The 143,710-nt window shown below is 46.8% G+C and overlaps 1 protein-coding gene, 1 long non-coding RNA gene and 1 other non-coding gene across 14 annotated transcripts; 2 read left to right on the top strand and 1 right to left on the bottom strand.

Moving 5' to 3' along the window:
* The first annotated feature begins 3,557 nt into the window (after positions 1-3,557).
* Positions 3,558-41,451, top strand: LOC131478342 (uncharacterized). Its single transcript, XR_009244416.1, has 3 exons — positions 3,558-3,674; positions 12,317-12,537; positions 41,389-41,451. It is a non-coding gene; the product is annotated as an uncharacterized LOC131478342 (long non-coding RNA).
* A 21,738-nt stretch (positions 41,452-63,189) lies between these two features.
* Positions 63,190-138,412, top strand: ZBTB38 (zinc finger and BTB domain containing 38). Of its 12 annotated transcripts, XM_058657259.1 has the most exons (5): positions 76,973-77,156; positions 77,529-77,795; positions 79,093-79,198; positions 104,880-105,061; positions 116,042-120,448. In XM_058657259.1, the coding sequence occupies exon 5, from the start codon at positions 116,042-116,044 to the stop codon at positions 119,627-119,629; it is 3,588 nt and encodes a 1,195-aa protein (XP_058513242.1). In that variant the 5' UTR covers positions 76,973-77,156; positions 77,529-77,795; positions 79,093-79,198; positions 104,880-105,061; the 3' UTR covers positions 119,630-120,448. The 12 variants fall into 12 exon arrangements, 10 of the variants coding, with proteins under 10 accessions (XP_058513244.1, XP_058513245.1, XP_004588472.2 ...); XM_058657261.1 differs by lacking the exons at positions 76,973-77,156; positions 77,529-77,795 and adding an exon at positions 63,190-63,324; XM_058657258.1 differs by lacking the exon at positions 77,529-77,795.
* Positions 127,731-127,837, bottom strand: LOC118760420 (U6 spliceosomal RNA). Its single transcript, XR_004996777.1, has one exon. It is a non-coding gene; the product is annotated as a U6 spliceosomal RNA (small nuclear RNA).
* Positions 138,413-143,710: the final 5,298 nt, after the last annotated feature.

The raw sequence follows: 143,710 nt of genomic DNA, 5'->3' as shown, positions 1-143,710 counted from the left end.
AAGAGCACAGGCAAAGGACAAATGCCGGAGCAGACCCGCTAGTCGTACCAGGCTGCTCCTCCAAAGCCAAAAGCCAGGCCTAAAAGATTCCTGCCAAAGAGGGAGAGAAGGACCCGGAAGGGCCGAGAGGGAGAGCTGATGATGACAAGGCTGAACTAACCCCGCAGGGAAGCAAGATGGCTAAACCGAGCAAGCACAGACAGCTGAAAGGGTTGGAGATGCCAAATACAGTGTGCATCTTTGGGCCCAGTGCGGTGGCCTGGTGGCTAAAGTGCTTGTCTTGCATGTGTGCCAGGATCCTGTGTGGGCACCGGGTCATGGCCTGGCTGCTCCACTTCCCATCCTGCTCCCTGCTTGTGGCCTGGAAAGGCAGTCAAGGATGGCCCAGGGCCTTGAGACCCTGCACCCATGTGGGAAACCTGAGCTCCTGGCTCCTGGTTTCAGGTCAGCTCAGTTCTGGCTGTTGCAGCCACTTGGGGAGCAGATCAGTGAATGGAGGATTTTTCTGTCTGTGGATCTGACTTCCCAGTGAAAGTAGATAAATCTTAAAGAACAGAAAAAGAAAATAAACAGAGTGTACATCTTTGGTAACTGTGTTTATGGTGACCATACAGCTTGAAATATTTTTTTTATCAACTTCTATAAAAATGCAGATTTTTAAAAACTTTATCTTTCAAACTATATTGCTATCCCACAGAGCACTTTGTTGTTTTGGGGTAAGGGTCACAGGTCACTGATAGAAGAAGTCTGAAGCTTGGTTGGGGGAAAATACCTTCCCCTGCAGTTTTGAGAGTCCCTCCTGGCTCCCAGAAGGGAATCCTTGCCATTGACCCGCAGTAGCAGAGCACACAGCATTGTGTCGTGGAGAAACTATATTTGATTATAGGTTCTTTTCCTTTCTCTGCCTTCAGCACAGACCTACTGCCCTTACACCCAGAGGCCTGTTGGAACTTGATCCCCAAAAGTTTGTTACCAGTGTGACAGGCAATATGGATTTGACAGTGACACCACTGAGACAATGTGCCTCAAAAGAGGACAGATTGCAAATCAGATTGTTCATTCTGCCATTTTTATTGCACTTCCTGAAAGTCAGGGTTGGCTTGTGATAAGTTGCTAAACAGTATGCTAAATGTGAAATGCCAGCCTTGCTCTAAACTTTCCCTGTTCAGAACATCAAATGAAGACTTCATTGGGTTTTATAGTGGCTTTCTGATGGGAATCGGACGTTGTATCAGTTCATGGTTGTCTGCCCATGTACTGCCAGATAGTTAATGGAAAGAATCTTTAATAAGGCTTAATGAAGGTGTGAAGAGTGTTTAGTTCAGGGGGCTGGCTCTGTGACATAGTACACTAAGCCTCCGCCAGCAGTACTGGCATTACATATCGATGCTGGTTTGTGTCCAGGCTGCTTCATTTCCAATCCAGGTCTTTGCTTGTGCCCTTGGAAAGCAGTGGAGGATGCCCCAAGCCCTTGGGCCCCTGTGCCCACAAGGGAGACCCAGAACAAGCTCCTGGCTCCTGTTTTCAGATTGGCTCAGCTCTGGCTGTTGCTGCCATTTGGGGAGTGAATCAGTGGATGGAAGACCTGTCTATCCTTCTGTCTATAACTGCTTTTCAAATAAAAATTTTAAAAATTATTTTAAAATTTATTTCACTCAATTTTGAGTTTCCATATTCTGTGTGACAAAATGGAAGTATGAAGAGGATACAAAACATTTGTGGACAAATGAACAGGTAGTTGATGCAAGAAAAATGTAAAGTTCCATTATTTTTCCATAGTGAATTTTCCATGACCTTTTTCAAGACTCTTCGTGTCTGATGCAGACCAAGATACCATTTCAGGGAAAAGCAGTTTTGTGCTTGTTTAAGTTGCTAGCTGAAACTTCTAGAAAATACCTCTTTTAAAACATTTCTTTGAACACAGAGTTAAAGAGAAAGGGGGAATAGTAGGGAGGTATTCTATGCTCTGATTCACTCCTCAAATGACAGCAGTGGCCGCAGTGAGGCCAGGTTGAAGCCAGGAGCTTCTTCCAGCTCTTCCACATGGGGGCAGGGCCCCAAGTACTTGGGCTATCTTTCACTGCTTTCCTAAGTGCCTTAGCAGGGAACTGGTTTGGAAGTGGGACAGCTGGGATTTGAACTGGTGCCCAAAGGGGATGCTAGTATTGTAGGTGACAGGTTAACCCATTATGTCACAACCCCAGTCCCCAAAACACCTTTTTTACTGAACAATTGACAGTGTATGTACTAGACATTTTCTAGAAAACAAACCAAGTGAGTTAATCATGTCAAGAGAAACAATCGCCACTATTTGATGTCAGTAGGAAAAACTGAGCTTTCAAAGATACTAGAGGTGTAAAAACACACCTGAGCCCAGCACAGTGGTCCTAAGGGGCTAAAGTCCTTGCTTTACCTGTGCCAGGATCCCGTAGGAATGCTAGTTCATATCCCAGTTGCTCTACTTCCCATCCAGCTCCCTGCTTGTGGCTTGGGAAGGCAGTAGAGGACAGCACAAAGCCTTGGGACCCTGCATCCACTTGGGAGACCCAGAGGAAGCTCCTGGCTCCTGGCTTTAGATCAGCTCAGCTCCAGGCATTGAGGACACTTGAGGGAGTTAACCAGTGGTTGGAAGATATTTCTTTCTGTCTCTCCTTCTCTTTCTAAATTTGACTTTCCAATAAAAATAGATCTTTAGGACCCGGCGCAGTAGCCAAGTGATTAAAGTTCTCGCCTTGCATGCGCTGGGATCCCATATGGGCACCGATTCTAATCCCAATGGCCTTGCCTCCCATCCAGCTCTCTGCTTGTGACCTGGGAAAGCAGTTGAGGATGGCCCAAAGCCTTCGGACCCTGCACCCATGTGGGAGACCCAGAAGAGGCTCCTGGCTCCTGGTTTCCGATTGGCCCACTTCTGACCACTGTGGCCACTTGAGGAGTGAATCAGTGGATGGAAGATCTTCTTCTCTGCCTCTCCTCCTCATTATATATCTAACTTTCCAATTAAAAATAATAATAAATCTTAAAAAAATTTAAATCTTAAAAAAATACCTACTACTAACTTTGACAACTTCTCAATAAGACAAGTTTTTCTGATTAGTTTTAAGATTTGCTTATTTTTATTGGAAAGGCCAAACAGATCCCAGGAGCTGGATCGGAAGTGGGAAGCCAGGACATGAACTGGTGCTCATATTGGATTCCAGTGTTTGCAAGCTGAGGATTTGACCATTGAACTATCATGTTGGGTCCATGATTAGTTTTGCAAAGTTATCAGCAAATGTGGCTTTTAAAATACTGAATAATGAGAGGCATTAATGTTTAGAAGACTGTGTAGTAAAATATTAGATATCTTGTTGTAGAGTGGATTACTCCAAAATGCAGTGACTCCAACATTAACTTTGCAGTTGGATGAGTTCTGCAGTCTAAGAGCAGCTGAGCTTGGTTGTGGCCACAGCATGCTGGACCGTAGTCATCTGAGGAGTGGACTGGAGTGGAGGATCTGTGATTCTTTGTGGTTATTTGCAGGAGGCCCTGATTTCCTGTCGCATGAATCTCTTTCCAGGACTTCACAGCCTGAAGCTAGCTCCCCCAAAGCAGGTATTCCAAAAGAAAGCAAGCAAGGTGGCACCTTCCAGAACTCATGCCCTGTAACATCTACCAATTTGTACACATTGGAGGTAAGTCACTATGTAGAGTCCACAGTCAGAGAGAAGCATTCGGCTCCACATCTTACAGGGCGGGTGATCAAAGACTAAATGCCCTTAGTGAGCCAGTGTCTTCCAGGTGACCGAGTGTGATATTAAAATTACAGTTATGTATATGTTAAAAAATGTATTCTAATTGCAAGATAGTTCAGTAGGGTTTTTATGTAACAGAGTACAAAAATTCCATTGATGTAACTCCAGATTCCACATCTTACCTTTAAGAAGCTACCAGTTCTTGAATTTGGGTATAGAACTGAGGAATTTCTAGTTACCTGAAAAAGCTATTAAAATATTCCTCTCATTTGCAACTGCATATCTCTGTTCAGTTTTCTTCATATGCTTTAAAATAACATCAGAATAGGTGGGATGCAGAAGCTGAGACCCCAGCTAACCTCTGTTTAACCATACAGTTAGAAATTTGTGAAATACAAGTGATGTATTGAACCTGAGTGAGTATTGTTAGACTCTAAAGAGGTTTGTGTGTACTCTGTCACACTGTTTGTGACACTTGACTTGTAACTTGAGCCTCTCCAGACCTCCAGCCACATTCACAATGCTGCCAGTTAACACATAGTCAGAAACAGAGCCTCTCTGCTTCCGGCTTAGTCCTTGCCTCATCTAGGCTGAGGCAAGATCTTTTCTTTTTTTTTTTTTTAATTCATTAATTACATTGTATTATGTGACACAGTTTCATAGGTACTTGGATTCTCCCCACCCCTCCCCAAACCCTCCCACCATGGTGGATTCCTCCACCTTGTTGCATAACCACAGCTCAAGTTCAGTTGAGATTCCCCCATTGCAAGCGTATACCAAACATAGAGTCCAGCGTCTTATTGTCGAGTTCAACGGCTTCTTAGGTATACCCTCTCTGGTCTGAAGACAGAGCCAGCAGAGTATCGTCCCAGTCAATTGAAAGCTCCAACATACCATCAGCAAAAATTTACATCATTATGGAATTAATTGACATAGTAATGAGTAACCAATATGTTAAAAGTAAATGCGAGTTCCTAGCCACCTTCTGTGACCACCTCACTTACATTTCAATTTTAGTTTATACACAACATATAACATTCATAACAACATGTTATACATAACATCATATCATCTTAAATTAAGGCAAACATGTGGTATTTAACCTTTTGGGATTGGCTCATTTCCTTTAGCATTATGGTTTCCAGTTTGGCCCATTTGGCCACTAAGAACTGCATTTTGTTTTTTTTAATAGCTGAGTAGTATTCTATGGAGTAGATGAACCATAGCTTTCTTATCCAATCCTCTGTTGATGGGCATTTTGGTTGCTTCCATGTTTTTGCAATTACTGATTGTGCTGCTATGAACATAGGAGTGCATGTTGGTTTCTCATAAAACAATTGTTCTGGATATATTCCTAGGAGTGCTATTGCTGGATCATACGGTATGTTGAATTTGAGTTGTTTGAATATTCTCCATACTGATTTCCATAGAGGCTGTACCAGCCTGCAGCCCCACCAGCAGTGGAGTAGTGTTCCCTTTTCCCCGCAACCTCGCCAACAAGTGTTGTTGGTGCTTTTATTCATGTGGGCCAGTCTTACTGGCGTTAGGTGGTACCTCATTGATGTTTTAATTTGGATTTCCCTTATTGCCAGGGAACTTGAGCATTTTTTCATATGTTTATTTGTGAGGCGAGATCTTAATGTCTGTCGTGCAGCACGCCGCTGCCAGCTTCTCTCACCTAAAGCTAAGATGAGACGTGTGCTGTGGTTGCCAGTTCACCCATCCCACACACTGCCACCCTTGGTCTCTTTGGACCCTTTCAGCAATCCGCACAAGTGCTTTCTGCAGGGAACCTCATGAAGAGCACACATACAGCCTCACTGCTTCTGGCTGAGGGAGCTGGCTGTCTACCAGTGTGATCCCAGCATCCCTCTCTCTCTAAAGTGCTGGTGACAATGAAAGTTAGAATGCTGGGTCTCTCCTTCCCCTCCCTTAATGAGACTCGCTTAGAGTCATCAGTCAGGTAGGAAAAGAGAAGAAATAACCAAGTAAGCTAAGTGGATACCTGAATATAGTCTGCTTTTGCCAGTCTGGAAGAAGGGGTGGGGGACAACTGTCAGGCAGGCATGCAGATGCACACACAGCCATGATTGCTACAACTGTCTGTGAGGGCGCTTCACATGCAGTGGAAAAATTAGGAATTAACCGTGTCTGTTTTGGTGCAAACAAATTTTATTTCTATGCATTTTTAAAATAATATGCATTTTTCACAAACTTTTGATTGTGTGCATGTGTGTGTATATATGTATATATATAAGATATATATATAAAATGTTAGATTGTATTGTCTATATAATTAAAGAATAAGATAAAGATAATTGGAGAGGAAATGGGCATACATAGCTAAGAAATGTAATTATACATTGCAATATTCGAGTCAGTTATACTGGTAAAGGAAGCAGACCCCCTTGCCTAGAGTCAGTTCACTGATGGGTCAAACCACCCTATTTGCTTCACCTCCCTATACTTAAGCTCTTAGCAATTCAGACTTGGTGGAATGCTCCTAACATTTCTTCAGCATTCTAGTTATCCATTATATCTTATGTCTGTATTATAGCATTTTAAGGAATGATTATTTTTTTTAGCCCAGTTGGAAAACAATGGATATCTAGGACAAAAACATTCACAGACAGACAAAAGACTGAGTCTAAATATATGAATCAATAAGAAAGGGATAAAAGTGTTAGAAGACAGTTCACAAAACTGGAAATGCAATTAACCAAATAAGGTAAACAGGATGTTTCAACATTATTAATGATTAAGAAAATTAATAAAAATAAGGCAGCGGTATAATTACTCTCTCAAAGCATAATATCAGTTAAATGTAGTGATAGTGACAGGGTTGGTGAATCAGGTGTTTCTGAGCTCAAACTTTTTCAAACGAGTTCCGCTGTTGGTGTGTGTGTAACCTGGTGTAGCATTTGTGGTAGGCAGTGTGCGTTAAGATGCATGTATCCTGCTTTGAGGTGATTAGGGAGCTCAGGGAATGCATGCAATGGGAGTTATTAAAGCCACGCCTGTGTAGGCCAGGCTGGGGCTGCGAGGGACTGGGAAGGCCTGGAATTGATTAGGTGTGGTGGAGAGGACCCAAGAGGTACTTGGTGGGAAGGCGGGAAGTGCAGTAAATGAGAGGGATTAGAAACGACTGCAGAAACTTGATGAGAGGGATAGGAAGGGACTACAAACGCACAATGGAAACAACTGGCTTTCCATGAACTGACCTAGCGCCCCTGGCACACAGGACCTGTGAACACTGAGCAAGGGCCCTGGGGAAGCGTGAAGCTTGTTAGCAAACAGGAAGTTCTGAGTTTCAAAGCACCACTAAGTGTCTTCAAGAGTTCTGTGACTGCCTCTCATCTTGGTTCTGGTCCTGCATAGTAACATTGCTTCTGAAAGGCAACTGGAGATCTCTGAGGACTCCTAAGTCTGAATCTCTGGCCGCTGGGGGTTTCTTCTTTCCCATGTGATCACAAGATACAAATAGGTGTTTTACTTGCCTTTGCTAGAACCTTCCTTTGTCTCTTTGAAAAACAAAAACAAAAGCAAAAACTCCAGTAGCTGTTGCCGATCCTGGGAAGGCCTGACAGGAGGCTGTTGGTTGCAGAGTGCATTTGCATCTACAGCTGCTGGTCCCAGGCTCAGCTTGCTGTCCTGGTTCAAGGGGGCCTTCTTTGAGGAAGTACAAGGCCCTGTGGCCTCTGGTTTGCTTTGTGGTTTGTGCCATTTCCCACCCATTGGCTCATATGGCGATGAGACAGCAAGAAGCTGCAGAGCAGGGCTGTAACAGGCTGAACTGTATCTTCTTTTTTTTTTTAAGATTTATTTTTATTACAAAGTCAGATATACAGAGAGGAGGAGAGACAGAGAGGAAGATCTTCCGTCCGATGATTCACTCCCCCAGTGAGCCACAACGGCCGGTGCATGCCGATCCGAAGCTGGGAACCTGGAACCTCCTCCGGGTCTCCCACGCGGGTGCAGGGTCCCAAAGCATTGGGCCGTCCTCAACTGCTTTCCCAGGCCACAAGCAGGGAGCTGGATGGGAAGTGGAGCTGCCGGGATTAGAACCGGTGCCCATATGGGATCCCGGGGCTTTCAAGGCGAGGACTTCTAGGCCACGCCGCCGGGCCCTGAACTGTATCTTCTAAAAATTCATTTGTTGGAGTAATAACACCCAGAATCTCAGAATTTGACTATTGGGAGGCACTCCCATTAAAGAAGTACTTAAAGTGAGATCATGAGGGTATTTCCTTATCTAAAAGAACAGGTCTCCTTATAAGAGGGAATTTGGACACATAAAAAATACACTTAGGATATGGATGCACTGAGAAAGGTCATGTGAAAAGTTAGAGAGATCATCTGTATGGCCAGGAGGAAAGATCATGGAGAAAACCAACTATGGCAATACTTTAATCTTGGACTTCCAGAATCAAGAACTGGGAAACTAATTTTTTGTTGTTTAAGCTACCCAGTTTATGCTACCATATAATAATGGCCCCATCTACTAATGCAGGAGCCCTCATGTCTGGAAGCCTAGGGTCCTGAGACTGAGGCAACCCAGCTAAGAGCCTCCTGGTTAATTGTTCCTGCTAAGTGTCTCCTTTAAGTGTAGAAGAGTTCTGCTCTCCTACACATAGCTTTTCTTTGGACTCAGGAAATGTGGTCCTTGCTGTTACATTGCCCAAACAGTTAGTTCCTGGGTTGAGTCACTAGTTTTAATGTGGTCGAGGAAAACAGGGCTGTCAAATCAGGCTGCGTCTTTTGGTCATCTTAGTCCTTAGCTGTGTAGATGCAGAAAGCATTCCAGATCGGGCCCAAGTAAGTGACTTCCAAAACCGATCACAAGTAATTAACTGGAATTTTCTGGTTAACAATAAGAAGTTTATTTGCCAAGAAGGCCAAAATATTCGTGGTAGACTAGTCTGAAACAATTTTTTTCTTATCAAACATAGCCAAGTACAGACAAAAATATTTTAACCTTGGAAGGACCTGCTTTAGAACTGCTCTAAGAGGTCATTCCTTGAGATTGTGTTCCCTTGCTGTCCTGGGAAGCAGTGCACTGGCCCTGCTCTGGTGGCCCGGGAAGCCTGAAGTCACAAAGCAAGCTACAGTTTCTTCATCTAACCAACTAGAGTTCTTCAATTGTTTGTTAGACCATGTTTTCATTAAACTGTGAGCTGCAAAAGGAAAGGGATTGTGTGTTATCTGTGAGTTTATTTTCAATAGTCTACAAATTACAGTATGTGCTCAAAAAAAAAGAAAAAGGAATGAGTTGAGTTATGCTGTCATATGTCCCTTCTGTGGTTAGGCATTTCAAGTAGCCCAGAAAAACAGCCAGTCATCTCCTAGTATGCACAGTATTGGATATTGAGTAATAAATCCTTTATTCTCAGCTATCCCAGGCTCTTGGGAATTTTTCTCCTTCCTTCCTTCCTTCCTTCCTTCCTTCCTTCCTTCCTTCCTTCCTTCCTTCCTTCCTTCCTTCCATTTTATTCAAAAGGCAGATCAGATTTACAGAGACAAGGGGAGACAGAAACATCTTTCATCTGCTGCTTCACTCCATAAGTGGCCACAATAGCTGGAGTTGGGCCAATCTGAAGCCAGAAGACTCCTCCAGGTCTCCTATGTGGCCGCAGGTTCCAAGGTTTGGGGCCACTTCCTTCCCAGGGCACAAGCAGGAAGCTGAGTGGAAAGTGGAGCATACAGGGCTCAAACCAGCACCCATATGGGATCCCAGTGCTTGAGGGGGGTGAATTAGGCAATTGAGTCACTGTACCTGGCCAGGGGAATTTCACAAGAAAGATGAAGGAGATTTTGGTTCTTGTCTCACATGAAATAAGAATCTTTATGTAGATAATTTCAGTGGGCAAGATTTATTAAGTATATTAAACATGGGCCAGTGCAGTGGCATAGCCAGCAAATCTTCCACCTGCAAGCACCAGCATTCCTTGTAAATGCTGCTTCCAGTCCTGGCTGCTGCACCTCAGATCCAGATCCCTGCTAATGGCCTGGAAAAGCAGTGGAGGACAGCCCAAACCTTTGGACCCCTGCACCCATGTGGGAGGCCAGAAAGAAGCCCCTGGCTCCTAATTTGGATCAGCTCAGCTCTGGTCCTTGTGGCCATTTGAGGGAGTGAACCAACAGATGGAAGACTTCTACCTCTATCTCTCCTTCTCTCTATAAAAATTTGCCTTTCCATAAAAATTAAAAAGTCTTTTTAAAAAAAGGGTATTAGGGCCCAGTGGCGTGGCCTAGCGGCTAGAAGTCCTCGCCTTGAAAGCCCCGGGATCCCATATGGGTGCCAGTGCTAATCCTGGCAGCTCCACTTCCCATCCAGCTCCCTGCTTGTGGCCTGGGAAAGCAGTCGAGGACGGCCCAATGCATTGGGACCCTGCACCCGCGTGGGAGACCCAGAAGAGGTTCCTGGTTCCCAGCTTCGGATCGGCGCGCATCAGCCCGTTGCAGCTCACTGGGGGAGTGAATCATCGGACGGAAGATCTTCCTCTCTGTCTCTCCTCCTCTCTATATCTGACTTTGTAATAAACTGAATAAATCTTTAAAAAAAAGAAAGGTATTAAAGATGGGACCCCCCCTCCATAACATTGTCGGGGGGGTCAAAATAGGAGGACCCAAGAAAATGGTGAAACTGGTGTCTTTTAAGCACAATCTTGAGAGAGAAGAAAACAGCTGCTAATGTCACAGGCTGGAATTCTAATCCTGGCTAGCTTGTTCACACGGAAAAGGCCATCGGGAGGGTGTGATAGGAAGTCTATCCATTCTCACAGCAGAAATCTCAGGCACCATCTTTTTGCTTCCTCATGATGAAAATTGAAAGAGCTGGAGCTTGACACTTTGATTTTTATCTAAGAACTTTTGGGGAGGTCTTTTGAGATTCCCCCAAAGAGATTTCCTGACTCCGCTAGAATTCAGGGAGGTGGCATTCACATTTCAGTAGGGGCTCTACCTAACACCCAGGTGCTATTCTTACAGTAAAACAAGGAGCCAGGACTGACTTGCCTTTCCCAAGAGGTAAAATGAAAAAGTGAGAGCTTAGATTTTCAAAGGAAAATTTCATCAGGAACCAGAAACTTTAACTAGCCTCACCCAAGTACAACTGCTCTTCCTTGAGTAGTTGTCCATCTGTTCTGTCTAAATTGACAGGTGTTCTCTTCCCTGGTTTTAGTTACAAAATAGCTCCTTATTTTTGAAACTAAACTAACTCTAACCCAAATTATGCCATGAATTATGCCATGAGAGACTTCTGTGAGGTTTGTAGATCACGCTTCCCCTGATTGCCAATGTTTAAACTATCCCACATATGAGTTCAGTCACATCTGTCTGAATGGTACTGTCTAGGTATGCTAATTGACACTCCAAAGTCCAATTCTTCAGGACTAGGGTAAGGAGTTGAAAAGGATCTTGTGAATGGAGGGCTATCCATTAAACAGGAGACATTAAGTAAATATTGAGCCTGGGAAATCTAGGAATTTGAAATTAGTTTTTAAATTTAAAAAATTATTTTCATTTTTTTATTTGAAAGTGAGAGTGAGAACTAGAAAGAAAGATCTTTTATCTTATTGTTTGCTTCCCCCAAATTCTCTTCAGGCTCAGAGCTGGGCCATCCTGTAGATGAGAGCCCAGAACTCCATCCAGATCTTCCATGTGGGTAGCCAAAATGCAAACACATGAGCCATTGCCTGCTATCTCCCAGGGTATGGATTAGTGAGGACCTGTATCAAAAATGGAAAACCGGGGCTTAAACCAGGCAGTCCACCATGTGATGCATGTATTCTAAGCAAAGTCCTAATTGCTGCACCAAACACCTGGCCCAAAACAGTGATGAAATGAGATATTCTAGAAGCTGATTATCAGTGGAGGATCCTCTGCTCCATTGTTGGGGCAGATCTGGTAGCCTCCATATAGACAGACTAGGGAAAGGACGGACCTCTCAGCGCTCAGTGGTCACACGGCACTGGGCCCACTTCCAGATCTGGAAGCCTCCATATAGACAAACTAGGGAAGGGACGGACTGGGCCACAGTTCCTTGCCTGGGCCCTGATGTTCCGAGAAACTCATCACACTCAGTAGACTGAGGTTTCACTTGGGTTCTGTTTTTGTTTTCAACAATCCCTACCCATATTCCAGTTGGTTATTCAACATGCTTTCTCCGTGAGCCCCCTGAGCACATGCTTGCTGCTGTATCCCCAATACCATCATCCAGGACAGTAGTACTCCATGGTCTGAATGAATGTGTTATCAGATACCTGTTGAGGCAGGTGGATAGAAGAACAAATCTGTGTTGGTGCATATTCCTAGTTCCCACAGTAATTTATCATTCTCTGTGACAGGCCCCTTGGTCCAGCCACCAGCCCCTTGGTGGCTCTCAAGGCTCTTAGTCACTTGGGTCAAATACCTTCACTTTGGACACTAGCTGCTTATTAACTAAGCCGTTGCAGCACTGGCTCTTGTAACCTTAGATTAATTTGAGTTAATTCTTAACCATTTCCTTTCTGTACATGTGCTGTTCAATGGTTTGCCTTTATCTGGTTTTCCCCAATTTCCTGTGCCTTTGTGGTTTTCAACAGGAGCACTGTAGCCAGGGCCCGAGGCAGCCACAGCAGACAAATGTGGGTACCCGAGTCTTCAAGGAGGCCTCTCCTACTGCTGTGCATCTCACCCAACTGATGTCCATCCAGACACTCCCACCCAGCATGATTTATGATAGAGGGGGAAGCAAGCCTCCTGCAGAAGAGGCATGGATGATGCAGACAGAATCCCCAAAGACGATCATTCTGCAACAATAAAGGTTGGTGATAACTTTTCTCTCCAGCTCAGATGAAAAGACTTTCTCTTTCTCATGAATTTCATTTGTGTGTTTTCTCCACATGACCTGTGGAACAAACAGGAAGGAACTGTTTTAAATCAATAGTATAAGCTTTGTAGAGGCTAAGAATTTCTCTGTGATTGATTGGTCAGCATCTAGTACAGTGCCTGACTTGTTGATGCTGAAGAAATGTTTGATAGAAGAAGGAAAAGGAGGAGGGGAGAAGGGAGACACAAAAAGGTGGAAAAACTATTCGGAAATACTATATCTGTGTTGTCTTTAAGTAGATGTACCATCATTGATATCCACACTCAGTAAGGCTGTTTAAATCACTTGGCAAAATGAAGACAGCACTTGCGAAGATAAAATAAAATAGGGAAGCTGAATAGCAACAAGAAAATGCACTCTTAGGAACTGAACGGTTAACAGCAGGGATCATATGGTGAGAGAGATTCAAAACTCTGTAATGTTAACAGCCGTTTGTTCTATGTCTATGCCAGTTCTCAGAAGCAAATGGAACAACCAAGAACTTTGTTTTTGGACTACAAACAGATGTTTTATGGGTAACTGGCAAGATGAAAATTGGAGGTGATAAATTAACTGCAAAATGGTCCATTTGATATTTAGAAAAGGCCAGCTGATCAGAAATAGTGCTGAGGAACTTTGCAACTATCTAAGCTTCCTGCTGTTGAGGGAGATTAACCACGTGGAAAATGCTCAAAGATATTTAGTTATCTGTCAAGGAAAAACAACTCCATTTAGAAAAGAAAGGTGAAGGGAACTGACACATTTTTAATGTCAATGATTTTTTTTTTTTAAGATTTATTATTATTGGAAAGCTGGATATACAGAGAGGAGGAGAGACAGAGAGGAAGATCTTCCACCCGATGTTTCACTCCCCAAGTGAGCTGCAACGGGCTGGTGCGCGCCAATCTGATGCCGGGAACCAGGAACCTCTTCCAGGTCTCCCACACGGGTGCAGGGTCCCAAAGCATTGGGCCGTCCTCAACTGCTTTCCCAGGCCACAAGCAGGGAGCTGGATGGGAAGTGGAGCTGCCGGGATTAGAACCGGCACCCATAAGGGATCCCGGGGCTTTCAAGGCGAGGACTTCTAGCCGCTAGGCCACACCGCCGGGCCCGTATGTCAATGATTTTTATGTTTGAGATTTTACACCTACATAATTCAGGTCCAGCGGGCCACCTTTGAGTGACAGATACCTTGAACACCACCACTGTGAGGGTAGAGAGGAGTGATGACGGCATCAATGGTTATAAAGTCAAATGCTTCTCATGAAGGGGACTGCTTCTTCAGCAATCCCAATAACAGCATGTATTAAAGCTCTCAGTGTTGGCAAAATTAAGGGTAATTTTATATTGCTCGAATTTGGGGGAAACAAAATGTAATTTTCGGGTAACATCTAAAACCATCTCCAAAGGCAACTCAAGAAAATGTCCTGTTTGACACCAACTTTGCAAGGATTGTGTTAATGAAGATTGTGGTTAGGTACATTGAAGTTCCAGGGCAATTTAGACTACCATGATCACCAAGCCACTGTATTAAAAACAAATAGAAAGGAGCTAGATAGACACTGGCTGCAGACTAACAAAAATAAGTACATGTACCATCTTGACTATTGTGGGTTATTTCTAGAATTATAGTAAGATGACCAAGGCATTGGATGTGTAATTTAATGCGGAACTATAAGCATTCAGTGGGTCCCCAACTTCAGCCAGTGATGTTTTTTGCCATTGCTTTTACCCTTTGCGCTATTATTTATTCAACAGGCTTTTTTTAAATAAAAAAATTTTAATCTTAAACATATTTCAAAGAAAACAATGGGTGTTACTATCGCAAATCATCTTTAACAGACGTTCTTTGGAAAACACTTCAGTAACAAAATAATAACCGGTTAAGTCTGTTTCAAAGGGATTTCTGTAAAATAGAGACATGCTGGAAGAGAAGAAATTAGAACCCTTGCAACTCATGGGAAATGTTGGGGTATATCAGATGCTCAGATTACAGTTTTCTCTTTGTGGCTTTATTTAAGAAGCAAGTTAATATTTACACAACATTGAACTTCAAAGTCCAGGCAATAAGGAGGAACAGAGTGAGAGAGAAAAATAAACTGGTGGGCTCCTCCCAGTTCCTCCCTACCCTGTGGGGTACGAGAGGTGGCAGCAGGACAGCCAGTGGAGAGGAGGAGTTAGGGCGCAGCTACTGTTTGTGAAATTATAAAGGTATATTATACTACAGTACAAACGCCAAGTTTCATAACTTTCCTGGTTATCATTCCTGTGGACTGTCTCTTGTGTTCTGCCTCTCTGTGATCATGTTGTGTCTTTAGAAGTGTGCCCTTGGTTTTGAGGCATGAGTGCTGCTTGGGGAACAAAGTAGGACAGCAAAAAGGTGCCCTAGTCATTATTCATTTCTTTTCTTTTTTTTTTTTAAGATTTCTTTTATCTTTTTTTTTTTAAGATTTATTCTATATTGGACCTTGAGCCAAAACCAAAAAAGATTTATTTTATTGTTATTGGAAAATCAGATACACAGAGAGAAGGAGAGACAGAGAGGAAGATCTGTCCGATGATTCACTCCCCCCAAGTGGCCTCAACGGCTAGAGCTGTGCCCATCAGAAGCCACGAGCCAGAAACTTCTTCCGGGTCTCCCATGCGGGTGCAGTGTCCCAAGGCTTTGGGCCATACTCAGTTGCTTTCCCAGGCCACAAGCAGGGAGCTGGATGGGAAGTGGGGCTGAAGGATTAGAACCGGTGTCCACATGGGATCCCAGCATGTGCAAGGCAAGGACTTTAGCCACTAGGCTACCACACTGGGCCCCGTTATTCTTTACAAATGCTCCTTCTGTGGAGAGGCTGGGCCTGCGGGCATCACTTGTTCCTGACTTGGCAACTGGGTTAGCCTCACATGTGGCACAAGCAGAGTGGACAGGAGGTGAAGCTTGGCCAGGTGGACCCTTGGACAAAACATGCTAGGCTTGCGTTGATGGGACCCTCCATGCCCGAAGGAAACATTTTGCCAGCGTTAAGACCTTACAATGATGTGGGACACTGAGGTATCCTTTCAGGACTGTCTTTGAAAGATGGTCCTTGGGAGCTTTCTCTCCCAAGACAGACACTTCAGGCCTCGTCTTTGGTGTTCTGTTAGGTACCGCGCCCCAACCCATTGCCCTACCCACCAGCTCTCCTGCATGACCCTGGCATCACACTGATTCACTATTCATTTGGGAATCAGCTAGTATAGTGATCAAAACAGAAAAAAAGAAAACCCCTGTTTCCTTGGCACTTTCCTTCTTCGCCCATTGTCTTTCCTTGTCCTCTCCGTGTGAAGGCTAGAGACGAGACTCTAGCCGAGCCAGAGTCTGGAGTGTGTCTAGCAGTAGTGCCCAGCACACCATCCATGCGCAGAAGACAGCAGGGTGCAGGCACGAGAGTCCCCGATTGTGCTGCTCTCACCGTCAGGGCACTCACAGGTGAGAGGTAGAAAAATGCCTTCATTGTGCTTAGCCTAACTGCAGGGCATTGCTCTGTTCCCGGGAGCCACACAAGAGTGGGTGTCTCTCTGTCAGAGTCTCCTTTCAGTTCTGTAACCAATACTTTGGTTGTCCACTTTTGATTCTAAGAATTCAGTTACAGATGAAGCACAATTGTGTTTCTGGAAGAGAAGGTGAAAGTTGTGAACCATGGCACCATGTCATAGGGCTAAGTGGATCCAAGGTTGGGGGACACAGAGTGGACTCCCTTCCTTACTTTGTAAAGGGACAGTCACACAGATGCATCCACACTAGAGTTTTCTGTTTCAGCTTCTGTTGCTTTATCCAACAGCCTTTAGTACTGTTTGATTTTTTTTCTAATTAGAAAATGTTAGAAAATGAGTTGAAACAGAGTAATGATGAAGCAAGAGGAAAAGGGGCAGCCCCAGAGGTCGTTTGCAGAGTTCTTTGCTCTCAGTGACAGGCACAGGGAGTGGGTGAGTCCGCTACTGTCTACAGCCAGTGGCCTCAGGAAGGATGTCTGGCCTGGCCTTGGGCGGTGAGCCTTCCCATCAGGGCTGACTCACTAGCTGAGTCTGCGGCTGCCTTGCTCTCTGGGCTGTGGATGCCCTCTGCTCCAGCTCCAGAGCCTCAGGAACAGATGTCCAGAATGCTGAACAAGCTCCTGGGAAGCACAGCACAGAAACACCTAGCATAATGCCTTCCTCCACCTCCTCCACTCTGGGGACGCATCAGCTGTCCAAGCCCCTCCTTGTCCCCCGTCTTATGATGTCAATGGAAAGAACATAGCCTCTGCACCGGAGGCCCAGGAACAAGGAGCACTGCCTTGTTCCGGGATCTTGGGCCTGATGCTCAGACTCTGTATGCCTCAGTTTACCCTCCCCTTGTCTCCAGCTCCTTACAAGGATCAGGGCACAGTGCAGCACTCTGCCAGCTCAGTCGTCACTTCCAGGTAGACATGTCTGGACTTGTACTTCAGCCACCTCTGACCGGGATTTCATCTCCTGATTCCCAACATTGCATCCGATTGCCAGGCTTACTGTTAGATTGGTGCATGTGTTCATGCAAAGGTGGAGGATGAGTGTGCGACTACCAGATGGCTTACTCCTCGGCCAGCAGCTGCGGTTCTTGGGGTGATAGACATAGTGTTGGTTTGGTTCCTGCGAAAACCATCCACTGTAGGAAACCCCTGGGCAAATGCTGCTATTGGTGATCTAAGAGCGAGAAACAGAAACATTGGCTAGCCCAAGTGTGTTGCCATCAAACTATGTCTGATACATCCTAGACCATCTTCCCCATGGAGTTTGCAGCAGGGACACACTTTCCAGGGTAGGTCCAAGAGCAACTCTTACTTTTCCAGGCCCCAGCTGGGCATTTGCTTCCAGAACAACAGGTTTACATGTGTGCTCACGTAGGTGTGTCCCTTTGGAGGGATCAGGAGGAACTTTAGCATCAGTCCATTTTCTTCTGTAGGTCCTGACAGCTGCAGAGGCCTTCTGACCAGCCGAGCCTGGGAGGTGTGAGTGGAGGGAGGGCAGTTTGCTCCTCATAGGTTTGGTGGAGGAGCAAAGGTAGAAGCAGCACTCAGCTGGAGGGGGCTGCCGTCACCAGCCACTGAGTGAGTCCCAGGGGGCCATGCTGCTGCTCAGGACGCTTCTGGAAGGCCACAAGTCAGGCTCTTCAGTTGAGTGGCTTCACAGAAACCACTTGACAAGTAAACAGATCGCACAGCTGGCCCTCAGCAGTCCAGAAGGCATGTGACCCTTTGGGAGAGAGTCCATGTTGGGGAAATGTGTCACCAGTGTGCCCTTTGCTGAGCCCTGACCTTCCTACAGATCCGTGGCGAACACCGTGCTTGAGCAGACTGTCGTCTGACTGCTGCTCCTACTTTCTTCCTCCCTCCCACTTCCTCCCTCCTCAGCCCCCAGCAAGTCAAATCCCTTAGGACTTTTGACGTTGTCTGGAATGAGCTGAATTTTCCCAGTTTGTCATTCCAGTTCTGGTTCCCATCCAGAATGCACTGTCATATTCCACTCCAGTTCACATTCCTTGAAGTGTGCCACAGATATTTTCTTTTATTTTTAATTTAAACTTATTTATTTTTAAATGTTTGGTACATAGGTGAGGGGATTGTAGACCCAAATAAGTCTTTGAGTGGGATGGGAAAGGAAGGGGGGTGGCAGCCAAGGAAAAGACTCCGCCTCATTGCTGTGACCACAGGGCAGGGCAGAGCACGATGCTGCACCAGAGAACAGACATGGTCCCCTGGTTTCGTCCCAATGACTCTGCTGTGGGAAAGGATATCCTGAGGGTGTTCCTTGAGTAGTGTCAATTGTTCTGCAATGGTGTTGACCTCACTGAGCCAGGTGTGAGATACCACTGTCCATATTTGCCACTGTCCATGTCTGTTTCGGTGTATCCATAGCCTTAGAGGCTTGGTGGAGAATTTGGCAACATTCTCCAAGTTGTTTGTGTTTTCTAGGTGCATCCCCTGTTGAATAGTTGGTTGTTGGTGTCTTACCTGGCCTGCCTGTCCTTTGTGTTAGAGGTAGCTTACTGTTCTGCAGTGCCAGGGCTTGGGGTAGGCGCAATACCACTTCACAGGTGCTCCTTAATGTTTGCTCAAGATAAAGATAAAAGGCTGTGCTGCATCAGCAGTGCTCTCCTCTTTCCTGCAGGTGGAGTGGGGGAGGGCTATTAAGGGAGGAAACCCAGTGGTCAGCTTGACTTCTGTCTCTACTGTATTACAGTTTTGAGTAATCATTCATTTGTTTAAGAAAAGATTGGGTGCTGAAAATTTGAAACCCACTGGACACCACTGTGATTATTCTTATGCTTAATGGATAAGCTGTGGCAACTGCTATTCACCTTTGCTAAATGCACCTGCAACACACAGAAGCCATTAGGAAAGGAAGGATTCAGTTCACAGTGCATCTTCCATAGCACCAACGAAAAATGCCTGCCCCATGGAAAGGGATTTCTTATATGATGTACTTGGCCACTTCAATTCAAGAAGTTTACCTTCTAGAATTACCACGACAATATGAGAGGTGATTGACAAACTAGTAGCACAGCATGTTATAGACAACTCAGCAGACACTCCACTGGGGCAGAGATCAGAGGAAGCAAGGTGGGCCCTGTTGAGAATGATGATGACTGTGGCCACTGGCATCCTTACAGCTGTGCCATTTGATGTGATCTGATCCGGGGATCTGTAATTATGATGCCTTTCCCCTAGAACACGGGTATATGTGTCTTTATTCTCTGTGTACCCCAGCATGAGCACCAGGCTGGACAGTGGGGCGGGTTGTGTGTGTGTGTGCATTTCACTGAATCTTACATTGCACAAAAAGGGGAAGGTCTTTCCACGCTGGACTGGGCAGCAGTGTCTTATCTGTGCAGCAGACACACGGTAATTTCTTACATCAGTGGGTCCCTCAGGAGAGGGACCAAACCATCCCACCCTAGAAGAGGCCTTGCCAGTGATTTGTTCACAGAACCAGGCCAGACAAACTCCCAGAACATTGTAAGTGGACTCTCCCACCCTGTGACCCTCCACAGAACAAAGTAGTAACTCCACTTGGAGGCGAAAGTCTCCAAGCCAGGGATAGAGGTTCTGACTGGAACACAAACCCAGCTCTCTGGGCCTACCGTGTTAAATGCATCCATTTTCTTTCTTTCTTTCTTTCTTTTTTTTTTTTTTACATTTCATTCTCCTTTATTTCTCTATCCACAGACTCTGGTAAGCCTGAGTTACAGTTCTCAAGTAGAAATAACAGAATTAAGTGAACCAGCCAACAGAATATATGCCTCACTCTTGCTCTCCCTCTCTTTCTCACTCTGCCTTTCTAGTAGATGAGAATAAACAAATGAACATTAAGATAATAAAAGTAAACTACTTTTAGGGAAAAAATAAGAGGGAACATTAAGTACTGTGAATAACCACAAAAAATAAAGAAATTGGGAGATTCAGGAGGAGCTTTTTGGAGAGTGTTTGCTTTCTTGACATGCAAGCAATGGAATCTCCAGTGAACCAGCACTGCAGGCGGAGATCAGTGGGTGCAAAGTCCTGAGGTAGAAGAAGGTGCTGGTGCACCATGTATGGGAAAGAATATCCAATATACAGTGTAGTTCTTGGTTATTTTGTCAGAATCAATTGCCTCTGTGTATGTGGATTGATTTAGAAGTTCTATATTCTGTTTCATTCATCTGTGTGTCAGTTTTTCACTCCAAAGTAATGCTGTTCTAATGGTTATAATTTTCTAGTGTGCTTTGAAATTGATTCTCGCAAGGCATTCATGCTTATCATTATTATTTTGTTCAAAATTGTTCCAGCTGGTTTGGGTCTTTTGTGGCTTTGTTGAATTTTAGGACTGTTTTTACTGTAAAAAAAAAAAAGTAGCATTTTGATAATTTTGGCATGAAATCTTTAAATTGCTTTAGATAATATGGAATTTTTAACAATATTAACTCTTCCAATCTTTGAGAAAAAGAAAAGAATATGCTTGGCACGTTCACAGAACATAAGGAGGCCAGCCAAATCAGGCTGGGATCACAAAGTGACAGTGACAGTGAGTGAAATGAGCCCATCTGTAGGCCATGGCTGGGGCTGCGTGAGATAGGAGGTCTTTTGAGAGCACTCAGCAGGAAAGTAGTGATCTTACCATATGACAATATCACCCGGGCTGCCATGTGGGGGAAAGAGTGTAGTTGGCACAAAGTAGATTCAGAGACACCAGGTAGGAGCTTGCTGTAAAAATCCAAGGACAAGAAGACAGTGTGTCTTGGACCTGAGTAGTAAGCTCTGGAGGGAATAGGAAGTAGTTAGTTCTGGGTTATTTTGAAGGTGGAAATGATAAACTCAATTTTGTTGTTGTTTTGTTTCATATTTATTTTTATTGGAAAGGCAGATATACATGGGCAAGGAGAGACAGAAAGATCTTCCATCCACTGGTTTACCTCCCAAGTGGCCACAACAGTTGGAGCTGAACCAGTCCAAGACAGGGTCCTGAGGTTCTGGGCTGTCCTTCACTGGCCACACGCAGGGAGCTGGTGGGAAGCTTTCCCACCCTTCCTTCACCCTTCACCACTCTGCCCTGCATCTCCTAGGGTATGACCCCTGGTAACAGCTTTCCCAGGCTTCCAGGTCACCTGGATGCATGCTGGGCTTTACCAGTGAGAATGGAGGCTGGGAGCTAATCCTCTGGCTGCAGTGCTTGTACACCATCTGGGTAGCAATGGGTGCTCTAGCTGCTCCATTTCCAATCCTGCTCCCTGCTGATGGCCTGGGAAAACAGAGGGAAATATCCCATATCCCATGCTCCTGCACCCACATAGGAGACATGGAAGAAGCTTCCAACTTGGACTGACTCAACTCTAGCCATAGTCACCATTTCGGGAGTGAACCATTGGATGGAAAATCAATCTCTCTCTCTCTCTCTCTCTCTCTCTCTCTCTCTCTCTCTCTTTCTCCCTCCCTCTTTTCCTCCCTCCCTCCCTCCCTCCCTCTCAATAATTCTGACTTTCAACTGAAATAAACAAATCTTAACAGAGACAGAGGGGTTGGGGAGAAAAGAGCCAGTGACTTCCTGAAGTCTCTTGGCATTGAATGGTCCTCTGGCAGCTGTGGCATAGCGCCAGCCACTGCCAGAAAGGCTACCTTGGTTCCAGATGCTGCCAGTGACCCCAGCCCTGGGCACTGTTTTCACCACCTCCTCCCTTTCCTCCAGCCCAGGAATGGGGGTGCCTTCCTACTGTTGCCAATGTAAGCTTTGCCCTTCTCTGTCACCAGTGTAACCTGTTCACTATTAGATACCGTCTGCTTCCATGCATGTAATGGTTTCTGTTATTCAGGTGATAATCATGCCATAGCTAAAACACATTCTCCTTTGTCATTAATTTAACTGTTAGCAAATTTCTAATTAGGCTTGTGGCCATAAATCTGTCATTATTTATAACAATTCATTTGAAGTGAAGCTCCTTATCTATTGAAACTATTTTAGTTTGCCAGGAAAATTTTAAATGCCCAAGTATCTCAAAGGTTTGTGATGATGATGCTTGCCTAACTATCTTGAACACTAGGCAGTGCCTGATTTTATGCAGTGCATTCATACGATAAATAATGATGGCAACACTGAGTCATAAGCCAAGGAAGGTTCATCATCAAGCAGTACTAGCGCTGTATCTTGCAGGAATAGCACACCAAGCTAATGTACATATCGTTTTCCGGCAACAGTGTCAGGGAGGAATGAGCTGGTGGTGTTACAGTAAAAGAAATGCTTGTAATGCCTTTGGGCCTTGGAAGTAATTCTGTTTCCCTCTTGAAGTGATTTATTTTTGTCATTACTTGGAATGGCTTTCCTGAACCATGCCCAATATGTCTTTCCTCCTGCTGACTGCTGGTCTTATCGCAAGAGTGGAAGGTGGTCGTGGGCTCTCTGCACAGAGGCCTTCACTGAAGTCAGTCAATTTAGCTCCTACCTTCCTGCCTTCCCTTCCTCATCTTCATCCTCTTTCACCCAGGCTGTGAGAACCCTACACGTGTAAGAGCCCGGATTTCCAACATGGAAACTGGCATTGTATCTGTCAAGAGAGGAAAGCAGTGTCTGATAAGGAAGAGATTAAGCCTAGTTTTATCCTACCCAAGATTTCACTGAAGAGATAGTAAAGGCATTTCTAAAATGTTAAACTTGTGGGAATTGTGTACAGCACACTGAGCTTCCACATCACAGCAGCAATTCAAGTCCTGGTTCCTCTACTACTGATCCAGCCTCCCTCCTGCTAGTGTGCCTGGGAGGCAGCAGGTGATGGCCTAAGTGCTTGGGTTGCTGCCACCCACTTGCGAGATCTAAATGGATCTCTTGGCTTTGCCATGGCCCTGTCCCAGCTATTGCAGGGAATTGGGGAGTGAGCGAGGAGATGGAAAAATCTCTCTTTTCTGTCTCTCCCTTTCTTTGTCATCTGTCTTTCAAATACATAAATCAATCTTTTTTGTTCTCTGAGTGATAAATACCCAGTGGTGATAAAGGATCTCTCATGGGATGACTAATTTCTTTTTTTTTTTAATTATTTATTATTTAACTTCATTAATTACATTGTATTATGTGACACAGTTACATAGATACTTGGGTTCTCCCCACCCCTCCCCAAACCCTCCCACCATGGTGGATTCCTCCACCTTGTTGCATAACCACAGCTCAAGTTCAGTTGAGATTACCCCATTGCAAGCGTATACCAAACATAGAGTCCAACATCTTATTGTCCAGTCAAGTTCAACGGCTTCTTAGTCATGGGATGACTAATTTCAAGAATCTCTGGAAAGGTAGTGGATAGAGTAGTCGCCAGCGAAGGAGGATGAAGAAAGCCAAACTCAGGCCGTGAGTGAAGGTTAGAGGAGGTGAGAATGAAGGGAATCTTCTGCCAGGCAATCCTGGGAAGACCCTGCAATCCATAAGCCTCAGCTGAGTGGGAGCTGGGGCTGAAACAATGGTGGTGAATAAAAAGCCCTGAAGAAGGAGTTGGCCTCACCCACCCAGGAACCAGATGGGCTCTCCCCAACTTCTTGCTCCCTCTGCAAAAGAAAATAAAAATGAAAATGACAAACCATGTCCTCTACACAAAACACAGTGGCCTCCAAGATGAGAGCCCAGAGAAGCCAGCAACATGGAATTTCTGAACTAAAGAGCTGGGTCCCTAGCAAGTAATTAAAATAAAAGTGGTAGAGACAGCTAATAGTTTTACAGTAATGCAATGAGCACATTATGTATTACTCCAGTCACTGCTCACAACACCTCTAGGAAGACGCACAGAGTGGCTAGTGTGAGATAACACAGGTAGTAACATGAGAGGGTGCACATTCCCACGAATCAGGGTCCCCGGCATTGTGGAGGGAAACCTGAATTTCAAGAGAAGAAGGAGCTGTCATGCTAAACGGAGTTGCTTCAGAGGGCTGCAGTGTAAACCACACCTCCACGATGACAAGTAGAGACCTAAGCTCAGACACCCAACAAGCACGGACAGTGAGTTCTGAAGACGCCTGACTGCAAAACAGAAAGCACTGTGAGCACCCTCCAGACAGACCAAGCTGCCTTCAGTCTTAATAGCACTGGTTTGCACCAGGGTGCAAAAGGCCTAAATCTGATTTCCCCTCTCCTCACCAGAACCCTTGAACAATATGACAGAGTGGGCCACTGTGAGAGGGTGCCTCATGGCAGATGCTCCAAGTAGACAACAGTCCCTTCCCTTAGGCGCCTTTGCTTACCGTGGGTGATTGGACCTAGACCCTTGTCCTCTTCCCACCAATCTGTCTCTTTTCCTCTGCCATCTTCACCATTTCTCTTCCTTTCCTCTTCCCTGTCAACTTCTTTCCCTCTTTTCAAACCAGGTCCTCACCACCAACCCTACCCTAACACTCTCTTCTTTCAGGGAATTCTCCACCCTGCTCCCTGTAAGCAAGTACTCCTTCTGCGGCCCGTTCCATTCTGCATCCTTTACCTCAAAACCTTTATCCAACCCAATGCTCCTGAGGAGATAGGAAAAAGGAAGAAGTTGTGCAAGCTTCTTGGAGATGACTACTCAAAATGTGAAAAATTGACATTGGAACTCACGGACTGAGAACCAGCCTATTTCTATCCCTCTGGGAGAAAGGGGAACCAATCAAGAACATAAAACTCAAGACAAAAAGAAAATGCACTGTTCTAGTGCACACCAGAGAAGTCCTATCTGCTGCCTTGTTCCTCTACTGCCTGCAGTGACCCAACTTGGCCAAAGCTGGGAAACTCAGTGCATGCCTTCCACATGAGTGGGAGGGACCAGTTACTTGAGCCATTAACTGTATTAGTTGGCAGCTGGGATGTGGAGCCAGCACCAGGACACAAGTGTCCTGACCAGTAGCTCAATTGCTAGACCAAACACCCATTCCCCATCATTCTATTGTGCTGATAAAGCCAAGGAGGCAAGATAACAATGAACTTCTCTAGTAGTCTGTTTTGTAGGTGAACATCTAGCCTGGGGTGTGTGTGTGTGTGTGTGTGTGTGTGTGTGTGTGTTGGAGGTGATAGCAGAGCAGCCAAAAGCATTCACAAAGGATGTTAGGATCCATGGTGGAACTTCTAGGGTTAGGAAAAAGCGTTGGAGAGGAGCCTGAGTCATGTGCCTACAGTGTGAACAAGCAGGTGCCAGTGTGCCTGTGAACATCAGAAACAAGGAAATGGCAGTTTGAAGGATTTTCTGTGTGGTAGTTAGATAGAAACACAGCACTGAGAGACTCACACAAGAGCACTTCCAGAAGTTTATAGAAAGATGGAATTAAAAGACAAGTTTGTTCTGGTGCGAAAAAAAAGGTTTTTTGAAAGCATGCATACTAGAGGTCTCTAAGAAGTGCACAGGCAATTTGTATTATGAAAAAAACTTCCTTCAAATTTTGACATCAAAATAAACTTACCTTTTCATTTGACTTCATGAGCTTTTGGAAGTGTGCTTCCCATACTGTGGCCCAAGGAGCCAGATGCCCTAGAGATAAGTGCGCACACTAGGGATAGGGTTGCCCCAAGGCGGTACCTTCTTCTAACTTTTCCAAAGTGTTAGAATGAAGGAGTTGGATCTGAGGGAAAGTTGGGAAAGAAAGGATTTTAAATTTCCCTCATTAATTGAAAATTACTTTTTTCTTTTTAGAAAAAAAAGTATTTTTATTTGAAAGGCAGATTTACAGAGAAAAGGAGAAAAAGAGAATAAGATTTTCCATCCAGTGGTTCACTTGCCAAACAGCTGCAATGGCCAGAGATGAGCCAATCAGAAGCCAAGGACCAAGGAGCTTGTTCTAGGTCTCCCACATTGGTACAAGGGCCCAAAGACTTGTGCTGTCCACTGTTTTCCCAGGCTATAAGCAGGGAGCCGGATCAAAAATGGGGGGCAGCCAAGACACAAAACGATACCTATATGGGATGCCAGTGCCACAGGGAGAGGCTTAGCCTGGAGAATTGTTTTCGTGTTTCAAAGATGAGTTAGAAACATTCATCCTAGAAAGCAACCAGTTCCCACCAGATTAGCCTTTTCCAAAGTGTATCTTGTAATATATACAACCAGTTTGTGCTTCTGTTGCTACTGTTGATATTCTTTTGTTGCGCATTAGGTCAATACAGGTATTGTGTTGTATCTCTGTGCTTATGGATCTGATAGACAGATGACTATTTACCTGGTACTGGTGATGTGGAACATTCTTTACCTGCTCTTTGTCACTGGTACTCTGTTCTCTGACTTGCTTGTTCATGCCCTCATCCTAATGTGTTGTTTGTCCAGTCAGCATGGATATGAATCCTTTAATTATCATTCTCATTAAAAATGTTCTCCAAATATGTGCTCTGTCCCTTGCTTATGGAAGTGTTTCTTTAGGTTTTATGTAGAGAAATACATCAGTGGTTTTCTTTGAGACTTTATCATTTATTTGGGAAGATTTTTTTAGACCCTAAGATTATAAAAATATCCTGCTTTATTTTTTATTTGGTATTTTTATAGTCTTTTCAAAAAGTTTGTGTCATCAACTTAGTCTTTATTTATTTGCTGTATAATGCAGGGTTAATGACATTTGTTAAAACCACTTAACCACATTTTCCATGTGTTCTAGAGAAAGAAGGAAGCTAAGATTTTTGACTTATCTTAGGAACAGCAATGAGGATTCTTTCTTTACAAAGTTTTATTTGAGAGGCCGGCACAATGGCACAATGGCACAGCTGGCTAATCCACAGTCTGCAAGTGCCATCATCTCATGGGGATGTTAGTTCATGTCCTAGCTGCTTTACTTCCCATTCAGCTCCATGCTTATAGCCTGGGAAAGCAGCAGAGGATGGTCCAAAGCCTTGGGACCCTGTTCCCATGTAGGAGTTCTGGAAGAAACTCTGCTCCTAGCTGGCTTCAGATAGGCTCAGCTCTGGCCATTGCAGCCATTTAGGGAGTAAACCAGCAGATGGAAGATGTTTGTCTCTCCTTCTCTCTGTAAACCTGACTTTCCAATGAAATAAATCAATACTTTATGAATAAAGTTTTATTTGAAAGGCCGAGCAAGAGAGAGAAAGATCTTGCATCTACAGATTTGCTCCCCCAAGTGACCGCAATAGCCAGGGCTGGTATAGGCTCAAGCCAGGAGCCCAGAACTCCATCTGGGTCTCCCACTGTGTGGAAGGGACCCAGGCACTTGGGCCATCTCCAGTGCCTTCCTGGGCTTATTAGCAGGGAGTCGGATCGAAGCAGAGGAACCTGGACTCAAACAGATACTCCAAAACGGAATACTGTCATCTCAGGCAATGGCTTAGCCCGCTTTACCTCAATGCCAGCCCTGTGATACAGTCTATGAGAGACTGTGCCCTCCAGAGTTAATAGACTGCTATGGCAACTACAGAATCCAAATTTGAAATGATTTCAATGTGTTAAATCCTTTTGAATACATGGTTACCACACACACAGTAGAGCTGATCTAGCTAATAAATCTGTACAAGAGGCCAAGGTAAGCACCTCATGGTGCATCTTGAATTCTGTGAATTCACCGGATCATGGGTATTTCTTCATGGGAAGCCTGGTGGGGATGACAGGACCTTGAGGGTCAAAGACAACCAAGATGGCAGAGGGGTCATTCCAGGCCAAGGGAATGTTTTTGGAAGGTGTGTTTTGGAAGCTACTCCTGAGCTGTGCAGTTGTCTTCCAAGCAGAGGATTGACTTAGACGCTAGTAGTTCTGAAGGAGTGTCTCACATCCTGAGCAGTGAACCATTCCAAAAGGCTTTCTTCAAAACAGCTTCACTGAGATGTAATCCACAGCCCCCATCTGAAGTGCATCAGTTAGTGGTGCTTAGTTCAGCTTGCCCTCTGTGTCTATGGGTTCCACATCTAACAGATCAACTGATACGAGGACTTAGAAAAAAAAGTGCATCTATATGGTGTCCAAACTTTCATCTTGTATGTATTTCCTGAGTAACACTGTATAGCAACCATTTGCACAGTACTCATGTTGCATTAGACATTGTAAGTAAGCTAGAGGTGGATTTAATTATCCAGGAGAGTGTGGGAAGGTAATATGCAAATACTAGGCTATTTTATGCAATGGACTTGAGCATCATGAATTTGGGTATTCATGGGGCTAACGAGTCCCCTCATCAGCACTAACAGGAAACAGTATGTTCCCAGATATGTGCAGTCTTCACCACAATCCATTTTAGAACCTGTTATCACCTCAGAAATGAACTTCATCCATGCCCTTTAACTGTCGCCTTACTAACCCTCCTTTCCCATTCAAACCCTAAACAACCACCAATCATTTTGTTTCTTCTAAATGTTCCTATCTTGGAAATTTTCTATAAATGTAGTGGTCTTTTGTGATTGACTTATTGCACTTGTCCTGTTACCATGACAGGCTTAAGCTACAGAAATCTGCAATCACTGGTTCTCTAGAGAGAATTATCTAGCAGCAGGATGATGGAAGGTGTGATTTACTTCAGTTTTTTCTAAAGCTGTTTGGAAATACCTATGAAAACTTACAACACACAGGGCAGGCATTGGCATAGTGGTTTGGATGCCACTTGGCATACCCACATCCTGCACTGGAGTGCCTGTTCTTCAGTGCAGCTTCCTACTTGTGCACATGAGGGAGGCAGCAGGCGCTGGCTCGGGTCCCTGAGTTCCAGCCTCCAATCCAGGCAGACATGGATGGAATTCCCGGCTGCTGGCTTTGGTCTGGCCCAGGCCCAGCACCCAGCAGATAGAAGGTCTTTCTTCATCTCTCTCTCTCTCTGTCTGTCTCTCTCTGTCTCTCTCTCTCTCTTTCACATGCAGTGAAAATATATTTTTTTTTTATAAAAAAGACCCTTTATGTGTACGGAAGCCAGCCTCGTAGCCTGCAGCCTAAGGTGCACACTGTATTTAATCACAGGCCCTGCCATTTCTGAAAGCCAAAGTAGTTTGCAAGTGGTCTTTGTAAAAAAAAAAAGAGTTAAAAACACCTGAATTAATCACCAAGGTATTCATATTGATTAGGTGTAGTGGTGATGGGCTGAAAAGCTTTTTTTTTTTCCCAATATTGCATTTATTTAATAGAGAGTGCATGTGTATTACTTTTGGACTTTTAGCAATCCTAATAAACTGCTTTTTTAAAAAATAAGAAGGAAGAGGGTGTCTGGCCCAGGCTGTTGTAGGCTGTGAGTGGCAGCCAGTCCCGAGGCAGGGCTCCATGCTTTGTGCCAACAGAAACTCACTCCAGAACAACAATCAGGCTTGTCTCCAAACATGCCCGTCGTGCAAGCTGCCCTGGGTTCAAAACCAGGGCTCCTACCTGCCATACCTCTTGGGCTAGGCAAGCTACCTTGCAGCAAAGATTTCCTGGGGTGCCTGGGTACTGAGTCAGCCCGCCTGGGATTTCCGGGAGCTATTTCCTGCAGAACCACTAGAGGGACCACTCTGCTACACAAAGGACAGACCCAGAGCTTGCCGGGAACCCTGTTTTTTCTGTCCTCCTCTGCTTGTTCTTTCCCACAGTCCTGGTCCTAAACAAACCTTCCCGATGTGAACTGTGATAACCCTGGGCCACGAGCTGGGAGAGCTGCATGCCTTTTGCTTTGTGCCATAAAAGCACCATTTTCCAATACGGTGAGCAACAGCAAAGTGTTCTTTGCCTTTTAAACATTCTTTCTAAGGCAGTTGGATGACTCACCTTCTAAAAAAAGATCCTCATTTCCATGAGGGAATCCGTAGGACAACCAGTCTGAGAGGAGAAAAATCTAGTTCTCTTCCTGGTCCTGCTGCCTCTGGGCTGTGTGGTGTTGGCCAAGGCTCTTAACTTTTCTGGCGATACATGGACTAAAACCAGGGAGACTGAGGCGAGTTGAGTAGATGGCTCAAAGGTCCACACAGAGATCAAGTGGATGGCAAGGACTTGTGTCTGAGCCATCAGCCGTCACGGGGTAGTTCTGAGAATCAAGCAAGAACCAAGATGTGAAAGAGTCTTTAAAACAACAACAACAACAACCACCACAAAACGCTCCATGTAATTCAGAATGGCTGTGCAGATCTTTGGGAGAGAAGAGAGGGTGAGGTAGAAGGCAGGAAAGGGTACAGATTGCAAGAGGAGGCCTCAGGGACCCCAAATGCTGCATCCCAGCCCAGCCCAGTCAAAATATACAGGCCGTTTGGAGGGAGTCCCATTATACTTCGTTTTTTGGGGGATTGGCTTGTTTTGAGATTGTGTTTCTCTTTATTGTGCTCACTAAGGAGTAGGGGAGGAGCTGAAACCCTGCTTACGAAATAAAGTGGGGATAGGTCAGGCATCGGATGGTCAAGGCCAAGCCTGGAGAAGATGGTCTCTGAGGTCCTGGTATCTCTGCCAACTCCCAGTGCACCAAGGCCAGTCCAAGTCCCTCCTGTTCCAGAGACTCTCATGTAGGGCTCTCAGTGTCTGTGGGCTCCTACCTGGGCCCCAGGAGGAAGCTGGATGTCAGGGTGCCATGTTGATCACCACTTGGGATTCTGGGGACGAGTATTTTGTGGTGTTGGTGAATTTCTTCGGGTTTTCATATTTCTTCCAACTGGGGAACACTTCTCCACAGTGACCATGGCACTGCAGTACACATGGGAGTTCTAGGTGATGTCCACGTCTTCCCATGCCCCTTCTCTGTCCTGCCAGCCCACATGCTGTTGAGGAGTTTCTGTCTGCATCTGTTGGACAGGCCTAGGTCCAAGCCATCTGGACATCCTGGGCCTGTGGGTCTCCCACACCCAGGGTACCCTCAGGGGACAGCAGCCACCAGTGCTGGGCCCATTTCATTTCATAGGTTTGCGGAGTTATTTAAGCACCTTAAGGAAGTGGAGGATATGCTCCAACACTCTTTTCAACTTTAAAATATAAAATTAAAAACAAAAAACTCTCTGAACCTCAATAGGAAAAAAGTCTCCCAAGGGTTGCAGCCTACACATGAAACAAATGATTTGCCTTGGAGGGCTGCGGGAGAGGACGTCTAGCTCGGATCCCGAACCCAGTCCGCCATGTGCCCATGGCTCATGGCGGGCTGGGCCCGGACATGCCTGGGTGCGGCCTGCTTCCTTCTGGGGTGAGTACGCCGAGGGGGGAGGCCTCCGTGACTGGGCATGTCCGGGACCCACCCACCACCCTTATTGGGTGGTGGGTGAACGGGATTGGGGAGGGGCGCAACCTTGGGCCTGCAGGATTTAACCTCCGGCTGCCAGAGGCGAGCCGAGGGCTGCGGGAGAGGACGTCTAGCTCTGATCCCGAACCCAGTCCGCCATGTGCCCATGGCTCATGGCGGGCTGGGCCCGGACATGCCTGGGTGCGGCCTGCTTCCTTCTGGGGTGAGTACGCCGAGGGGGGAGGCCTCCGTGACTGGGCATGTCCGGGACCCACCCACCACCCTCATTGGGTGGTGGGTGAACGGGATTGGGGAGGGGCGCAACCTTGGGCCTGCAGGATTTAACCTCCGGCTGCCAGAGGCGAGCCGAGGGCTGCGGGAGAGGACGTCTAGCTCGGATCCCGAACCCAGTCCGCCATGTGCCCATGGCTCATGGCGGGCTGGGCCCGGACATGCCTGGGTGCGGCCTGCTTCCTTCTGGGGTGAGTACGCCGAGGGGGGAGGCCTCCGTGACTGGGCATGTCCGGGACCCACCCACCACCCTCATTGGGTGGTGGGTGAACGGGATTGGGGAGGGGCGCAACCTTGGGCCTGCAGGATTTAACCTCCGGCTGCCAGAGGCGAGCCAAGGGCTGCGGGAGAGGACGTCTAGCTCGGATCCCGAACCCAGTCCGCCATGCGCCCATGGCTCATGGCAGGCTGGGCCAGGGCGGCCAGTGCACCATTTGGCGCCAGGCTGTGCCTGCTGGCCGCCCGGCCGGGTAGCTCTGGGGTATTGGACATCTGAATCGCTGCTGAGATAGCTCTAGAGTGACCCCACTGTTTCTGGGATCTGAGTCAATCCTAAAGATTCCCAATGCCAGTAACTCTTCCTTTGAAGAACTTCCAATCCCTTAATAATGCTGAGCTTTGAACACCTATCAAGTAAAAGATAAGCTCCGGCTCGTGTAGCAGGCTGGCACCTAATGGTCCTCGGAGCAACCACGTGCAGGTGCATGATTTACGGCTAGGAACGGTCCCAATCTGGGATGCCACAGCTGGGATGAGGTTCCCACCAAGGGGTGTATGTGCTGGAATGGGGGCTGCGTTCTATCTAGGAAACAGTTGCAGTCACCCGAGGCACTAGTGTGGGCTGGGATTGGATGCCCCAGGCCGGTTCAGATCCCAGCACCATCTGGTGTTATGGAGAAACAGGGTAGATGTGGGACTGACTAGGCTGGGTCTCAATCCCCTTCTGAGCCATGTGTGAGCTGTATGTGGGTATGGACGAGCCATGGCTGGGCTGAAACATCCAACAACAAGAGTCAGAATGGGGTGAAAGCCAGCCAGGAAAAGCCACTGTTCCTGCTAGGACAGGAGGTGAACTGAGTAGGGTTGGCTCAAGAACCCCCTGGCAAGCGCAAAATCTGGCATTGGGAGGGGTTCTGATGGAGGAGCCTGGGCAACTCCTCTGGCAGGACACAGTCCCTGCAGGTAAGCGCGAGAAGCATGATTGGAAACAGCCCAGAATAGGCCATGGAAAGTTTCCCACTGGCATGCATTCGGCATGGGTCAGGAGCAGACCAGGCTGAATCAGTTCATGTCATCCTCTGGCAAATCCGATCACCAGAACAGAGTGTGGAATGGGCCGGGTTTGGTTGCGACAAAACCAGTACACATTATGGAACGCCAGGGCGTGGTTGCCTGTACTGGATATGAATGCAGCACCCATCCAGCACACGTGAGATCCAGGAAGGGAGGGGCAGAGCTGGCGGGGGGGTTAAGGGGCTGGTCCCCTCGCTGGACAACCACTCCCACTGGAGAGTGTTGGCTGGGATAGAGACAGACACGACTAAGCAAGGCTACAACACCTGTGAGCTGCATGTGGACAAGATCAGGGCCACAGCATCAGCTGGCAGAAGCTGGCACTGGGGACTAATTCTGTCGAGTCAAATCACAGGACCACCTAAAGAGTGCATAAACCGGGACAGAGAGACCTGGGAGGGAAAAAGTGGGTTCCCCCTTCTTGGGTCACTATTCCCGTGGGAGGGCATGAAAACTAGGACAGGGGCTGGGATGGCTGGATAGAGAGGTACTCAACAATATCTGTGAGGGCTGGATGGTTGAGTTGGTTAGATAAAACCAAGCTTTAATACCCACTGACAAGTACCAGAGCCAAATGGGATGGGGGACAGATTGGTCTTCTGCTACACATACTGGCAAACCAGGGTAGGGGGCGGTCTGGTGGGGGTTATTGTGGGTCGCCCCAACTAGGCTACAGCTCCCACTGGTTGATGTAAGGGCCGAACCAGACTGGACTGCAACACCCATTGGTTCCAGTGCAACTCGGGACTGAAAACAGAACCAACCCAGCAATTGCAACCACCAGCTGATCAGGGTGATGGACTGTGCCGGGCCCTGTGCTTGCTAGAACATACAAGAATCTGGTCTGGGAATACCTCAAAGTATCTTTGGAGATCTCCCCACTTGAACTGCTGGACTCAGAATTCTAACCAAGAAAAGACAGAAGACAGAATAGGACAATCATTCATCTCAGCTACATGTTGGCAGCGAAATATGGGACAAATGGAGACTTCATGATGGACCATATCAATCAGTGGACCACCTCATCGAGCGAAACTGGCAGTGACTCATAACTGGAGAACTATTAACTCCACTTGAGCACATATCTCAGAGCATGCCCCACATCCGGGACTTGGGGTGGGCGGGAAACCGGGTGGGGCTTCTCCCTCAATATCCCCTTTTACCTCAGATACATGATGGAAACAATATGGACATAATAGCATTGCCCACCTCCCTATCCCCCTGAACCTTTTTTTTTTTTCTCTTTCTTGATTTTCCTTCAACTATAGTTAACTATGTAAAGATTGTCAACAACAATACAATAAAATGGATTATAAAAAAAAAAAAAAAAAAAAACAAATGATTTGCCTTGAATGTGTCTTGTTTTCTTCTGCACTGGGGCTAGAAACCAATGCTGAGCCGCTGAGAAATGGGCCTGACCTGCAGTTCTGAAAGCTTTCGCCTAAGATGCTTGTGCCTACCATCGAGTACCTAGGCTTAGTCCTCGGCTCCGTCTTCTGACCCCAGGTTCATGCTCATGCAGACCATGGCAGGAAACAGAGGTCACTCCAGGTACCTGGGCCCTGTGGAGGAAACCTGGAGGAAGTTCTGGCACTTGGCTCCAGCCCCAGCCATTAGGGAAATCTCTTCTGCTTCTCAAAAAAGAAAGATTGTGTCCTGCAAGGAGCAGAACCATTATACTAGAAGGTTCCGTGAGAAGCAGCAGCACAGCATCTGGTGCTGATTTGGGGTAGGGAGTGGAGGATATGGCCCCCACCTTCTTCGGGGAACCTTTGAGACATTGAGCCATGATTCAAGAGGGTGAAGGGAAAGCAAGAGTTCTGAATCCAGGTTCCCTAAAGGGACCTGGGCATGTAAGGATGAGTCATTAGGGATTTCCAGAGGTCCTGATTTTAAATTCCACATCATTATCATAAGGCACAGTTGGGTACAACATAACCACCACATGAAACAAACCTAAAAACGCCAATAATGATTGAGGGGTGATTCTGCATGAGATTCACATGAAGCCATTTCCTTAAAGGATGGGACATGAATTGAGTTTGAATGTTCCCTAGCTCTCACTCTCTGCACTTTGGGAAGAATTCTGGCTTTGCTGGCCCAATTTCTTTCCCTACCTTATCCAAAGAAAAGCTGGACAGAGGCAAGAGGACCAGCAGAACATTACTTAGGGCAGAATGAAAGATTTTGTAGAGAGCTTGGCAGAAAGAAGGGGAGGCAGTTGCGAGAAGAGGGTGTTAAGACATGCTGCAGAGGAACAGGTGTTTGGTGTGATGCTTAAGCTGTTTTTTGGGATACCTGCATCGCAAGTTCAAGTCCTGCCTCAGCTTCTGATCTGCTTTTCTGTTACGGAGCTCCCTGGGAGGCAGCACTAATAGGTCAAGTGCTTGGAGTCCTGCCACCCAATGAAAGACCTGAACAGAGCTCCCAGCTCCTGACTGGGCTCACCCCTTACTGTTGCTGGCATTTGGGAAGTAAAACAACAGATTAAAGATTAATTCTCTCTCTCTCTTTCTCTCTCTCTCTCTCTTTTCTCTTCCCTCCCTCTCTGCCAACGAGTGTGTGTGTATGTATGCATTTTTGCATACTTTCAAATCAAAATAAGGGAATAGTTAATTTTTTAAAAATTAGAAATATTATAAAGGCCCTTAGTTTTTTTAAAAACTGGATGTGGAATCTGAGTAATTTGGAATTACTCTTTGACGACTGGACTCAGTTTCTCAGGCCGTGTCATGCTGAGACTCGGCTGTGCAGGTCTTCTCAAAAGGTGACATGCACATTACTTTATTTAACAGGCCTGTGAGTGGTATTGTCATTTTCTTATTGTCAGAAAGAGATATTCCACCTATTGGTTCAGTCCCCAAGTGCCTTAAAGGACTGAGCTGGGTTGGAGTCAGGAGCACAGAACTCAGTCCAACTGAGTACCTGAGACTTCCAACATGGGATGTGGCATCCCACACAGGGATTTAAACTAGTGTACTAGTTTAAATAGCCCCTAGACTATTTTTAAATAAACTTTTTAATTTTAGAAGTTTTAAGTGTAAAGAATTACTGCACTGTGAGAGAAAAGTCTCCAACAAATGGTGTTTGGACAACTAGCTATCCATATGAAAAGAGTGCATTTGAATAACCATGCACCAAAAACAGAAGTAAGAAGCAGATAATGTACCTGTAAGACTTTTTTTTAAAAAAAAATTTGTTTATATTATTTATTTTTATTGGAAAGGCAGATATACAGAAAGGAGGAGAGACAGAGAGGAAGATCTTCCATTCAATGGTTCACTCCCCAAGTGGCCACAACGGCTGGAGCTGAGCCCATCCGAAGCCAGGAGCCAGGAGCCAGGAGCCAGAAGCTCTTCTGGGTCTCCCACACAGGTGCAGGGTCCCAAGGCTTTGGGCCATTCTTGACTGCTTTCCCAGGCCACAAGCAGGGAGCTAGAAAGCAAGTGGGACTGCCAGGATTAGAACCGGCACCCATATGAAATCCCGGCATGTGCAAGGCGAGGACTTGAACCACTAGGCTATCATACTGGGCCCATAACTGTAAGACTCTTAAAAGAAAAATCAGATATAAATCTTCATGACCTTGGGCCAGAGAGTTGTCTCTCAAATATGACACCAAAAGGAATAAGTGATTAAAAAAAGAAGATATATAGATAGTACTCCATAAAAATTAAAAAGCTTAATAAAATAAAATAACAACCCACAAGTTGGGGGATAATGGCTATAAAATATATATTTGATGATGGACCTATACCTGAATATATAAAGAATCCCTACAACTCAAAAATAAAAACACAAATAACCAGATTTTACAGTTGACAGAAGAGGGAGGAGAGTAGGAGACCAAATATACAGTTAAATAGGAAGAAATCAGAATCCTGAGGTGATGTCAGTCTTTGGAAAACATCAGGGCAGTGACCATGTCACCCAGCAACCCTACTCTTTGGTGTCTTCCTGAAACACATGAAAACAAAGTCCACAAAAAATCTTAAAGGACCCATATTGTGGTACAGTGGATTAAGCTATCGCTTGAAACAGCAGCATCTCAGATCAGTCCCCACTGTTCTGCCTTCTGTCCAGCTCTCTGTCAATGTGGCCTGGAAAGGAGCTAAAGATGGTCCAAGTGCTGAGTGCTTGCCCCCATGTGGGAGAGAACAGCGTGGAGTTCCTGCCTGCTGGCTTCCAGGGACCTAGACCTGGCCATTGGTGACCATTTGGAAAGTGAACTAGAGGCTGAAAGATATTCCTCAGTCCTTCCCCTTTTCTCTTTTTTCCCCCCTCTTCCTTTCAAATAAATAATCCAAAATTTGCGCATGGATCTTCATGGCATCATTAGCCCTAATGACCAAAAACTGAAAACAACTCAGAAATCCATCAACTGAAGTATGGAAAAGCACAACAGAATATTGTGTGGATATAATCAAGAAAAGCACAAAAGTATCGTACCACAAGAATGATCTTGAAAGCATTATACTAAGTGAAAGAGGGCAGACACAGGAGACTTTGTTGGCTCATTCCATTGTTGGAAAAGTCCAGGAGAGGCAAATGGATGGTGACAGAAAGTCACTGAGTGGTTGCTTAGGGCTAGGGTGTGTGTACAAATGAGAAGCGATGGCTCAGAGGGACAAAATGCAAAATTAAATTATGTGTCAGACAATTGTATGCTAAAAATTTATTCTGCATTTTTACTGAACTTTATGGTCTATAGATTATAGCTTAAGAATTCAAATAGAATGAATAAAATAAGAGAAGTTGGAGGCAGCAAATAGAGACAAAACTTCCAAGTAATCCCTTGAACTCATAAAAGTTTTGGTGTTGTTTTAATCACCAGGGCATAGCTGCAGTTATTGTAGCAAAGACGGGTATGTGTGGGATGAGGTGGCAATGCAGGGGTGTCATTGTACTGGGTTTCCCAGGTCCCAGCTTTTACCCTCACCGTCCCTGTCGACATCCCAGCAGGTAATGCAAGGATCTGCCTCTCCCTTCAGCTTCCTGACGCTCATTTCTGCTTCTTTCCTTGCTTTGTCTCTTCACATTATCAGTGAAGAACAAGCCTTTCTGCAGCTTGTTAGAGCTGTGCATTCCTGTGTCCATCAAGCAAGCAAGGCCACCACCCAAGCTTGGGGAGACAGAGCAGGGAGGTGCCCAAAGGCATTTTCTGTGGAGAGGGCAGAAAAGAATAAACAAGCCTTCTGCCAAAAATGCCTGGAACTTAGAGCGCTTTCCTCAGCCAAGGTCAGGGCTCTCAGGAGATGTCAACAGTGAACCTGATCATTTGTTACTGCTGCCAGGATTGAAAAAACCCTTCTGACGTTCACCCCCTTACTTCCACCTGCCTGGGCATTGGGAACCCTCCCACCCCAGAACAAGTAGAATTCCTGAGCAGCAGCTGGCATAGTTACTAGGAACACCGGAAACCATGCGGTGTCCCTAGCCATCAAAGGCAGATTCCTGCTCTCGGATGAGGGATCCCCATTCCACCGAAGGAAGGAAAATGATGGGCAGCATACTGAGAAGGCCACCGGTACTCCCAAAACCTTCCACAGGCAAGAGACATTAACCCTAAATGAATCACGAGAAATTGCAAAGGTCAGCCTTACCCCAGGCCCAGACACCCAGCCCATGGATGTTCTCTTCTTGTCCCCCTCTTGGCCTTTGCTTCAGCCACTGCCAGAACCCTCTCCTGATAGGAAACTGTTGTGGAGCAGTACATGACTGCACAGTCAGGTTTAACTGGGCAGCCCCTCCTGGTACTCTGAAAGCACCGTGCAGCTCCAACTCCTCCAGGTCTTGTCCTGCACACTGGGTCACATCTCTTCCCTTTAGCCCTCGTATTAGTCCCAGCACCACCTCTCCCACGTCACTGACCTCCACACGCTCACCTACGAGGCAGGAGACAGCAAGGACGAGCCTGGACTCGGCCCTCTCTGGGGTGTCTGCACAGTGTGATTCCACTACACTCTGCAGATCTGCCTCCAGCAGCCTTCCTTGGCCCCTCATCTCCACTCGATATAATAGCAGACCCAGCCTCAGGCTGTGTATAGATGCATCAGATAATCCACACATAATATCCCTGCATGCCCCAGGATTTTCTTGTAGCATTTGTTTCAAGTCTGTCTTTATCCTGGGCAGGATACCCTTGGTCAAGGTTCCTGTATTCATTCCAGCCTGTTAGTACATGGCTACGAGTATAGGCTCTGAGATGCAATGATTCAGGCTTTGCCACTAACTAACTGTGAGGCTTTGGGGAAGTGTCTGAACCTCTCTGAGCATCCGTTTCTTCATCTCTGGGAATAATAGTACCTCCCCTGATGACAACACCAATAAACAAATTTATCTTCGTAAAGTACCAAGACAAAGTCTTGAGCATTCCTTGTAAGTATTTAGTACATGTGCTCTGCTATTTCATATCATTTTAAAAGGTTTATTAATTTATTTGAAAGGCAAATTTATAGAAAGAGGACAGAATCTTCCATCTCTGCTGGCTTGCTCCCCAAATGGCCACAGCAGCCAGGACCAGGCCAGGCTAAAGCCAGGAGCCTGGGAACTTCACGGGGTCTCCCACGTGGATGCAGAGCTCAAGCACTTGGGGCATCTTCTACTTCTTTCCCAGGCATATTAGTGGGATCTGGACTAAAAGTGGAGTAGCCAGAACTTTATGCAGGCACCTATATCAGCACTACAGGCAAGCAGTCTGATCCCATACACCACAACTCCGGCCTCTCTATTTCATTTTAAAATATTCATTCATCATGTGTTTTCTGAGCCACACTCCCAGCACTGGGATATAAATAGCCTTCTTAAAGTATGGTGCCCTCTGAAATCCAGAAAGAGCCAGCTCATCGCTGCAGCCTGGAAGCGGAGTACTGGGGCTCCTGACTGCGGCACACAGACAGAGGAGCACAGATGCAAAATGCTGCCTTCTGTTGGCAACGACACAGCCTTCCTCTGTTGCTCCTGCACCTGCCACTCCCTGGTATGGTGGGCTCCTCAGGAAGGAGGGAGATGGCGAGGGGAAGTGAGAGGTCCCAGGGAGGCACAGACCTGCAGAAGATGTGCGCCCGCCTCCCCCGTCACTGCCATTCCCTCTTGTCTCTCTTTCCGAACAGCGGCCATGCCCCTGCGGTTCAGGAGGCTGCTGTCCTTTTAGCAGGCTTTGTGAATCTGTAGGAACAGTTCCTGCCATGGGACAGCGGCTGGGGATGGGAACAAGGCAGCAATGTGCTCGGGCCTGCTGCTCACACTGACCACTGGGCAAGAGGAGGGCCTCTGGTCATCAAAGGTTCCTTTTGTCCCCTTCGGAGTGGCAGTGCAGCCAGGCCTCTGGTGATGGCTCAGGCCGGGCCCTGACGTCACCCACGCCCAGCCACTGGCCTCTGTCTACAGCCAGGAAGCTGGCTGGGGCGTGGCCCTTGCAGCTGCAGCAAATCTCAAAATCAGAAGGCACCGGCCTTTCTCCCCCTCTCGGCCACCCAACAACTGCACACCTTGGCTCCTTTCTCTCCCAGCCTCACGGAAGGTTGAACTTGTAGATAAACTTTCAAACTCTGCAAGTCAGGATGGGTGACATCATCAGAAAAACATGTGGAGCGGATGTGGACAAGCACTGAAGCCCACGGCCGAGCCAGAAGACGGTGGCAGCTGCCCAACCCAGCCAGCCGGGCGCCCTCAGAGGAGCCGCACCTGTGCGTAAGTGAAGGGCTCCCCGTGCCCCCACACGAGCTGCCATCTTGACCCCTGACGCCTGGGCTTGGCAGGCCCAGGCCAGGAGAGGCTGTGGGTACTGCATCTAGGAGACCCTCAAAATGCAGCCCCACAGGGATTTGATGTCTCACTCGCCTTATGAGGACACGCAAACACACAATTCCTGAGACGGAAGCCCTGAGGAGAATGGCCTGTCTGCTGAAAACTCTGGCCTCTCTTTGGCTGAAAACTCTGTTTCAAACTGTTGGAGTGTTCAGTGTTCAGATTGCTTGCCTCCTGGATCTTAACACCAAACAAGCACATCAGTGCAACTGTTTGCTATAAACACATGCTCTGTCTCCCGTCTCCACATCCAGTGATACTGTCATGCTCGAAGCTGGTGGAAGAAGGCAGGGTGCGCCCGGACTGACTGCCGTCGCAGAGCAGGGTTCTAGGTGTTCCCGCTGTGCCTTATCTCCTCTTTATTTCTGTTCCTGCTTGTGCTGGCACATCTGGGATGGCACTAAACACAAAGACACTTTATTTTAAATCTCTCAGTGCTTTACAGAGCCTTACAAGTTCTGGAAATTCCTACCCAAGGAAATTGTGTGTTAAATAAATAAATAAGTGTTATGGTGTGCATTAGAAGTGAACAGCACATGGTCATAGAAATTACACGCTGACTTTCCTGCTTCTGGAGTCAATCCGAGTCAGCATGAAAGTGTCCTTCAGGCTTACACAGCCAAATTTTACTTAAAATGATTGGGGTACATATATATTTTAAATTATTTTTCAGGGTCATTGGGAAGCTTTTTCGTTACTGGAAAACAGAGCTGAATTCTTGTGTGAGCTGACAACACCCTTTGGAAATGAACCATCACTGTCAATCTATGTGTCTTGGCAATTCTCATGCTTTACTCTTGCTTTATTCTAGTCCATCAAGCTGTCTTGGAGGGAGACTCTGCTGAACTGCTGTTCTGGATGCTGCGACCACTGACCTGGTGAGTTCTGCTTGTCCATAATGACTGCACAAATTTAAACCTGTTGAGGTTTTTTTTTTTTTTTTCTGTTTCGTGTCTGGATTTAAAGGAGAAAGGATACAGAGACTTCTGCACATGATAACAATGAACCAAAGAGAATACACATTAAGATAGGCTAATTGCTGTGCTAGAACACATAACAAAATTTATAGTGATTCAAACACAATAGAAGTTTATTTCTTGCTCATGTGGGTCATTGGTACAACTCTCATGTTAAAGAAGAGTTCATGTTCATTCGTACTGACATGTTTAAAAAGGCTTTTGCAACATAAATTTTCCAAGGTACTCTGAAAGTATCCCCATCGCGCTATAGAAGAAGTAAATAAAAATACACAGGGAGATGTATATGGGCTGTGCCTTTCAGTGGTAAGCATCACTTTTACTCACATTCCATTGGCTAAAACACAGTCATGTGACCAGAATGAACCGTGAAGAGTTCTGGGAAATGTAGTACTTAGTGGAGCAGCCACTTCCCAGAGCCTATCTGGAGAAGGGAGAGAATTCTGTCATAGTATATGGAGGAACTTGGAGATGTTCAAAGATAAGGTTGCAGAATGAAGCAACAAGAGAAGTACACTTAGAATTCTCTGACACTCAGAGATAACTTCTGGCTTTGTCGGTTAAGAGTGGTGATTGACACTATCATGCCATCACAGGCAGGAACGACACCCTTCCCCTGATTTCCCCCCCAGGTTCTCTTAGTACAGGCTTGTTTTGACTTGGTGTCTTGCTCGAGGATCTATGGTTCTATTTGAAATTGTGCAAAATAATTCAACAACTACATCCCCAGTGGTCTGTCAGAAAACTTACGGTTTTCTTATCTCTTACCTCGGTTTCTAGAAGGTTTGGGAGCCTGTCCAGCCTGATTTGCCCCAGGTCTTGTGACCCTTTAATTGGGGAGAAAATGCTTGACTCAGGAAAGATGTTTCATCAAGTTATTAGACATTGGAAATAGACAAGAAATATGCAAGGTGGAGGTGGTAATAATACACCCAAAAGATTTGATATATCATTACAATTTCCATTTAGGAGAAATCTTAAAACATAATGAAATGGGGCTCGGCAGCGTGGCCTACTGGCTAAGGTCCTTGCCTTGATCCCATATGGCCGCTGGTTCTAATCCCGGCAGCTCCACTTCCTCTCTATCTCTCCTCCTCTCAGTATATCTGACTTTGTAATAAAAATAAAATAAATCTTTAAAAAAAAAACATAATGAAATGATGAACGGTGAAGTTGTAAACCCTGTTTGAGAGACCCTATTCTAGTTTTGTATTTTATGTAGTCTTTTAACCCTGATTGGTTTGGATGTAGTATTCTGCTTTCTGGTAAACAAACATCAGAAACCGTATGTTGAATGTTTTGTGATGCCCCTAATTTAAATACCTTAAATTTAAAAAAGAAAGTGTGCCTAAACTAGTTGACATCTGTGCCTCCAGCTTTGTCGTCATTATCTGGCTAAACATTTTGGGTTCTGACTGACTTTGACCCCTGTACTGGCCACATCCACAGTCTGAAGGCCATGTAGTGTCCATTGTGTGAGAAGGCCTGCTATCCGCCAATGTGCCACAGCAACTCAGATTCCTGGTGACAACACCTGATGCCAGGCTTTCTGTGCTGCCACTGCTGCCTAGCAGCTGCCCAGTCCCTAACTTCAGGAGAGGAGTGCAATAGAATAGAAATCTGATCCATTTCAAAAACACTCTGACCTCTGAAAGTCTTCTTCTTGAGCTTTTGAAAGCTGTGAATGTCTGGCTGCACCAGTGAGTGGGGAATACAGCATCTGTAGAACAGTGCAGCCCAAGGAGTAACTGAGGACCAGTTCCAAATCTCAGAAACTGGGGTCCAGCGCACACCATTTGTTGCTGGAAGTCCAAATTTAACGGAGTCTGAAGTGCAGGGAAGACCAGAAGCTACCAGTAGAGAAAGTATCAGAATCAATTCACGGGAGGTTATTAGTTTCAACTGCCATCAGATAATGACTTCTCAGGGAACTAAGTGTGAGAGAGCTGATGAGTGGTGTTGGGTTGTGGGAAGGGACCAACCTCTTGTTTCCAATTTCTAGCTGCATGGTATGATGGGAGAGATATGTGACCAGCAGATCACATATGCAGAGTTCCACTAGGGTCGGTACTTGATATTTGAAAGACAGCTGTGGCTGACCATGATCACTTGGTTACTTTAACATAGTCTTACAGGTGATGCAAGCAAAGCAGGGTTGTGTAAAAAGACACATTTTGTAGCTCTTTGCATGTTCAACAAGAAAGCATCCAAGTAGATATGATGGGAAATGTTAGACTTAACTAATCTTTCTTAACTTTAATTTTATAATTTCATTTTCAATTTTAATAACACATCAGAGGTATGCTATGAATTAGAGACACCGCAGTCTTTTCAGATCTCAGGTCATCTAAATATCCAGAACTTGGTTTTGTTTGTCCACAATGAGGAAGTGTGGTTGAAACACAGCCACGCCACATGGGCAGCACCTAGACCAGTTGGTTGTTTGGCCCCAGAAGTCTTATAACAGACTTAGCTCGGAAATGCCACCCCCTTGTACCCCAGGTCGGCATGTGAACATTGTTTTACTCCTTTTGGGGTATTTTGCAATGAGCCCATGTCACATTCGCCAAAGTTAAACATTCATAGTAAGAGGGCTTTGTAATTTCTCATGCTAAAATCCCCTATTTCCTTGTCAAGAACCAACCTGGAAAATACCACATTGAAGACATATGGTTTTGCTTTTAACTCAAGAAGTCTCTGGTTTTCATCCGAACTTTAATACTTCCTTCCACCTTCCAATGGCATTTTAAAGAAATGTAATGATGAGACTGTCAGAATAAGTACAGTGACATGAACAAAATGACTTAAGCACATTAGAAAAGTACATGTCAAGGCAAAGTGTTGATGAAAATAATTCCCATAATTATAGTCAATATAGGTGTTTTGGATTTTTGATACCTCTTTTGTCCTGATTCTTTTAGAAAAAATTTTGTCTGACACCATTTCCAACTGGCCAAACTGTGTGGTGTAAAGACTTATGATGCCAGGGGCTGGTGTTGTGGCATAGCATGTAAGGCCTATGATGCTGGGTTTTGATGCAGCTCCCTGCTACAGGCCTGGGAAAAACACTGCAATATGGCCCAAGTGTTTGGGCTTCTGCTTCCCGTGTGGGAAACCTGGAAGAAGCTCCTAACTGCTGGCTTTGGGCTCATCTAGCCCAGGCTGGTACAGCCACCTAGGGAGTGAAAGAATGAATGGAGGCGCTCTCTCTCTCTCTCTCTCTCTCTCTCCCCTCTCTCTGTAATTCTGACTTTCCAAGTAAATAAATAATCTTTTAAAAAGAATTGAGGCCTTTTAGAAGGAATGATGAAGGAATTATTCTAGGCCAGAGACCTAACTTCCAGTCTTACTCAGAGATGCTTGAGCAGAATTCCCTGAATTCTCCCTTTGAGGGAGGTTGGACAGGTCACTTCTCTATCAAAAGATGATTCCTGGCTTTCTTTTGGGCTCCTGGTGCCTGAGAACTCAGCAAATGCCGTGGGCTTGGCTAGTGTCTAGCTGCCATCTATTTAGTGTTATAGGAGGAGTGAGACTGGGGTAATTTTGAGGCAGGAAAGAGCAGCTAGTCCAAGAAAATAAAGATGCCACGTTAGCTGGAAACTGCCCTCCATGTTCCAGGCCCTACAGGTTGTCATTCTCAAAATGTAGCAGGAAAATAATGTTTAATAAAATGGACTTTTCTATTGACATACATTCTTTGGCATCACTTATACCAAGGTACCTCACCAAAGGAGTACTTTCAGTCTGAACTCAAGGGGTGAATGTTTGGCACAGCAGCTTAGATCCCTGCTTAAGACTGGAGTGTCTGGTTCCGGTCTCAGGTCCCGAGCTGCTGACCCAGCTGCATCTACTGTGTGCCCTGAGAGGCAGCATGTGGCAGACCCACGGAGAGTGTCTGATGCCCACCTTGGCCCACCCTTAGTTATTAGATGGGATATCTCTGACTTTGTGTGTTGTGTTTGTCTCTTTTGATTAAAAATAAAAGTAAAATAAAAAGAATGAATCCCTTAAGGAAGCCTTAGCATTAGCCTGTTTAAAAAAAAAAAAAAAAGGAGAGAAGCTACTGTTGCCCCAGGACTGTGGCTCTTGTCTCGAGCCATCCAGCAGAAGCCAGGCGGTGGCTGACCCTCTGCCCTCTGGTTCACATGATGGGTGATAAATTCTTTTTCAAATATTTATCTTTTTTTTCCCAATAAAACAGAACAAGTCACTGAATAAAATCTGGAAAACATACAAATACTAAGTAAGAAATAAACATCATTGTTAAGTCAACAACCAAGTCACAGTAAAATAGGAACATATTTTTAAAAAGGAGTTACAAAGAGAGAGGGAGAGGCAGAGAGAGACATCTTCCATGTGCTGGCTCACTCCCCGAAATGGCCACAACACCCAAGGGTGAGCCAGACCAAAGCCAAGAGCCATGTGCCTCCCATATGAGTCTCCTGGCTCTCCCATGTGAATGCCAGGGCTCCATAATTGGGCCATCTTCTACCACTTTCCCAAGAGCATTAGCAAGGAACTGGATCAGAAGTGGAGCAGTTGGGAATTGAACCAGAGCCCTTATGGGTTGCTGGCACCACAGGTGGTGGCATAACGCACTGCACCATAATGCTGGCCCCAATATTCATAATTCGATATAGTATTTCCAGTTTTTCCTGTGTATGCTGTCTTGTTTCAATAACAATGATGCGGTATTTTTTATGTTTTTTTTTTCCTTTGCCCTACTTAACATTAGGTTGTAAACATTTTTTCAGTTGACTGAAAGTCTCTGAAAACATGAGTTTTGTTTTAAAGATTTATTTATTTTATTTGAAAGAGAAAGAGAGGCATCTTCCATCTGATGGTTCACTTCCCAAGTATTTGCAATAGCCAGATATGAGCCAGAAACCAGGAATTCTATCTTAGTATCCCATATGGGTGGCAGGGGCCAAGGAACTTCAGCCATCATCTACTGCCTTCCCTAGGCATTATCAGGAAGCTGGTTCAAAAGCATATAGTAGCTGGCTGAATGTAGGCATTCTGATACAGGATGCACAGAACCAGCACTTGAACCCAATACTCTGATGTAGGATGTGGGTATCTCAGATAGTACCTTAATAACTATACCAGGGGGAGGGCTTTTTGGAGCGGTTGGGGGAATCCCAGAGCCTATGAAACTGTGTCATAAAAAGAAAAAAAAAACTACACCAAATATCCATCCCCCAATGAACTGTTTTTAAAGTGCTTAATGCTTGCCACTGAACTAGCTTCTAGGAGGCTATCAACGTCCATCTGAAAACCTTGATCTTCAGTTTTATGTGTGAACAATGCTTGCTCCCAGGCCTTGTGGCATCGGAAGTTCTAAAGAGAGTTCTAGGAATAAGCATTTTAAATCACCTTATCAACTTTTTTAAGTTGGTGATTTTAATTTAATTTTTATTCATTTGTCAACCAGAGGAGGGAGGGCGGGAAGAAAGGAGCGGGAAGAGAGCTCACACCCACTGGCTCATTCCCTGGGTGACTAAAGCAATTAGAAATGGTCCTGACCAAAGTCCAAGCTGGGAACTCAGTGTGAGCCTCCCATAAGAGCATCAGGGAGCTAACCACTTAGGCTGTGCTCTGCTGCCTCTCAGGGTGGACATTAGCAGGAAGCTGGGATCAGGAGTGGGGCTGGATCTCCAATACAGGACGCAAGCACCCTAACATTTGTAGCCACTGTGCCAGTGGCTGTGCCATTAATACCTGGGAATTGTTGGCATGTTGCACTCAATCCATAGACATGCATTTGGCAAACGTCAATTAGGCAGAAGAAGAGAACCCTGAGCTAGTAACAGCTAAAGCAGAATAAAGCTTACAGCTTCCGTTCAGCTTCTGAATGTTAGGTTTTCCCTCAATGATGGTGGTATAGGAAAAAGAGCACATACTGGGGAGTTAGAAAGCTTTACTGTAAGTACAAAACCACACAAGCCAAGAAGGGTTCATTTGCTTCCTGGTGGTCACTCAGAGGCCGAGTGACTGCGGTTGAGCTCAACAAAAGCCTGAGACACCCACACTCTAGGTAACAAAGAAAAGGCGCCAGTGAGAGGACTGACTGCTAAAGCAAACCACTGTCCCAGCCAGGGAACTGTCTCCTGATAGTCATATCTCAAGAGAGGAGGCCCAGGTGCCCATCTTGGTCATCTAGTGAAGTCGGATCTCATGCACCTGGACCCTGAGGCAACAACACTGAAGCAAAAATACGAGTGAACATAAGGCAGCCACGCAGGGGCACCAGGAGACCCAGATCCAAGAGCAGAGGAGTGGTCTGGAGCCAGAACCCACGATGGCAAAACAGGGTCAGAAATCAGTGGGCAATTCTAAGTCAAGGCAGGAATGAGTTGTAAAGAAGAGAAGGTCTCAGAGAGGAAGTTCTGTGCATCCCGCCTCCAGGACCAGTGTGCTTGTTTAGCTTCACAATCAGGAAGGCAGTTCCCCAAGCAGTGCCTGCTTTTCAGAGTCAGCAGGTGAGGAGGAGCAGTAGGCCAGAGAGGAAGGGCCTAGAAATGGAAATGTAGAAAACAACATTAAAAACAATCCTCACAGAGAACACAGGGAACAAACAACAACCAGATTGTTTTCATTCTCACACCTGAGAGGAAGTGTGACTATCCATCCAGCTGGCAGACCCTGCTGGAAGTCAGACCACACCCACCCATCGCCTGATAGTATCTGACTGCCCTGCTTCCGCCTGTTTTACCACCTCAGCTGCTAAAGAGCCACCAGCTGCATCATTTGACTCTCAAGTTCTGCCTCCACCAGTTGCCTCGCTCCCAATAGTCCTCTTTCCATGGTCAAATTCTATAAATTACTTCTTTTCCTTTATTCCTAAATCTCTGTCACTCCCTGTGACAGCACCTGCTGTGAGACAAGAGACAAACACTACAGGAGCACCCTGCGAGCATAGACATCAGAGGACTTGTCTGCCCACCCGTTTTCACTGCTGCTGTTATTTCCTGGTTTCCTATCTTCTGCATCCACAAACTCCTGCTTCAAATGTGTGGCCCTGCATGGTGAGGATGATTTCTGGTGGTGTCTACGACCTCACCTTCCAAGAAGCAGAGGTGCAACAGATGAAGGGAGATGCTGGGGCAGTTCTGGTCCTCACTGGAATGTCCGTCCTGGGCAAGGCTCGTCTCCTTGATGCTCTGAACAACTACTTGAGGCACCTAGATGCAGTTCTAATTGTTTCCACAACCTGAGTCCCTAGGCCAACAAGATCTGTGGGGTGGTAAATGCTGTGGGTCCCCAGAGCCTGGGAGGTAGAAATCAGAGCTCCATGATGTCTGGATAAGGGGGCACATGCTGCTGGAGAGTCTTGAGTGGTCACAAAACAGGAAGGTCGGCAGAAAGTGCTCAGGGGTCCCTGAGATTTGACAAATGTCATTGGTGTCTCCACTCACTTACCTGTCTGTGTCAACCCCATCGCTAACTTTGCTTAATACGATGCTAGTAGCTAACCTTAAGAATAGAATGCATCACATGGTCTCTAACCAAAACTGTCACCTCTCCTACTCCATGCCCGTGTGTGCTGCTGGGACCTGGTTGGCCTGCTGGTCCAGGCAGCACTGCCTCATAGAGGCCTTGCATGCCCAGATGAAGATGTCCCACCACTCAGTCAGAAGCAACCTTGTGTCTAGAGAGAGCAACCCATTTTCCATTAGCTACAGGCCTTGTAGCCCAGACTTTTCTGTGGATAATTAAAAGGAAAGTCCGACAGTGAAAGATATCCAAGCTCAGAAAACCATAGACTTTATTACTGTCATCTGTGGACCATCAAAAGGAGTCCATATTCACCCATCAGAGTGGCTGGACTATAGTGGACTGATATAACCAAACATTGGCCAACATGGAAAAAGTTGAATCTCATATACATGGTTGATGGGCCTGGAAATACTGCTATCACCGTCATAAACAGCTTGGTGGTGTCATATAAAGTTCAGGGTATAAACACAGTGTGACCCAGCAATCCCACTCTTAAGTGTTTACACCTGGGTATAAATGTAACTTGTACATAAATGTTCACCGAAGCCTGATGGGTAATACTAAAAACTGAAAGTTAGCCAGATGTCTTTCAGCTGGCTTATGGATAGGAAACTATATAGCATGTCCTCACCCAGGAATACTATTGAGCAATAAAAAAGTACACACTATTCACATACCACTTGAACAGATCACAAGGGTATTGTGCTGGGAGAAAGAGAGTCAGTCTCAAGGGGTTATCTACTGTAGTTTTCCATTTATAGGCCATTCTCAAAATGACAGAGAACAAATGATTGCCTGGGTTTTAGAGTGGGGGGGAAGGGTGAGTCAGAACAGATTGGGGGTGATGAACAAGTTCTATGTCCTGTTTGTGATGGTGCTTATTCAGTCTCTGTATGGGATAACATTAACAGAACTGTGAGGGCACACACATGGAGAGTCTGCACTTAGATACTATTTTTGTACTTTTTCACAAATCTTATCCTGCCTAAAGTTATGAAAACCAACTTTTTAAAACAAGCTTTAAAGAGGGGCAGGAGTGTCCCACACCCCTGGGAAGGGGTTTCACCCACTGACTTCTCTTCAATGAGCACCTTCTGATTGGTGGTTAGCCTCCAACAGCATCCTTGTGGCCTTGGCCTCGCCCTGTGCTTTTCCCAGCCAGTCCAGCTCTGATGGAAGCTGAGCTCCAGCGCTGCAGCACCAACTGTGAGCAGGTCCCCACTGCTCACAGGTCCCGTTTCAGTCTCATTCTTCTGAGGGCTTGCTTTGAACAGTGCCACTCTAGACCTACTCCCAAGATCCCCCCTAAGCCTGGGGTCACAAATGAAGCTATGGTGTGTGATGGCTGCCTGCCTGGGAGAGCACGGACCCCTCTGGCAAACACCTTTCCTGCCAATCTTGGCCTGGAAAGGCAGTTTTGCAATGAAATTTATCAGCAGCTGCCTGTTTGCCAAATGGTACTGCTCCCGGTCAAAGGCATTTAGGTCAAAGGAAACTCACTTTGCTATCTATCATCAGAGCACCATCTTGATGACCATTGGGCTTACTGACTGCACTGCTCTGCAGAGGGGTCCGCAGCATCATCAGAAGTGGAGGCTGAGCATCTGAGCTGAAGCCTGTGTGGTATCCTGTCCGGATGTGACAGTACACGCACACACTAGCCACCCCCTAGGACTGGCTGCAGCCCCCAACTTCCTGCTGTTCCTTCATGGATAGGAGGTCTTGAGGGTCCATGGTGAGGGTACCTCAGGTCTGGTTGTGAGTTGGCAGTCAGCACAGTGCGCTACAAAAATTTGAATTGTTTACTTTCTGTAGGCGTTGGTGAATCTCCTAGTTTTGCACCTTCTGGTTTCAAAACCATACTGAACAATGGAAAATGAAACCTGCGACTTATTTTTAGCTGTTCTGCTAACTCATGAGATTTTTCTTTGCAAACCAAATAGGATAAAGACTGCTTCAGCTGGCTAAACTTAGTCTGATTGACTTAATATAGCAATCAACCCTGATTCTCTGAGACTTTTCAAATGACACTGGTCCCAGGTGATATTTCAGCCAAATTTTTACTTAAAAATATGTTTAGGTGAGCTTTAAAAAATTGTGACATGCATACATAACATTTTCTTCTGTAACTAACTGGTCAACAGCATCATAAACACACTATACTGGTATCAACTCACTAATTCACTTCATGTATAACCATTATTAAATACATATTTGTCTTCTTAATTTTTTTTAAAAAAAAGATGTATGTATTTATTTGAAAGAGTGAGAGATTGGTTCTATCTGCTGGTTTGCTCCTCCAAATGACTCTAATGGCCAGAGCTGGACCATGCCAAAGCCAGCATTCAGGAACTGCATTCTAGTCTCTCTCATGGAGGACAGGGCCTTGTCCAAGTACCCCGTCCATCTTCTGGCAGCTCACGTTGCTAAAGGAGAAGCAGAGCAGCTGGAACTCAAATTGGTGCTCTGATATGGGATGCTGGTATCCCCAGCTATGTCCTAACTGGTTGTGGCCCAATGATGGCTCTTGCAGTTTTGTTTTTTGATTTTTTTTTTTTTTTTTGGCCAGTGTGTTGAATTATGAAGGACAAAATACTAGAGATGTGGGACTGTGGCTTTTCTCCTGGTTGTTGGATATTCAGATGTGACACTCTGACTCCCTGCCCCCAACAAGGGGTTTAGAAGACTTTTTCTAAAGCACTATCCCATGAACCTGTGCGATGCACTTGGCCCTGCAAGGGTCCAAGAAAATGTCCAAGTTCCTGTCGGAGGCAGTGATGTTCTTGGACCACTCTTAATTCTGCCTCTGCCTTTCCTTTTCCTAGGAAGTACATGTCCACACCAAGTTTGTGGCTTATCAAGTCAACTACTTGAGTCATGCCATGGGTGTTTCAAACCCCTGGATCAGCACCTTTACTCCTAGAGCAAGTTCTTTAGGACACAACTTCATGATTCGAAACTGAAGATGCTGTTGGTGTGGAATGAGTGGGGAAAGAGCTCCAACTCAGTTGATGAGTCAGGGAAGGGCATGTGTTTAACAAGGCCCTTCCTTGCCACAGACAAAGCTCACAGCACTGTGGGAAATACACAGATTTGGCAGGAAGCAAGCTAGAGACTTGAGTGAAGGTAGATAGTTCAATATAACAAAAACCTATTGTGATTTTTACTTTCAGTCCAATAGGAGTAAAGACTCACTGAGGTTTGGTAAGTGACTGTAGCTGAGAAGAGATGGATAAATGTAACCCCTCTGAATTGCAGTCATTTATCTGAGAGAAGAGAAAGGTTAGAACTGGGAATATTTGTTGCCCAGTGTGAAGAAAGATATAAGGGGAGTATGCTCTCCCAAGAGGTGGATCTTATGGATCGGAAGGAGTTTTTCCTTCTCCATCTTTATTTATATTCCCACCCATCCTTTTTAGCCCTATTGCCAGTCTCTCCAGAAAGAAGCCCAACTGTCTTGTGTTGAAGATCTGTTTTGCAGTGCAGACGGTAGAAGACCAGTTGATTTATTTTCTCTTCCTTTAGTAGGTGTAGCAGAGGAGCCTATATTGAAGGGTGGAAGGATGCCCTCATTTTCCATGGTCACATAAAGTCATGTTTCAAATGGATGAAAAACAGAGGCAGGAACTAATCTTCAGTGAAGGATGAGGTGGCCAACACCTTTAGGGTCACCACCCTGTTATACTACCACAGGAAGATCTCATTTGAATGGGTTAGGGTGTCAAGATGATCTTCTCTACAGCCTTTCCTGCAGCCATTTGTCATTTACCTTGTTTTTTTCTTGTTGAAAACCACATGGTTCCAGGCCAGCGCTCTGATACAGGGGGTTAAGCGGCCACCTGCCATCCTGGCATTCCATATGAATGTCAGTTCTAGACCCAACTACTCCAGCTCCGCTGGGACCATTTGAGGCATGAATGAACCAATGTGTGGAATCTGTCTCCCTCTCTCTCTAACTTACTGTGAAATAAACAGGGACCAGGGCTGTGGCACAGTGGGTAAAGCCACTACCTTCAAGCACTGGATCTCACATGGGCACCAATATCTCATATGGGCACTGGCTCGAGTCCTGACTACCACACTTCTAATCCAACTCCCTGCTGATATGCCTGGAAGAGCAGTGAAAGATGGTCCTGGTGCTTGGGCCCTGCATCCATGGAGACATGAAAGAAGCTCCTAGTTCCTGGCTTCAGAGCAGCCCAGCTCTGGCTTCTTCAGCCATTTGGGGAGTGAACCAGCAGATGGAAGCTCTTTCTCTGTCTTTCCATATTTATCCCTGTAATTCTGCCTTTCAAAGAAATAGATCTGGTTTTTTTTTTTTTTTTTTAAATAATCGAAACTAGAAAGAAAAAGAGAGAGGAAGGAAGAAAGTCCAGAAGAGGAAGTCACACGATTCACATTCTGCCTGCTGCTTCCCGCTCTTCCCAAAAGGGGTGCCCAAGTTTGGCCCCCAGCTTACTGACTGATCCTCACCACCAGGAACCCACTCCTTTCGGACAGAGTTTACAGATATTGGTGGGTAGGAACAAGAGAGGTCATGTACAGGAGCTGGAGCTCAGACTCCTCAGGCATGTCCATGTCCCCAACCCTTTATTCTGCTGGCTCATGACCCTGAGGCAGTGAGTCTCCCTCTGGCACCCCAGGCAGTGGGATGATTAAAAAAGTTCTCTGTGAGAGCCATCTGCTTGGCATGTAACATTACCACCAAGGAAGCCGTACATACCACAAGGTGGAAGACTGGGAATCCAATTCATCCTGAAATAATGTACAACTGGAATTTCTAGCATCACTTTTCAGAATTCAGGAACTCTTTCACTAAAATGATACATTTTTAAAATTTGCTTAAAGGAAGCCTCATACTCAAAAGGGTAGGGTTTTTGTTTGTTTTTACTTTTGTTCTAGATGTATTTATTTTCAGATCCATAGAGAAAAGGAGAGACAAAGAGAAAGATCTTCCATCTGCTGGTTCACTCCTCAAATGGCTGCAACAGTCAGAGCTGAGCATATCTGAAGCCTGGAGCTTCTTCTGGGTCTCCCATATGGGCACAGAGTTCCAAGGCTTTGGGCCGTCCTCTACTGCTTTCCCAGGCCACAAGCAGGGAGCTGGATGGAAAGTGGAGCAGCCAGGACATGAACTGGTACCTGATCCTGGCACTTCCAAGGGGAAGATTTAGTCAATTAAAGCATCATGTTGAGCCCAGGGCTTTTTCTTTAAAGATCATTTTTTTAAAAAATCATTTCAGTAGTTTAAATTTTTAAAATTTCAGGCCTGGTGTGATAGTGTAGTGGTTAAAGCCCTTGCCTTGTACGCACCGGGTTGGGCGCCATATGGGCACCGGTTCTAATCCCTGCGGCCCCACTTCCCATCCAGCTCCCTGCTTGTGGCCTGGGAAAGCAGTCGAGGATGGCCCAAAGCTTTGGGACCCTGCACCAGTGTGGGAGACCCCCGGAAAAGGCTCCTGGCTTCGAGTTGTCTCAGCTCCAGCCGTTGTGGCCGCTTGGGGAGTGAATCATCAGCCGTAAGATCTTCCTCTCTGTCCTCCTCTCTGTATATCTAAAAAAAAAAGAAAGAAATCTTTTTAAAAAAGAAATTTTAGAAAAATTAAAAAAAAATTTCTTAATTTCATTTTTATTTGAAAGATAGAGAAAAAGAGACAGAAACTGGGAGATCTCTCCCTGCTTTTCTCCATTTCTGTCACTCTGCCTTTCAAATAAATTAATAATAATGCAGGAAACATGACAAGTGAAGTCAGTATCCCACAGTGGAGTGCCACTTCTGGTCCTGGCCTCCAGGCTTCTGATTCAGCTTCCTGCTCTGGGCCAGGCTCTGGGCCCTTGCCATGTGAGAGACCTGGCCCAGTCCTGCCTGTTACGGCCATCTGGGAGAGGGAACCAGGAGATCAAAGGTTGGTCAGTGTCTGTCTCTGTCATTTTACCTTTAAAAAAAAAAAAAACCTTTAAAAAATCAGTACGTTCAATTTTTAAAACTAATAATAAAATAGGTCAGGGAAAAAACTCGTTAAACCTACTTAGCTTATCTTTCAGGAGAGAAGAACTTCTTTGTGAGTTACAACAAGGTTTAATTGAGTAGTGAGGACCTTCCCACCAGTGCAGCACACCAGGCCCTGCCAGAACTTGAAGCGAAGTGCAGTAAGTCTGTAGCAGGCTAGCTTCTGGTGCTGATTCTGTACAATGCGTGAATGATGTTGTAAATATCTGAATGGCCCTTGGCAGAGAAATACTCCCTATCCCTGCTTTTATTGATCATTTACAACAGCCTCTAACAACCAGGTAATTTACTTACAAATGTTAGAATTTTAGGTGTAAAAGGAAACCAGATGTCATGTCTGCTGCAGCAAATGGGTAAATTGCTTATTTAAGGTTAATCTTGGGCAAATCCCCACATTTCTCTCAGTCTCATTTTTCTCATGTTTAATCTGGGAAAGCATGACTTCACAAAGTGAAGTCTTTGCTCAGATAGAAATGTAAGCTTTTCTACTTAATTTACTTTGTAAAATATTTCCAAATTATGATAAATCTACCAATATTGTCATGCTGTTCTCTACCATTAATTTCCCAATATGGTCTAACTGAGACTCTTTTGTAAAATTAAATTAATTTATTGTCACTTTATTTTAAAGGGAGAGAGAGAGATCATCCATCCCCTGGTTACTCCCCAAATGCCCACCACATTCAGAGGTGGCCAGGCTGAGGTCAGGAGCCTGCAGCTCTATCTGGGTCTCCCATGTGAGCGGCAGGGACCGGCTGCTTCAGCTGTCACAAACTGCAGGTTAGCAGAAAGGCGTATCAGAAGCAAAGTTGCCAAGACCTACACAGGCATTCCAACTGCTAACAAAAGCTTGGTGCTGTCCTCAGTGCCAGAACACAGTAATGATGGCAAGGTTTAAGAGTAAAGGATAGTGCCAGGTGCGGTAGCCTAATGGCTAAAGTCCTTGCCTTGCAAGCCCGGATCCCATATGGCCGCCGGTTCTAATCCCGGCAGCCCAATTTCCCATCCAGCTCCCTGCCTGTGACCTGTGAAAGCAGTTGAGGATGGTCCAAAGCCTTCGGACCCTTCACCCACTGGGGAGACCCAGAAGCTCCAGGCTCCTGGCTTCAGATCGGCTCATCTCTAGCTGTTGCTGCTGCTTGGGGAGTGAACCATCAGACGGAAGATCTTCCTCTCTGTTTCTCCTCCTCTCTGTATATCCACCTTTCCAATAAAAATAAATAAATCTTAAAAAAAAAAAAAAAAGAGTGAAGGACAGGGCCAGGCGCATTAGCCTAGTGGCTTAAGTCCTCGCCTTGAGCGTGCCAGGATCCCATATGGGCAGCAGTTATAATCCCAGCAGCCCCACTTCCCATCCAGCTCCCTGCTTGTGGCCTAGGAAGGCAGTCGAGGATGGCCCAATGCCTTGGGACCCTGCTCCCATGTGGAAGACCTGAAGGAGGCTGCTGAACCCTGTTTCTGGACTGGCTCAGCTCCAGTCATTCTGGTCACTTGGGGAGTGAATCAGCATACAGAAGATCTTCCTCTCTGTCTCTCCTCCTCTCTTTATATCTGACTTTGCAATAAAAATAAATAAATCTTAAAAAAAAATTAGTGGACAAAGGTAGTTTAATCTGTGAACAGATGAGGACAATAGCAGATTAGCAATTTTTTAATGTTTTATTTTTATTTGAAAGGCAAATTTACGGAGAGGAGTAGAGACAAAAAGATCTTCCATCCACTGGTTTACTACCTAAGTGGCAGCAGGCCAGAGCTGAGCCTATCCAAAATCAGAAGCCTAGAGTCTCTGCCAGATCTCCCGCACAGGCACAGGGGCCAAGGATTTAATCTGGCCTCTGCTGCTTTTCCAGACCATAAACAGGAAGCTGGATTGGAAATGGAGCAGCCTGGACTTGAGCCTACATCTGTGCTGCAGGTGGAAGAATAGTATGCTACACCACCATACTGGCCCCCAATTAGCAACCTTACACACTACTGTCCTGCTTAGTGAAGATGGCCTGGAGTTTTTACTGAAGCTGCACACAAGATACAGAAGGAGCATCAGGGCCACTGTGATAGAAAAGCCCACACTGCTCAGTCAGATGCCCAGCTTGTCATAGTATCACTGCTTAGTCTTTGAGATCTGAAGGTGAAGTTAACTTGATGTTTGACTGAGTTACTGTGCTCTAACTGCCTGTAAGAAAAGTCCAGATAGCAGTGAAAGTAGTCGCATGGTATAAAAGCAAAGTCAACAAAACACAACATAATCTAACATGGTACTTTGTAGCAGCAGCCTGAAAAATATCATTTGGTTAGAATGAGTCAGAGAAAAACTGCACTGTGGGATTCTGCTGCCTCGCAGTTGATTACAGCAAGAACCAACCCCCATGATTTTTATGTCACCCTGTCGGTGGTTACACAGCATGGGATGCAGACATCCCAAACAGCGACTTACACGCTGCTGCAAATGTCTCCCATTCCTCTTCTCCTCTTTGGACTTGTCCACCTTCTGGGTCCAGCCTGTCTTCAGTTGGTGGCATCCTAGGTACCCACAGTTTCCAGGGCTTGAGGCATAGAGACTGGCACATACCAACATGGACAGTGATGGCTGCAAGGAACCAGGAACCCCTCTACCAAGCCTTTGTACACCAGAGGTCACTAACTTCAGGGGTGGAGTGTGGATGTGGGAAGAAGTTGTGTCCTTTGGGAGTTATTGAAAAGGCCCAGACATTGCAATCAAGTGAACTTAGGTTTGAATCTTAAGTGCTATTTACTTGTGCAACTAGTAATCCCCATTCAGTCCTTACTTAAAATGGAGGATAATGCATACCCCCCTAGTAAGATGCTTGGATTAGACCTAAGTAATGTAAAGAAGAAGGAGGAGGAGGAAAAGATTCTCCCTAAGTGTTAGCAATTACAGACTATTAATAATGCTGATCAGTACAGAAAGCAGAAGTTCATGCTCAGAACTCTAAGCGAGAAGTAGATAGTCAAAGTAGAATTGGATTTTCCCAAATATTTTAGCCAAACCCTCATGCACGGGCATCTTTAGTTGTGGACGTATTAAGTCAGTGGTGTTGTTTCCAGAGCAGAATGCACACTGCAGACAGAGGTAATAACCAACCACAGAAAATGTTCAAGCTTTTTAAATTCCCAGAATTTAAACCACACTACTCCATTTGGTAAACATTTCAGTTTTTAGCATTTCAGTTAGCATAAGCTAACCTGACAACACATTTACCCATAAAAGTTGACTATTTTGGGTGTCAAAGAAAACCAGCTGTAATTTTTAATCCAGTGAATGGCATAAAGAAATGTGCAAACTGATCCAAGTGTTTATCAACCAAGGCTTCTTCTGGCATTTTTTTTTAATCAAGAGTTGAGCTTTGTTCATACTTGAATTCTCTGCTTTGCATAACCTATGTAATTTAACTTTAACCCGCAGTTAAAATAAAATTAGCTGAAAATAAAATTAGCTCAGCCTGCAGAGCAGGGAGATGGTGAGCTGTGAGAACCTTCATCAGAGCAAAGCACGGGCCTCTCGCTGCCAGCTCTTCCCTTCTCCGTTCTCCCACCAGGTTATTTTGGTTCTTTGTACTTGACTTGTCAAAGTGGCAGAAAATATCTGAAATGTTCATTGCAGAACGGGATCTGTCTTTCAAACATAGGTTGGTGCATGTGGGCCCGAGGAGGTCAATGAAGAGCATGTCATTTTTAAAAAGATATTTATTTTTATTACAAAGTCAGATATACAGAGAAGAGGAGAGACAGGAAGGAAGATCTTCCATCCAATGATTCATTCCCCAATTGACTGCAACGGCCAGTGCTGTGCCAATCAGGAGCCAGGAGTCTCCTCCAGGTCTCCCACGCAGGTGCAAGGTCCCAAGGCACTGGGCCGTCCTCGACTACCTTCCCAGGACACAAACAGGGAGCTGGATGGGAAGTGGAGCTGCCGGGATTAGAACCGGTGCCCATATGGGATCCCTGCATGTTCAAAGCTAGGACTTTAGCCACTAGGCTACTGCGCCAGGCCTAAGCATATCATCTTTAACACTCATCGATGAATATATACCCTGGCCACTTGTTTTTTGTTTTGTTTTATTTTGTTTTGTTTCCACATTCTCTCTCTCTTTTTTTCCTTCCTCTATCTGTGGGAAAGGGAAAGATAAAGGGAGAAGCCCTACCTAGCCTCTTATCCATCCCAGGGTCCCTGATGTGGAGCATGCTGTGAGGGCACTGCTGAAGTGTTTGATAGTTCAACAATTCTGAATTGCTGCCAATCTCATACTCTGGCCACTTGTAATGGTGGCATAGCGTAAGCAGTTCAGGTGTGAGCACGGTTTTTAAAAAGTACAAAACAGGATTTACTAGTTGAGATGTCTGTCTAAACAAGCTCAGGCCTCTGAGTATGTTCAACTGTGGTTCTTATTGTTTAGCCCAAGCAAGTTTGGTAACCATTCTACATTTGCTTACTGGGTGTTTTAGAAGATTAAAAATAAAGAAAAGAAAAAAGAAGAAAAAGAAAAAGAAGAAGCCAACATGGCCTTTACTCCGTTTTGGCAGGAGGTGGACAGAGAAGCCTGTAAGGAGGCTTGGAAACTGCTCGCCTCGGTACCTGGCTCACTAGAACCAGGAGGGCACCCGCTGGCATTCACCACCCTTCCCTGCGAAGGGGCTGTGATGTTCCTCCCTCACTGCCTAGGAGCCTGCTGTGTGTTCCTGTCCTTGCCACTGTTATTTATTATCGCAGGCACAGGAAGCAGTAGCTTAGTTCTGTGTGGCCAGAACCAATTCCATGCCATGTGTACTTAATCTATGTTATAATAATCTGTGAGTATTTTAACCCAAATGTCTAGCTCTCAAGGATCATGAATGAGGAGCATCTCAACAAACAAGGAGACATAGAACATCCAGTGTCTGGATGTGCACTGCATCCCACTGACCCCAGCCTAAGGACCCTGCTTTGTAGATGACCGATGTTAAATTGGTGCCTTGTACCTCAAGGGCATCTCTCTACTTCTCAGCCATCATGACAAAGGAAGAATTGGCCTAAGGACACTCCATTCTAATTTCCCGCTGCTGTCAGTGCTAACCAGAGCTCATAGAGCAGGGATGTGGGGGTGGGGACAAGGATCCCAGCATTGGGGTTACCCCAGGAGCTGGTGTCTGCTTTAAAGCTTCATTTGTTTCAGGAGTAGTTGTGTGTGAAAGATGTGCTCCCAAGAGAAGAGGACCCACGGGAGTTCAGGTACAGCCCTTCATTCAGATAACCCAATTGGCAGACCCTTTAAAGTGTCTGTTTAAAGGCGAGCAGTTTAAAGAGGTGGGTTGGCTCTGTGCACACATTAAGCTAAAAACCACTTTTGTTTTGGGAAAGGAGATAGAATGAAAGCCAGAAACAAAACATTCAGTTGTGAAGCCCACTGCCTAAGTTAAGATGCTCAAATATCTTTTCTCCTTTAAGAGATTCCTGGGGAACTTGAGTGTTTTTCTAACCTGATTATTTTTAACCAATCGTTATAGAAGACAGAGGCACTGGAGAACCAGCAGCCTCAGAAAATGTCTATTCATTTTTGCACATGCTAAAATTAATTAACATTAGCATCTTCAGTGATGCAATAGGCAATCAAGGATTTTTGAGCGATAAGAAAAATATAAATACTGTATATTCAAAATCAGGCTCATATTATTTTACAAAAATGTTGGCCAATGTCCAGAATCTAAAGAAGTGTGGTATTTTTTTGTAGTTCAAGAGATACAGCAAAAAATAATCTAATCTAATTGCTTCAAAATTAAAGATGTCGTATTTTATACGGCATAGCAAATGAAATGCTGTTCTGCTTTTCACCTGCCAGCAGGATCTGGAGAACGCTCTTCTAGCAAGCTGTATGGTTTTCCTCTTTGGGGACATGGTGACACTAGTTTTGTAGCAAAACAGTATTTGCTTATTAGGCATTTCTTAAAAATCCTGAATAAGCAGCTCTTTCAACAGTTTTTTGTTCCACATGTTAAACATTTCATTGCCATTTCAGCTGTGTGTGTGTGCACACACACACACATGCGCACACTTGCACAAGGGTTAGTAGAAAGGAATACAAGGAATGCATAAGAATTCTTGAAGGATTTTTATTTTTAAAACTCATCCTCACAATTGTGTATGGGCATCCCTACGACGGTGATTCCAGTTCGTTACATCTGACGACACCAAGAACCATCAGTCGGGAGCAGCGGGGGAAGGGAGGCGGGGTGGCGGAAGACATGACATTGGATGCTTGAGAAGGTGAGATTTAATTCTCAGAAAACATTTCACTCATGAAATGGATAGAAGCCAGTGTCAGCCCTGAGCTCCTGATGTCAGTGTCATGGTGCCAGCATAGCTAACATAAGCTTCCAAGTAAAACAAAGAAACCCTGTATCTCAGCACGGCGGGACTGCTATTGCAGCATGAACATCTATAACATTTGCTGTTCCTAGTAATGGTTTCTTGCTTTACAATTTAGCTTTTGGGGTGTAGAGATGAGAAGAAAAATCACTTTGCATTCTCTGTGTGCTGAACACACACTGTATGCTGTTGCAAGTCTTAGTATTATTTAGTACAGTATCCTAAGGATAGCTTTTATCGTTTTTGACAGCTCTACAATCCAGAGGAACTCAGCATCCATTTAGTTTTCTGTACTGATTCTACTTTGCCTGTAACCGGAAGAAAATTCATCTACATTCTTCATACGATTCTGTGTGAGGCAGGCTCTGCCATTCGGTCCTGCAGATACATTATGCAGCTTGTGGTTAAAGGTTACAGCACCGATACAGGCAGTGATCATGCATTCTTCTACAAGCCTGCCGTCACCATTTAGGGTACTGAAAAATGACCTGGAAATGCTATAGGCTTCATCTGAATGATTCTTCACTTTGCAATAGCTTAACAGTTTTGTTTGGGTTTTTGTTGTTGTAAGAAATTTTATGAGATAGGCAGTCTATCATGCACCCCAGAGCAGATACATACTGTATTGCAAGCTTCCTTGGAGAAGAAGACGCGGCAGTGTTCCTGGCGGCTCGTTTTCTTCCTTAGCAAGAGGATCATCTGATTCGCAGAAGCAGAAGGACACACTCATTGTGCAACGGCTCCACTGAAGTCTATGAAATGCCTTCTACTGCTTGGGTGCAGAATTTGGAGTTTGCTAAGCAGTGTTTAGCGATTGGGCTCAGCTTGCATCACCAGTTGATGATTTTTCTTTGTTCCCTCCTACCCAGTTGAACCACGACTCTGAGGCTGATATGCAATGTCACTTACAACATTAATCAGATACTGCATTTAAGGTGAGCTGTCCCTTGCCTCCTGCTTTTCCCTAGTGCTCGTGTACTGCATGAGAGCGTAGCTTGCTCCCGAGAGCTAAGATGGCAGGCAGGATTAGCCGTGCTGGTGCTGTGTGTGCATGCTGTGTAGAGAATTCATTACACGTTGCCCAGTATCTCAGATGTGAGTATGTAAATGCTCTGTGTGCCGTATCATCTGGTAGTGCAGGCTTGTTTTTGCCTCATTACAGCCATAGATATTTCAGCATCACCTTTCATTTCCAATTCATTTGCTTCTGGATGTTTGCTTTTTATCACATTCAAAATACAATTTTATGTTTTTTTTTCCTAACAAAGCAAAAAAAAAAAAAAAAACAAAAAACACCCTCACCAAACCCTAAAAACAAAAACAACAAAACTCTGCTACCAGATGGCATTTCCCCTTTCTTCTTGCATTTGCTGTCTTTTAAATAATGTATGTTGTATTGTTAATTAATGTGAATATCAAATTAAACACTTGAAACTTACATGTTTATTATGCAGGTAGGAGACAAGGTGGGATCTATTTTTAATCCTTGTGCCTGCATCGTGGGCAAGAAACTTGGGCTCTAGAGTTCTTGTTTTCAGTGCTGGTACAAGTGGTTTGATTATTGGCAAGTGTGACAGTGGCCTTTGCAGTGGTCAGCTCCAAGCTTTGAACTCTCAGAGGGGGAAGGAAAAAGCATCCAACACGCCACCTCCTCGGTTGCAGCCTCAGAGAAACCCTGGACGAGAAACTTCTTTCTTCAACCCTGTTTTCCTGTTGATAAATTTGGTTCTCGTGACCGCAGTCCATTCAAGCTGTTCAGCGTATGATTTTTCCGTGAGTGTGACAATTGCATCTAAAACTTGTGAGCAAGAAGACGGAGAAGTCAGTGGGTCTCCATCGCTTTACGTAGAAATGGCCGAGTGTCTGTCATGCTAACACTGCATCGAGTGCCACACTCAGGTAGGTTGGCGTCTGCATGCTTTACAGAACATTGATTTAATATATGTTTATAATAAAAAGTAAACAACAAAACTGTAATCTTTCAGGGGGACAATATTAAATTGGGAAGCCTCTCCTATTCAGATACTCTATAAATATGTACAGTATTTATAAATTTAGGAAATGATTCTGCTATAAAAGTGGATGCTGTCTTTAAAAAAAAACCCCATACATATGATAGGTGTGGCGCCATTAAACAACAAAAGAATTTTTGAAAAGTCTGATGATTCAGCTCCATTTGAGCTGGAAACTAAAAATAAATGGGTTTCTGGAGATAATTTGAAAGAGCACAAACAAGCCTAATAAGAAACATTAAAAATATTTAAAATTTAAAAAGCGGTCTTTAAACGTGTTATATTAAAGATAAAAATGTATATGTTTTCAAAACCAATCTTGAGTAGTATACAAGAATAAATACACAAATTGTGTATCATATAATGGGTAGGGTGAGGAGTTATAATTTTAAAAGGGAGAAATATTAAATATTGATGGGCCCTGGAAAAGGAAATAGAGCTTCACTAGATGAACCTGAAGCCCTGAAATGGTTCATTGCAGACCATACAACTGTGGTCTGGAAGAACCAAATTCTGGTAGTTTTCAAAATAGTTTTATAAATCCTTGCCTCTGAGCTTCTACAATATATTTTAGTTTCAAACTAACACTGGGCCAGAACCTGTTTCCTTGGTAACCAAATAGTATTTAAAAATGCAATAACAGATAAGCAAAAGGATGTCTTTTCAAAGAAAACCAATGTTTAGTGATTTTTTTTTACCTTTAACATAGGATCTGAACTGGCTTTAAGTGTGTTCTGCCAGCCTTAAAAACCAAACCCTTGTGTAACTCCATAGAAAAAGCTTGCATGATGACAGCTTCTCTCTCCTCTTCTCTCTCTCCTTTGTGCTCCACACTTTCTAAATCAAGGTTTCCTTTGTAATGTGTTCCAGAATGCAGGTCAAGGTTTGTGTACAGAGGTGTAGTTTCATTATCACGAGTTCACCAGCTGAAACAAAAAGTATTTCAGAAATTCTGAGAATCAGACAATACTGATGCTCTGGTTTGCCCTGAGCCTCTGTTGGTAACCTTGGGGCTCTCCAAGCCTATTTCTCCAGAGAGAAGGCTCCGTGGAGCCTTGCTGGAACAGTCTGTGGTAGCTGTGCTAGGAGGAAGAGGCAGCCAACCCTGAAGGCTCCCCAAGGTTTGCTCCCATGTGAAGAACATGGACAGTTAGAACCATTGTGACAGGAGCTGCTTTCTTCTAGACCTTTTCTAAGACTCCCAAGCCCTATCTGTAAAATTAGATCTCTTAAGGGCTAAAGAGGTGCTATTGTTGCTGTGTTGTACTGTTATTGTGATTGTTGTTATTCTGAGGCCAGCTAATATATTTTGTTTGAAGTCTTGCTCTCTAGCTCAGTGATATCAGAACACAGTTCATCTTACAGTGACTTCGTGCTCTGGGCTTGCCATGAAATATCCTTCCTACAACACCTCTGTTGGGGGGAGGGGTGATGTTTGGGAGCCATTTTCCTTCTTGCCTGTGACTTAAAATGACGGAGTACATTCTGAATCTAGTATCAGTCAGCAGAACGTAAACTGAAAGGAAACATGAGAACCCTGGTTCAGTGATACCTGTTTATTTAGTGTCGGCAGCATTAACAGCAGCAGTAGAGTCAAGAATTGTCATTTATGCTTGAGAAAATAGTGAAGCAGCATCTGTAATTAAACACCACTGCTGATCACAAAGATAGCAACTACAGTGTCTTCTTTTTGATAGGCTAAAACAAATCAATCATTTTGAACCCATCGGAATCCTAGTTACCAGATTAAATGGATCCAATGCAGTTGTTTATCACAAAAATGAATGCCTGATAAATACAATAGTATTTGTTAAATCGTCGATCTTGTTGTTTCTAGCTCAAACACAGTTGCGTCATCTTGTAGTTTTTTAAGTCTAATGATTTTTTATGGCATTATTCATTTATGTTGCTCTTGATCTTGCCTAAAAGAATTTTAAACACAATTCATAGAGCTAGGAAGCCAGATAAGACTGTTGGAAAGTATATTGTACCATTGCCATTCTAATAAATAGACTAGTGAATGGAAGAATGATTATTATTTATTACTTTGTTGTGTTTCGCCTTAATATTTTGCCTTCATATTTCACAGCATGTTTACAAGGCACAAAGCTTTTCTAAACTTACCCACTTACAATTATTACTGGGTTTCCTGGATTAGTGGAAAGTCTTTCCTGCCAATTCCAGAGGATGGCACTTACCCTTGTCTTTGTTGAAAACACTATGCTTAACCCATTTATACTTTTTGGCTGAGGTGTTTACACGGGACAGGTCAGAACAGGTGTGAAAGGAAGAATGTGCAAACAACTGCTTTGTTCTCACCAAAACGGAATGGGCAAATGCGAGGTTTTCTGCCTGAATGATTTACAGTATAAAATTCTTAGCTCTTCTTTTCTTTGTAGAATGGGAAATATTTTTCTAAACCTTAACTCAAGTGTGAATACTAAGACTACATTTCTTACTACCTCAGCTCTGTATATGGATTGCTGTAGGTGGGCTGGTAGCCAGCTGGAGACTTAGAGCTTGTCAATGAGAAGGAGCTGGAAAAAGATCTAGCATCTTTCTCTTTAGTACTCAGTCTTATTAAGCCTTTGAATTCTTGATATTACTGTACTTCATTCTGACAGTTCCCTCCCAAGGGAAATGCCCTTCTTTTTTTAAAGATTTGTTTATTTATTTGAAAGACAAAGTTGCAGAGAGAGGGGGAAATACAGAGAGAGGGAGAGAAAGAATCTTCCATCCACTGGTTCATTCCCCAGATATTTACAACAGCCAGGAGCTTTAACTGGATCTGTCACAGGCGTTCAAACACTTGGATCATTTTTCATTGCTTTCCAAGGCCCATTAGAAGGGGAGCTGGATCACAATGGAATAGCTGGGGATTGAATTGGCAGCTTTGCAGATGGTGGCTTAACTAACTACACCACAGCACCAGCCCCAGATAAGTGCTTCTTATAAGCTGTCTTGACATATACATTAATGAAGTACTTACTACACTTAAGAATATTCCAGACACTAGAAGCAGAGTGATGAATAACACAGAGCAGAGCTGCGTCTCTATGACAGGGTGTGAGGCAGGGCAAGTAGGCAGAAATAAACATGTCAGCAAATCAGTAAAGTTGCCAGTGTCAAGGAACAAAATAAAATGAAATAAAAATCAACCAAGCCAGGGTGATGCATCATGGGGAAGAGTGCCACTTGCGAATAGTCAGGGGAAACGCAGTAAGAAGGGTCCAGCCAGGTGAGGATCTAACGGGGCAGGACCACTGGACAGAGGAGTACATGTGCTGCAACTGCAAACTCACCTTTCTTTGTGTGACAGCCACGTTGTCAGAGCCATCACTCCTGCTGACTTCACAGTTCAGCCTTGTCTGGGTGAGCCCTCCGCTGCAGCAAGAGGGCAGTTCAGGCACAGGGTTCTGTGTGCTGCAGGTGTCATTGCCTTTGGCTCAGCCACCACCCTGGCTGTCTGGGAAGGTGCAGTGACCCTTGGGCCATCACAGTGCCAAGTCCTATGAAACTCTACAGACTCAGGGCTGCCCTGAGAAAGACCTCTCTGCTTGGGGCAAAGAAATTTCTGGGAAGCCTCTTGCTTTGTCTTGTACTGTAACTCAGAAATTTACACTCATGGTAGATAGCCATGCAATTGTTTTCAAAGGCAGAACAGAAGAGGCTTATTGATAGAGGGCTGCCCAGCACTGTCAGAGCCTTTTAGGTTTCAATAGAACCCTTTCGCTCTACAGACCTCTTCTGCCGTTGGTATTTCTCTAAAAACCTTACTGATGACGGTGATTGTGTTCTTCTGTTTAAGCAGAAAGTACTAAGAAAATTCACCATACAAGCTGAAATTATTGTGTGCTTTTCAGGTTAGTCTTACTGATGAAGCCAGAGAACAAAGGGTTGGGCTGACTGTACAAAGTAAAAAGCATAAGGCCCACACCTTCAAAACATTCCACAAATCCCTGCTGAACTTGAATCCTAATTTGGCAACCTCTGCTTAGCACAGTAAGAAGTGGACTGGCCTATGGCTGTCTCCTTCACCTCTCGCAGGCTTTGAGCAATCCTGAAGCCTTTTCCTGCATGGACAGAGACTCCATCTTGTTCTTTGTAGGGTGGTATTACATCTGTAGTGAAGAAAGCTTTAACGCTTCGGGCCCGGCGGCGTGGCCTAGCTGCTAAAGTCCTCGCCTTGAAAGCCCCGGGATCCCATATGGGCGCCGGTTCTAATCCCGGCAGCTCCACTTCCCATCCAGCTCCCTGCTTGTGGCCTGGGAAAGCAGTCGAGGACGGCCCAAAGCTTTGGGACCCTGCACCCGCGTGGGAGACCTGGAAGAGGTTCCTGGTCCCGGCATCGGTTTGGCGCGTACCGGCCCGTTGCGGCTCACTTGGGGAGTGAAACATTGGATGGAAGATCTTCCTCTCTGTCTCTCCTCCTCTCTGTATATCCGGCTTTTCAGTAATAATAAAATCTTTTAAAAAAAAAAAAAAAAAAAAAAAAAGAAAGAAAGCTTTAACGCTTCAGCATTTGCTAGGGGCCAGGCCCTGTGGGAGCCAGGCAGAGTACAGCGCAGTGTGTTTCCTGTCCGATTCTGTGCAGGTTCCCACCCAAGACTAGAGCAAGGCACAACTGAGGCAGAAAGAAACGACTGGCAGGCTTCTCTCTTGGTGACCTCTGATCCAGTTGCCCAAGGCCAGCCTTCAGTCTTGGGACATCTAAGCCCATGGAAAGCACAGTTTTCACTTGGACTCTGTGTCTTGGTTTCACCACCCTCCCGAGATGTCTTGGCTCCTAATAAGCCACCGTATGTCTTCCTGCCTTGCCAGGTGACCTTGCAAACAGCTGACGCTCTCGCATTCATGAGCAGATGTTAAATTGAAAAGCCCTTGAATGCAAACATTTGAATTTGTGATGCAGGCAAGACACTGCTTCTACATTGTCACCTTCCCCAGCTGATGGGAAGTGGGGTGGGTCAGGAGTGGGGGGTCTCTAAGGTGGATGGCTACAGTGTGTGGGCAGCAGGTAAGTCAGAGCCCAGTTGCCAAATCAATCAGTTTTGTTAGGTGATCCCAGCATGCCACCATCAGGGCATAAACATCTCACTGACCTGAAAGTCGCTCTTTTGATTTTGTAGCTGATTTTGCATCTTCATTTCCATGCTTTGTTTTGTGTCCCTCTCTGAACTGGAGACTAGCTCAGGAGTCTTCTATACTCACCATAATTGGCCCACAGAAGGAGTCTGTTTTCTGTACCGTTTGGTTTTTAAAATGCCGGAGTCAAGGTTTTGTGTTTTTTTTTTTCCTGTGTTCATAAGAGATGGTGGGAACCTTCATTATTTGCTTTATATAATTAAAAAAAAACCTTCCTTACCCCATGGTACTTTGAAATATCTTTTTCATTTGCCTGCTAAAAATCTCCCACCCTGACTGAGGTCTTGCTCTAATTAAGGCCTCACGGTCCTGCCCGTCTTCCCCAGTGCTAGCATGACGTTCATTCTCTGCCCCGAGGGCCTTACAAGCCAGTGAGACAGAAAACAAAAGCCACCAGCTGAGAATGTGGTTAAAGCCCATGAGGGCAGTGCCCTGGTATTTCCCCGCCTTTCCTCTTGTTTCCTGACCTGAACATTGAAAGAGTGTCTAAAATACCCAGGGTATTGGAGAACCAATGTGGAAGAGAAGGGGGCAGTGCTATGCGCCTCACAGGGGGCAGGACGGTGCCCAAAGACTGTGGACACAGCCAGAAGCAGCAGGGCGAACTAAAGAGCAAGCAGCCCAAGCTGCACCCTGAAACTGGGAGTGCTGTCCAAGGGAGAAAGTGGGGAGTGGGACAACCACAAAAGAAGGCCTCCCGGGAGTGCTTGCCTGCCAGCTGCAGGCCAGCACAATGCCGCGGTGTCTAGAGACTGGATGCTGTGATGTTTGGCCAGTCGCACTCCAGTCACGAGGTAGACCCTGTTTTGCTGTCGTAAGTTGCACATTCCTGTCTTGAGGAGCCTACAGATGGGTGTCCTGAATGGTGACTCAGCCTGCATCTTAGGAAGTTTCCATTCCCCTGCCAGGGCTCCTCTTCTACCTGCTAAGAACGTCCTCAGATCCCGCAGCCCCCTCTCTAGTAGGTCTGGAAGCCCCTGCACGGAAGCCAATAGAGCAGAACCTGGATGCACTATGAGCTGACGTGCTGGGTCTCATAGAGCACAGTCTGTAAGCTGCGAACCACAGAAATGCCTTCTCCCAAAGCTGTGTTGCTGCAGCAGCCTGCTGGCCTGCTTTTGAGCCCCCAGACCCATCTCTCCTCCTCTCTGCCCATCCTGTCCTCAGTGTGAACGCCTGTTGAGCTATCCCTAAAGTACGTGCTGATTATCTGAAACCCTCCAAGCCCAGGAGACCCACACGTGGGCGGCACACGGGCATGCAGCACTGCTGTCCTCCCTGTCCTTGCTTAGCTGTGATGGGAATTTAAAGCACAGACCTCAGCTGTCATGGGGATGAGAGACCTTTGTTATTCGCTCATCAAGGGAACTGAAGCTGAGACTTCTGCAGGTCATTCAGAGAGTTTAGCAGGACTGGAGTGACTCTGGAGTCCAGAGCCCCTTCTGCTAATCCTGCTGCTGAACCCACATCTAAACCTTCACTGTCATGAAGGGTCAGATGGTAAATACTTCAGGCTTCGTGGTGTCCAAAGATGAAAATAACAAATTGAGTTTAAAGATTGAATTGTTTTTTGGTTTGTGATTTCGTGAATTAGGCAGCACTTTATCTATAAAAACAGAAAAACACACTGCTGGGCCTGGCCAGCAGGGTCGGTTTTCCTAAGTCAGCTTGAGCAGGAACCAGGAAGCGCACAATACAAAAAGTAGATTGGTTAACATCGGGTTATTTCCAGTTACATTCCTTATAAGGGTTGAGGAAAATGGGACTTCCTTATCATGTTGGCTGTAACTGGCCAGTCTGAGGATTTAGCTGCTATCTTTCTCTTGCTTTCTCAGAAAGTCAGATAAACATCCAAGTTTCAGTTTGGTGACATGGAACTTTCAGCATGAGTGACTCCATTTTAGCAAGCCAGAACTAAGGGTATTAGATAGGCATTTATATTTCAAGGGAGAAAGAAAATTTATGCAAATTTTGTATTGATAAGGTTCAAACGGTAAGAGCCTATACTATTAATAATGGACATATGGCCTTGGATATAGAAATGATTGTGGCAATGTTTCAATAAAACTTCACTTTTGTCACTAGAGTTGAATATATATATATATATATTCCTCTTTGACTACACACTGCCATGCACCCATCATTAAAAATGTAAAACCCAAGGCAGACATTTAGTGCAGCAGATACATCCTGCCAGGCCGGTACAATGGCTTAATTGGCTAATCCTCCCCTGCAAGTGCCGGGATTCCATATAGGCACCAGTTCATGTCCAGGCTGCTCCACTTCCCATCTAGATCCCTGCTTGTGGCCTAGGAGAGCAATGGAGGACAGCCAAAGTCTTTGGTACCCTGTACCCACATGGGAAATCTGGAAAAGGCTTCTGGCTCCTGGATTTGGATTGGTTCAGCTCTGGTTGTTGCAGCCATTTGGGGAGTGAACCAGTGGATGGGAGACCCTTGTGTTTGTCTCCTTCTCTCTGTAAATCTGCCTTTCCAATAAAAATAAATACACCTTAAAAAAGATACATCCTGCCACTTGGGATACTTGTGTTCCATATTGGAGCACCTCACTTCAAGGGCTGGCTCTGCTTCCGTTTCCTGCTTCCTGCTACTATGCACCCTGGTACTGGGTGGCGGTTCAAGTACTTGGGCTCCTGTTACCCGCAGGGTACAACAGGATACAGTCCCAAGCTCCTTGCTGTGGTCAGTCCAGCCCTGGCTGCTGAGTGTATTTGGTAAGTGAATCAGCAGATGGAAGAGTTCTGTCTCTGCCTTTCAAATAAAAATATCAACTCTTTTTTTTTAAATATAAAAACTACTTAGCTGGTGAACTATACCAAAACAGGAGACAGGCTGGATTTGGCACAGTATTTTGTAGACCCATTTTCCAGATCAAAACCTTGCAAACTGGACACTAATTGGCCAGATCCAGCCCATGTATACAAGCATACCTCAGAGAGTTGGTGGAAAAACAGAATAAAATATATTTTTGTTTCAGCAATTTTATGCATCATTTTCTCATAAGGCACATTTCCCACAGACTTTCTGAAGACCCCTAGTATATTTTACTTGACTTTTAACAATACTTTGAATTAGTTTCCCATGTGTTTGTTTTCTAAGATTTTTAAAAAGATTCATTTATTTTTATTGGAAAGTCAGATATACAGAGATGAGCGATAGAGAAACAAAGTTTTCTGTCCATTGGTTCACTCGCCAAATGGCTGCAACAGCTGAAACTGAGCTGATCTGAAAACAGGAGCCAGGAGCTTCCTCTGGGTCTCCCACATGGGTGCAGGGTCCCAAGGCTTTGGGCCATCCTCTACTGCTTTCCCAGGTCACAGGCAGGAAGCTGGATGGGAAGTGGAGCAGCAGTCAGAACACCAATCAGTGCCCATGTGGGATCCAGGCACAACAGGGTAGAGGATTATCCTGTTGAGCCACGATGCTGGTCCTAGCCATCATCGTCTTTGCCATCACCTTCTTCTTCTCCTTCTAAGTTTTATTTAATAATTGGAAAAGTTACACACAGAGAGAAAGAGAGAGAGAAAGAGAACTTCCATCTGCTGGTTCACTTCCCAAATGTCCACAACAGCCAGAGCTGGGCTGGGCCGAAGCTGGGAGCCAAGAGCTTCTTCTGGGTCTCCCATGTTGGTACGGGCATCCAAAGCCTTAGGCTATCCTCTGCTGCTTTCCCAGACCATGATGGAAGATTAGCTTTCTATGCCACCTTGGTGACCTCGTCTTTTCTAAGGTTTTGGTTGTATTACTTTTTTCTTTTTCCCTGATTATAGAAGTAGTATATACAAATGGAAATAATCCAGAATGTTAACATTTTGGCATGTATCATTTTTGTCTTTATGTATGAATAGTGAACTTCAAAAAAAATTCTTCCTGTATCTTAGAAGCAAAGTGACAGATTTCTTATCTGCTGGTTCAGTTCCCAAATGCCAGCAATGGCCAGGCAGCTGGAAGCTCAAGCAAGATGGCCCATGTGTCAGGGACTCAACTTTTTTTTAAATTATTTTTTAATAATCTTACTTAGTTGATTAGGGTACAAGGGGTCAAGGGCTACAGGGTGTAAGTGGGTAATACCATTGTTTCCACACTAATATTATCATTTTTCCCTGTATCTGGGGTCAGGGGAGAAACAAAGGGAAAAGCCCCACCCAACCTCCCACCCACCCTAGATCCCCAACGGGAGGCTCGCTCCAAGGGTCCTGCTCAAACAGTTTTGATAGTTCATCAGATCTGGATTGCTGCCAATCTCGCAGTTCCAATCTCAATGAAACCTATTCAGAGTCTACTGGCTGACAGTCTCTTCATTGTTGGGGTTCTGAGATCAGCAGTTCAGTTGGAGGGATCTCCAAAGAAACTTCATCTGGGATGATCCAGTTTGCTAGTTTGCTAGTACAGAGTCCAACACCGTCCGTCACGCCAATCAGCTTATGCACATGCTGGTCATTGCGATTGCTGGGTCCGTTCTGTTTCCAGCCCTGTCTTCCTCGTGAACCAACGGGTGCTGTAGAGGGACTCAACTTTTGTTTTTCTAGAATTATTTGTTTATCTACTTGCAAGGCACTTACAGAAAGAGAAAAAGATCTTCCATTGACTGATGGACCTCCAGCTAGGTCTCCCCATGGGTGGCAGGGGCCCAAGTACTGGACCATCTTTTGCTGCTTTCGCAGGTACATTAGCAGGGAGCTGGATTGGAACTGGAACATCCAGGACTCAAACCCAAATTGGTACTCTTATGGGATGCTGGTGATACAAGTGACATTTAATCCACTGTGCCACAATACCACAACCCTACAACTTTTTGAGACTGCTACTTCACAGGGTATACATTAACAGTTAGAACTTGGGGCAGAACTTGGACTGAAGCCTAAATACTCTCAAATGAAGTACAGGAGTCCTAACCAGCTGGGCCTAAGTGGTCAATTGTTTTAATAGTTGGATAATATTTTATAGACAGACTGAATGGTTTTTCTTAGCTACTTTAGATTATAGCCTCAACGTTTTACTTATTTCATAGGCAAAGAGAAAGAGAGAGAGATCTAGCATCCACTGGTTCATGCCCCAAATGGTTGCAATGGCCAGGTCTGGGCCCATCTTGATCTCCCACTCAGGTGGCAGGGGCCCAAGCACTCAAGTATCTTCCACTGCTTTGAAGCATTATCTGGGAACTTAATCAAAGATGGAGTAGGTGGGACTCAAACAGGTTTCCCATATGGAACCACAATGCTGGTTCCAGTTTAAAATAGTCCTAAATAAAGTTTTAAAAATATGAATTCTTAAAAAGAAAAATAACTGCAATATTGTACCATTTCAACAAATAACAATATTTCTTTAAAAAGCATCAAGTATCCCAGTCAGCATGGGAAACTGCGTAATTATGCCATTTCAAAAATTTTATTCAAAGCATTATTCCCTATCCCCACCCCCCAAAAAAGGTCCACTTGGTACCAGGAATTCTCCTCTTGTAGTTCCTTTCATCTCTATCTTTCTCTCCCTCTTCATTTGTGATATCGCTACATAAACTGTGTTGAAGAAACAATTGGTTTGAATGGAGAGTTCACCAGTCTGAATCCAATGATTATGACCCTGAGTGTTGTTTCACATTCCTATCTCAGAGAAATCCTGTAAAGTGGTAGTTAAGCCAGCGGCTTGTTCAGACCAAGCTTCCTTCTTTTGGTCAGTGTTTCAAAGATTTTACCTAAAAAATCCAGATTTGGGCTTCATTGTAGATTTCTGTAGGTCTGGTAATCCCAGCTGGCAACCATTGGATATGGGGCTAGGGAGGGCCCACTCCTTTCCCACCTCCCACCTCGTTTAGGTGCCAGCAACATGGATTTACACACACACACACACACACGCCACACCCCTTGCTCTGAGGAGCAGAATCCCTCGCCCCTCATCTGCCAGGCTCCCAAGCCCACCCTGAGGTGACGCAGATGAGCGCAAGGCATTCCTTAAAGGGCTTCAAAGAGAAGAGATAAGCAGCAGGCGAGAGTTGGTGCCTGGAGAGTTCTCAGCAAGAGGACTTGAAGGAAAAATCATAAATTAACCAAGTAGTATGAGATTCGGAAGCCTGGAGGGTGAGGAGTTGGAGATTCCTAACCTGGGCTGGGAAGCCCGTGGGTTTAGAGACACTACCCGATGGTTTTTGTGCGGTGTAATCTGCCCAGGAAAACTGCCGAAAGAGAAGGGGGCAGTAAATGCTAGCAGGGTCAGAAGCCCCAGTTTGAAAGCCTTAAGCAAGGTGTAGAAACCTCTAGTAGTAAACCAAATGGGTTGACACACACAGAAAGGGCTCCTGGACCAGATGAGGAACCCTTGGGAAGAGGAGAGGGACCAGCTGTAACTTAAGGGAGAGTCTTCAAAGTCTCAGGATTTTTAGCTGGGCACACATGTGCTTTAGTTGTTGGGAAAAAGAAGAAACCTTTATAGAAAAGAATTGTGACAAGGCAGGATGTTCCTGGAAATTTCCAGATGGTTCCCCATACTCAGAATAATGATTGAGAGAACAAATCTGCAAGTGGGTATGAGGAAGAATGGAAAATTTTGAAGGACTGGCTGATTATGTAAGGGTTAGGCTGTAGTGTTTCAAACTGTTGGTGTGATCTTTCAGTTATTAATAACAATTTGGGGAAATCTACTTGCTTCTGGAGAAACATTTGGCTCTAATAAGAAAGAAATGCCACTGTTCGTGAATTCCCAAGTGGATGTAAGGAGCCATTCATTCACTAAGCCTCTTAGCAAAGCCAGAGCCGCTTTCCATGGCCCATAACAAGCTGTGAGCAAGGTACCTGGAACATGTTAGCAGTACAGGACCATGGAACGGGGAGGAAGGCCTGTGCTTAAATTTCTAGCATGTGAAGGTTATGGTACACCCAGGAACTGTGATTCTCACTGTTTGGATGGTAGGGATTTAAAATTCTGAAGACTGAACTTCCAGAACTAGCAGCCACCACAGCCTGCAGTTCCAGAGTATGGACTAGGTGCAGGGGCCTTCCCACGGGGCAGTTAATTGTCCAGTAGCTGCTAGGAGGCAGGCACTGACATGGAAACAAGTCTCATTTCACAGGGGAGGAAGCCGAGGCCTGGGCAGAGAATGAAGGCAGGGCTTCAAACCCAGACAGCCTGAAACCTAAGGCCACTTCTGATCTGCCCAGTCACAGGGAAATCTGGAGAACAAAACCACACACTGGCACTTTCCAACCCTCATTCCAAATCCATATGGCTTGGTTTCCTCAGAGGCCTCCGAAGAACCCGACAGAAGCGTGTGAGCACGCAGCGGGACCATGAGCACCTGCGGGTTGGAACCCATCATTACCAACCGGTTGGCTCAGGTTTTGTGGAAGCACTGGTTGGCAGGGGGGGTGTTGTCATTGTTTTCTGGTGGTTTGATGAATTGCTGCTTATTAAAGGCAGCTTAGTGGAGGCCTTGCTGACCACGTGGCCCATGAAGAAGAGATTGCCCAGCCTGCCAGCTTTCAAAACCGGACTCCATTTTGCAATGGCGTGATTCCTTCAATTGACTAGGAGTCCGTATTTATTTGCTTTGCTACGTAAACTTTTACATAGTACATACACTCATATGTAATACTGAATCGACTCCATTCATCAAAAATTACATTCTCATAACCCGGCTCAGGAACCAGGGTATGAAATTGCAAGCCCTGTGTTCCATGCTAAAAACAAGCTGCTAAGTCAGGTAAGGCACAGACTTTTCAGTCCTTTGATGTTGTAGCCTGACAATGACGTGCTTCTAAAAGAAATTTTAAAAGACAGTTGTATCAAATACAGGAAAAAACACAGGGACTTTTAAAAAGGCAAAGACACACCTGAACATTGCTGCGCTGGACTGTCAAATCCATAGGGAGAGTTGGTGGCTGCATTTTTTCAATAAATAGTCCCCGGCTGGAACGTGGGAGAAAGATCCTGGCAGGTACTAAGAGCCTGCATTTAAGGAAAGGGACCAAGTCCTTGGCATTAAAACGTCTAGACAAGCTGGTCTCGTGTGGGGAACAGCTGTGAGAAAACAGGCGACACCCCGCTCCTACACAGGACTGCGTGTGCGAGGCTCTCGCCAGTGTGTGGGGCTGATGGCCAGCGGCCATAAGGCCCTAACTGGGCAGTCCTGGCAGGTTAGGGCCCTCGCGGGAGGAGGCTAAGCTGTAGCCTGGAGGGAGGTGGGGGTGAGAGACTGTTAGGGTCTTAGAGGCTAAGCTGTGGCCTGGAGGGAGGTGGGGGCGCCCTGCTGCTCTCTGCCTCAGGGCCTGGGGCCCCACGGGCCTTCGTGGGTCGCCCACCGCCCTCCCAGGCCGCGTCCGAGACGGCGCCGCTTCCCCCTGTCCCCCGCCCCCCAGCCCGCGGGCCTGGAGGGTCGAGCCGACCTCTTCCCGGACCGGACGCGTCCCCTGCCCCGCGTCGGGGGCGGGCCGGCCCCGGCAGAGCCGAGCCGCCGGCGTCCATTTTCTGGGCGGTGCTGCGCGGCGCCGCGGCCGGACTCACGGGCCCGGAAGCGCCATGGCCCCCCGGGGGAAACGCGCTGGCGCCGGACGAGCCGAGCCCAGTAAGTGCCCTTCCCAAGGGCTCGTGCGGGGCCGGGTGGGCGAGGCGCGGCCTGCTGGGCCTGAGCGCGGCGAGCCGGGAAGGCCTGAGCCCGGCGGAGAGCCTGGACACCGAGCTGGGGAAGCGCTCCAGCGGCGGGGTGGGGGCTGTCAGCTCCGCGGGCGGCCCGGGGGGAGCGTCGCAGGTGCCTCCGGGTGGCGCCCCGCGGGCCCCGGGCTGCTCGCGCCCGGCTCCTGGCTCTCCCCGCTCTCCTCCCGCCCCCTGTGGCTGTGCTGAAGGGCGGGGGCAGCGGGCGAGGAATGCGCGCCCGGGCCGGGACGCGGTGGGCGCCTGGCCAAGCCGACAGCCGCACGGCCCCTCCCCCCGGATCCAGAGTCCGACCCCAACCCGGACCCCACTGGAGCCTGGCGATTTCCTTGGTGCGGCACCTAGGCACTGGGATTGAACGGGACGTGCACGGGCAGGGGCCCTGCCCCCCGAACCGCCCTGGGGCTTTGCAACCTCAGCCTCCTGCTCTTCTGCACGGTTTGGGTCGGCGGCTTTGGTGCAGTCCAGCCGTCCGCTGGGAGCCACTTCTTTGCAGTCTGTCTCACCTGAGGTTTTAGTCTCTCCGCGGTTCCACTTTGGAACTCAGCTGTAGGTAAGTGCGTGACTCCATTCTGGACTTTGTCCGTAAGTGACTATCCCTGCTCAGGATCCATTATAGAGGATATGCATTGTGCCCTGTAACATAATTTAGAGGTTAGACTTTTCTTCCAATGGAGAAACTCCACTGCTTGGCTAGTTTTTCCCTATCGTGGTGGCTGAGAAACTTGGAGTGTGGTTATCCCAAAGTGCAGGGTTTTTGCAATTGAGGACCCATGAGAATATTGGAGTCGGTTTCATGGGATGCAGCTGGGGAAAATTTTGTTTGAAACGCGAACTAACGGAGGGAGTAGATGGAAGGGGTGGGAATCTTCCATCCGCTGGTTCACTGTCCAAATGGCTGTACTGGTCAGAGCTGGGCCTGGCTGGAACCTGGAGCCTAGAGCTTCATCCAGGTCTTCCACATGGGTTTAGAGGCCCATGTGCCTGGGCCGACTTTGGCAGCCTCCCGTGTACATTAGCCAGGCGCTGGATCAGAAGTAGTCAGGATTCGAACAGGTACTCCCAAGTTGTGGCTTACCTGCTGTGCTACAACCTGGGAAAAATATTGTTTTTAAAGATACACAGCAAGACTGGCCTTGCAGCATAGCGGGTTAAGCGCCGCCTGCAGCACCAGATCCCAGCTCCTTGCTCACACGACTGGGAAGGCATCAGAAAATGGCCCCAAGTCCTTAGGCCGCTGCCAGCCACGTGGGCAATCTGGATGCAGTTCCAGGCTCAAGGCCCCAGGCTGGCGCCTTTCAGTTGTGCAGGTAGCAAACGGGGGAATGGAAGATCACTGTGCCTGACTCCCTGACCCTGCAAAGGTGTGTGTGTGTGTGTGTGTGTGTAAAAGAGAGCGGGAGAGAGAACACAGCATTTATAGCACAGAGTAAGGTTAGCATTGTTGTGTGAAGTTTGGCTTTTGTTTTATTCAATGTAGATTTTAAAAATGGTGGGTCACTGTCAAACGCGTGTTTTTGTTTGGTTTGGTTTTTTGTTTCTGGTTTTTTTTTGTTTATTTTAAGAACATTGACACTAACTTGCCCAGGCTTTAGAATCCATTGGCCCTGAGTTGTCTCCTAGCCTGCTTAGGGCTGAGGAGATAATGCAGTTGCAGGCCACGTGTCTGCGGCTGTGAGAGTGCAACCTCCCAAGGCCGCGGCCAGCCCTCACCTTGGTGTGATGCTGGACTTAGGGCAGGTGTCCAGGATGTACTGTCGCACATGTGGTGTCACAGTGACCACTGTTGCTGACACATCGAATCTGGACAGTCAGTCATGGACACTGCACTTTGCTTTGTCTGCTTCCAGGTCTGCAGGTGGAGGAGATGGGGGACGCAGAAGCAAGGCTTTCCGCGTGATTTCTTCCCAAAGCCCAGGAAACTCACTCTGTTCAGGCTGAACCGTGCTAACTGAGGTAATAAAGTCGCAGCTCTCCTTTGTTCCATGAAATAGCAAATGAGTTGGTTTATTGTTTGCCAGTTTTCATGGGGTGGAAGGGACCAGTTTTGCGCGGAGGGATTCTTGATGGTGACAGGCCAGTTTTGGAGATTACCACGTGATCATGGCCCTGCTGAGACCCATTGAAGGAGGCCCCTGGAGCTACATTCTCGTTTCTCCTTGCCACCAGCAATCCCCCGCTGGTTCCTTTAGGCGGAGAGCCTGGAGGTGACGTCCCGCCCACCTGTGGGAAGCCCAGGAAGGTGACCTGCGCCCTGTGTGTGCATGCGGGTGGGCACCGGGCTGGGCAAGGAGCCCCTGCTGCCAAGAGGGGCAAGTGCCAACAGCCCTACAGCCCAGACCTGCCAAGCCCCACCTTGGAGGCACCAGATGGTGGCAGCAACAACCGTCTTTTCGCCAGCACTCAGCTGTATGTGCGGGCCAGGGAGTGCACCCAGGCCTATGGGCACAGTGTTTTGTTTATTCCCTGACAGTTGCCCTGTGAGCGGAGAGGGGGCCTCTGTGTAGAGGGCTGTGCCTCGCCAGCTCTATGTGTGTGGTGCCTGGTGTTTCCTCTTTAGAAATGATAGGGAGATCTCAATTCATTCGTTTTTCACTCCCCAAATGAATCCTGAGCTGCCAGCAAGGCCCTCAGGTGTTCAAGGCCAAACCGTGTGTTCCTTGCTTATCATCGCAATGGAATTGTGTCTGGTTTCTTGAGCAGCCAGCAGGTTCTCTGTTGCTCTGTGCTAGAATAGTGCCTGAAGGATGTTGGAGATGTGCTGCGTGGGGCACTCCAAGTGGAAGTGTGCAAAAGCCATTTTTACAGGTCCTGAAATATTTCACAAGAAATTTCTCAGTTTTAATTTTGCCATTACTGCTGCCTGCTAACAGGGGCCTTTTAAATCAGTGAAGACAGACTTTTAATTTAGAGGATGGCAATGGCGCTGAGAATTGCATGAAAGCCACAGGAATCAGATGGCAGGGCTAGCTACCAGAGGAGGTACGCTGGTAGAGGAATGCTTGAGGAGGAATGCTGCTTGTAAGCTTGAAGGAGCCCTGTGAATGTCATATACAACTGATATACATCAAATGTCTCCTGCCAGGCTGACACTGTGTGGGCGAGTCGAGAACTCCCCGAGATAAGTGAATCTCTCTGAGAACCTGTGGAGGGTTGGCGGAAGTCAGGGAGATGGGGTAACTGTGTGGAAGACGCAGAATCTCACCATTTGTGGAGGAAGAAGAAGGTTCTTTCTTGCCTTTGGAGGGGGCGGAGTGTCCAGATTCTTGCGGAAAAGCATTTAAGCCAGTCCTTGAAGGACAGGGAGTCTGAGTCAAAGCAATGGCGAGGGAACACTGGGAGAGAGGAGTGACAGTGAGGAACAAGTGTTACGTGCAAGTGCGTTAGAACTGGTCTGTGTAGGTGTCTGTGGGAATGGAACCGGAGAACATCCGGTGTGGAATCCTACTGGTCTTGAATGACAGCAGGAAATGCAAAGGCGTTCCCTGGCCAGTGGCCTTAGCGGTTTGGGCAGTCAGGGCTCTGGGCCCTGTGGGCAGCTCCGGGGTGACAGGGAGGAGGGACAGACAGGAAGGATAGGTAGGAGGGCCTGAAGGAGCTGATGGTCCATTCCAGAGAAGGAATGCTGAAGTGCAAGGGGCCGGATGCAGAAGGGAGAGCTGGCGGAATCGGAGGTCTTTTTGAGGAGGTACAGTAGAGCCTAAGCACTGGTGCCTGGGTGGCGAGGGGCTGTCCTTGGACGCCTAAAGGCACTGCCATGCCAAAGCGCCAAGTGTGAGGAGTTGAAGCCTCGACATGCCCACACGGGTGGGAGTTTTGTGCTTGGCCCAAAAGGTTGAGTTTGGGAGTTGTTAGAATGAATATGAGACAAAGGAAAAGAGATTGTGCAGAGGGCAAAAGATTGAGGACGGATTGTTTGGAGAAAACTGGGAAGGACCTAAGGAGACACAGTTGTGGCTGGAGAGTAAGGAAGAAGGCGGGAGGAGAGGGTTCAGACCCCCAGGGAGGAGGAGCTCCCAGCCGGCGGGTCTGGCCACTCAGGCTCCTGCACTGGAGGGTGACTCAGGAAAGACCAGTCGCCAGGAGCACCACCACAAGTAGTGGTCAGCCGTTGTTACTTTGTAAGAGAGTAGGGTCAAAGAAATGTCCGGTGGCTCCATTTGAGCTTGCACAAATCAAGTCACTGTTAAATTGGACCCAAGCAAGGCCCCAAACACTTCCAGTTACTCAGGTTCAGGCTATGCAATGTTGTTTTCCTAGTAGCCACACAGTCTTCTTTGTCAGCAGGGGAACCAAAGAGGGCCTCTCTGTAGAATTAGTCCCTTAAAAACTACATTTCTGACAATACAAAGAGTTTCTAGAAGACATTAGAATCTGTTGCCTTTTACCATATGACTGTGTGCCGTGTGCTGTGTGTGTTCATGTGCAGATGAGCTTACTGCAGTGGAATGAGGAGGCTGAGATCAGAAAAAAGGCTAATTTCACAAGCTAGCTGGGCTGTTTTCTGGCCTTGTGACTCTAGGAAAGCTACTCTGAGTCTTAATTCTTTCCATCTGTAACTCACACAGAATTATTTTAAAGGTTAAGTAATGTGTAATAGAGTCTGGATTTGTGCCACATGTTGACTGTCCCTCTTACAACCTTGTATAGACAAGTGAATCCACAGACAAAACCTTTGCTTGCTGACTCATTCTGAGGCTCATTGCATCACAGAAGGTGCATCCTTCCACTAGAGCAGGTCTCTCCTGGGATAGCCAAGTGACTAGCAATTTATTATGGATAAGAATCCACTGAAGTCTTGGCAAAATGCAGATGCCCAGGCCCAGAGATTCCAACTGGGTGGAGTTGTGGTAGGGCTGGAGTCTGCATTTGAGTCAGGCTGATGAGGGAGAGAAACACGTGTCCATTCTGGGAAGCAGAGGAGGGAATAACCTAGAAAATTGGTGCTGATTTCAGATCCTGTCCCTACTCAGACGTGATTGCTTGTATCAGTGTTCATGGATTGGCTTGTGATTGCCGTTGGGTGACGAGTAAATTCCAGATGAAGAGCAGTGGCATGCTGGCATCTCACCAACTGCTCGTGGATGCGATACTGAGTGACACTCAGCACCCAGACCAGGTTCTTTCCCTGAGGCTTTGGCGTTTACACCCTGTCCCTGTGGTCAGAGTGTGCTGGCGTGACTATTAGCAATCATCTCTTCAGCAGTGGCAATACTGTGCAGTCATGCCCTTTAAACACTATTTTGCAAACATATTTATGTGTTTACTTGAAAGACAGAGTTGCAGAGAGAATGAGAGGTGAGAGATAGAGAGAGATCTTCCACCTTCTGGTTCACACCCCAGTTCACTGTAACGGCTGGGGCTGAACCAAGCCAGGAACCAGGAACTCCATCCAGGTCTCTCATGCAAGTTCAGGGCCCCAAGGTCTTGAGCTATTCTCTGCTGTTCTCCTAGGCTCACTAACAGGGAGCTGGATGGGAAGTGGAACAACAGTCAGGACTGAAAATAGTGCCTTTTAAAAACAAGATTTATCATTTTTATTGGAAGACAGCTCTATAGAGAGGAGAGACAGAAAGTCAAAATGGTGCTAATATGAATTACTGCGTCTCAGGCAGTGACTTCACCCAGTGTGTCACAATGTTAGCTCCACCTTTAAACTATTCTGATACATTTATCTATCTGACTCCTTGTGTTGTGGTGGCAAAACATCTCTATCATTATGCTAATTACCTCATTCTCTGCAACTTAACAATTGTACAGAATTTTTCAAGCTAAAATTTATGCTTGCTGTTCATTTATCCCAATCTGCATTTTTAAAAACATTGATTTATTTTTATTGCAAAGTCAGATATATACAGAGAGGAGGAGAGACAGAGAAATATCTTCCGTCCGATGATTCACTCCCCAAATGACCACAATGGCCAGTGCTGCACTGATCCAGAGCCAGGAGCCCAGATCCTCTTCCAGGTCTCCCATGCGGATGCAGAGTCCCAAGGCTTTGGGCCGGTCTCAACTGCTTTCCCAGGCCACAAGCAGGGAGCTGGATGGGAAGCGGGGCAGCTGGGATTAGAAGTGGTGCTCATATGGGATCCTGGCGCGTTCAAGGCGAGGACATTAGCTGCTAGGCCACAACACTGGTTGCCCAATCTGTGTTTTAAAGGAAAACTCATTTATCCCTTTATTTTCTTCCAAGCCTGAACTCTTTATTTTTTCACAACAAAGGATTGAGACACACACACACACACATGCATGCACACATACATGTATTTAAGCTATGTATGGAGAACGTAAGGTATTTGATTTGTGTGCATTGCACTGTGCTTTAAGCTCCCTCTTCATCAGCATTCTGTCAGTGGGAAAAGGTTCCCAGTGGCCTGCAGCCTTTCCTAGAACAGGGCTCCCCTCTGTATCCACAGTCTCTGGGGAAGGACAGAAGTGATCCTTGTTACGGCGTGTTGACTCAGCCATCTTAGAGCCTGGGCCACGTGAGGCCTTGGAGCTGCAGCCTAGGATGCAGAACTGACAGCCTCCTGCCCTGGCTCTGACTCCAAAGGCCACCTGCTTCTCTGCACACCCTGGAGCACCTCCCGAGCCACACAGGGGGTGTGAAACACTGTTGGCTCCCAACTTGAGTCAGGAACGTAGAGACTCACAGCCCATCTTAGCAAAACTTCAGACTTCTTTTTGTTGTTGTTTGGACAAGGTGCAAGTTGGTGCAGATTTAATGGGAGAGTGTTGGGCTTGTTCAACAAATATTGACTGAGTCCAGTCTCACCTCTGTGTGAGGTGCCAGAGCAGGACCCCACCCTCATTGGGACTTCCTGTATCCCTGAGACTTACTTTATCTGTTTCCAGTGTGTTTCTGAAAGCTTTTCTGTTAAAGACACCCATGAATTTTTGCACTGCTATGATGAGTCAATTTGTGCCTTACAGTTGCTTTTCCCTGTCCTGGGCTGTATCACCAGCTCTTTGAGGGGGGATTGCCCAGTCTTTGCCCCATGATCACTATCTGGGACCTTCCCAGAGGCTAAGGAAAGAGCCTAGAGTCCCTGCAGAGGTGGATGGGGGAGATCAAAGGCCTGGGACTTGTTCCCAGACCCACTGTGTGACCTTGGGTTAGGTTTCCTCGGCAATAACCCGAGATGGTCTGATTCAGTGATGTCTGTGTTTCCTTCCTGCTCTGAAGGGCTGGTGGTTTTGTTTCTCTGTAAGCAAAAAGGCAGAAGTGCTTGGACAAGCAGGTGGGCTGGGCAGGCAGAGTTGGGGTCCCGGTTCCTTAGTCCTCCTCTGAAGTGTTCCATGGTGCACTCATTTCAGCCACACTTTGTATTCTGCCTCTCCTGTATACACCAGCTAGGAAAGTACATTAATTTCCTTAAAAATTTTTTACCATTTGGGCCCGGCGGCGTGGCCTTGCAGCTAAAGTCCTCGCCTTGAAAGCCCTGGGATCCCATATGGTCGCCGATTCTGATCCCGGCAGCTCCACTTCCCGTCCAGCTTCCTGCTTGTGGCCTGGGAAAGCAGTCGAGGACGGCCCAATGCATTGGGACCCTGCACCCGCGTGGGAGACCCGGAAGAGGTTCCGGGTTCCCGGCATCGGATCGGCGCGCACCGGCCCATTGCGGCTCACTTGGGGAGTGAATCATCGGACGGAGGATCTTCCTCCCTGTCTCTCCTCCTCTCTGTATATCTGACTTTGTAATAAACTGAATAAATCTTTAAAAAAAACAAACAAAAATTTTTTTACCATTTATTTTCATTTTAATTTTATTTGAAAGGCAAGCAGAGACAGAAATCTTCCATCTGTTGGAATCCCCACATGCCCAGAACCAAGCTAAACCCAAGAACCTGGAACTCCCTCTGAGTCTCCCGTATGAGAAGCAGGGGCCCAAGCACTTGGACCGTTGTCTGCTGCCTGCAAGATGCACTAGCAGGAAACTGGATTGGAAGTGGAGGGGGAGTTTAAACCAGGGGCTCTAATGGGGAATGCAAATATCCCAAGTGTCGGTTTAACTGATGTGCCAAACTCCTACTTCCAAGTACATGAACTTCAAAAATGGGAGAGTGTCCATTTGGAAAAAATTACCCATTTGCTTATTTAAAAGGCAGCCTACCAAAGAGAAATAAGGATACAAAGAAAGAGAAGTCTTCCATCCATTGGTTGACACTCCTACATGGCCACAGCAGCTAGGGCTGGCCCAGACCAAGGCCAGGAGCCAGGAGCTTCATCTAGGTTGCCTGCATGGGTGGCAAGAGCCCAAGGACTTGGACGATGTTAGCTGCTTTTTTAGACACATTAGGGAGCTATATCAGAAGTGGGGCAGCCAGGACTTGAGCCAGATGCTGCTGCCAAAAACAGTGGTTTAGCCTTCTGTACTACAACACTGGCCCGGAAATGGAAGTTCTTACCAGAAGTTTGGGACTGCCTGGGAATCAATGAAAAGATGATAAGATGGGGCAGGGAGTAGGAAATAACAGTTGTCATACATTAGAAACACACTAGCTTGTCTATGGCCATACCACCCTGAACACACCTGATCTCGTAAGCTAAGCAGGGTCGGGCCTGGTTAGTACCTGGATGGGAGAAACACACTAGCTCAGCCTCTCAAATACTCAAATAAGGAAACGGATTCAAAAAACTCTGGAGGCCTGGCTTGGGGTCACATGGTTAGTGGCAGTCAGGGAGCAGACCCTGTTGTGCTGTGTACAGGCTGTGGATGGAGAGTAAATGTGAAAAGGGCCTACCCATAGACATGCAGGAGGCCATCAGGGCAGTAAATCTTCAGACCCTTAGAAGTACTTGTGTTCTTGCCAATTACAGTAGCAAAGAAATTCTCTTTTTAAACTGGGAAAACCAGGAGTTCATTTGCCATAGTCTAAAGCATTTTCGCCCTTTTTGGTAAATGGAAATGATTCTACTATAATTTAATTTTGAGAGGAAATGAGATGTTTTCTCCAGGAGTGTAAACAGGAAGACCCAGCTAGCAGCTTCCTCCTATCCTTCACCCCACCCCCAGTTTTGCAGGCCACTGCCATGTACATTCAGCACAGTGTAGGCTTATCTGGCCAAGCTGGTGGCTGGGGAGATCCCATAAGTGTATCCTGGGCTGATGTGGTAATGGAATAAATGTAGATTTTGTGCAAGGTAAGGCCGATTCAAGTCAACTGTGTGAGTTGGATATTGGTTCCAGACCTAGTTTCCTTTGGGTTATTTGTTGTGTCCATGTGTTAGAACAGCTTATGGCTCCTTGTAGGGTTGATGACAATGAGATACCAATACTACCAGCTCAGTTAGAAACAATGCTGAGTGTAATCCTCTGAGCCTGGGGTCCTGCTTCCCAAGTCAGGCTCTCCAGACTCCCATGAATGTTTGTGAAGCCTTTGACTTTCTCATCAGCTCTGGTTAGAACAGCAGATCAGCTCCCACAGCCTGAATGGGGAGTCCCTGGCCTGTCCCTGGCCTATCTCTGGCGCAGAGCTCCTTGCTCCGTTCCTGTGGTCACTGCCATGAGCTCCAAGAGCGGTTTCCCAGGGTCCCTGTGGTACCTGCAGGATACTTTGGGTGAAAGGGGTTTGCCAGAGTCCTGGCCGGCTCACTGTGCCTCCCATGGGGTGTTCAGTCCTTCCCTTCTGTTGCTGTGACAGAAGGTGGAAGGATCACTGTGAGCAAGCGGAAGTGCTGGATAGACCCAGGAAGGCGCTGTTTGGTGCTGACACAAGGCCTTAGGTAGCTTTGACCCACCCGAGCCTGAATGCTGTGCTAACTAGAAACAAGCAGGGAAAAAAACCCCAGCTTTGACCTTGACGACATTTTCTGTCGAGGCCTAGTGATTCAGGAGTGTCTTCAGCCACGCATACTGTGCATGACTGCACCGTCAATTACCTGGATGACAGGTTTTTTCCTAAATGGAAATACGCGTCTAAGCACATTTCTCCTCATTTTATTGCATGTTGATATTCTTAACATTTTGTGTGTGTGTGTTTGTGTGTGTTTTTTTCCTTTTTTGACGTGTTCAGGAAACTGATCAAGAGCTTTTTGTCACAATTTGATTATCTTTTTTAAGACTTCTTTTTAATCATGTATTTCTGATAAGGTAATTAAGATGCGCACGCTTGTTGGTTTGTTTCTCTTTTGTGAAGTTAAACAGGGGTCTTCCCTCCTCCCATCCTGGCCACCGCCTCACACGAGCATGTGACTTGTTTCTTGCCTGCCCGTGTCATCCACTGCTGGGGAGAATCATGAAAGAGCTGCTGATTAGTCATCATGGAAGCCAGCAGACACAAACTTGGGAGGCTGTGAGCCATGTTACTGGCCAGAAGAAGAAAAGGTTGTCTGTGTCCCTGGCCGAGTCCCGTTGGTGGCAGGTAGGGGCCCTGGGCACCCAGCCAGGCCCTGGGGTGCCCTGTTCAGTGTGTGATGATTGCTACAGCCCAGAGGCCATTTTCTGTGACGCTGAGTCCTTGGTGCCACCCCTCCCACCATGGAAGCCGTGAGCATTTGTTTTCTAAAATGAAAGCGCAAGCAGAAACCCGAGCTGCTGCACGGAACAGCCTGTTCTTCAGATTTTTTTTGTAAGATCAGTATATTTAAAGCATTATTTTTTTCTAAATAGCAAATTGTGGGATTTTTCATCTGCGATGAGTCTGAGGTTGGTTTGGGGAGTTTTAATTTTTAAAAATACTAGCAACTTACAGATTGAGGTCATGGCTCCACCCACCCACCCACCCCCAGGTAGTGCCACTGTAAAACAGGTAAGCCAGGCTTCAGACACCTGACTTGCCCCCCAGCGACCTCCATTCTGTTTCTGCCAAATGTCTTTTGGTGGTGAAAGTGGTGGCAGCCAATCGGCAGTTAGTTTCCGATGTGCCTCCCCTATTCCACAGTGATTTTCCCTGACAGTTGCCTTTGTCTCCGCCATGAGCGGCCACATCCGCAGAGAAACAGCTTCTGCCTCTGCTGTTGCCTTAGGGCGTGCTCTTTCTCCCTGTTCCTCCACCCACCAGTGCAGCTGCAGCTCCCCAGCTCTGGGAAGAGGTGACTTGCAAGGTCCCTCTCAAGCTGTTGCTGGTGTCCGTGCTGTGCACCTGACCTCGCTCTGCATGTTGTCAGCAGAGGCTTTGAAATGGAAACATGGCAGGAAGGACTGTGGGGAATGGAGAAGGAAGCTCATGTGCAGGCAGAATATTACGCGACTCAAGTCAGTAGATGAGGGCCCAGGGCCGTCCACCCAATCTCCATGTGTCAATGTGTTTATGGCTGATACCAGGAGACCGGGTGCTGGGAATGTGAGGTTGCTAGTTGAGGGCAGGCAGAAGGCCAGGTAGAGCAGAACGAGAGCTGTGGCAGCCTCCCTCCCAAAGAACCACGCAGACTGTCCTCCAGACCAAAGGGATCCACTCTGCGCGTCCCCGCCACCCACCCCAACATCTAGAACAGGAATCTGCTTCCCGGGGTTGGCCCCTGCTGTTTCCCAGAGCAGGAACTGATTGTGATGCAGGCAGATGTGATGGGTTCTGCTGAAGGCAGGCTCTATGTCCGCAATTGGTATCTGTTCGGGTGTTATGTGCGCATGACTCAGTCATGGGCCTTGATATCACCCGGAACACTGTGACCCAGCAGGGAGCTACCAAGAGGGCCAGCACATTGCTCAGCAGTTGCTTCTTCCCTTGACACAACACCTGTCAGTGATGACTGTGAAAGGGAGTCTGGACAGTGTGTGTGGTGTGGAGGAATACCCATGGCAAATTCAGTTTCATCACATGCAGAGACCCCATCTTTGAAATGTAGTTGGAGCCTAGAGGTAGGCTTGCTCTCTGATCTCTGCCTCCTGGGATGCAGGCTTTCTTTTCAACCTTTTGGTTGCCTTGGGGGAACATGCCCAAGTAAGTTCAGTGTAACTCCACCCCACCTGTCCTTCATTAAATGGGAGCACTTGAGTCGTTATAACCCAGATCCTGACATCTCATCATTTAAGTCTCTGGAGGACAATGAATTCGTGAATTTGAGGCAGAACAAACCCCGTGCATTACACTTATGATAATAGATTCAGGTACAGAGGTAGGAGGCAGGATGGACATTCAGTGTGGGCTGGATGTAAGACAATAGGAAATGGAAGGCACAGAACTTTGTTTTTTTTTTTTTTAAAGATTTATTTTATTTTTATTACAAAGTCAGATATACTGAGAGGAGGAGAGATAGAAAGGAAGTGGAGCTGCCGGGATTAGAACCAGCGGCCATATGGGATCAAGGCGAGGACCTTAGCCACTAGGCCACGCTGCCGATCCCAAGGCACAGAACTTTGTAAAACCCTAACAGCCCATAGGAACTTCACTGCAGAGCAAAGTATGTCTGCCTTATGATGGCTTCCTGCACTCTCTGACTCAGGCACCATGAGTCAGGAGCACCTTGCCGGCAACCTGACCAGTCTCCTTGAGACTGCTGGACTGGAAGCTCTGCAAGCCTAGCTCAAGGAAAGGTATGGCTGCCGACCCTTCTCTACAGCATAGCCATTCAGCCAGCCACCTGAGACACGAGCTCTGTCTGCACATACAGACCAGGTCAACAGTGCAACACAGCATGTATACCTGAGAACTTCTGGAAGGGACCAGGCTTGGCAGCCCTGATGCAGCTGCCCAGGCATGGAAGACCCACCCCAGGCTGAAGCCAGAAGAAGCTAGAAGAGGAAGGCCCTCCTCCTCTGAGCCTGCCTCTCTGACCACAGCCAGCTGGAGCTAGGTCTGCAAGTATGTACCCTGGACGGCAGCAGGCAGCAGAGGCCAACAGAGGAGGCCCAGCCAACTCTTGGTGGCCCTGGCCTGGAATTAACCTGCTCAGTCCAAGGATGCTTTGTGAAACACCCAGCTGCCAGCGGCTTCCTGACACTGTGCAAACTGTCCCCCTCCACCATTTCCTTGACTTCCTCACCCCAGAGTTTACAATGACTTCCCCTTTTTCTAAACAACTGTTACCCACTCCCATTCCTCTCCTGAGCTGAGTCATAATTTCCCAAAAGTATTTTGGTAAGGGTCTGGCATGTAGGAAGTAACCAGGAAAGGTTGGTCATCATCAACATCATTGTCATCCCCATTATGACTGTGATCATCCAAGGGGCAGTGACATGTGCTCCTGTGCCTATCAGCAGGAGTAGCTCAGCTGTATCCACCCTAACCCACATGAAGATAGACAATAAATGCAACATCCTTTTCTCAGAGCTGCCCTCTCCTCCACCTTTTATTTCTAATTGTGAGAGTTAGGCTTTTTCTGAAACTGGAAATCCATAAAGAGAAATTTCTGCCATTAGAAGTAAGATTATAGGGTTTATGTCATGTGGGGTAGGCTGTGGTAGTGGCAGCAAGGGAAGTGGATTGGAATCTTTCTAGAGATTTGTTCCATGGCTTAACCAAGGAGAAGCCCTCCAACACTGCTATTAGTGGAACCAGGGACCTGGCAGCCTGTTGGAAGTATAGGGCCTTGAGCCCTAACGTGCCAGGATGTACCTTAAGTAATACCTCCAGATGACTTGTGCACATTTGGAGAGCGCTGTTCTGGCCACAGTAGTGAAGCCCAGACAGACTTATCCAGGGAGTGGCCTATACCCACCCATGCTCCTGCTAGCTGGTAAGTGATTGAGCATGGGCATAGAGGGTTGCAGGTTGTGACTTAGGAGTGATGCAGTAGACGTGGTAATGAGGTGATGAGCGTAACAGAGATGTGCTTCTGAAGGCTGTTTTTCGCACCGGCTATGACTTTGACCTTAACATGGCTACTTGTTCCCTTCCACTTCCTCCACCCATCCAGTGATCTCCTGGTCTCAGAAACTGTGTTACTAAGAAGGGGGATTCCTCTGTTGAGGGACAGAAAGCTTGTGCATGTCAGGGAACTGACAGAGATCCTCATCACATAGGACTCTAATGGCAGAATAAACATCCATTGTAAAAGACAAGGGGTGACCCAACTCCTGGGAAAGGCGAGGCGAAAGGCCATGTCACCTCCTGTCCCTCTCTAGTGACCAAGAGCACAGCCGGCACTTAAGGAAGCATCCCTGCTGTCATGGTGAATGCCTGCCTGGCATGGGAAGCAGCGAGGACCTCAGGGTCTCAGGAAGCTCTAACTTTCCTGTAAAATTAGGTCAGGAAATGAACTCAACCAAAAGCCTTTTTGGCCCTTCAAAGCGCTTGTCCACATTTTGAAGGTAATGTCATCTACTTTTTCACTAATGACAATAGAAATGAGAGTGTTCTTCTCCCACTTCTTTGTGGCACTTTCACATGGTCTTAGGCCCTGGCCACCTAATGAGTTGGTGTCCCTTTGGTGGCACAAGACTTGGGGTTGCAGCTATATGATCTTTAAATCAATCATTTTCTGCTCCACCTTCCCCCCACCTTTCTCCTTCTCCCTCTCATCTGTACTCCCCCTCTCTGCTTCCCCTGTATTTCCTCCTCTTCCTATCACTGTTAGGAATCTTGGCGTTCTAATTCTAGCCCCGTTTCCCATATGTGCACATGAATTTATGCCATGGTGCCTGTATTAGGTTGGATGACACTTCCCCTCTCTCATAAGGTACAGCCCCATCTTGGAACCTGCTGTGGTAGCCCAATTTATGCATATAAAGAGTTTTGAGATAAGATCATTGTAGAGTGTCAGGTGGTCCCTGAATCTGATGCCAAGTGTCCTTATTAGAGGCACACAGAAGACATACATAGAGAGGAAAGGTTGTGTGAAGAGGAGGGCAGGGATGGGGGTTATGCAGCTGGACACCAAGGAGAGACTGAAACGGCAAAAGTTGGAGAAGGAAAGGAAGAGTTTTACCAGAGTGGTGTGATCCAGCCACTATCAGAAACCAGCCTCAATCCAGAGGATCCTGGGAGCCTATGACAAAACCAGATTCTGGGGCCTGACTCCAGCTATTCTGATTGAATGTCCTCAGACACTTGTGAAGAAAACAAAACTGTAACCTGGTTTTAATAAATGCATTGGAAATTTATTACAGCATTCATCGAATCCCTGGTAGCTGAGAAGCCCATTTGCCTATCACAGGAATCCTCTCTGGTATTATTAGCAAAATGCCATGTAACCAGGGAATGCAAGAGGCAGAAACACAGAAAGCACAGGTAGGCACTGTTCAGCATCATGCTGATGGTCTATAGGCTGCTCAGGAAAAACTGGTTTTGTTGGTTTTAAAAAGGAAAAACTTATGAGGAGTGGATTTTTAGCTTAGTGGTTAGATTGCCAGTTAAGGCAGTGGCATGTCAGGAACCTGGGTTGAGTTCCAGGCTCCAACCCCTGATTATTTCAGCTGCTTGATATTGCAGGCTTTGGAGGACAATGAAGACAGCTCATGTCATTGGGTCCCCACCACCTGTGTCAAAGATGTGCACTGAATTTCTGTCTTCTGGTTGCAGCCCCAGGTGCGGTTGGGAACATTTGGAAAATGAGCCAGCAGACTTCAGGACTGTCCTCCATCTTTCCTGTCTGCCCCTCAAATGTATTTTTTTAATAGCTACCGCTAGCCAGTTTCTGAGAGACAAATACATTTGACCCTGACATGTTAACACACAAAATAACCACCAGACGATGAGACGGACGCCTAGAACACCACAAATAGAATACTCTTTTCTCTGTGTTGCCTGGGATTTGGGCTTAATTTTCCTGAGCCTCACCATCTCAGTAAATATGGGAGGAAAGTGGGTTGGTGCCATGGCCCAGGGCTGAGCAGGGTTGCGTTCTTGCCTAGGCTGTGTGTTCAGATGCAGAAGGTGGCTTTGCAGGAGGATGGGGGAGTAAATTGCTGGTCAGCTTGGGGAGCAGACCCTGAGACAAGTCTCAGGCCAAGGGACAAAGCTGTTCCTCGCTGGGTCCCTGTCCTGGGAACCTGCACACAGTGTCCTTCTCTGAAGATACCTTTCACTCCCTTGGAGTCACAGAGGTGTCCGGAGGTGTCACCTCTGCTAGTGCTGAAATATGTTTGGAGAGGGCCAGAAGGATGCTGGAATCTGCTGCTCTCTGTGGGTGAGTGTAGAACACAGCCGTGCCTCTGTGTCCCAGACACACCATCCAGGCCTCCCTGAACTCTCGTGCAGCAGGGCTCTACCTTCGATGCTTACAGGATTGGAATTTTTTTTAAGATAAACTTGATGCTCTGAAGTACTTGAGTGGGGAGAGGATGATCCAAATGGACACAGTGACATGAACTGGAATCCATAAGCTGATTTTTTGAGTCTGCAGTTAAAATTGTCAGCCCTGGAGACAAGAGGAGGGTACGAAAACAAAGGAAGGAAGAACTCTGCACCAAAGAAAAAGGAATCTGTGAGCCCTACAGGAAGCCAAGTATCAGGTGCATGCTGTCCAGGGTGTACTTGCCAACTGCTTGTGCATGCTTCATTGAATCCTCTTGACACTCTGTGACATGTGTAGTATCCACCCCATTTCTCAGAGGGCCAGGCTGAGGCTTAGCAAGGTCAAGCACTTTCCAGGTCACACTTGGTGAAGTCCCAGAGCTCCCCATCTGAGGAGCGCTATGTGCTGAGATGGGTAGAGGCAGAAGCCCAGAGTCTTGTTTGGGTCAAACCATGACATTTTTGGCCTCCCTGTCAAATGATTGTTCCCAGGGAGCCACTGAAGGAATCAGGAATGCAGAGCCCTAGGAAGGGACATGCAGGGCGAACATTAGGGGGCTGTTCCTACGTCTGTCATGCAGCTCTGGAAGAGCAGAGCAGGCGGACTTGGCCATGCAGAGTGGCAGGCCATGTGAGGAGTGTGACTCATCACCCAGGCTCCTGTTTGCTGCAGGCCTGGTTCCTACCTCCTGGCCTCCTTGCTGGAAACCGATGACCACCCAGACCATGACTCAAGCTTCTGTGTGTATGTGAGGCCCTAGCCATTGAGGTGCAGCTGGGATGGGACGCAATGCAAAGGAAACAGAACACTCTTGTGGTCAGTTTGGTTTCAACAGCCTGATGGGGCTGACTGCCTTTGTGTTTCCATGGGTGTAGAAACCGGGGGACAATCTAACTCTTACTAGATTACTTATGGTCCCTTAGGTTGTTGTGTAATTAGTTGTTTTGTGGGTGTGCGTGTGTCTGTGTTTTAATTTTTGTTTGAGACAGCTCTTCATCCATTGGTTCACTCCTGAATGCCTGAAAAGGCTGAGGCTGGGGGAGGGAACCAAAGCCAGGGACCTGGAACTCATTCTGATTTCATGTGGGTGGCAAGAAGCCAAGTCCTTGAGCCATCACCTGCTGCCTCCCAGGATAGACCCTAGCAGGAATCTGGAATTAGAAGTGGAGCCAGCACTGTAACCTAGGCACATCTGATGTGGGATGTGGATAATATCCCCGTAGGTATCTTGAGCTGTTTGTCAAGCACCCACCTCTGTGATTTGATTTTGCAGTTACCTTGCATGACAGCTTTTTAGTTCACCTCCCTTCTTTTGGGTCAGCCTGCCCTGCATGCCCTACAGCTCCTGACCAAAGCCATCATTGCTGGACTTGCTAAAGACACTCCAAGCCTGACCACTCCTCACCAACAGCCTCAGGGAAATCCTTACCCGCAAACTGACCCCTGCTTCAAAGATCCCTTCACCTGCCAAATGTCAGGTAGCTTTTTTTATATCATGAGATGGACTGAAGAGAAGGATTGGAAGGATAATTTGTGTGATTTTCTGGAATTTTCATGGAGACTGAGAAGAAAAATGAGCTACAGAGGGAGATACTACATTTTGTAGTATCTCATTTAATTTTCACAAAAGCCATTTGGTGCTATTATGTTCACTTATTGATAAGGAAAATCATTGAAAGGGGCTGGCGTGCCACAGCAGGTGCAACCACCACCTATGACACCAACATCCCAAATGGTGCCGATCCTAAGTCCTGATCTGGCTCTCAGTTAACGTGCTGGGAGGGCAGTCAGTGCAGGATGGTTCATGTGCCTAATCCCTGCTACCTACGTAGAGGACCAGGATGGAGTTGTAGGTCCTTGGCCATTTAGGAACTGAACCAATGGATGGGAGATGCCTGTCTCAGTCCCTGTGTGTGTGTGTGTGTCTGCAACAAATAAAGTAGATCTTTAAAAGTAAATAAATCATAATCAAACTGGCATGCTCCTGGGTCTGGAGTGTGAAGAAGTAGGCAATCTCAAGACTTTGTTCTCCAGAAACATCCTTCACGTGAAGAGAAAGGAGATGTGTTCTGTGAAGTGGCAGGAGGAGAAAATGTAAAACCCACCCTGCCCAGCCCACAGCCCAGGCCCCTGCTTTCTTTGTGATCATCAGCTTTAGCCAGGTGTGAGCCTTCCTGTGACTTAGAGGACCAGGACAGCTAATGGAGATCTATTGACTGCCTAAGCATTCATCTTCCCTCTGAACCTTTACCAAAATGGCTCATTAATAGTCCCCTTGAAATATTGTTGTTTTAAATTGAAGTCAATGTCATTTTTCACATGCTTCAAAGGAATGCACCTGAAGAAAGAAAAGCAGCTCACATGTGTGACCCTCATCACTGACTGTGTGTGTGTGTGTGTGTGTGTGTGTGTGTGTGTGAGAGAGAGAGAGAGAGAGAGAGAGAGAGAGAGAGAGAGAGAGCGCGCGCTAGGAGGGACTGCCCTCACAGGTGTGTGTGTGTGAGAGAGAGAGAGAGAGAGACTAGTATTTATGAAGCCCGACATGTGGTAGGCCTTTCATAGGTATCATCATATAATGTTCCTGTTAATCAGAGCAGATTTTACAATTCACCCCATTTTGTGGATGATAAAAGGGTTTCCAAGAATGTGACTGCAATGCTTCGGCCCGAGCCTGCATTCCAGGCTGGACCTGGCTGCCTTGGGCAGGGCCCTATTATAGCAGCCTCCTTCAGGGCTTCCAAGCTTCCTGTGTGTTCCCTCTAGCCCCTTCTTGTAACCATTTAGGGGTCACACAGTGGCAGGTGAGGGGGCAGGCATTCTTAAAGCATAAGTGGATAAAAATCAGAATGAGTAATGTTTGTAAATGCCATGCAACAGAATCTTCAGAAAGTTCATGAAAGTATATGTTATTTCATATTAAAATATATATATATATAAAATCTGCACCAAAACACTATTTTAATTCCATTTTCTGTGAACTTTGAAGTTTACAGGTATTAACTTTGAAGTTTGTTTCTTTTTATAAGACAATGAATAAAAAGCTGACTTTTATGGCAAGAACTGATTCCCTCCAGTGTTCACCCCAGCGCCACCAGGTGGTGCACGTGGCCCCCGCAAGCAGAAGGTGTAACCCTGTTCCGAGGTGGGTGCCTGGGCAGCTGACCCCAGAGCACAAGCCATCCTGTACATGGCAGCCCCACTGAGGTTCAGGCTCACACTGGGGAGTACTTGAACTTTAGTGCACTCACATTTCACCCATTACAACTGAGAAACAACACGGACAAGCTGAGTTCTTCATGTCCCGGTGTTCCTGCACCAGACAGTGAGTAGTTTGGGAATAGTACTGTGTGGGTGTGAGTTCCAGCTCTGCCACCTGGTTAAGCTCCAGGGACTGTGCCTTCTCATCTGGGAGGAAGACAGCTGTGAGGCTTCAGTGAGATCGATGTGCACATAAGCACACATCCCCAAGCCAGGGACACAGGCGTGCTTTGCTAGGCAGTGGGCACAGCACTGAACTCCCTCTGCCAAATGAGTGGATGTATTTGTGGGCGATATGGGTGTCACTCTAAGGTAACCTCCGGAGGGCACTACCCAGAGGGCTTCCCACAGAGGCAAGAGGGGCTCTCTGTTTCTTGCAGTGTAAGTAGAAGTTCTGTGGGCAGGCCCACATGCCCCTGTCCCTTTGTTCCTTGCTGGAGGCTTAAGGACACCTGCCCAGACCCTACCTCCCAGAAGCCTGATTCGGTCCTAGCTGTGTCACCTCGGCCAGATCCTTCTCGTGGTCGCCCAGGTGAGTCTGAGAACTCCCCTACTGACAAGCACATGTCCCTGCCCCTCCTCTAACAGGGAAGGAGAGCTGACACGTGCTGACAGAGCCACACAGGCAGCTGGAGGCCCATGAGCCTGAAGGGCAGAGGTTCAATACCATCTGCAGACTGGCTGCTCCCAAGACCAGTGAGGGAGAGGCCTTGGAAAGGAACTGGCAGCCATTCCAGGGAGTGGGAAGTGCAGGGAGGGTGGCTGTTGCATGGAAGCAGCAGCATGGAGGCCTTGCACCGCTCCACATCACACTTCGCCACTTCACACCTTCAGGGTTTTTTTTAAGTGTAATTTAACATAGTGTCCATTCCCAAGTCACTGGGCTTGGAAGGAAACCTGAGGGCTGGGCTTGATGGATTGCTCTTTTTCTTCCTTTGCACCCAAGCAGCAATCCAGAGGGACTTGTCAGCCAGGCACCTTGGGAGGGTGCCACCCATCTTGCCAGGCAGTAGATGACTCAGGTGTGGACCAGCAATGTCTGTCCCTCCCCACTTGAGAACAGCCTTTCTGGTCCTTTCCTGCCCCACAGATGGCACCACCCCATCTGCACAGGTGGGCAGTTCACACTGAACTCATCCCCAGCCAGGTGCAGTGCGCTCCAGCATCTTGCATGCATTTCATACAGGTTGGTCAGCACCCGTTGTGCAGCTCAGCAGTGCCCTGTGCTTAAGTCTCAGCCCTCACAGAACAGCTCCTCTGAGGCAAAGTCACATCCCATGGGGTTCCTTGTTTATTTATTGCTATCAGAGTGTGATGGAAGACTAATAGGCTGAATCCGTAGAATAAGTGTGCCTGTTTGGGGCTGGGAAGCTTGGTGGATGGAGAGCTGGGTGGGCTACAGGAGGGGTGCAGTTCAGGTTATAGAAGCGGCTTGTGCAAAGACCCTGAGGTGGAAAGAAGCCCAGGTATGGTCAAGGAACGGAAGAAGGCTAACCAGTGTTAGAGTGACAGGAAATGAGATCAAGTCACAGACGACCGCAGCAGCCTTGGTGAACCTACTGTGCTTGGATGTCAGGGCACGGTTCAGCTCTGTGTTGGCCACGAAGCACTCACCCACCAGGGTGTCATGAACGCTGCTCTCTAGCTGTACCTTGAGCAGCCAGGCCCCAGCATAGCCTCATAAACCTGAGAGCACATCAGTTGTTACTGAGACAGAAAGGGCAGCTACCTCTCGAGGTGGGAGGGGGAGGCCCATGGGTACCCACCTTCCCACTGCATTTGTTTCTAGAAGAGCAAATCCTGGGGCCTACTTTGTGGGACAGAGGGTTAAGCTGCCACTCTCCATGCTGGCATCCCACCTCAGAGCGCCACTTGGGAGTCCCTCCTGCTACACTTCCAGTCAAGCTCCCTACTAATGTACCACAAAATGAACCAAGTGCTTGGATCCCTTGCGCCCGTATGGGAGACTAGGATACGGAGTTCCTGGCTCATGACTTCAGCCTCACTCATCCTTGGCTGTTGCAACCATTGGGAGAATGAACCAACAGGTGAGGAATGCCTGTCTCCTTCTCTGTCTTTCAAGTAAACAAATATTAAGGAAAAATGTATAATTCTGCCTATGCAAATATTTTCTGGCCCATGGGGTAGATTCTGATGATGTGTCAGGCAACACCTGCAAAGTGCCCATATCCTGCTGTTGTATACCTGGCCGACCACACAAGATCTCAGGTCCAGCTGTGCTCTGATTGTCCCAGCAACTGCTGCCCATGCTTAGGGGTCTGCTTGCCATCCTCGGTTTCCCACACCCCACAGCCCTGCCTCTAGGATCCTGGCCTCAGTCTCTCCTGGCCAGCGGCTTCTTCAGGGGTAACTGGTCAGTGAGTGGATGATAAGTCGTACATCAGTCTACTGCAGAGTGTATTGGGATGTTCTGCGTGCTATGGGGAAGCCATAAATGGAGCGACAGCCTGCTATTTCAGTCTGAGCATTCCTTGTGTTATATGTTTGGTACTTTCACTTATTCACTGGACAATCATTTCCTGAGATCCTGGAACACGGTGCAGCCTAGAGATGCAGCTGCAACTGGTGGGCAGGAGGGATGAGGCCCCTTCCTTCTGGACCTAGCTTTTGGATATGCAGAGTGGGCAGGAAGCTGGTCAGTCTGAGCTGTAGGTAGGAATGGGGCAGGTAGAGGGACAGAGTGGCCTCCCAAGGAGACATTAGGTATTAAGATGTGCAGAGAAGACAACTGTGGCCAGCATTGGAACCAGTGTGTCTCCAGGCTAAGGGGCTGAAGAGACTTGCCGGAAGGAGGAGGCAATAGGCACCTGGGAGCAGAACAGAGGGTGAGGCGGAAGGGAGCAGGTGAGGCTGGAAAGAGGACGGGCAGTGAACGCAGTGGAGAGTGGAGATTTTATCCTGAGCCAAGGGAAGACCCACGCAGGGCTTTAGCACAACTTACCTGATCTTATTTTGTGTTTTGAGGAACCCACCATGTACCCTAAAATAGGTGTGGCAGTTCTCACCCCAGCCACAAGCGGGGCAGGCCTCCCACAAAGTTATGAGCTGGTCCAGTCTAGTAAACACTTGCAAAGCTTCATCCCCCAGCCCAGGCTCGAGTTCCTGTAGGAGGAAGCAGTGGACATGCCATGATGGACTGTCTTGCAGGATCCCCAGCCAGCCGGGGGGTACTGGGGCTGTGGCTGGCCTGAAGGGAGATGAGGAGGCCGATTTCTTTTTTTTTTTTAACATATATTTTTATTGCATTTCCTTTTTTTAAAACTAATTACATTGCATTATGTGATACATTTTTTTATGCACTGGGATTCCCCCCGCCCCTCCCCAAACCCTCCCCCTATGGTGGATTGCTCCACCTTGTTGCATTTCCATAGTTCAAATTCATTTGACATTCTTTCACTGGAGGTATTTACCAAGCATAAAGTCCAGCATCTAATTGTCCTGGTAAGTTCAATGGTTTCTTGGTGAGACCATCTCTGGTCTGAAGGTAGAGCCGGCAGAGTATCATTCCAATCAATTAAAAGTCCCAACATAATATTTCTTTTTTTTTTTTTTTTTTTTTTTAAATATTCATTTATTCATTAATTACATTGCATTACATGACACATGACACAATTTCATAGGTACTGGGATTCCCCCCCCTTCACCCCAAACCCTTCCCCCATCATGAATTCCTTCACCTTGATGCATAACCACAGCTCAAGTTCCGTTGAGATTCCCTAATTAAAAGTTTACACCATACAGAGTCCAGCATCCCACTTGTCCAGTTCAAGTTCAACCGCCTCTTAGGGAGGCCCTCTCAGGTTTGTAGGCAGAGCCAGCAGAGCGTCACCTCGATCAATTAGAAGCACCAACATATCATCAGCAACAGTCCAGGTATGATGAGGCTGGTGCAGAGTCCACTGATTGACATAGTCTGTCTTAGGGTTTCCCCTTGTCCAGTTTTCCGCTGCAAGCATAAAGCTGAGGTGGTTGATTCATCTACTCCATTTTCCATCTTTTTTTGATTAATGCTTTGATTCCTCCATTTTGTTCAGGGGAATCCCCCTAAAAAAAAACTTTGAGGCATTCCTAGTCCAGGCTCCTACATGTACTACTAGTAAGCACAGTGCCCGCCACCGTCCATCACTCCGATCAGCTGATGGTTTTAACCCCTGGGTTGGTTCTCTTCTGAGCCCCGACCTCTATTGGAACCAATGAGTATCGCATCTCTCCCCGGCTCTGCCCATCACACTCTTGTCCCTCACCTAAACCAGTGGGAGGAGTGCTGGTCGGGTGTTGCATTCCCTGCTAGCACAGGCCATTTCACCTTGGCATTTTGTGTTTTGTACTGTTTTTTTTTTTTTTTTTTTTATCGCAACCAAACACGGCCAGGCCCCCACACAGTTTCAGCACTTGGGCTTGCCAGTGGATGACGTGAACCGACTCAGCCTGGTCTGCCCCAACCCGAGCCAAGTGTATTCCAGTGGGTCACTTTCCAAAGCCTCTTCTGGGTTATTTACCTCCATGCTTCTTGCGTTTATTTGTAGAGTCAGTGTCCTGTCAGAGGATCTGTTCAGGTTCCTCCCTCCGACTCCTTCATGGTGTCGGGCTTCACGCATTCCAGCAGGTCCTTCGGCCAGCACCGCTCTTCAATCCATTCTGGTTCCTGCTATTGAGAGTTTCAGCCCAGCCACGGCTCGTCCATACCCACGCGTATCTCATATATGGCTCAGATGGGGTTGAGGCCTAGCCGAGCCTGTCCAACGTCTATCCTGGTCCTCCAGAGCACCAAACTGTGCTGTGGTCTAATCCGGCATGGTGCGTCAAAGCCGAATTGATATTTGTGCCAAGGGATTACAACTGTGACCCGACCAGAACTCAGCCTCCCTCCAGTTCCTGTGCCCCTTAGTGGTAGGCTCCACGCAGCCAAGGCCTCCACCACGCTCTCCAACCAGGCCTGTTGCCAGCCAGTGTTAACTATGCCAGAGGTTGCTCTGGTCAGCCCAGAGCGTCCTATAGACTGTCATGCCTCCTGCATAGACTCCACCGGCCCTTCTAAACCGTCCAATGGGGTCAGAGTGTCAGGGCATTGGTCCACGTATGCCTTACACATTCTAGCCCCGAGTATGGTTCTGGATTGCCAGTCAGTGTCATAGTAATGCCTTCTGTGACCCCTCTGCTGATCCCTCATCCTATCAGGTAATGGGGCATCCTGCTGGAAAAGCCCGGAATTTTGCCTTTTAAGTGAGCTGACCAACATAATATTTCCAACCATTTACAACATTATGGCATTAATTGACATGGTATTGATTAACCAATAGGAAAATGCAGGTTCTCAACCACAACATGTGACTTCTTCATAGACATTTCATTTTTGGTTTACATTCAACCGTATTCTATACACCTTAAAATGGCTTAGATTGCTATTCAGCTGTCTCATGCCTATTTTAATTTTAGTCTTTAGCAGTTTATAGCATTGAAGCATGATTTCGCTGAACCTGGCTATTTTTCGGGTGGTGTAACTCTATAATTCTAACAGGATATATGTCAACAGTTTAGGTGAGCATGTTTAGGAGGGGTGTGCAGAGAAATCTTCCATACCCCAGTGAGGAGTAACTAATCTTTGTGTCCCACCCAGTGAGGTATAAGTGCATCCCCGCTGACCATTTCCTGTCTGGTTCTAAGCTTTCCTTGTTGTTCTCTATCTATTCTAGTTTTGTTTGTTTGTGTGTTGGTTTGTTTTGAGGGGTTTCTGGAGCGCTCCTGATGGTTATTACGAGAGGGGGGTGGGGACCCAAAGTTGGAAGCAGGCAAGGACCAGAGAAAGCTCCTCTCCCTAGTCCCAAAGGAAGTTTACTGTTCTTCTGTTTCTGCGGACCGCTCAGGGATCCTGGTTGTTGTTCCGATGTCCTTGGAACCTGCTAGGCAGGATTTGGGCTTCTTCCATCCCATGTGGTAGATCCAAATGGGAGTGGTTGACCTCAGAGTTCTTGGTCTCCGAAGGCACTCCATTTCCCCGTGGTCTCCTTGGCAGTAGGGATGTAGTCCTCGGTGCTCCTTGGTGAGGATCTGGGAGTCTTCAGGATTGGAATAAAAGCCGAGGAGGCCGATTTCTGTTGTTGAGTCCCGAAACAGCAGCAGCTGGTACTCCATCCATTTTAGGAGAGCTCGCCTGCAGTTAACTGGAGGTTCATTCTTGTTTCCAAGCCAGGGACACTGCAGCCTTCCTTCTGCTTGCCCTCCTCCAAGCCCACTCCAGGGTAGCAGTCAGCCAAGGGGAGCAGGCTACCCCTCATGAATCAGTCTGTCCACTGGCTACTCAAGAAAGTGATATTTAGCCTTTGAAACCAAGTGGGTTTTTAAAAATATTTTTCATTTTTCTGAAGTATATTTATTTTCATTTACTTAAAAGGTAGAACAACAGAGAGACAAAGCGATTAGGACCTCTCCTCTGGGGCTCACTTCTCCAGATGCTCATGAAAACCAGGACTGGGCCAGAACAAAGCCAGGAGCCAGGACATCCATCTGGGCCTTCCACGTGGGTGACAGGGGCTCAAAGCACTTGAACCATGGGCTGCTGACTCCAAGAATGATTGCCTTAGCAGGGAGCTGGGCCCCCAAGTGGAGGTGCCTGGACCCAAAACTGGCACTTCAATATGGGATGTTGGCATCACAGCTAGAGGCTTAACCCACTGTGCTACAATAAGCACCCATCACAACCTGAGGCATAATCTACCATAATATAATGCACACCCATGAAACCTACTCTTGATGGTAGTTGATCCCTAAAATGAAAAGCTTTGAGGGATAAGAATTCTTCCCTGGGAAACTTGTCCTCAGTCCCCATAGCATTCAGATGAAAATGCCTTCTGCAGCAGGTTAAGCTGCCACTTGAGGTGCCAGCATCCGTGTGCGAGTACCTCACTGAAATCCAGGCTTCCCTGCTACTGATCCAGCTTTCTGCCAATTCATCCTGGGATGCAGCAGATGACAGTTCAGTTACTTGGCCCCTGCCACCTGCATGAGAGACTTGGCTGGGGTATCTGGCTCCTGGCTTCAGCCCAGCCCGCTGCTGACTGGGGAGTAAATCAGCAGATAGGAGCGACCCACCCAGTCTGTCCTTTTCAAATGAATACAGTCAATGTTTTTAAAATACCTCCTACAGTTGAGACTTAGAATGTCAATGGGATTTAGTTGAAACAAGAAACTGGCCAGGGTAGTGCAGGTCAAGGCCTGTCTGCTGATGGTGTGCCTGGGGAAAGCGGTGGAGGATGACCCTGTGCCTGCATCCCTGTCCCATGTGGGAGACAGAAGCGCCTGGCTTTTGCTTAGCCCGGTCCTGGCCATTGCAGCGCTTTGAGAAGTGAACTAGTGGATGAAAGATCACTCTCTATTTCTCTCTCTCTCTCTTTTGTAACTCTGCCTTTCAAATAAATAAAATCTGTTTTAAGGGAGTGGGCCATAGTTGTGGAAACTTACAATGATAGAGTCTTGAAGTCCGTCTGCCAGATTTCTGCAGAGAAGCAGGTGCCCAGCCAAGCCTGATTGTGAGATGAACACAGCTCACCTGACACTGCTGTGCATCCAAAAATAAATAATAAACAAAAGAAATCCCCTCTCCCCTTTCATCCTTGTGAATTAGCTACCTAAAGCATGGAGCCAGGCCCATGGCATCACTTGCCACCTGATGCTGCTCCCACTCATTATCCATTTGGACAAGTCTGGAGTCAGAAAGCTTGGCTTCTCCAGGCTGTAGTGGGGACTGCCCAGCCTCTCCATATGGTGGGTGCTCCAAGAAACTCCTCTTGTCATTCTGTGCCTTCTTAAATCTGATAGCTTAAATGCATTAAAGAATGATCAAGGCAGCCCCTTTGCTGGGCTTCACTTGGAGGGCAAAATCCAGGGGATTTAAATTTTCTTTTCCTAGACGCAGCTCAGTTCCATAAAGGGGTTCTGTTTTGTAATCTTCCAGATCTGATGAGTGAGTGTGTTGCTAACATTGGTCACATGTGGTCTGACGCAGTTACCCAACATGACTGTGAGAAAACCAATTGCAAAGATATGTGTGGGCCACTGGAGCCAGCTTGCTGAAGCAGTGTGCCGGCCAAAAAGCTGTGCGCAGTAACCTGCGCACCCTGCGTACGGCACCTCCTGTGGCCCAACATGGACTGCATGCCTGACTTTTGTAGGGCTCCAGATCAGTATCCTAATACAGTGCGTTCTTTTTTTAGTTAGGTTTGATTTCTACGTTTCTTTTTATAGAAGACAAGTTGCAGTAGCGAGAGGAGGAAGTTGTCCCGTGGATCTGCAGATTCGGTTTTGCTGTGATGTAGGGGAGGAGTCCAGAGGCTGAGACGCAGCCAGGAGAAGGGCTGTCGGCCTTTCCCTTGGACCAGGAGATTCAGAAAAACAGGATTCGGCCTCGCCCTGACGAGTGGCCTTCAGTAAGTGGCTTCCAGTTCTCCTTGTGGCCGGGCAACAGGAGGAGTTCTCCATTTCCCTCTGCGTTATGTCTTGAAGATTTACTAACAACAATAGACACCAGATTTTATTTGCAAGACTATAAAGAGCTGTGTACTAGATCTGTCGGTTAACCCTGTCAAGAGGTTTGCCTTCCTTTGTTATGAGACTTTGTATGGAAACTGTTACATCGTGTTGTCACTGTCCTCTAGTCTATGTGTTTAGAAGCCTGAGCTAACTGGGCAGAGGGAGGATTTGATGAACCCGGAAATTCTGGGAGCTAGGCCTGGGTTAGTGAACTGGGAGCAGCCACCTCCCTTCTTTCCAGTGCAATCCTGTGAGTGGACCAAGGCCCAAAAGCGGCTTCCCAGGGACCCAGGGATGGACTTGGGTTTCACTAGGAGAGCAGAGAGCTTCCTACTGGCAAATAGCTCCTGTGAGCCAGCTGCACAGGCCGTGCAGGCTGTATGCAGGCAGAGGCGACACCCAACAGAGGATACTCACCTGCGCTCAGCCTGCCTGGCAGTGGCTGTCAGTTCCCAGCCTTCTTGGCCAAGCTCAGGTTTGTTTACAGAATGAAGGTCCGCAGCAGCGTGTGGATGGCAAGCCTTCCAAAACAACAGAAAAAAAAAATATTTGTGGAAAGTTAAACTTGTTTTGATGCAAAAATTGTTTTGAAATTCATGCACATAAGAGGTCTTCAAAAAGCTCACAAAAAATGTGTCATGAAAAAAAATGCCTGGGTTTCAGTATTTTTCTCATTGTAACAGATCTATCTTTGAGCTCTGTCCTCCACTGCCAGCCTGAAGCACCCCTGTGGCTGCGTGCCTGTGGAACAGTGTTTCTGTCCTTCAGCCTCTGCAGCTATCCCCAGGGCCTTTTATGGTTTACCATACTGCCTTTCTCTTCAGCTGTTGTAGGCATACATGTCACTTACTTTGAGTGACAGAAATGTGAGATAATGTATTTACAAACAATTTAGGTAACCAACATTGTGGTGTAGCACATAAACCTTCTACCTACAATGTTGGCATCGCTTATGGATGCCAGTTTGAGACTAGATCCTCAAGTTTCCATCCAGCTCCCTGCTGATGCACCTGAGAAAGCAATGGGATATAACCCAAGGATGTGGGTCCCTGTGCCCACATGGGATCCCTGTGTGGACCTCCTGCCTCCTGGCTTCAGCCTGGCTCAGCCCTGACACCTGTGGCCATTGGGGCAGAGAACCAGCAGATGAAAGACTCTTTCTCTCTTTCTCTCTCCTGCCTTCCTTCTTTGTTAACCCTAACTTTCAAATAAATAAAATAAATCTTTAGGAAAAAAGCAATTTAGAAGGGGTTGGCATTGTGGTGCAACAGAGTAAATATGCCTTGTAATGTCCCTTAGTGCATTTTCAAGAAAACACTTGACCAAATACAGATATGAATAATAATCGCTTGTCAATTAACCATTCTCTCAAGGGAAAAAAAATGGTGTTCATGAAGAAAGAGATGGCTAGTTCAGCTTGCAACTCAGCCACCCCATTGCTTTCCCTCCAAGCTATCATCTATCTGTGCAAGTATTTTACTTGTCCTTCCCCTTTTGTCACACAGAACGTTGAAAAGATGAGTATTCAAAAGCTAACACACACAATAATTTCTTCTTCAGTTACGTGTTAGTGTCTTGATGCTTGCTAAGGTTCGAATTACCCATCATTCCTTTTGCACTGTTACTGTGGAAGTCAGCGTAGTCACAAAAGTGAAGAGCAGTGTAATATTACTGTGGAAAGGATTTTCACCTCATCAATCTGCTGAGAGGAGTCTGAGCAACCTGCTCCCCTCCACAAAGGTTTATTAAACATGACTTCAAGAACTACCCTGCCTTTGGCTCTGTCAGCATCACCAGTACATGGTGCCGAGCCAAAGGCAGGTCAGATCTTCCTGCGCTAGGGAGCTCCCAGGACCAGTGGCTGTGAATATGAGCAGGTGTATCATATGGATGCGTGCAAGCGCAGCAGAACCAGGGGCCTGGCTGCCCTGGGTACAGCATGCCCATGCATGAGTATGGACGAGGGTGAGAGGCACTGGCGTCACGGGCTGGGAGACGAGGCTCAGAGCCAGTGGGGAACTCAGGCCTTCCTCCTGAAGTCTCACGCAGATGGAATAAACAAGTCCTCAGGGTCAGGAGGCAAGCAACATGTGCAGTGTGCACCACAAGCCTGTGGGTGCTACGAGCAGGCCCTTCCACACTGTTCCCCGTGCACCTCTGTCCTCCATGGAGCATAGGTCAGGAGCATGGCGTTTCCTTCCTTCCTTCTTCCCCAGCGAGGCCGTTCTGCCATTGTAACCAGCAGAAGCATCTTCAGTGCCTGTGTGTGTGTTTACTGTGGAAGGTGGAGGGAGAGGGTGGTGGCAGGAGTAAAGCAGCCACTGTTTCCCAATGTGTGAAGGACTCCCTGGAAGCATTCATGCAAGTGGAATCCAATAAAGCCCAGTTTTCATGTATTGACAAAATTCTCAAGAATATTTTATCAAGAATATTTTATCCTTTTATAAATACCCTTTTTCATCTAAAATCAGAAGGCAGCCTTTGACATCTTGGAATATAGAGGTTTTGATTTTGCCCCTGTTTATCAGCACAAATGGCCGTTCCTTCTGACTAGCTGGGGTTCCGACACCATGGGGCTCCTTCTGTCCCCTTCTGAGTGGGACCTCTGTTCTCTCTTAGACATCCCACTTTGGATGTTCAATTATGTGCTCATCCTATTTGTATGCATTTATGCTTTTGAAAACAGTTCAAAGATTTATTTGTTCACATGTGTATTTTTATTCACATGGTCCCTCATAAATGTATGTATTCAAGTACTGTAGGTAAGTAGTTTAAGTTACCTTGGGCAAAATACAGGGGAAGAGTAGCAGAAGTCAAATGAGCCCGTTTAGTTGTCTGAAAACAACTTTTTTTTTCTAAAATCTTGGCTTACTGGAATTTTTGCATCCTAGAACATCTTTTTCATGTTTTTCTGTTCCATCCTGGGGAAACAACACTTAGAATAGCAAACTTATGGCATGAAATATGCTTTGTAGAAAACACTTGAGGAGGCTGTGGTGCTCGGCCTCTTGGCGAGGCTGGGCAGAGGAAGTCTTGTAGGCTGCTTCTGGCTTCTTCCTAAGGTGCCTCTCTTGTCCAGAAACCTGTGGTGGGCTTTCCCTTGCCAGGCGCTCCCCAGGCCTGTGTTGCAAGGTACTGGCCCTGGAAAAACACTGCAGTGCAGCTCCGTTTTGGCCGAATCAGTGGCCCCCTATGGCTGGGAACTCTGTTGTACATACCGGAAGTACGACTGCTCAGGTCTCCTGGCCCAGTGCCTTCTGCTTCCCAGTAAGAGGCAGGCAGGCCACAGTACCAGGAGGAAAGGCTGCTTGCTCACAGCCCTGAGCAGGGACCCAGCCACTCGGCCTCTGTCCTTGCCAAGCAGGTGACAACCCCAATGGTCTACTTTTCAGAAAAAGACATATTGATGTTTGTGTTAAATCTTAGTGTTTTTCACCATTTTTAGCCAAGTTTTAACAAAGAAAAAAGCAACAGGATTTTAAAATCACAAGGCCTGTGGGAACCACAACTGCTCTGTGACCAGCTGTGGGTTCCCGCTGGTCCCCAGTTGTGAAGCCCAATTCTGTATGACAACTGGGACACTCAGAGAATGGCTCTTCGCCCTTGCACCTTCAGAGATCACCCAGCAGGTGGATCACAATGTCCTGAAGGCTTTGGTGACAAAAGCCACCATTTAGGGAGGCACACAGCCAAGATTGGACACTTTAAACTGCTTCCTCAACAAGTTTCTCTCTTTTTCTAGTTTGCACATTTGGAATTCTCATTTTAAGCTGTTGCATTGACTGAGATTATACATTTCCTGAGGGCCTAAAATGCTGATTTGGCCTCTTTTTTCCCATTTATTTTAAAGTATTTATTTATTTACTTATATGAAAAGCAGAGTGATGGAGAGGGAGACACAGAAATAGACAAAGATCTTCTGGTTCACTCCCTTCAGCAGCACAACAGCTAGGTCTGGGTCAGGCCAAAATCAGGAATTCCATTTGAGTCTTCTGTATGGATTGCAGGGGGTACATCACCCACTGGTTTTCCATTAGCAGAGAGCTGGATTAGACATGGAACCGGGGGCCCAGCACGGCAGAGTAGTGGCTAAAGTCTTTGTCTTGCACATGCCAGGATCCCATATGAGCACCGGTTCATATCCCAGCTGCTCCACTTCCCATCCAGCTCCTTGCTTATGGCCTAGGAAAGCAGTAGAGGATGGCCCAAAGTCTTGGGATCCTGCCCCCACATGGGAGACCCTGAGGAGGCTCCTGACTTCAGATTTGCTCAGTTCCAGCCATTGCAGCCAGTTGGGGAGTGAACCAGCTCCCAGAAGATCTTTTTCTCTGTATTTCCTTCTCTCTGGAAATATGACTTTCCAATAAAAATAAATAAATCTTTTTAAAAATTGCATGTAGAAGTAGAGCCAGGGGGCAACATTGTGGCATAACCACCAAGATTCCATGTAGGCTCCGGTTTGAGTCCCAGATGGTCCATTTCCAATCCAGCTGCCTGCTAATGCACCTGGGAAAGCAGTGGAGGATGATCCAAAACTTTGGGCCTCTGCACTCACATAGGAGACATAGATGGGACTCCTGGCTCCTGGCTTTAACCTGGTCTGTCCCCGCCATTGCAGCCATTTGCAGAGTTGAACCAGAGAATGAAAGCTCGCGCTCTCTCTCTCTCTCTCTCTCTCTCTCTCTCTTTAATAAATAACATAAATCTTAAACAAACAAACAAACAAAAAGCAGAGCAGGATTGGATCTGCCCTTAGTTGGGATGCTGGTATCTGAAATGGCAGCCTTCAGAAGGTGCCTCTGTCTGTATCTACGGAGCGAAAGTCCATCCCTTGCTGCTCTTTGCCAGGGGCTGCTGAGCCCCTCACCCCTGGCTGCTGAAACACCCCTTTCTGCTTCTCGGCAAGCCTTGATAGACAGAACCCCAACCCTCTTAAGGCACTGGGTTGCAGTTTAACCCTTTAGGCCTGTGTCTGGCTGCTTGATTGAAAACCACCTGACGTAAGATGGAAAGAAGACTTCCCAAGGTGAACTCTCGGTGCGTTTTCACTTTGGTGTCATGTGAATGTACTGCTTCTTCAGTGCTGAGAAAGTGTAAAAGTACAAACAGATCTCAGAACCTGATGGCAGCTTAGCTGCAATTCCCCAGGTGATGTTGATGCATGGCTGGGTTTAGAAACTGCTGTCAGAAAGCATGTGATGGGGTTGCAGTACACATGTGCTCAGAAGCCTGAACCCCAGGTGATACCTAGGACCTAGCAGTAAATGGTGTTCAGTAGATATTCATCTGAGGAATTAAACTCTATTTCTGAGTTCATATATTTCTGCCACCAACCTCCCTCCTCCACCTCCCATCTCCATCTCAGTCTCTAAGCTGCAGAGCAGGACACCTGCTCTTCTCCAGGCCCTCACTAGCTGGGCCGACGGGCTGCCTCTTGCCTGTACCACTAATATGGCTGATCTCCCACCCCAAGTCCTTAGCACACTGCCTGTCCCCTGCACATTTTCTTTTTTTTTTTTTTTAAGATTTATTCATTTTATTACAGTCAGATATACACAGAGGAGGAGAGACAGAGAGGAAGATCTTCCGTCCGATGATTCACTCCCCAAGTGAGCCGCAACGGGCCTATGTGCGCCGATCCGAAGCCGGGAACCAGGAACCTCTTCCTGGTCTCCCACGCGAGTGCAGTGTCCCAATGCATTGGGCCGTCCTTGACTGCTTTCCCAGGCCACAAGCAGGGAGCTGGATGGGAAGTGGAGCTGCCGGGATTAGAACCGGCGCCCATATGGGATCCCGGGGCTTTCAAGGCAAGGACTTTAGCCGCTAGGCCACGCCGCTGGGCCCCCCTGCACATTTGCAAACTCTGCTCTCATTATGACTCCTGTGGTCATTTGTGCTGTGATATAGATACTCTGCATGTTCCCACCCCGCCCCAATGCTACAGCGTTGGAAGCTTAGTTTTCAGGGTGGCCACATGGGGAGGCAGAGCTTATTGGGAGAGCCTTACGTCAGATGGCAGCATACCCTTGAAAGGGATGTAGGCCACTTTCTGGGACTGCTTTGCATTCTCAAGAGCGTCTTGTGGAAGCCTGACCCTGGCCCTGCTGATTGGTTGGTTTCTTTCTTTCTCTCTCCCCCACTTTCTGTTGGAGATATAATGCCTCCTGCCCCAACCCCCACCTGATTTGCTCCCTCCATCTCCCCTGGGACCTTGCAGAGTATGTCCCATGAAGTTGAGACTTCAAGCATCTAAAACTGTGAGCTGAGTAAACCTCTTTTCCTTCTTAAATAGCCTGCTCCAGGCATTCCATACAGAAATAAAAACTGACAAACACTGCTTTGGACAGCGTTTACTGCAGGGGAGGCCCTTCCTGGACTGGCCCCACCCTTCCTTTCTGGGCTATGTCATCACTGGATGCATGCTGAGGCCATCATGTGCCTGGCACTCATGGAGCAGCCTCCGCCTTCTCCAGCCACCACCCAGCATTGCCATCGGTTCCAGCACACATGCACTCGTATCATTTTCTATTTGATTTTGTCCCCAATGTTTCTTCTGCTTGAAATGGCCTTCCTACTCCCATTGTTTTGCTCCATTGATGCCAATAATTCAGGGCCTTGTCAATAATAAACTGTCACTCAGTCTTCTAGCCTCAAACCCTCACCTGCACTGGGAAACTCACCACCTTCCACCATGGCATTCTCAGTTCTCCTCTCAGACTTTGAGCTCCTGGGAGAAAGGCTTGCCTTACTTGAGTTGTGTCTCCCACTCAACTTCCTATCTGACCATGTTCAGTATTAACATACTTGCTGAATAAAATTGGCATAAGACAATCATTTTGTGTGTATGTGGGTCAGAAAGTCTGGTGGGAGTACCACTTAGTAACTATGGTCTTAAAAGGATTTCTGTTCCTGAAAGTTGCCATACATGAAGTTTCCAAACCTCTAAGAATGTTGTAATAGCATAGATAATGATGCTTGTTACTGAGTCTGTTATTCTAGTTCTAAATATGACTAGTGTACTAACTGTTAACTCTTACCTTTTGCTATCAGTCCTAATTGAACTACTCAAGAGAAGGAAAGGAAAACTACCTGAATGGGTAGAGCTTTTTAGAGGAGCAAGCTTCAGCAACATTGTGGGAGAATGGACTTAGAAGTTTGAATGAATGTTCCACAAACTTTTGAAAACATTTGTTTAAAAGAAATTCATTGATTTGAAAAGCAAAGAAAGAGAGAAATCAATCTTCTATTTCTTTGTTCACTCCCCAAATGAGCTCAATAACCTGAGGCTGCTTCCAGGCCAAAACCAAGAGCCAGGCACTCTGTTCTCCGGTGTGGGTGGCAGGGACCCAAGTTCTTGAGCCATCACCTGCTGCCTGCATTGTGTGCATGAGCAGGAAACTAGATCAAAGGCAGAGACAGAACACTAAAGCAGGCACTCCAGCATGCAGTGTGGGTGTCCCGAGTAGCAACTTAATCCATTGTGCCACTATCCTGGCCCCCATGAGCTGCTTGAACCCCTCGTGTTATAAATAGTAGCCAGAATACCTTGGACTCTTTATTAGCCTGATGTGCAACTCCATACAATTGGTTCTCACATCTGAGGATTCAATGAACTGTGGACTGAAAATATTCAAAGTTGGGTGGAGGGGGCTGGAACAATGGCTCAATTGGCTAATCCTCCTCCTTGCAATCATGGGGATCCCATTTGGGCACCGGTTCATGTCCCGGCTGCTCCACTTCCTATCCAGCTTCCTGCCTGTAGCCTAGGAAAGCAGTGGAGGATGGCCCAAAGCCTTGGGATCCTGCACAAGCATGAAGGGAGACCCAGAAGAAGCTCCTGGCTCCTGGCTTTGGATTGGCTCAGCTCTGACCATTACAGCCCCTTGGGGAGTGAATCAGAGGATGGAAGATGATTCTGTCTCTCCTTCTTCATGTTAAATCTGCCTTTCAAATTAAAAAAATCTTAAAAAAAAAAAAAAGAAAATATTCAAGCGGGGGGTAGGAGGAGGAATCTGTGCAGGTCTTTATTTTCTTCTTTAAACAATACAGTGTAACAGCTAATTGCATTAGGTATAAAAAATAACCTAGAGCTATTTTAAAGTCCATGGGAAGACTGTGTAGATATGGGAATACTACACCATTTTATAGAAGGTACTTGATCATATGCACATTTGGGTCTCCATGGTTGGAGGGGTCCTAGAAGCAATCTTCTAAGGGTCTCCAGGGACCAGTAGACTTCCCAAATGGAAGTAGAGCCTTTTGGATGCTTCACAGTGCCGTTAAGAGGAGGTATTTTGGAAGAATCAATGGTTTTGAATTAGAAGAAAAAAGGATGACATAAGGATAGACCTAAGCCAAGATAGAAGCCACCTTGTTGAGTCACAGAGCATGTGTGTCAGATCACATGTTGTCTGATTAGGCTGGATAACGAATGGAAGCCCAGCCTGGGCTTCAGAGACGCCAGACAGAATAAGAATATATGGATCTGTGGGCAAAGCAAATCCTACAAAGGGGCAGCGAGACCTCAAGGAAAGGAAAAGACACATCCACGGTGTGTGTTACTGGGCTATCAGCAGGGCGGGACAGGCTAGGCACAGAGGAAGCCAGCAAGATCACATCTCCAGAACTGTGCTGTGCATGGTGGGTAGAGCCAGCAATCAATCTGGGCGCTGACTTGAGTCCCAGCTGCTCCACTTCCAAATCCAGCTCCCTGTTTATGGCTTGGGCAAAGCAGCACAAGATGGCCCATTTGTCTCAGAGACCCAGAAGAAGCTCCTGACCCTGGCCTGGGCCAGCCCTGGTCATTGCAGCCATATGAGAAGTGAACCAGTGGATGGAAGATCTTTCCTCTCTTTGTCTCTTCCATTCCTTTCTGTAACTCTGACTTTAAGTAAATAAACAAATTTTTTTCAAATTAAAAAATATATGCATATATAAACATTTCATTTCCTCTCATTCTATGCTACTTAAGAACACCCCACACTCTATAAATAATAATACTCCACACTTCTAGAAAAGTTCCACAGATGATAACAGTTGAAGGCAGGGTAGGCAGAACAACAAACATTATTAAAGAAAATGCAAAAATAGTCGCAGCAGAAGCCCAGGCTAGAGAATACTGTGGCCGTTGATGAAAGTTCTGAACACACTTGTCTGAGAACTGGAAGAGAGACATGGGGACACAGCGCTCTCAGCATCGAAGAATGTGCCACTGGGAAGGTACTTTTTTTTTCTTCCTATGGCCAATTGTAATTAAAATAATTTCTCAAAAAAGAAGAAAAAAAAAGGAAAAAATTTCTCAAATGGATCCTTGTGTAAAAGCTTAGATTAGCAGCTTTATAGAAAGGTAAAAGAGAGGTTCTTTGTTTGGCCATCTGGTCTCCCCATCGAAACAAATGCCAGAGCCATGCTCCAGCACCCTAGACACTGGTGCACTGGTACTGAGAGGTCACCAGGGGGACGAGGCTGCCTGCCTTTCCGGGGAGTCACTTGAGGTGGCAGAAGCACAGAAGACTGGAGGAACGGCTGATGAGTGTGTCCCATGGAACAGTGGGGTGACCTACTGTGTTGCTGTTGATATTTTTAAAGGAAATGCATCACCCTGGCAGAGTGATACCATCTGCGTGCCATGTGTTTGTTGCCACTGTGGAGAGCCATGCTCACTAGCATGTCAGTACACCCTGGCCCTCCCAGGCTTCCAGGGTGGCTCGAGCTGAAAGCACAGCCGAGAAGAGAGTGTGAGGGGAAGACCAGAGAACCAACAAGTGCCTTTTAAGCAACCCTTGTTTCCTGGATTTGTGTTCTGGCTTCTTTTCAAAACTCAGAACCTTGGGCCCGGCGGCGTGGCCTAGCAGCTAAAGTCCTCGCCTTGAACGCCCCGGGATCCCATATGGGCGCCGGTTCTAATCCCGGCAGCTCCACTTCCCATCCAGCTCCCTGCTTGTGGCCTGGGAAAGCAGTCAAGGACGGCCCAATGCTTTGGGACCCTGCATCCACATGGGAGACCCGGAAGAGGTTCCAGGTTCCCGGCATCGGATCTGCGTGCACCAGCCCGTTGTGGCTCACTTGGGGAGTGAAACATCGGACGGAAGATCTTCCTCTCTGTCTCTCCTCCTCTCTGTATATCCAGCTTTCCAATGATAATAAAATCTTTAAAAAAAAAAACTCAGAAGCTTGCTGAGTCGTTTCTGAAAACTGCAGTTTACTTTGGCTGCAGTTGGAGGGACCATCAGAAAGGAGTGGGAAGGCTCCACACCTCCGCCACAGCATGGAGAGGTGGGGTACCTCTGACAGTGGTCTCCCAAACCATTCTTTCCACAAAGAGACTCCTTAGGGCACAGATAAGACAAGCAGCCCTCTCAGTTCCTGCTTCTTTGAGCCCCAGGTGCCACTAACCTAAGGAGAGCTAGTTTTGATTTGCACAGTTCATGAGTTGGGTTTGGCTCAGATCATCCAAGATGTCTTTGGAAAAGGGAGCATGAGACGGCACCATGACATTGCCGAGCTCCCTAGGGACCCAAGTGATGATGAGAACCCCACGCTTCTCCCCTCCCCTTTCCACTCACCTCTGGACAGCTACAGCTCGCAGGATAGCGGGGCACAGATTCTGGGACAATCTCCAGCCGTAAAAGCTATTATTGATGGTGTGAGAAACAGGCCAGAGTGAGGAAAAGGTTTGGCTTCTCCTGAAGACGCTAAGGCCAGCATGAGATCAGTGCCTGAGCTTTCATGCCCCACCCCCACATCACCCACCTCATCCCCCCAAAACAAAACAAAACAAACACCCACAGTGCTGCTCACAGAAGTTGACAATTGTGTCATGATTAAGAAGCCACTCGTGGAAAGGGGCCTCTGACTGTTTGTCTCCTCTGTTTCAGATGACAGTCATGTCCCTTTCCAGGGACCTCAAGGATGACCTGCACAGTGACACAGTGCTATCCATCCTGAATGAGCAACGCATCCGGGGCATCCTGTGCGATGTCACCATCATTGTGGAAGACACCAAGTTCAAAGCACACAGCAACGTTCTGGCCGCCTCGAGCCTTTACTTCAAGAACATCTTCTGGAGCCATACCATTTGCATCTCCAGCCACGTGCTGGAGCTGGACGACCTTAAGGCCGAGGTGTTCACAGAGATCCTGAATTACATCTACAGCTCTACAGTGGTAGTCAAGAGGCAGGAGACCGTCACAGACCTGGCAGCTGCCGGGAAGAAGCTGGGCATCTCCTTCCTGGAGGACCTCAGCGATCGCAACTTCTCCAGTTCCCCTGGCCCTTATGTCTTCTGCATCACCGAAAAAGGCGTGCTCAAAGAAGAAAAAAATGAGAGGAGACATGAGGAACCGGCCATCGCCAACGGGCCGAGGATCACCAATGCATTTTCCATCATTGAGACGGAAAACAGTGCCAACATGTTTTCCCCCCTAGATTTGAGAGCGAGCTTCAAGAAGGTCTCAGACTCCATGAGGACAGCTAGCCTCTGCCTGGAGAGAGCCAACACATGCCACGAGGTGGAGCCGGTGCGCACGCTGGCTGAGCACTCATACGCTGTCTCCTCCATAACCGAGGCCTACCGGAGCCAACCTACCCATGGGCCTGAGGGCAGCTCTCCCGGCGAGACGGCCAGGGAGAATGGTGAGGCACTGGTAGCAAAGCCAAAGACGTTCCGGAAGCCCAAGACATTCTCCACACCCCAGGATTCCGAGTCCCCGGCAGAGAACATCGCACCCCCCATGGCAGCCAGCTTTGAGGTGACCCAGGAACACAGCCCACAGCCAGATGCTGTCCTTTCTCACTCACAGTCTCCCAGCAATGAAGAAACTGTGGTCCATTTTCCCAGGGAAGAGGAAAACCAGCCAGCTGAGGTCCCCGGACCGCCAGTGGCAGAGGCACCGGCTCTCGTCTACAGCTGTAGCTGTTGTTCCAAGTCCTTCGAGAGCAGCGCCCTGCTCGGCGCCCACATGCAGCTGCACAAGCCCACGCAGGAGCCATTGGTTTGCAAGTACTGCAATAAACAGTTCACCACCCTCAACAGATTGGATCGGCATGAGCAGATCTGCATGAGGTCAAACCACATGCCTGTGGCTGGAGGGAACCAACACTTCCTGGAGAACTACCCTACCATTGGGCAGAATGGAGGGCCATTCCCTGGCCCGGAGCCTTTATTAGCTGAAAATACGGTGGCTGAGTTTTCCAACACCAGAAGCACCTTGCCAGATGAGGACCACATGGTGAAATTTGTTAACGGGCAGATGCTTTACAGCTGTGTGGTGTGCAAGCGTAGTTATGTGACCTTATCCAGCCTCCGACGACACGCCAATGTCCACTCATGGAGAAGAACGTATCCCTGCCATTACTGCAACAAGGTGTTCGCATTGGCCGAATACCGAACAAGGCACGAGATTTGGCACACAGGAGAAAGGCGCTACCAGTGCATCTTCTGTTTGGAGACGTTCATGACCTACTATATCCTGAAGAACCACCAAAAGTCCTTCCATGCCATAGACCACAGGCTCTCCGTCAGCAAGAAGACAGCCAACGGAGGCTTGAAGCCCAGTGTCTACCCCTACAAACTCTATCGGTTGTTGCCAATGAAATGCAAGAGAGCACCTTACAAGAGCTACCGAAATTCTTCCTTTGAAAATGCCCAAGGAAGCAGTCAAGTGAGCGAGTCTACACCCAGCACCTATGTGGTTCAGAACCCACCACCCAGCTCTGAATTACCCACCCTGAACTTCCAAGACAGCGTCAGCACCCTGGCCAATCAGGACATATCCACTTCTGCCAATGTGCAGAATTCAGAGGGCACCAAGTGGGGAGAGGAGGCTCGGAACATCAACCTTGACCGTAACATCTACTCAGCTGAAGGGCCAGTCTCTTCTGCGGCAACCGCTGTCAGTTCTAACCCCCAGGCAGGTGACATGCCTGTCTCGTCCCTGAGTAACAGCAGCGAGAATGCCACATCTGTGATCAGCTACAGGGGCCCTGCACCTTCGGTCATTGTACACAGCAGCCAGTTCTCATCAGTAATAACGCACAGCAACGCCATCACTGCCACAGACAGCAGCAATCAGAGAGCCCCTTCCAGCCCGGCTGCCGAGCAACCCTCGAGGGATGATGGCAAATCTGAACCAGACAGAGGGAGTAGATTGGCAAGCCGGCCCAAGAGTGTTAAGGAGAAAAGGAAAATGGTAGCTTGCGGCAAAGGAGATAGTCCGGAGGAGTCCAGACACAGCACTGATCCCAGCGGGTCTCTGAGCAAAGTCAGCGTTCCCACCACTGCTGCCACCACTGAGGAGACAAGCAAGATTGAAACCTACATTGCAAAACCTGCCCTGCCCGGCACCTCCACCAACAGCAACGTGGCGCCCCTTTGCCAAATCACGGTGAAAATCGGGAATGAAGCCATTGTGAAGAGGCACATCCTGGGCTCCAAGCTATTTTATAAAAGAGGGAGAAGGCCCAAGTGTCAGATACAAGAGGAGTCGCTGCCCCAGGAGAGCGCCCCGGAGACCCAGGCAGACAATCCCCTGGCCCCCTGCCAGTCCGAGTGCCTGGAGATGAGCGAGGTGTTTGACGATGTGAGTGACCAGGATTCCAGCGACAAGCCATGGCGCCCGTACTACAACTACAAACCCAAGAAGAAATCGAGACAGTTGAGAAAAATGAGGAGAGTGACCTGGAGGAGAGAACACGGGAGCAGGAGCCCCAGTACCAGAGCCCAGTTCCCCACACAGCTGGACCGGGCCATGGGGACAGCTCCCACGGACAAGGCATCGGAGGACAAGGACCATAAAGACATGCCCAAGCCACAGTGCGAACTCTGCGACGGAGACAAGGCGACAGTGGACACAGGCCAAGGCCGGCCCCACAGGCACCTGGCTTCCAGACCTCACGTCTGCGAGCTATGCACCAAGCAATTCCAGAGCCCTTCCACGCTCAAGATGCACATGAGGTGTCATACCGGCGAGAAGCCATATCCGTGTAAGACATGCGGGCGGTGCTTCTCAGTGCAAGGGAACCTGCAGAAACACGAACGCATCCACCTGGGCTTGAAGGAGTTCATCTGCCAGTACTGCCACAAGGCCTTCACGCTGAACGAAACTCTGAAGATCCACGAGAGAATCCACACGGGCGAAAAGCGCTACCACTGCCAGTTCTGCTTTCAGAGCTTTCTGTACCTCTCCACCAAGAGGAACCATGAGCAGAGGCACGTCCGGGAGCACAGTGGGAAGGGCTTCGCCTGCCTGCAGTGTCCCAAGATATGCAAGACAGCCGCTGCCCTGGGCATGCACCAGAAGAAGCACTTATTCAAGGTCTCACGGCAGCAGGAGAAAGCAGTTGACCCGGGCCACGACAACGCCGGCTCCCTGGAGAACCTGCTGCTCCCTGAGTCGGAAGAAAGTGACGAAAAGGATCAGGGGCAAATGGTTGTGGGAAGTGTTATCCTTGGAGGGGCACAATAGTTAGAAAGTTCTTCTGAGATAAAAGTTGGTGGGCTTTTTTTCTTCTTTTTTTTAAGTTTAGTTTTGTTTGCCTAACATTCATCAAGGAATGAAATCTAACCAACAAGTAAAAACTCACTTGTGAAAAATTCCAGGAAAAGGATCCTAAATATCTACTTTGGGTTTTTGAGCATTAACCTTCTGCAAAGTACACATAAACAAAACAGCCGAAACCCTCCAGCATCCCTGGGATCTTGTGAGATCTAACCAAGTTCTTAGCTATGGTATTTCTACTGGTGGGAGAAAGGGGAGGGGCTTAATCATAGGGTAATTTTAAAACTTTCTGGTGAATGCTAATGGGAATTGGCTGCTGAACTGTTTTGGGTCACCGGAGAAAACTAAGATGTCACAGAGATGTCCTCTTCCAGGCATGTTAAATGGTAAATGAGCTATAACAGGCTTCATCCCATCTGCTTTCTGCACTATTTAAAATGTGTTCAGATAAGTGGGTACTGTGAGAATTGGTTACAATGTTATTGAACATACCTGAACACAGAGCAAGGAAAGCAGAGCACTCAATCTTTCTCTAGAAACTGCTTTTCTGCATCACAATCCTTGTAAAAATATATGTGTAAGTCACTACAACTTCAACCTGTCCATAGTGCTGGCAGGAAAATTCCATGAGCAGTCAATCTGAAGATATTGAGGATTGATATGAACATCCGTAGGAAGCATGTTGAAGATGACCTAAGAGCATGTGTGTGCTTTCCGAGGAAGGCTGCTTGCTGGAAGCTGACTGATCCACTGATGTCATGGAAAGCCTAGGCAAGAGTCTTCCCACAATACCTGTGATTCTGCTGCATTCAGCAGCATCAACACAGAGAACAAAGAAGGTACAAATTCTTCTGGAACCTTCTTCAGTCTTCCAGCCCTCACAAGGTCATGCACAGTGGCGGGTCTGTCCCAGCCAAACATGACACCCCCAATCCACTAAAGGAGTGTCCAGGAGATTGGGCACAAGGCACATGTGCAGATGCTAGTTAATTCCCAGGTACTTGAAAGTGGCAAAGTCTAACCCTTACAATTGCTAGCCTGCTTGATGATGCAGTCCCAAGTACCTTCTGGTAGAAAGCCATAGGGCAGAAGTGCCAGAAACATCCCCTGCCACACACACACACACACACACACACACACACACAGTACCCATCACAGGCTTGAGTGAGCGAAAGAAAATCATGACCTTCTTTGCCTCACGCACGAGCTTTGTCTTGCGCGGTGAAGAGGTAGGACAAAGCTCTGTCCCTTGTTTATATCACTCAGAAATGCATCCACAAAGCCAGTGGCTTTGTCTTCCTATTTGCAGACATGTAATCTCCTTGCTAAAAACCCTCTGAAGGTTTTAACAGTTCTTTTACACTGATCCACACCATCAACAACTGTCCTCAGTCCTGTTGCCCTGCAGGATATTTCCATTCCGTATACTAGGTTCCTGGAAAGCTGGAACTCACAATTCTTATTAAAAAACAAAACAAACCCTTCCAGAGGAAGAAGAGGGGAAACATTTCGACTGTCGGATACTGGGATGAGCAGAATTCGGAATCCAGTTTAAGAGGGGCAATACAGCCATTGCCGTTCGTTGGGTTTGGTAGCTGGGCAGCCTGAGATCATCCAAGGCTGGAAGGTTGTCATGATGAAGAAGTAGTGCCAGAGACTCCAGTTTCTCTCTACAAACATTGTGATGTCTCAATGGAGAAAGAAGACTTCGTGTGGATTTGGGTGGGCAAGGAAGCATTGAAACACCCAGGAAAGGACATGATTAGACTTGACCTTTTTTACAACTGTAGTACTTTGCTGTTAAGTAACCCCGATTGTTGTATCTGCATTTTTATCTTTGTTCTTCTAGTTTCACTTACATACAGTATTATATGATAGAGGAAACTGGGAAAATGCAAGTGAATCCAACTTCATTTTATACGTTGTATATATGTACACATGCACTATGTGCTTGGATTTTGTTTAAGAGGCAGTCTCGAAGGGCTTATGAAGATTGTTTTGGGATTGATGATTAAGAATATTGAGTAAGCAATCCTGTGACCCACTAATTTGCTTAGTCTAAGTTAGGATTACGAATCAAGGAACATTGCCGTGTATGTTAGTCTTTTTGATTTAACTCCAAATATGAAATTATGACATGTAATGATGTCTCTCAACCCTTACATGTGGATATTTTTTAAGTGGACTTGTATGCTAATACTTCTAGACCAAAGTAAATATGGCAGAATATTTATACATGAAAAAATAATTTTGCAAATGTTTTCTATAACTCTAGTATTCATTTAAAATGTTGATGGCTTGTGTTAGTTTCAGGGAGGGGTGTATATTTTGATAAAAAATACTTGACTTTGTAATTCTGTATATTCTATACAATTTATAGCAGAGTCGTTTTAAGACAGCCATGTCTCATTTTTGTTGTTGTTAATTGTGGAAATTTTATTCTGAGTGATGGTTAAGTATTCATTGAGTACATAATGACCAACTAGAAGTCAAGTACAAATAGTGGAATACCGTATGCTGTACATGATATATTGTATGCCGTTTTAGCATCTGTATTTTGGTTAGAAGATATTATTAAATGCAGATGTTAAGGGTTGGAGAAGTCTAATTTTATTTTTAGAAATAATGAATATGAAATTTGTTTTTGCCTGATTAAAATAGCTTATTCCTACACCAAGTCTCTTCTCAGATGCTTTGCTGTTAATTCTGTGCAGCCACCTCATCTGCATGAGTCAAGGCTTGGTCTCCCATGTGGTTCAGTTTGCTTGACTCGTTTACATGCCCTGGGACCTTCTCAGACGCTTAGGACCCGAATGAATTATGCCATTAGAAAAAAGGGGCGGGGCAAACTTAACTAGGGATTGCAGACTTGGGATAATCAAGTGTTTGGACGGTCCTGCACATCAGATGCTGCTTCAACATGAAATGCTCTCTGGGGACTCTCCTGCTGTTGGCCTCAGGAAGCAGATGGCTTTTGTTCTGTGCCAGGCGTTGGGTAACACCTTCCCACAAAGCTAGTTCATTAATAGGCTCCACCCCGGAAGTAGCACTTCACTGTCCAACCCCTGGGTCCAGTCCACGTTGGCCTGACTCCAAAGCCCATGTGTGTCTCTTCTTTCTCCATGCCTGAAGAGGACAGTGACCATGGCAGGGCAATGCCCATGCATAGTGCACTTGCCACAGTGGCTGCTGCTTAAGGCCATGCTGGGTCAGCTCACCCGAGTCAGGCTTCCCTTACATTTCAGAATCATGCCCTAGAAAAGCACTTTAAAGAGTCATACACTTTATTTATGCAGAATATAGAGTGATTTTTTTACAAAAACTTCTTACAAAGACACTCAGTGGTAAGGTGCTTCCTAGGGTCCACATGTCTTCCCCTGAGCTGCTTAACTCGGCGCTGAGCTGTTGCCTTTAGGGTTCTTGTCATCAGCTTCAAGCTTGAGACTCTTGGATCAAACTTGGAGCCAATTCCTTTGACTCAGCCACCCCTCACTCCATCATGGTTGTGTGCCTCAGTGTGGTCGGATTGCCGGGGGTCGGGGAGAAGCAAGGGAGGAAATTCTGGCTTGAAAGGTGTCCCTAGAAACCATCACCCATCAGGATCCTTCTTAGGATGGTCAGCAAGGCCCTCTCAAAACATCCCAGGTCATGCCCTAGGCCCTTAGATGGTGGACCCTGGGGGCGTGTGCTCATCACTGTGGTCATCACAAGGGGTTGTGAGTGGAAGCAAGTGAGCAACAGGGTGAAGAAGATATCACATGGTTGAGCAGGGTCACAATGTCCCAGTGCCGTGAACATGCTTTGGTGTGATCCCCAAGAAGGGTCAGCCCCCAAAGGAGCCTCCACCAGGAGGAATCTAGCTCACACTGAAGCAGGATTCCTGAACTTACAGGGCAGACTTAAGCAGGGCTGCAGCCACGCATTCCCCAACAGCAGGCAGTTGTCTTGGAGCAAGGCATTCGGGGCTCCTGGTGGCACTCTTAGCCCCGTTGCCAGTGGCAACAGCACCAAGAGTCACCCTTTTCCCCTGGCTCACAAAGGACTACAGGGCCCACCGTGGTGACAGACGCCACCTCATGGACCAGATGCAGCTGCTTTTGTTGTTTCAGTTCAGATCATGTCATCCCCGCTGGTTGAATTGGCTCCACACCCTGGGTCCCCACCAGTCTCATCTTTCAGAGGTCATGGCTCTTCCGCTACAGTTTTCTCCCTCTCTGAGAATGCTTCGTCTCTTCCTCCTCTGAATTGTAGGCAGGTATTAATCTGCCTTCTAGAGTGGGAATCTCACCCCTGAATTTGCTTGAAAAAGTTCAAGGAGGACTCAGCATCTGATGCAGTGATTAAGATAGCCCTTCGGATGTCCACATCTCATATCACAGTGTTTGGGCCCAGGTCCACTTGCGACTCCAGCTTCCTGCTGCAACGCACTCTGGCAGGCAAAAGGTGAAGACTCATTGAGTTCCCAGCCTCTTGCTTAGGCTGACTCTGCCCTAGCTAAACAGCAGGCATCTGCAAAATGAACCAATGGATAAAAGATTCTTTCTCTCCTCTCTCCATCTCTCTTTCAAATAAGGTTTTACTCTTTTGATGATTGCGTACTATTCTTTTATATGAATGCTCACCTATCTCTTAGTTGATAGGCTTTTTATTTCCAATAGCATGTTGTTAGCACATACATTTTAGACTTTTACAAGGATGGAAACTAACAGAAAAAAAGGTTTTCTGGTTAACTGTTGTTTATCCAGAATTTCCATCTAACAGACTCCTCACTATTCTAATGGATATAATATATAATTCTAGTGGATATAATTCAAGTACTGAACTCCAAGAGAAATTTTCAGAATTCTAATCTGTGTTAGATGAAAACTAAACAGAAGTTGGTATCTTGGTGATCTTGTGTTGTATAAACAAAATGGAACACTGAAAGACGAACATAGGACAGAACCAAAGAGAGGTGAGAAAACGCGGGCGCCAGAAACCCTCCACGCTTTTGCCACCTCCAACTGGTCTGCTTCTTCAGCTCTCAGTGGGCCGATCAGCCCGCTCTGTCAGCAGGGCTGGAGCTGGGGGTGGCTGGCGGCCAGCTCCTCGGGACCTAACAGGCAAAGGAATCCGCTGCCATCTGCTTCATTCCCAGCTCAAGGATTGGTTATCTTGGGAGTTCACGCCCGCTCCCTCGTTAAGCCAAGTAGGCCTGCGGAGGCTCTTGGGTGCCACCATGTGGTTCCACTGGACAGAACCTCATGGCTTCTCACGACAGCTCCAGCAGGCGGTCCAGCTGTCTAGCCTGCAGTCTGCCATAACGGATGTGCCCTGCCTGCCGGTAGGAAAGACCGCTTCACTGAGGGATGCCCACGGCCTTGTCCAGCAACAGCCTCCACGTTCACTTGTGGGTTAAATGTGGCCCAGCGACAGGAAGTATGTGACCACCGCACCTGCCCTGAGCCCCACTGCAAAACACTGAACTTGCCTTCACTGTGCTTTAACTTTACTTTGTCAAATTGTAAACATGTTGTTCTTTTTTATGTGTATTTTTATTGGAAAGACAGATTTTACAGAAAGAAATCTTCCACCCACCAGCTCCCCAGGTGACCACAATGGCTGGAGCTGAGCCAATTCAAAGCCAGGAGCTTGTTCAGGGTCTCCCACACAGTTGCAGCATTCTGAGACTTTAAGCCATCCTCTGCTGCTTTCCCAGGCCACAAGCAGGGAGCTGGATGGGAAGTGGAGCAGCTGGGACACGAACTGGCACCCACATGGGATCCTGGCGCTTGGAAGTAATTAGTCAATTAAGCCATCACACCGGGCCCCATGCTACTCTTTAAAAAAATTTTTTTATTATTTATTTTGAGAGTCAGAAATAGTGAAAGGTATATAAAGAATTCTCATCTGTTGGTTTACTCCCCAAATGTCCACAAGGGCCCCAGGATTGCACCAAGCAAATGCTGGGAGCCGGAACTCAGTGCGGGTCATCCATGTGGGTAACAGGAACCCAAGTACTTGAGTCATCACTGCTGTTCCCCCAGAGTCTGCTTAGCAGGAAGCAGGAGTCAAGAACCAAAGCCATGCATAGCTCTGATGTTAGACAGGTATCTTTTTCTTAAACAAGATCTTGTTTATTTGAAAGGTAAAATTACAGTGAGGGTGAGATAGAGAGAGCTTGTACTGGTCCATTCTCCAAATGGCAGCAACTGGCTGGGTAACCCCGTTCCCCTCTCCTGAAAGCCAGGACAACCTACCCTTGTCTGGAGGGAACCACAGCGTGGGAAGGAACGCCACCTCCTGTGCAGAGCATAGAGGGACATCTGGCCAGCAGAGGTCGCTGACACATCAGCAGACAGGCAGCTGTCACCCTGGTAGGACAGCTCCATTACACTCAGGCTGTACTTACATTTCTCTATCCCCTTCCAGTAACTTGCTCTCTGCCTGGCTTGTTTTTATTTTTTAAATTTACTTGAAAGGCAGATTTACATAGAGAGCACAAAAGCCAGAGCTATCCCATCTTCTGATTACTTCTTCAATGGCCACAGCAGCTGAGCTGAGCTGAGCCAAAACCAGGAGCCAGAAACTCCACCCAAGATTCCCACATGGGTGTAGAGACGCAAGTCCATGGGCTGTCTTTCTCTGCTTTTTAGGGTGCAGTAGCAGGGAGCTGGATTGGAAGTAGGAGTGAGCTGTGAGCAAGGAGCTCAGCCAATCAAAGACGTGGCCTTCCAGAGGTCACAGTGATCAGCTGTGTGTGGAGGGGGAGGGGTGAGGCGGTGGGTGAGCACGTGTGCACTTGTGACCTACCCAGAGTACACGAACCTTAATGACAACTGGGAATTTTATAAGAAAGAAGGCATACTTTCCTCCTCTGTTGGAGTGAACAAATGTAGTCTGGAGACATTGCTTCCCTCTTGCCAACACGGAGGATGGTGGGAGATTCAGAGCTGAATGGGGCAGTGGCCCTTGAATACCTAAGATACAACAATTGCTGTGGAAGAGCCACTAGGTAGAGGGACACCAAGTCCTGAATCCAACCACACACCTTGAAGCTTTTTCTACTCCTGAGGTTTGAGTAGGTCAGTAAGCTGATGCAAACCTGCTCATGCCACCTGGGGTGAAAGAATTAAGGTGGGGCTTGGGGTTGGGTAATGGCTCAATTGTCTAATCCTGTGCTTGCAAGCACCAGCATCCCATATGGGCAGCCATTTGGGTTCCTGTTGCTTCACTTCCTATCAGCTCCCTACTTGTGGCCTGGGAAAGCAGTCAAGGACAGACCAAAGCCTTGGGACACTGCACCGGCATGGGAGATCTGGAAGAAGCTCCTGGCTCCTGGCTTCAGATTGGCTCAGCTCCAGTCATTGCAGCCATTTGGGGAGTGAACCAGTGGATGGAGGATCATTCTGTCTCTCCTTTCCTTGGTAAGTCTGCCTTTCCAATAAAAATAAAATAAATATTTAAAAAACAAAGAGAATCAAGGTAGGTGCTTCCCTTAGGAGTCCTCAGCTTAAACTGGATCTAAAGAAACCCAGTTGCTGAGACAAGCAGCTTGGGCTTAAGGAGTCACCAAGAGCTCGCTCCACTCCAGACCTCTGTGGACATTCCTGACCTGGACTGGGAGCTGACCTCATGGCTTGAATCAGGAACTCCAAGATTAACACCAAGATAGCAGCATTCCTGCCACATATCAGTGGCAGAGAACAACACACAGCAAATCTTGTTGACACTGGGGGTGCAATTCAGCTGGAGACTGCAAACTTCCAGCAGCGGGATGTAAGTACAGACTAATTGGACAGGGTGCTCGTGAGAAAACAGCACGTTAAGCTGCTGCTTGACATGCTGGTTTCCCAAATCAGTGCTGGTTCCAGTACCAACTGATGCACTTTTGATCTACTATTCGTACAATGCACCTGGGATGGCAGAAGAACATAGCCCAAGTACTTGGGTCCCTGTCACCCATCTGGAATGTCAGTATGGAATCCTGGGCTCCTGGCTTTGACCTGAGGTGAGTGGCACATGGGGAGTGAACCAGCGGATAGATGATCACTCTCTCTGTTACTCAAGCTTTCAAGTAAACATGCATATATATATGGAATGCTTCACAAATTTGTGTGTCATCCTTGTGCAGGGGCCATGCTAATCTTCTCTGTATCGTTTCAATTTTAGTACATGTGCTGCTGAGGAGAGGATGCAAAAAAATTTTTTTAAGATTTATTTATTTTGGGGCCTGGCACAGTAGTGTAGTGGTCAAAGTCCTCACCTTGCTCATGCCAGAATCCCATATGGGTGCCCATTCGTGTCCCGGCAGCCCTGCTTCCCATCCAGCTCCCTGCTGGTGGCCTGGAAAAGCAGTAGAGGACGGCCCAAAGCCTTGAAACCCTGCACCTGTGTAGGAGGCCCAGAAGAAGCTACTGACTTTAATTTGGCTCAGCTCTGGCTGTTGCAGCCACTTGGGGAGTGTATCAGTGGACAGATCCTCCTCTGTGTTTCTCCTCCTCTCTGTAGATCTGACTAGCAGGATTTTATTTATTTTTACTGGAAAGCCAAATCTAAAGAGACAAAGAGAACGATCTTCTGTCCATGGGTTCACTCCCCAAGTGGCCACATTGGCCAGACCTAAGCCAATCCGGAGCCAGGAGCCAAGAGTTTCTTCCGGGTCTGTCACGTGGATACAGGGTTCCAAAGTTTTGGGCTGTCCTTGATGTTTTCCCAGGCTACAAGCAGGGAGCTAGATGGGAAGTGGAGTAGTCAGGAATAGAACCGGTGTCCATATCGAATTCCGGTAGTTGTAAGGTGAGGATTCAGCCACTAGATTATCATGCCATGCCCCAAACGTAAATCTTTAAAACAGGTTAATTGAACCATCTTCATTATTATTCATTTAAAATGTGTGCCAGTTTGTGTCCTGGTCGCTCTGCTTCCGATCCAGTTCCCTGTAAGCAATGGAAGACCTGGGTGGTATTTCTGTTCCTGGCTTGAAGCTGGCATAACTACGACCACTGCAGCCATCTGGAGGGACAGAAAAAGCAGATGAAGGATGTGTGTGTGTGTGAGTGTGTGTGTGTGTGTGTGTCTATTTTCTCTCTGTAAGATAGATACATCTTTAATGAATAAAATAAAATGTGAGAATCATTAATACTCCCTTTATTCAAAGTACTGCCTATGTTCACTTCTTTAAATGATAGTTTAAAAAGTATGCAAAGCCATGTCTTTCTTGTGTTTCTTCTGTTTTTTATTTTGGTTTGCTTTGGCTTTGGTTTTGAAAGGCAAATTTACAGAGAGAAGAAGAGACAGAGAAAGAGAGATCTTCCATCTACTGGTTTCCCCAAATGGCTGCAATGGCTGGAGTTGAGCCAATCTGAAGCCAAAAGACAAAAGCTTCTTCCACATCTCCCAAGTGAGTGCAGGGTCCCATGGACTTGGGCCATCCTCAGCTGCTTTCTAAGTGCACAAGCAGGGAGCTGGATAGTAAGTGGAGCAGCCAGGACTAGAATCAGAACCCATATGAGATGCCAGCACCACAGGTGAAGGATTAGCCTCCTAAGCCACTGTTCTGCCCTCCCTGCAAATATATATACATATATGCATTTAGTTAAAAGGTGAAGTGTCAAAGAAAAAAGAAAAGATGGAGAAAGATTGTCTCTCTACTCCCCAAATAATTACAGTAGCCACAGCTGGACCAAACCCAAGTCAGGATCCTGGAACTCCATGCAGATCTCCCTCATAGATGGAAGGGTATGCAAGTACTCAGCCTGTCACCTGCTGCTTTCCCAAGCATACTCTCAGAGAGCTGGGTGGGAAACAGTTCAGCAGACTCTTGAACTGAGGTTCCCATCTAAGATGCTGGTGTCACAGCAGGGTCCTAACTCTCCATGCCACACCAGCCCCTCTGAACTGTTCTCCCAGGCTGTGGCCATGGCACAATTGGCATTGACTCATCTGAACCAGGTCTCTCTGCTTCTGGGAAAAGTCCAGCTCTGGGAAGGAAGCTGCAAACCAACAACCCACAGCCACCACTGTCATCGTGACCCCAACACTCAGCCTAAGGCATCCAGGGACCCCATCCGGGAGGAGACTGTGTGGAGATCTGCAGGACACTGGATGGATCTTATTTCCAAACCTCTACGGGAAAGAAAAGAAATGAAACCAAGGAAAGAAGCTGGTTTCCCCAGAAGCGGGCTGTTGTCCAGGGAAGTCCCGACTATCAGTCTGTTGCTCTGTGTTAGATCAGCTTTCGGTTCCTCCTCATGCAGTGCACCACCACAATGCAGCCTCTCAGAATCCTCCCATATCCAGCGCCTTGCTTGAAGCCATAAACAAGAGCAGGTTACCTACTAAAACGTCTGTTCTCTGCCCAATACTGTCAGGTTGACTGGAACAGAGCTGACCGAACTTCACAGAAAACTCAACTTGATATGGAGATCCCATAAGAGAGGGTCCCAAAGTGATGCTGTATCAGTGAGGGTCCCCGAGTCACATGTGGATTCGTGCTAACCATCTAATTTCAGAGTCAGGATGGACAAAGCCAGTACCAGCAGCAGGCCCCCCATCTGCCAGACTGGAAACAAGAAGGGCAGCAGGCTAGCACCTTTTGCTTTTCTCAGAGGTGGTCAGCAGTCCACAGGAGACCAACCGCAGGCCAAGAGGAGTACTGGATGACTAGGGTTGGGCTTCCAGTTACTTAATGAACATACAAGACAGGGCTTTGTGTGCCTAGACGCAGAATGACCCACATGTTCCCCATCGAGTGGTCACCTTGGCGGTCCCTGACCATTACCCCCACCAATCCAAATCCAAACAGATAAATTCTTTTTGTAACTTTAAGAATTTCATTTCTGGTGCCTGCCATGTGGAGTAGTAGGCTAAGCCTCCACCTATAGCACCATTGCCCCATTTGGGTGCCAGTTCAAGAACCAGCTCTTCCACTTCCCATCCAGCTCTCTGCTAATGCTCCTGGGAAAACAGCAGATGATGGCCCAAGACCTTGGACCCATGCAGCCATGTGGGAGACCTGAGGAATCTCCAGGATCCCAGCTTTAGACCAACCCAGCTCTGGCCATTGTCACCCTTTGAGGAGTAAACCGAAAAATGGAAGATCTGTGTTTGTGTGTTTGTGTGTTTGTGTGTGTGTGTGTCTTTCCTTCACTCTCTGTAACTGTCTTTCAAAAAAAATTAAGTAAAAGAAATTCATTTCCATAATGAAATTGGGTCTCAGCCTCTTAATCAGGCACCCAAAGGGCCCTGTTTGGACAATCATGGCAGTTTCTGAAGGGCTTGGTGACACTGCAGGCCTTCTAGCTCCATTCAGCACAGACTCTCCAGCAGAGGTTGGAGACTTGCAAAGTGTGCTTGATTCCTTCTGGCGAAAGGTTGGGGCTTAGGAGGCAGCAGCTTGCTGTGTGGCCTCGCCCTCTCCTGGGCGGTCAGTTTGAACTCCTTTGCCTCAAGGGCTCACCCCTCCCCGACCCCAGCCCTCTCTCCTTGTCTTTGGAGCCTGGATAAATTACCTCTGGGCAGAGGAACATGGGGTGGGGCAGTGACCCTAGAAGGTTAAAGCATGATTTCCCAGGAAGTACTGAAAGTGTCGCCTAAACAATTAGCCTTTTATTTCTATCCTTTCTCTGTAGCTAGGGGCAAGACCAATACAGGGTAGGAGGGAGGAGAGGAGTCAGAGAGCAGGGTCTGGGTGTGTATGGGAGTGGGAGAGGAGTAGGCAGTAGGAGGTCAGAGAGTCATCCAGATGTGATCATCCCACCTGCCTGCATCACTCTGGGTTTACAGTTGCCTCTCTTCCATTTCTTGCCTTGGTTGGGAGAAGCCTATGGTACCTGTGGGCTACAAACAAGGAGGAGCTGGATCATCCTGACTGTGGAGCACAGATCAGCCTCTTTCCCAACCCCTTCCTCAAGTTCCTCCCTTCCACTTGCTTAGTCCCTCTCCCGGCTGCAGCACATTTGATCTGAAGGCCATGGTGTGTGTGCCACCGGAGACATGCAAGATACTTTCAGCGGCACTTGAGCATTTGATAGCTAAAGAGATGTGCAGCTATATTTTGAAAAGATTTATTTTTTTTATTTGGAAAGTCAGATATACAGAGAGAAGGAGAGACAGAGGAAGATCCTCCATCCATTGATTCACTCCCCAAACGGCCACAATGGCTGGAACTGAGCCAATCCAAAGCCAGGAGCCAGGAGCTTCTTCTGGGTCTCCCACGTTGGATACAGGGTCCCAAGGCTTTGATCTGTCCTTGACTGCTTTCCCAGGTCACAAGCAGGGAGCTGGATGGGAAGCAGGGCCACTGGAACATGAACCAGTGCCCATATGGGATACTAGCGCATGCAAGGTGAGAACTTTAGCCACTAGGCTACTGTGCCAGGCCCAGCTATTTTTTTCAAAGGTTTATTTCTGTTTATTGGAAAGACGGAATTAAAGAGAGAAAGAGACACAGAAAGCTCTTCCATCCACTGGTTCACTCCCCAAATGGCCACAACGGCTAGAGCTAAGCCAATCTGAAGCCAGGAGCCAGAAGCTTCCTTCAGGTCTTCCATGTGGGTGCAGGGTCCCAAAGTTTTGGGCCATCCTCCACTACTTTTCTAGGCCACAAGCAGGGAGCTGGATGGGATGTGGAGCAGCTGGGACACAAACTGCTGCCCGGGGGGCGGGGGGGGGGGGGGACTGGTGCTTGCAGGCAGAGGATTAGCCGATAGAGTCGTCATGCTAGCCCTGACATGCTGCTGTTTTGCTTTCAGAAAGGTTGTCAGTCAAGTAGCAGCCGAGGGAAGCCCTTTGGTTCTTCAGCCCTCCCTTCTCTAGGGACGGGAAGAAAGACCCAGAGTGAGGTGACTTGAAATGACATCAGAGAGCATAAAAGTGCTGATTTCTGGGTTTAAAAAAAATCACATTTTGAGCTCCTACTCTCCTAATTTTCTCGCTCTATTACATTTCTGTTAAATATATTTGCTTCACCAAATGCATTTTCTACTTTTCATCAACATTCTTGGAAATGGCCACTTTCAGGAGGACAGTAGAGGGGCCAGTAATTTCTGGAATCTGCCTCAACTTGTAATGCTACTTCCATCTGCAGCTTTTAGTGAGTCTCTCACTGTCTTTCATTCATTCCCTTGTCCCTTGTCCAGGAAATTAGAGAACACTACTGACATTTCAGTTAGCCCTCGGTTAGGAACTTCAAAGGCAATAAACCTCTATGACAGGATTTCAGAGAAAGTTTCAATGAAATTAAACTCTCATGTCTCAAATGAAAAACTGCATCGTGTACAAGATCGCACAGCTCATTTCTGTGGCAATCTTGTTTTGGAAATCACTGCCTTTCTCGTTGCACAGTCTGTGTAATTGAGACATCTAGTGTCTAGCCTTATAAAAACAAATTTCTGCAGTCTAGGTTTAAAGAATTCACCAGTTTTCTGGCGGCTCTGTAAAATCAGAATTCTGCCCATGCCAATCCTGGGGATCCTCTTCATGACGCTTCCTGCCCTCAAACTTGCCAGTAAAGTTGCTTTTCACATCACAGGAACTCGTGCAATCTTCCCCACATCTCGTGTTCTTGTTACAGCCATGCTGTGGGTCACATGGGTGAAGCCCTAACTCTCACTCCACCCTCCTCCAACAATTCAAAGCCATTCTTTCAAACAGAAAGTATCTCTTTCAAGTGAGGTTGAAGTCCAGGATCACATCTGTCTTGTGGATTTCTAGTCTAACAAAATACATATAAGCTCAAGGTAGTTTTGTTTTTATTTGGAGGATGTGGGTGAAGGCACTGTCTGCAAGGCCAGCTCCTTTCTTGAACTCCAGTTCGAATCCTTGCTGCTCTGTTTTGAGCCGGCCTTCAGTTCATGTGCCAAAGAGGGCTGCAAAAGATGGTCTAAGTACTTGGCCCCCTGCCATTCCTGTGGAAACACATCAAATCCCGGCTCCTGGCTTTGACACAAGCCCAGGCCAGACTATTACAGTCATCTGGGAAATAAACCAGAAGGTAGAAGGTCTCTATCATTTTGCCTTTCAAAATAAATAAATAAATAGATAGAGCATTGTTTTAAAGAAAACTCATTTATATACAGATAACATTTATATCATAACAATATTTTCATATCAGGATTACTTTTTTTTAAAGATTTATTTATTTTATTACAAAGTCAGATATACAGAGAGGAGGAGAGACAGAGAGGAAGATCTTCCGTCCGATGTTTCACTCCCCAAGTGAGCCACAACGGGCTGGTGCTGCGCCAATCCGATGCCGGGAACCTGGAACCTCTTCCGGGTCTCCCATGTGGATGCAGGGTCCCAAAGCTTTGGGCCGTCCTCGACTGCTTTCCCAGGCCACAAGCAGGGAGCTGGATGGGAAGTGGAGCTGCCGGGATTAGAACCGGCGCCCATATGGGATCCCGGGGCTTTCAAGGCGAGGACTTTAGGCGCTAGGCCACTGTGCTGGGCCCCATATCAGGATTACTTTTAACAGTAAATTAGTGCTTAAGCCTGATATCAAAATGACAAGCAACCAAAGATACATTAGATAGATTGGACATCATCAAAACTTAAACCTTTTGTTCCTTAAAGAATACCAGGAAGAAAATGAAAAGATAAGCAGCAGATTGGCAGAAAATATTTGAAAATTACATATCTGATAAAAGATATCTGGAATATATAAAGTACTGTTACAACTTCATAATAAAAAGACAGCCAATTAAAAGTGCAAAAAGGCTTTAAGCAATTTTTTTTTTTTCCAGATAGACAAGTGACTAATAGACACATGATGTTCAAGAGCATTAACCATCACGGAAGTATAAACCAAAACCACCGTGAGCTATCACCTCGGGTCCATGAGAGAAGCTATTCTAAGAAAGATATTAACAATTTTAAAGAGTATGTAGAGAAATTGGAGCCCCTGCGCATTGCTGATGGGAATGTAAAATATTGCAGCTGCAGTGGCTACAATCTGACTTCCTGCAAAGATTAAACGGAGTGAGCCCGTGACCCAGCATTTCCACTGCTAATACATACCCAAAGCAACTGAAAACATGTGTCTACACACAAACGTGAAGATGAATTTTCACAGCAGCATGTCTCAGGATAGTAAAAAAAATGCTGTCTATCAATGCTAGCTCAGAAACTATACACAGGGCCCAGCACAATAGCTTAGGAGCTAAATCCACATTGCACGCCTAGGATCCCATATGGGCACCAGTTCCGGTCCCAGCTGCTCTACTTCTCTTCCAGTCCCCTGCTTGTGGCCTGGAAAGAAGGAGAAGATGGCCCAAAGTCTTGGCATCCTATACCTGCATGGGAGACCTGGAAGAAGCTCCTGGTTCCTGGCTTTGGATCTGGCCCTTGAGGCCGTTTTGGGAGTGACCCAGCAACCAGAAGATATTTTTCTCTAGAATTATTTCAAAATCACACCTAAAAAACATTATTATTATTTTACTTCAGAGAAAGTATTTTCAGCAAGCTATTACTCATTCAAACCTACAGTGACCTGGCTGAAGCCAGGAACGCCACGGTTGGCAGCACATGTGGTTACGTAGTGACAAGTGGTTTACTTATATCCAAAATCAATTTTCACTAAACCTAAACTAATATTACTTACAATATCAAAAATACAGAAATAAAAATAAAGCTCATAAATGAAAGGAACTTATAAAGGCATATATCATATTTTTTATTATATCTTATAATCAATCACACATTAATTACCATTACCTTCACCTAGTGCTGATTTAATTGTTTTTTGTTCTTTTGTTAAAGGGCAGTGAGAGGGATCAGCCTTTCTACAGAGGGCCTTTACAAGAAACTTCCTTTTATCTTTATAAACTGTTTTCTTTCCCTAAATATGAGTGCCAATATAAGGTAGAAGTTTTAAGCCATTTTTCTTTGGGGGTTCACATTTGTCTACCTTTAGAAGATGCCCCATATACTTTCTGCTTTCCTTGGTGAGAAACCAAAATGCATCATTTCATGTGTTGTAGCAGTTCGAGGCACATGGTAAACAAACTCTTAGTACCGCCATGATTGCCATTTGTTCCAAGATATTATGAAGCCATTTCTTAAGGAAAACATTACTTATATTAGGGCAAACTCCAAGACAAAGGTGGGCATATAACAGGATATTTGGGGACATTGTGAGCTCAATTGTACTATTGTATGCTTTTAGCTGTGTGTCATTGCCTTAAGTTGCTAAAGATGCTTTTACCGTAACATGATTGATCAGTTTGAGGTGTTATACCAGTTACAGGAGTCCTTTCACAAAAAGAAAAGATGAAGTATGGAAGCATGAAATTGACAATTTCTACACAATTAAAACATCATAAATATGCTGCACAAAGACTACCAGAGAATAGCCCGTTATGAATACATGCAAATAGTTCAAATCTGTTACATGTAAATACTTCATTTAAATCTATAAAATATTGTCTCATACTCCCCCAAAGAAAAGGGATCAAAAGGAGATTCCACTGCTGACATGAAACCATTAACCAGGAAAGACGAGAAAAAAATAAAATATTAAATACCAAAACACAAGACTTAAAAAAACAAAATAGTGTGGCCTGCAGTGGTAGTCTAGTGGCTGAAGTCCTCACCTTGCACGAACCAGGATCACATATGGCTGCCAGTTGGTGTTCCAGCAGCCCTGTTTCCCATCCAGCTTCCTGCTTGCAGTATGGGAAAGCAGTAGAGAATGACCAAAGCCTTGGAACCCTGCTCCCATAGGAGAGACCTGGAAAATGGCTCCTGGCTTCTAGCTTAGAACCGGCTCAGTTCCAGCCATTACAGCCACTTGAGGAGTGAACCAGCAGATGGAAGATCTTCCTATCTCTCCTCCTCTCTGTATATCTAAGTTTCCAGTAAAAATAAACAAAATCCTAAAAAAAAAAAAAAATAATGTGTCCAGATGTGGAGACAAGGCAACTCCACTTTAACAGTGACATGATGAAGCTCTCAGTTGGAACTAGTGGGAACTCAACCTCACTTGAGGCCACACACATTCCTACCGAGATGGACAGCAGGCCAAGGTGTGCCTGTGTGTTTCACATATGTTTAAAGCTCTGTATGTACCTTGTGAAGCATAGACAGGAGCATCTTTAGTCACAGTCCTATCACCCATTGTTCTCCCACCTTTGCAGTGAAATAGCACGACCAAGGAGATGACTGTTCCTGAAGTTTCTTCTCAATCTTTTTTTAAGATTTATTTTTTTTTTTTATTGCAAAGTCAGATATATAGAGAGGAGGAGAGACAGAGAGGAAGATCATCTGTCCAATGATTCACTCCCCAAGTGAGCCGCAACAGCCAGTGCTGCGCCAATCCGAAGCCGGGAACCAGGAACTTCTTCCAGGTCTCCCATGCGGGTGCAGGGTCCCAAGGCTTTGGGCCGTCCTCGACTGCTTTTCCCAGGCCACAAGCAGGGAGCTGGATGGGAAGTGGAGCTGCTGGGATTAGAACCGGCGCCCATATGGGACCCCAGGGCGTTCAAGGCGAGGACTTCAACTGCTAGGCCATGCTGCCAGGCCCACAATAATCTTTTAACCATGAGAATGCTGCCATGCTATCACTATAGAGCTTAATTCTCCACCAAGAAAGAGTGGCTGTGTCTTTCAGTGATCTGTGCATGACAAAAAAAAGTAAGTCTATGAATGTTCCCACTCCCTGACCTTTTGTGTAACATGAATTTTACAATTTAGCGCATAGGATTGGTCACCTGAAATGTGGACAATGAATGAAACAAGGTCACTACATAATACAGAAAGACTAAGAAAACAGTAAGTTTGGGACAAGCATTGGGGTGCAGTGGTTAAGCTGCTGCTTGCGACAGCTGCATCCGGTATCAGAGCACCCTAGTTCAAGTCGTGATTCCTGTGCCTCTGATCAAAATTCCTACTAATGCATTCTGGGAAGCAGCTGGTGAAGGCTCAGATGCTTGAGTCTCTGCCACAAACTAGGAGACCCGGGTAGAGTTCCAGGCTCCTGGCTTCCGTGCCAGCAGGCTCTGTCTGTGTCAGGTATCTGGAGAGTAAACCAGCAAATAGAAGATCTGTTTCTATTTTTCTCTGTCACTCCATATTTTACCTGTATTTAACTTTTTAAAAGAAAACATTAAGTTTACTTGGGTAAATTAAGCCAAATATTAAAAAAAAAAAAAAAAAAGCCGGAAGAAATCCTAGATCAGCAAAATTTAAATTGTAAAGGGAAAATTTGATAGCACAAAAGCTGTATTTTCTGTTTTATCCAACAGGTGGCGCTATGCTAGCAGCATGCCTGGTGAACACGAAAAAACGGGAAAGAAGGCTGCCAGGAACCACAAGGACCACTTCCTGCAGAAGTAACCGTGAGTGCTGGTACCCATCTGTACTTGATTATGGTGTTTAAGGAGCTCACTCCGCTGAAAAAACAACACAGGACACGCGCATAAAAGCATAATTCAGTGTGCTTAATGAAAACTATGCCACTTTCCCTGGAGACACCTTCTTTACATTTACTGATTGACTCAGTCAGCATTTAGTATTTTTAAGATTTGTTTACTGGAGATGGGTAAAGCTGCCACCTGCACTGCTGGCATCTCATATGAGCGCCAGTTCAAGTCTCATCTGCTCCACTCTGCGTCCAACTCTCTGCTAATGAAAGCAGTGGAAGTTGGTCTGTGTAAGTGGGCCCCTGTCATCCATGGAGGACACAGAGATGCATTGCAGGCTCCTGGCTTTGGCCTGGCCAAGCCCAGCTCATGGCAGCCATCTGGGGAGTAAACAAGCTCTCCATCTTTGTAACCCTTCTTTTCCAATAAACAAATCTTTAAAAAAAGATTCTTTGAAGATTCGTGTATTTATTGAAAGGCAGAGTTAATCACTTATAACTTATAAAGTCCCCAAACACAATTTTCTTGGTGCTGCTTCCATCTGTGAAATAGGCAGGAAAGCTGTGTGTTTCTCGAAACTAACATTGAGGGTCTCATGCTGTCACTCTAGGCTTGCCAGGACATCCCCCCACATGGAGGCCAGGAAACAACCTGAGCACTCCAGCCCAGCTGGTGACCAGCTCCGGTCCCGGCCTCACTGCTGTCCTCGCCCCAGGCCATCCCAGGCATTCTGAGTAGCTTTGTCTCCCATCAGGAGACAATATCTTACCCAAATTAAAATTGCCAAAAGTAATATCATTGATACAAATAATAGTTTGCTTTAAATATACTTGCTAAACAAAAAGTTATGTGTTAGACTGTCCATGAGAAACATTCTCTGTGTGCAACCTTTCATGGAAGCTGACCTGACTCCATCTGCGAGACCAGGCCTGGTCCTGCAGCTTCTGGAAGGGGGCACAGGGCTCTCCTCTCTCCTGTCCTGCAGCTCCTGGAAGGGGGCACAGGCCTCTCCTCTCTACTGCCCATTCAGGTTTTCATCCAGCCATTGACAGGACCTGAGAGCCACGCTCTGTCTTCAGGCCTCTAGATCATGATTTATAGGGGCCATCATTGTAGTTCTGCATCTCAAGCTGCTGCTACAACTTGGGCATCCCAAAGGAATGCTGGTTTGAGTCCTGGCTGCTCCTCTTCCAACTTGGCTCCCTGCTAAGCAGCCCGGGGAAGCAGCAGGGTCCCCTGCCATCCATGTAGGAGGCCAAACTGAAGCTCCAGGCTTCCACCTGGCCCAGCCTTGCCTTGGCTATTGCAGCCATTTGTGGATTGAATCACTGGACGACCTTCCTCTTTCTCTGTAACTCTGCCTTTTCCAATGAATCTTTAAGAGATAGACCATGGTGCAGGTGGAGAAATTATTAATGTATATAGTGGTAATTATATGATTTTGAAATACTTAAATATGTAGTCTCCTTTATTTCTTTATTTTTTTATTCTTAGTGGAAAGTCAGATATACAGAGAGAAGGAGAGACAGAGGAAGATCCTCCATCCATTGATTCACTCCCCAAACGGCCACAATGGCTGGAACTGAGCCAATCCAAAGCCAGGAGCTAGGAGCTTCTTCTGGGTCTCCCACATGGGTGCAGGGTCGCACGGCTTTGGGCTATCCTCCACTGCCTTTCCAAAGCCACAAACAGGAAGTTGAATGGGAAGTGGAGAAGACAGGGAACCTGGCATCCATATGGAATCCCAGCACTTGCAAAGGGAGAATTAATCAATTGAACCATCATACCAGGCTCTATTTGCATTTTCCTTTCCTTTTCTTTTCTTTCTTTCTTTCTTTCTTTCTTTCTTTCTTTCTTTCTTTCTTTCTTTCTTTCTTTCTTTCTTTCTTCTTTCTTTCTGTCTTTCAGATTTGAAAGGCAGAATTACAGGAAGAAACAGAGAAAAAGAGAGTAGTCTTCTATCTGCTGGTTCATCCCCAAAATGTCCACAATGGGAGATACTGGCCCAAACCATCCTGGTCTCCCCTGTGGATGCAGGGATCCAAGAACCTGAAGGATGTTGTCTATTTTTGCTTATCTTGACCTTTCCCCCATACTCTAGAGTTTATCAGTGACCCCAGGGAGCTATAAAATTGTTAAAGAAAGAATGCAAAGAGAAAGAAGAGGAAAGTTAATTATCAGCTTCAACATGGGATGTTAGGACATTTCAGCCAGATAACAGTTCAAAGGCTCCAGATAAGAGTCTTGGAAAGTAGCTGAGTTGGGGCCAGCACTGTGGCGCAAGGAGGTAAGTCTGTGATTATGACACTGACATTCCATATTGGAGCACCAGTTCAAGTCTCAGCTGCTCTATTATGAACCAGCACCCTACAAATGCACCCAGAAAGGCAATAGGTAGTGGCTCAAGCACTTGGGCCCCTGCCACTCATGGGGAAAACCTGATTAGAGTTCCTGGCTCCTGGTCTTGGCCTGGTCCAGCCCTGACTGATGTGATTATTTGAACCAGCAGATGGAAGAGCACACTCTCTCTTGCTTTGTCACTTTGCTTTTCAAATAAGTATCAAGTCAGCCCCCCCCCCCCCCCCCACTTTATAAGGCACTAAGGTCAACAGAACTCCAGGCATTGGCCATCACGAGGGAAAGTGGAATCAGCTACAATGCTGGGGAAGCCATTCTAGACAAGAGCTAGCTGAAGAGTGTGGGGTCTGGAACAGCAGCCCAAGATAAGCCATCAGGAACAGAAACAGGTTCCTCCAAACCAGGAGGGAATAGGCCACAGGGAGTGCAGACACAACCTCCCAAGCAAGAGGGCACCTGGCAGGGACAGGTCACCTTCAAGGCTGCAGCCCAGGGGACCACCTGCCCATCTATCGATCGCAAATATGAGCAGGCATGCAGAAGACACTGCCAGGGGCTCCTCTATGGCCCTAAGGGGTCTGTTAGCCACAACTTTATCCCATACCCAGGCACCAGCTCAAAAAGATGGAAAAGTGTCTGCATATATAAAAGACTAGGCTTTTTTTTTTTTTCCTAAAGAGATGAACCATTTGCCTACTCGATCTGTTTACATGGTTGTGTCAGAAGACTTCCCTCTTGTCGATAGTTGAAGGCTTAGCAGGAGGACAGGAGCAATTATGGAGAAATGAAGACGCGGCCTCTTCCATGCACATCTGTCGGAAGGGTGAAAAATCTGCCACCCTCCACACAGGAGTGTCGACAGCGCTGGCTGTCCTCCGCCCCCACTGCTAAATCGGGTGCTGCTCAGCTGCTTGGTACCTCCTACCCACCCACATGCACAAGTGCAGAGAAGAGCTCCCAGGGGCTGCACCGAAGCTCCAGGCCTCCTGATACAAACAGCAGGAGAGTGGGAGAGGTGCAGAAAGGCCCCACGGCTTGGGAGTAGAATCTAAGGAGAAAACCATAAAAGTCAAGCTTGTCAGATGCCACGGAGGGCTGGTTGGGTTCGGAAGGGCCTGAGTGTGTTCACAGATGGGGAGGCACAGTGGAAGAAAGGCAGAGCCGAAGAGGGAGATGGTGGGTGAGTGGGTGGGTGGGCATTCTGTGCCAGAGGAAGAGAGGGAGGGATGCTGGGGAAGACAAGAGGAGAAGTATTTTGATAGGAGCTGCTCTCAATGCCATACTTGCAGTTCCTTTTTTATCTTGAGACCGAGGCGTACTATTCCCAGCAGGACTTGTGTCTGGAATCCACCTGTGAAGAGCACAGGTTGCAGCTCTGACAGGTCTGCAGACACAATGACCCTGTCACAGCACAGGGGAGAGACTAACACAGAGCAGGGAGTCACAGCGGGATGGAGGATGACTGAGCCTCCCAGAGGCATGGGCAATGTCTACAGGCATTTTTGATGGTCACTACAGCAAGTGCTATTGGCATCTCATAGGTAGAGGCTCAGGATACTGCTAAACACTCCACATTGCACAATTTGCCCCCCACCCCAGCCAAATGCCATGTGGAGGAAGGAGCAGTGTTTTTTAGTATTTGCAAGGCAAAACAAAGGCCAAGTTTTTGTTTTGTTTTTTTGTTGAATGTGTTTTATGATGTTAGTTCAGTTTCATTTTTTATAGATTGGTTTATTTGAAAATCAGTGTGGGAAAGAGCAAAGGTTAGGAGAAAGTGGGTGAATCCACTGTTTCCAAATTTTGTTTTTCTTCCTTCTATATCTGAGGGAGAGATCAAGGTAGAAGCAGCATCCAGCCGCCCAACCCAGCAGGGGAGCCCGCACTGCCTCCCTACCAGGCTTGCACCCCTTCCCGGGTCTCAGGTGTACTGGTGGGTACTGTGACCCACATTCAAATAAAAAAAGAAAGAAAAGAAAAAGAAAACTTAACATCCTATATTTTGGCAGCTGTTTTTATTCAATTGTTTTTTAATTGCCTACCATTTTATCAAAATACCCTATTTGTTTTGTGACTGTGTTTTTTTCTGAAATTCATTTTTATATGTGAATAAAATTCCAATGTCTTTAGAATTAGATAAAATAAAAATCTGCCTCCCCATACCATCCTTACTCATGCTATAAGGCCAGGATGAAGAATATGCCAGGTCTAATCCCGCTATGGCAACCATTAAGTGGGACTCAAAATTCACTAATCTGGGCTTGGTGTGATGGCTCAGTGACTAAATCCTTGCCTGGAACACACCTAGATCCCCTGTGGGTACCAATTCATGTTCCAGCTGCTCCACTTCCTATCCAGCTCCCTGCTTATGGCCTGGGGAAGCAGCAAAGGATGGCCCAAGGCCTTGGGACCCTGCACCCACATGGAAGACCTGGAAGAGGCTCCAGGCTTCGGATTGGCTCAGCTCCTGCCATTACAACCCTTTGGGGAGTAAACCAGCAGACAGAAAAGATTTTTTTCTCTGTAAAAATCTGCCTTTTCAATAAAAAAATTAAATTTGAAAAAATTCAGTAAGTCTGTAGCAGACACATTTTGTTTTATAAATATCCTAGTGACCTTTGGGAAGCAAGAAGTCCCCACCTGTGTTTAACGGATGAGTGGGTTCATTACCTCAGCATTTTTCTAGCTTGGTCTCCTTTAGATGAACTGAAGCAGGCAGCTGTCCAGAAGGCTACCAACAGCCCTGATCTGGGGAGGTCAAGGCCAAGCCTTTTGCTTTCTATCGGCCCTTAGCAGTGAAGGCTAGTACACTAGGCTTGGCTGCTCCTAACTCTCCCCTTGTGTTTGTAAGGACATCTCGAGCATGCAAAGGCAGGACATGGTGCCAGAGAGAAACCCCCAAAAGGCTTGCTTCCACAGGTGCTTCAGTGACAGCCAATGGCAGGCCCTAGCGCAGGGACTCAAGACCACTGGACTTGGAGAATAATGAAGGCCTTGGTCATACTGTCAGCACTTAATGGACCAAAGTCAGAACTGCAACAGCTAGGAGTGTGCTCTGGCCAACAAAGTGTGGTTCCAACAAAGGGGCATGGATGTGAGGGCCGTCTGACTGTGCCATCTATCACCCCATTGATCCCCAGGGTTGGTTCGGCTGATATGGCTGGCTAGGCAGGTGTCACCTTCCTCCCTCACCGCTCCATGTGCATCCCTCCCGAAGCTGAGCACTCGGTCAAAGAGAACTATCTATCACCCCCCAATAGAGGAGGAACAGTCTTCGGTCAAAGGTGTACAAGTAGCTGTGCTCACCTGCTAGACCCTCCAAACAAGCTCTGAAACAAATGGACATTTGCTT

The sequence above is a fragment of the Ochotona princeps genome, chromosome 30 (genome assembly GCF_030435755.1).
Source record: "Ochotona princeps isolate mOchPri1 chromosome 30, mOchPri1.hap1, whole genome shotgun sequence".
NCBI lineage: Eukaryota > Metazoa > Chordata > Mammalia > Lagomorpha > Ochotonidae > Ochotona > Ochotona princeps.
This window is presented reverse-complemented; position numbering and strand designations above follow the sequence as displayed.

Bases quoted from the DNA above. Each gene is read 5' to 3' on its own strand.
- ZBTB38 (XM_004588415.2), top strand. From the start codon at position 116,042: ATGACAGTCATGTCCCTTTCCAGGGACCTCAAGGATGACCTGCACAGT.